This window comes from Euleptes europaea, chromosome 7 (assembly GCF_029931775.1).
Source record: "Euleptes europaea isolate rEulEur1 chromosome 7, rEulEur1.hap1, whole genome shotgun sequence".
In the NCBI taxonomy this organism is placed as follows: Eukaryota; Metazoa; Chordata; class Lepidosauria; order Squamata; family Sphaerodactylidae; genus Euleptes; species Euleptes europaea.
Genome location: NC_079318.1, coordinates 98,216,681 through 98,322,409, shown reverse-complemented (window position 1 = coordinate 98,322,409; position 105,729 = coordinate 98,216,681). Strand labels below are relative to the sequence as shown.

General features: G+C 50.8%; 1 protein-coding gene across 1 annotated transcript; it reads left to right on the top strand.

Annotated features, from left to right (window-relative positions):
- Positions 1-29,377: 29,377 nt before the first annotated feature.
- Positions 29,378-105,262, top strand: CGN (cingulin). Its single transcript, XM_056852740.1, has 23 exons — positions 29,378-29,390; positions 61,322-62,451; positions 62,509-62,661; positions 66,734-66,834; positions 67,856-67,925; positions 73,061-73,159; positions 73,234-73,236; positions 74,435-74,586; positions 76,381-76,522; positions 77,575-77,787; positions 78,407-78,555; positions 79,782-79,923; positions 82,538-82,750; positions 83,428-83,634; positions 85,664-85,921; positions 86,826-86,996; positions 87,520-87,681; positions 91,341-91,430; positions 92,402-92,485; positions 102,186-102,304; positions 103,090-103,198; positions 104,410-104,573; positions 105,108-105,262. The coding sequence occupies exons 2-23, from the start codon at positions 61,351-61,353 to the stop codon at positions 105,247-105,249; spliced, it is 4,044 nt and encodes a 1,347-aa protein (XP_056708718.1). The 5' UTR covers positions 29,378-29,390; positions 61,322-61,350; the 3' UTR covers positions 105,250-105,262.
- Positions 105,263-105,729: the final 467 nt, after the last annotated feature.

Sequence of the window (105,729 nt, the reverse complement as noted above, 5' to 3'; positions counted from 1 at the left end):
TCGCGCTAGAAATAAACCTTCGAGACTTATATGCTCAGACGTTTTAATGGGAAAATAATCCCTGGTCCCTTTTCTCCTTTTCGGTAAACTCTACCCACGTTTGTCATAAAAAGTAAGTCAAAAATCAAAAATACTGAAGTCCACAGCAAACAGAATGCAAGGCTTCCGCTTTCACCGGAAGTCTTGGTTCTGGGTCGCTCTAGTCTTTTCCCGTCTCTATGGAGAAAGGCAGAACTACAAAAAAAGTCTACATTAAGCGGCGCGAACGGCGCCATCTTGAGTGCGGCTCTGGTCCTGCGCAGATGGGCTTTCGGCAGGCGAGGGCGGCCATCTTGAGTGAGCCACTTCAAGCGGGCTTCCTTCTTTCGTTTATTTAATTATATAATTGTTTAATTTAATTATATGCTTTGTGACTTTGTGGTAGAAATGGTGTTTTGCATTCAATAATATGAGTTCTCCCAAGGGCTTCATATTAGGTTTGCCAACCTCCAGGTTGGTGGCTTACACTTGGAAGTCTCCTACGGGAACCAGTTCACTGAATGCAGGATATTTAACATTGTAAGATTGTAAGTATGGAGACTTTGTATATTTATTGTATTTATTATATTTGAATGCTAGATTTTATATCAGCATATTGTATTGATGTAGGAATAATTTGGGGGCTGAAGAAATTTTCTTGAAACGGCCGTCCCCCAGCTATTGTCCTCCACAGATTGGAATATTACAAGTACCTCATGGACTTTTAAAAATATATAAAGACATTCTCTACAACTATTGTTACCTTTTTAAAGGAAAATATTTTTTTGCACAAAGACTGCATTAGAAAGAACACTGTATATTTGTGTATATAGTTGTATGTGTGAGTTAGAATATATACATATACATATATATATATATATATATATATATATATATATATATATATATATATATATATATATATATATATATATATATATATGTGTGTGTGTGTGTATATATATATATATATATATATATATATATATATATATATAAGTGTATATATATATATATATATAGAATATACTTCGGTAGAATATATGTTAAAACACGTAATTTATGTGTTCGCTTTGTATAATTATTGCTGTGCTGATTTCCAAACCGTGTGGTAATAGCACAGGAGTGCTCTTTTTGTGGTTTACTAAACCTCCAGGTACTAGCTGGAGATCCCCTGCTATTAAAACTGATCCCCAGCCGACAGAGATCAGTTCACCTGGAGAAAACAGGCACTTTGGCAATTGGACTCTGTGGCATCGAAGTCCCTCCCCTCCCCAAACGCCGCCCTCCTCAGGCTCCACCCCCCCCAAATCTCCAAGTATTTCCCAACCCAAGTATTTCCCAACTCAGGCAACTCTACCCTGAGTCCATGGGGGGAGGGGGGCTAAAGAGCTGGGGTTATTCCTCCACATACATCAGGGGGGGAAGTCTCTTTCTTCCCCTAGTGACTGAAGGGACTGACCCCAAAAGGGGCGGGGTTTGGGGAGGGGAGGGACTTCAATGCCATAGAGTCCAATGGCCAAAGCGGCCCTTTTCTCCAGGTGAGCTGATCTCTATCGGCTGGAGACCAGTTGCAATAGCAGGGGATCTGCAGCTAATACCTGGAGGTTGGGGGAGAAATTTGACACCACTGTACTAGTATCAACAGATAAGGAAATTAGTACCGGAGCAAAATGATACTTAAAGTGCAAAATATATTTATGAGCTGTGTCTAAACAAATACGCACAGGCAATTATACACAAATCTTGACCAAAATATCATACATCAACAGTACATGCCATCTCAAGGACGGTAGTAAACAAGGAAAGTATATCTATACAAGAGTGCAATGTCTCTCACTGTATGTACATCAGTCTTCTGTATAAGTATCATACAGGTAAGTAACCAGTTTTGTAAATGTTATTGTACAGTTCAAGGAGGATTTGCTTCAAGGAAGATACGGCCGTTTCAAATTCTTTGGATTCTTCATCAGTCTTTCCTATGCAATAATAAATTAATTTAAAATTCCAAAATCCCTTTATAAATATTTTAACAATAAATATAAGCATAAAAATAAGAATTACTTACAAGCGTATTCCTCTATATTGCACATCTCAAATAAGTTAATGTCAAAGTGCTGCATGCATTTCAAATCCCACAAAGGGTAATGTTGGTAAGTGTAATCTTGTATGCAATGTGAAACTAATTTCCTAAATACCCTTCAATAGGAGAGAGCCTCTGAGTTAATCGCGTACATCTGTGCTGTGCGCGAGAGCTGCAAGTTCAACCCCTCTTAAAGATACACAGACCTATTTTCTACAGAAAGCAAGACAAGTCGTTCTCCAAATTTAAACCGTGTGGGGTTACAGTATTTAGAATATGAATGAAATATGATTCTGCCTAAGTAATCTTTCATTGTCGTCCCTGTTGAATCTTTTGGGATTTAGTCGCCATAGTACAAAAAAACGAAGATCGTTTTCGCTATGGCAAAAACGGAGAAAGTGGTCTACAACTGGGGCTGTAACCACTTGCGCTCTGATCCTGGATCTGTGCTCAAGTACACGTGTCTTGACAGCTCGAATGCTCGATCCAACGTAAATTTTGCCACACGGGCAAAGTAAACAGTAGACACAATATTTAGTAAGACAATTGGTGAAGGATTGTAGCCGGAAGGTGAAGCTGCAATCTGTTCTTTTAAATTCCTTCACTTCTAAGGCAAAGTTACACGCGAGGCATCCATTGCATTTGAAGTGTCCTACTGAAGATGGTGTGTGTGTATGATTATAAATATCAGAATGCACCAATCTGTCTTTGATGGAAGAGGTTTTTCTATACCCAATTTTGGGTGGATTATTGCATCCCGGGATATCGGCCAATAAGTGCCAGTGTCTTTTTATAGCTTGAGTAATTAAAGGAGATAAATGAGTATACTGCATAGCAAAGGTAAGGGATTGGTTTTTATGTTCAATGGGTCTAGATTTATAAAGTAACTGTAATCTATCCAGACTGCTCTATGCCTGGCTTTATTAACAATATTGATAGGATATCCCCTATTCACTAAAGCAGATGTTAAATGCATAGCTGCTTGTTCATAGTCCTTTTGGGTAGTGTTGTTCCGTTTTGTTCTTACGAGTTGCCCATAGGGTAGATTTTGTCTCAAATGTGCTGGATGAAATGAATTAAAGTGTAACAGTGCATTTCTATCAGTCCTCTTTTTGAAGAGGGTGACAGCCAGTTGATTATTATTTTTCTTATAAACCATGGTATCTAAAAAGGCTATTTGCTGTGTGCTGTATTTCCCAGTAAATTTGATGGTGGCACAACCGTTGAGCCACTGCAAAAATTCATCAAAATTTGTATCTGAAGAAAGCAAAAATATTAGGTCATCAATGAAACGTCTGAAGCCCCATATATGGTTCTTAAAGGGATTATCACTGTAAATAAATCTTAGTTCAAAGTCTGCCATAAAAATGTTGGCAATAGTGGAGGCAACAGCTGAACCCATGGCAATGCCACTAACTTGTAAGTACAATTGACTGTCAAAACGAAAAAATTATTCTTGAAAACAACATCTAGAAGGCATAGCAAAAATTTGGAAGTAGGAACTGGATCGACACGGGATAAAAGTAACTGTTCTATAATTCTACGGGTATAATTTAGCGGGACATTAGTATAAAATGCTAATACATCTACAGTGGCCAAAATGCAGCCAGGTGGTATCTTAACATTCTCAATGTAGCGAATAAAATCGCCAGTATCTTTCAGATATGATTCTGTGTCTACAGCGAACTGTCTAAGATGAAAATCTAAAAATTGTGCTATTGGCTCCAATATGCTCTGTGATGCGGACACAATGGGATGTCCGGGAGGAATTCTTCCGGGTTTGTGGATCTTAGGTAAAGTATACAGCACAGGCATCCTAGGATGCTTGTTAAACAAAAAATCTGCAGTTGAATTGTCAATCTCCCCATTTTGTAGCGCTTCCTGTAGGATGTTATTAATAAGGGATGAAATGGTATTGGTAGGGTCCTTAGAAATTTTCTGATAGTAATCAGTTTGACTTAATTGTTGCATGATTTCTTCAACGTAGTCCTGCTTACACCATTTCTACCACAAAGTCACAAAGCATATAATTAAATAAACGAAAGACGGAAGCACGCGTGAAGTGGCTCACTCAAGATGGCCGCCCTCGCCTGCCGAAAGCCCATCTGCGCAGGACCAGAGCCGCACTCAAGATGGCCGTTCGTGCCGCTTACTGTAGACTTTTTTTTGTAGTTCTTTTTTGTAGTGAGCGACTGCCTGCACCAAGCCGCCAGCTTTCCGGCTAACTAGCAGCTGTGCCTGCAAGGCCAACAACAACGTGCACAGCGGGCCATGGTTCCCCTGTACAACAGATCGCACCAGGCAGTGGCAGTTCACTCACAAAACTCTGATTGAAAAACTCGGTGGATCTGTTCGGCCAAGTTCATTTACAGTTACGGCGAGTCTCCAACTCACCTGATTTCCCAGAAGGCTCTGAGCCTCGCATGCAGATTACTCCGCTCTGAGTGGCCGGTTCCGCCTGGCTTCCCCACGTGTCATAAAAGGGGAGGCAGGCGAACACTCAACCGGCGCTCCGCCAGCTGAACTGGCTCCAGATTGCCCTTTAAGGCCCTAGGGCAGTGGTGGCGAACCTATGGCACGCGTGCCAGAGTGGGCACTCAGAGCCCTCTCTGTGGGCACGTGTGCCGTCGCCCCAGCACATCTAGAGAGTTGAAAATTCAAGGCAAAACCTCCTGTGCGTTTTGGCCATTTTGTCCCTCCCATCGCCCGCCGGCCACGCTAAGACCCTGCAGGATCCACCTGGGCCTGCCTCCCGCCTACCTTTCCCCCCTGCTTCCCGGAGCCTCCCGATGAGCCTCCGTGTGGCTGAGCGGCTCCGGAGCAGCAGCAGCAGGTGGCGGCAGCGGGGCAGGCATGGAGCGGCGAAGACAGGGGCTGCTGCTGCTGCTGGCCGCCCTGGCCGGAGTACAGTACAAGATGTACAGCTTCCACGGCTTCCCGGCGGCCGAGCTGCTGCAGCACGCCTACACGCTGGAGCAGTATGAGGGTGAGGGCTGGAAGGAGAGCGTCCGTGCCCTGGAGAGCCGGGCCCCGGCGCTGCGCCGGACGAGGGGCTGGCTTAGTGTGAGAAACTGTACTGCTCTTTTGCTGTGTGTGTCTGGTTTGCCCGTACAAGCGGCAAGGCAGGACTTTGGTTCAGGTTGCTGTGTTGTAAATTTCCAGTGGGCCTCAAGCTGGAATGTTGTGCTGACTCCCATACCCTCCTGTCTCCCAGTCCCTTCTCCCTCCTTCCTGCTTTCCGTGGCCTTGGCTGTGTAGATTGCATTAACGAGCTTCCCGAGACCTTTGATGTTACTGTGCAAGGCTTGGCCTGTCACGGTTATCTATCTGTAGTTCTCAAAACATGTAACTGACATCTGCAGTAGAGAAATGCTTATAGTCTAGCTTTTGTGAATGTACTGGCACTTGCAACTTTGGTCTTGTAAGAGATCCTATCTGTCTGAAGCCTTCCAATAAACTTACCTGCTTCTGAGTTGACCGTCTGAGCAAGTGATTTTGTGGAAGTGGCACAGGGAGGTGGGAAACCCTCACATTAAGTTGCAAGTCAGTTGCCTCGATTCCTGCTCCTGTACCACGTTTGGACAGCTATGGCAGGCAACGGGGATGACAAGAAAGAGGAGGATGACACAGTACCAAAGGAGCCCGATCCGAAGCCCTCGGAAGGGAAGTCGACTGGGAAGACGCCCAGTGGAGCTGACTCTGGATCGGGCCCGGGTACAAAGCCTAAGCTCCCCCGGTTAAACACCTGGTTGGAGTCCCCCCGGGGTTGGTCGCTTCCACAGAGTGATGTACAGGCACGGAGGACCGGAGTTCCCGGGGTTGGGTTCGAGGACGACCCAGCCCGAAAGGAAGCCCTCCTGCTGCATCAGATGGAAGAGGAACGCCAACAAAGGCAAGGGGAACGGCAGGAGATGCTGGAACGAATGGAGGCCATGAATGCGGTGATTCTCGACATGGCCCAAGCTATGGACGAACTGAAGATCCCGACGCCACCCGTGGCTCCGGCGGATAGAGGACAGCAACCAGGTCCACCTGTGGTTCCCGCGCCTCCCATCCGCCCCGCTCCACCGGTCCGCCGAGACTTGAAAATTACGTATGATGGGTCGAGTGACCAACTAACGTTTTTTATGGTTCAAGTGGACATTTTTATGCGGGAGCAGGCCAGGACTTTTACCTCGGAGGAGTCTCGAGTCCAGTATGTGGCCTCTCTGCTACAGGGTGAAGCGGCCTCCTGGATGGTCCTGCAGTATGAGCTCCGCTCCCCTGTCTTGCGAAGTCTCGATGACTTCATGATTGCCCTTCGGCATCGGTTCGAGGACCCCCACCTGGGTGAGAGAGCTAAGACAGCCTTGCTCCAACTGCGCCAAGGGACTAAGTCGGTGACGCAGTATGCAAGTGAGTTTCAGTCGCTCTCGAGTAAAATTTTGGACTGGAGCGAAGCCACCAGAGTGCAATATTTCCGTGAGGGTCTGAACCCGGAATTGCAACACTGGGCTTTTATGCAAGGCAACCCTCCCGATGTTGAGGGGTGGGTTAGACATGCCGCCGACATTGAGAACCGGAAGCAGCTGCTACTCCTGTCCAGGCAACATACCGGCCGAGAGACCAAGGTCCGTGGAGACAGACCTGGCGACCCGAAGGACTCTCGTTTCCCCCCAGGGGGAGGGCCGTCGGTGGTTGAGCGCCGCAAACGCTTTGAAAGCGGTGCCTGTCTCGTTTGCAGAGGTAAGGGACACTTTGCGGCTCAGTGCCCTTCCCGGACTGGACGCCCGGGACCACCTCGGCCGGCAGCGACCGGACCCGAAAAGATTCCCCCTGAGGGACAACCGCGCCGCGGGAGTGGTGCACCCGGCCGACGGAGTGCGCCTTCGGCCCTGCAAGCGCGAACCGAACCCGGAGCTTCGAAAGCTACTGATCCATCGGGGTCTTGGATTACAAATGAAACCTTTGACTCACCTGAGTCACGGATTACAAATGCTGAGTTTGCCTCTTCCAGCGAGGAAGAGGAATGGGACGCGCCGGCAAAAAACGCCGTCGGTCTGCTGTAAAGGGAGCTCCTCAGCAGACCGCTCCGAAAGTCGTGCAGGGAGCTCCTCTGAGGGTAAGCGATCAGGAGGACAATGTATACGTGAGAGTTATTCTCACTTTGCCAAAAGGGGGACCGTTGCTTGAACTCACAGCCCTGGTAGACTCGGGCTGCGCTCGTACCCTTATAAGTGAGAAAGTGGCCCGACAGCTGCGGGTTAAGCGAAAGCGGTTGCCAGAACCCATCCGCTTTTCCCAAATGGATGGTAGTGACTTTAAAGGGGGCCCAGTTACCCACCGCACGACAGAGGTAGTGATGGGTGTGGGTGAACATTGGGAACGGCTCTATTTCACCATCGCCCCCATTGAGGCCGCCATTGTTTTGGGGATGAACTGGTTGCTAGGACACAACCCCTCCATAGACTGGGTTGAACGAACTCTTTTCCCCACGCCCTGTGTGAGCATCATGATAAAAACCGTATGCTTAAGATCCCAGCGGCCGCCCTGGTGGGTGCCCCTCATAGCGGGGCCCCGCGACCCCACCTCCCTAGCGAGTATTCACAGTTTGCTGACGTGTTTGATGTACGGGAATGCGATGAATTGCCCCCCCACTGGGAAACCGACTGCGCCATTGAAGTGGTTGGGGACGGAAAGTTGTCCAAAGGGAAAATCTATCCCATGAGTCCCAACGAAAAAGCCGTGTTACGAGACTACTTGGATACCAATTTAGCGCGAGGATTTATTCGCCCCTCTAAGGCACCGTACTCGGCTCCTGCCTTCTTTGTCAAGAAAAAGACGGGTGATTTAAGGTTGTGTATTGACTTCCGTAGACTGAATGCAGTCACCCAGTCTAACGCTTACCCCCTCCCTCTCATTCCAGACCTGCTCGCACAATTGAAGGAGGGCCGGATTTTCACTAAACTGGATTTAGTTGAAGCTTACCACCGCATTCGTATTAGAGAAGGAGATGAACCGAAAACTGCCTTCTCTAGTTGTTTTGGGATGTTTGAATATTTGGTGATGTCATTCGGACTTTCTGGGGCTCCGAGTGTATTCATGCAACTGATTAATGAAGCGCTACATGATTTGTTATTCCACGGAGTGGTGGTTTACTTAGATGATATCCTCATTTATTCAAAAACTAAGGAGGAGCACGTACAATTAGTCCGAGAGGTGTTGCAGCGGTTGCTCGACCACAAACTGTTTGCCAAAATTTCCCAGTGTGAATTTCATCAACCCTCCATTACCTTCCTGGGGTACGTGATTTCCCACCAGGGTTTGGAGATGGATCCTGACAAGGTTCGGGCAGTAGTTGAATGGGAATCCCCCACCACGCGTAGACACTTACAACAATTTTTGGGCTTTGCAAATTTCTACCGGAACTTTATCCCAAACTTTGCTCAGGTAGCGCTCCCTCTCACTTCGCTCTTGCGCACGAAGGGGAAAGGGGCGGCTGCCACATTGCCTTCTGCCAAACTGCAGTGGACTGCAGACTGCCAACAAGCGTTTGAGATCCTCAAGCGGCTGTTCACGTCCGAACCCGTTCTCGCCCATCCGGACTGTGACAAACCTTTCATAGTCCAAGTGGATGCTTCCGATGTCGCCATGGGGGGGGGCCTTTTGCAGCGGGACGAGAACGGTCAGTTATAACTGTGTGCCTATTTTTCCAAAAAATTCTCCCAGTCGGAGATTAATTGGGCCATTTGGGAGAAGGAGGCAGCAGCAGTAAAACATGCCCTCACCATTTGGAGACATTTTTTGGAAGGAGCAGAAGTTCCTTTTGAGGTCTGGAGCGATCACAAGAACCTGGAGGCCTTGAAGGGGACTAGAAAACTCACCTCGAAACAGGTTCGGTGGGCACAGTTTTTCGCTAAGTTCCGGTTTGTACTTAAACACGTCACGGGAAAGGACAATTCATTAGCAGATGCTCTGTCTCGGCTGCCCCAATACCGGAATGACTTTGACCGGCCAATTGTTCACTCCCGAGCAGAGGGGAGAGGTATCGGGATTGTCAGTAACCACCCGCTCCCGGACCCAGACTCCGCAATTGCCGCCTCTGAAAGGAGTGCCGGAGGCGTTCCAACAACGGCTTAAGGAAGCCTCCCAAACGGAGGAGGAACAGCAGAGCCTCCCCGCGAACCTTACCCGGCGGGGACCCTTATGGTTCCAGGGAGGCAGACTTTATGTTCCAGAAATGCTCAGAAAGGAGGTGTTGGAGATGGTTCACGGAGCCAAATTAGCAGGACATTTTGGGTTTGTGAAATCTTTGCATTTGTTGAGACAACAGTTTTGGTGGCCAGGCATGAGAGCGGATGTGGAGCTGTTTGTGCGCAGTTGTCCCATCTGCGCCACTGCCAAGAAACGGATGGGAAAGCCCCCTGGTCTTCTGAAACCTTTAGAAACCCCGACCATGCCTTGGGAAGTAATTGCCATGGATTTCATTACCGATCTTCCCCCTAGCAGGGGTAAAACTGTTCTGTGGGTGATAACAGATTTATTTTCAAAGCAGGTTCACTTCGTACCCTGTGCGGGGTTGCCGTCGGCTCAGAAACTGGCGCAACTGTTTGTAAATCATGTGGTAAAACATCACTCGGTCCCGAGGAAGGTCCTCTCCGACAGGGCCCCCCAATTTGTGGCTAAGTTCTGGAAAGCTTTTCTCAAAGTGATGGGGGTGGAAGAACAGGGACTATCTTCAGCCTACCACCCCCAAACGGATGGCCAAACCGAACGTGTGAACGCCGTAGTGGAGTGTTATTTAAGGTGTTATGTAAATTACCACCAGGACAATTGGGTAGACCTGTTACCTTTTGCAGAATATGCCTATAATAACGCCCCCCATTCCTCCACAGGTTTCAGTCCGTTTCACGTCGTGTATGGAAGAGAGTTTGGCCCTTTTGGCTCCCCCGCCATCACCCCTGAACTGGAGGAAATTCAGGGAGTCCAGGATTGGGCTCAAGTGGTACAGACAACATGGCCTTGGCTGCAAAAAAACCTGGAAAGGGCTAAACGCAAATACAAGGCCCAAGCCGATAAACATCGGTTCCCGGGGTGGGAACTCAAGGTGGGGGGTCAGGTTTATCTCTCCACCAAAAACCTACGGTCACTTTGCCCCTGTAAAAAGCTCAGTGACAAGTATGTAGGTCCTTTCCCCATCACCCGGGTCATCAATGACATCACCGTGGAGCTAGCTCTTCCCAAATCGCTTCGAGGGGTACACCCGGTGTTTCTTATCAGTCTCCTCAAGCCCTTTGTTGCGGCCCCCCAGTTCCACCCTCAACCGAAGCCTGAGGTCCCTACAGTCATTGGGGGGGAGACACATCTGGAGGTTTCCAAGGTGTTGGATTCCAAACTGAAAAAAGGAAAATTGTTTTACTTAATTCGCTGGAAACATCTGAGCCCTGCCCAAGATGAATGGGTAGCAGCCCCTCATGTCGCCGCGCCCCGGTTGGTGCAGGGCTTTCACTCGGCTTATCCTGACAAGCCTCGTCCAGCGGAATTCCGGGAAGGGGGGCCTTAAGGGGGGCAGAATGTGAGGAACTGTACTGCTCTTTTGCTGTGTGTGTCTGGTTTGCCCGTACAAGCGGCAAGGCAGGACTTTGGTTCAGGTTGCTGTGTTGTAAATTTCCAGTGGGCCTCAAACTGGAATGTTGTGCTGACTCCCATACCCTCCTGTCTCCCAGTCCCTTCTCCCTCCTTCCTGCTTTCCGTGGCCTTGGCTGTGTAGATTGCATTAACGAGCTTCCCGAGACCTTTGATGTTACTGTGCAAGGCTTGGCCTGTCACGGTTATCTATCTGTAGTTCTCAAAACATGTAACTGACATCTGCAGTAGAGAAATGCTTATAGTCTAGCTTTTGTGAATGTACTGGCACTTGCAACTTTGGTCTTGTAAGAGATCCTATCTGTCTGAAGCCTTCCAATAAACTTACCTGCTTCTGAGTTGACCGTCTGAGCAAGTGATTTTGTGGAAGTGGCACAGGGAGGTGGGAAACCCTCACACTTAGCTGGAGCTCTTCGGGTGCGTCCTGCGGCGCGCCTCCTGCCTGCGGCACTGCAAGCATGGCCTGCCCGTCTACCAGCTCCGCTACCCGCAAGCCAAGACCCTGCGCAACTTCCAGCTACGCACCCCTTACCTGTACCTGCACTATGCGCTCTATAAGATGAGGGGCGCTTCTGGAGACCGTCCGGCCGCGTGATCCTGTGCAGAGCGACTCCGCTAGCATGGGATGAAGTGGGGATGTTAATGTATGAGTTGTTTTTTTTCTAAACTAAAACCTCAGTATTCAGGTTAAATTGCTGTGTTAGCACTTTGCAATAAATAAGTGGGTTTTGGGTTGCAGTTTGGGCACTCGGTCTCTAAAAGGTTCGCCATCACTCCCCTAGGGTGTAGCTGAACGCTTCTCCTCTTCCTAAACCAAAGGCCAACCCTTGGACTTGATGAAAAAAGGACCCTGGAGAGTGACACACCCCCCCACAAGGTTGCTGGGTCCCTGTTTGCCACCGGCAGGAGGTTTTTGGGGCGGACCCTGAGGTGGGTGGGGTTTGCGGAGGAGAGGGACTTCAATGTCACAGAGCCCAATGGCCAAAGTGGCCATTTTCTCCAGGGGAACTGATCTCTATTGCCTGGGGATCAGTTGTAATAGCGGGAGATCTCCAGATGGTACCTGGAGGCGGGCCACCCTAGGGACAAGTCATGCCAAGCAGGGGCTCTACCACCGAGCCACAGCCCCTCATCAAGCACAAAGCTGCCACATGCTAAAGCAAAGTCTTGGTCCATCGAGGTCAATATTGTCTACTTAGACTGGTAGCCGCTCTCTGTAGGATCTCAGGCAGAGGTCTGTCACATCACTTACTCTCTGATTGTTTTAACTGGAGAAGGCGGGGATTGAACCGAGGACTTTCTGCAAGCCAAGCGGAGGCTTATCCATTGAGCCAGCGTGGTGTAGTGCTTACGAGCGGTGGTTTGGAGCAGTGGAGTCTGATCTGGAGAACCGGATTTGATTCCCCACTCCGCCATATGAGCTTCGGGGACTAATCTGGTGAACCGGGTTGGTTTCCCCACTCCTCCACACGAAGCCAGCTGGGGGAACTTGGGCTAGTTGCAGCTCTCTCAGCTCCACCTACCTCACAGGGTGTCTGTTGTGGGGAGGGGAAGGGAAGGAGAATGTAAGCCGGTTTGATTCTTCCTGAAGTGGTGGAGAAAGGCAGCATATAGAAACCAACTCTTCTTCTTCTGGTCAGGAATGCTCTATTCTGATCCTGCATTGAGCAGGGGGTTGGACTAGAATGGCCTGTATGGCTCCTTCCAACTCTGTGATTCTATGACTTCCTCAGTAGACTTCCATCCAAGTACTAACCAGGGCAAACGGCCTGCACCTGGATTGGTCCTGCCTGGGCCATCCAGGTGAAGGCAAAATCCAAACTGGCTAATAGAATGCAAACTTTTTAGCATGGTGTAGTGGTTAAGAGCGGTGGTTTGGAGTGGTGGACTCTGATCTGGAGAACTGGGTTTGATTCCCCACTCCTCCACATGAGCAGTAGAGGCTAATCTGGTGAACTGGATTTGTGTCCCTGCTCCTGGACATGACGCCTGCTGGGTGACCTTGGGCTAGTCACAGCTCTCTCAGGCCCACCTACCTCACAGGGTGTCTGTTGTGGGAAAGGGAAGGTCATTGTAGGCCGGTTTGATTCTTCCTTAAGTGGTAGAGAAAGTTGGCATATAAAAACCAACTCTTCCTCTTCTTCTGAGCCACGGCTCCTACTTGTAATCTGTCATGAGTCCCACTTAAAAGGCAATCTATAAATGATAATAAAATTTTAAAAGAAATGCAAGGAAAAAAAAGACAGAAACCAAAACAGTCAACGTAGGCAAAGAACTGTCCAAGGGAACAAAACAGTCTAAAATTAGATAAAGGTGGCTGGTCGGTATTTCATAGTCATCATTCCAATAGCCAACAGAATTGTTGAGGAGTTGCAAGTTCATTTAGATGGGGGGGCCTCAAAATCCTGCCTTCACCCATCAAAATTCTTCAAGAGCATTTTTACCATTTCAAACTTTTCATTTTTTTCTTATTAAATGTCACTATACCACAAGGGAGACTGCAGCCAAGAAATCAGAAGGAGATTGAGACTGGGAAGGGCAGCCATGAAAGAGCTAGAAAAGATTCTTGAGTGTCAGGATGTGTCACTGGCCACCAAGATCAAGTTAATTCACACCCTATTACTATGTATGGGTGTGAAAGCTGGACATTGAAGAAAGCCGATAGGAAGAAAGTAGATTCTTTTGAAATGTGGTGTTGGAGGAGAGGGTTACAGATACTGTGGACTGCCAAAAAAACCCAAATCAGTGGGTTATAGATCAAATCAAGCCTGAACTGACCCTAGAAGCTGAAATGACTAAACTGAGGCTATCGTATTTTGGTCACATTATGAGAAGACCGGAGTCACTGGGAAAGACAATCATGCTAGGAAAAGTTGAGGGCAGCAGGAAAAGAGGAAGACCCAACAAGAGATGGATGGACTCAATAAAGGAAGCCACGGCCCTCAATTTGCAAGACATGAGCAAGGCTGTCAAAGATCGGACATTTTGGAGGACTTTCATTCATAGGGTCGCTGTGAGTCGGAAGCGACTTGACGGCACTTAACACACACATACCAAAAAAAGCTCTCTCCTTGCAGAGAAATCGGCCTTCTCCGCTGCCCCGGCGCCCCGAAAGGTCACCCCACCCCTCAGAGAAGCAGGGCGCATGAAAGCATGTGTGTTTCTGATTCCCTGCCCCCACCCCTTGGGGTGGTCTCTTCCTCCACTCCCTCCGCATCCAATTACGGCGCTGGCCCGGGGCCACCCGTAATAAGAGGGCCGGGTGTGCCAGAGAGATATCCTCCCCCCACCCCAAGCGCACTGCCTGTATTGTGCAGGTCCACCCCCCCTGCAGAGGCACAAAAAGAAAGTGACAGTGGGCTGACATGATTAGGGTTAACGAGCCCCAGATTACCCAGCAGAGAACATCATTTCACGAGAGGTGTGCCGCTGCGCATGCCTGGGTGTGTGTGTGTGTGTGTGTGTGGACAGAGGAAACGGATGCTTCCTGGTCAGCGTCCGCCCTCTGCAAGGGTGGCGTTCCAAATTGGTGTGGGTTGCAAAGGGATTCTCACAAAGGTGGGGGGCGGAGATTGGCTGCCATCTGCTTGGCATGGATGTGTCTTTGCGGTTGACCCTGAAAAACTCTTGTGGCAAGGCAGTGCCATGCAGTGGGTAGAGTGGTATGTCTCTAGCAGTGGTTCCCAAACTTTTCGGGCCACCGCCCCCTTGGTCCCACCAACTCAACCCCAGCGTCCCCCTACCCTATCCTATAAAAAGCTGGGCTTGATGGGCCTTGGTCTGATCCAGCAGGGCGTTTCTTATGTTCTAACTTCCCAACCCAGAGTTGGGAACCCTTAGGCGAATTAATCTGGCCCTTCCTGCAAGACTGATTGCATATTTATCACAGATATGGAGAGACAGCTCGGTGTAGCGGTTAAAGTGTCAGACTAGGATCTGGGAGATCCAGGTTCGAATCCCCACTCTGCCATAGAAGCTTGCCATATGACATTGGGCCAGTCACATACTCTCAGCCTAACCTACCTCACAGGGTTACTGCGAGGATAAAACGGAGGAGGGGAGAACTACTTAAGCCGCTTTGGGGACCCATTAGGAGTAAGGGGAGGGGCTGTGGCTCAGGGGTAGAGCATCCGCTTGGCATGCAGAAAGTCCCAGGTTCAATCCCCAGCATCTCCAGTTGAAGGGACTAGGCAGGTAGGTGATGTGAAAGACCCCTGCCTGAGACCCTGGAGAGCTGCTGCCATTCTGAGTAGACAATACTGACTTTGATGGACCCACGGTCTGATTCAGTACAAGGCAGCTTCATGCGTTCAAGGCAGGATATAAATAAATAATATGTTTTAAAACCCTCCATTTTGAGCCTTAACTTTCCTTTTGAATGTGTATTGTGTGTGGTCTGCTACCATTAGAGGACTCTGGGACTTCAGCCCGAGGCTTCATCATGGATGGACGGCCAGTGAGAATGAGGATGGTATTCCCCTTCGCTGCGCTCCATTTCTCAAAGCTCTTGAAACAACCGATTAGGAAAAAAACGTCTCTAGTTGGCTTTGGATCCTGGAACAGGGTTGCAAACCTCCAGGTGGGACCGGGGCATCTCCCAGAATTAAATCCTCCAGGTGGAGCCAGAACTCCTTTGATTACAGTTGATCTCCAGAGCACATAAATCAGTTCCCCTTGCGAAAATGGATGGTTTGGAAGGTGGACTCTACGGCACTGCTGAGATCCCTCTCTAAAACCTTCTTTCCTGAGAGCCAGCTTGGTGTAGTGGTTAAGAACGGTGATTTGGAGCGGTGGACTCAAATTTGGAGAGCCGGGTTTGATTCCCCACTCCTCCACATGAGCGGTGGAGGCTAATCTGATGAACTGGATTTGTTATCCTACTCCTACACACAAAGCCAGCTGGGTGACCTTGGGCTAGTCACAGCTCTCTCAGCCCCAACTACCTCACAGGGTGTCTGTTGTGGGGAGGGGAAGGGAAGGTACTTGTAAGCCAATTTGATTCTCCCTTAAGTGGCAAAGAAAGTCAGCGTATAAAAACAAACTCTTCTTCTTCCCCAGTCCATGACTCAAAAACGTTGGGAAACTCCGGTCTAATGGATTTTTGTACTGTTTGTATTCTGGTGAAGTTTGAGTTTGCAATATGGTCTTTCCATGTTGTTTTCTAATACTGGAATCCACTTTAAGTCTCTATGAGAAGGAAGGAAGGAAGGAAGGAAGGAAGGAAGGAAGGAAGGAAGGAAGGAAGGAAGGAAGGAAGGAAGGAAGGAAGGAAGGAAGGAAGGCTGTCCAGGTGGCTAATTTTATTTTATTTGCATAAACAATATCCATATTGCCTGAGTTTAATGTTGAAGTAAGTAGTTCTATCTGGGAAGATATGTTCTCTAGTTGGTGGGCTGGAAACTTCATCGTTTCGCCCACCAGCACAGCAAAGTTAGCAACTAATGTCCATGGGTTCTGCGAGTTTTCTTATAGACAGGCGGCTATTGCAAACTAGAGAGCTTCCATTCTTTTATTTCCTAGCGGACATTTGAAGGCAGCAGGAGATGAGGAAGACCTAGCAGGAGATGGATTGACTCCATAAAGGAAGCCACGAGGCTGTCAGTCATAAGACATTTTGGAGGCCATTCATTCATAGGGCCGCCTTAAGTTGGAAGCGGCTCGGTGACCCGTAACGCACACAATGGGGCTCTTGTGCTCGCACAGCAGGTGAAGCTTCCCGTTCCCCATTCCGCCAGCCCTGTTGTCGTTCCGAAGCGCGGGATCTCTGCCAGGAAAAACAAGGTGGTGCCGGCTAGCTCAAGATGGAGCGAAACGCAGAACCAGACGAGAGAGGCCGGTTTTGCTCGACTGAGTCCAGGGTTCTCTGTTGTCAACAGCAAATGTGGCAGCTCGGTCACGTCAGGGGGTGTTGCAACAGCGCGGAAGAGATCCCTGAATGGGAGCAGCTGCCCGAGGTGTGGCCAAGTGAAAGCGTTTTTGGAGAGCGGGCACATGCCCTCGAAATGTTATTTACTAACTCTGTATGTCATCCTTCTTCCAAAGTGTCCAACCGTTGCTCATCTCTGATGGGGGAAGCAGAAAAAAAAGGCGCGCAGTTCCAGAGGTTGCAAGATGATTATACAACAAATTGTAGCTACTACAAGAACATTACAAAATAGTTGTAACAACAGTTCAAAGAAATTGTGAGACATGTATTGCAGTACACATATAATGAGCAAGAACAGAAGCGCTGGTAATATTACACAAAACCATAACCATGGCAGTATGCCGACTAATATCCCGTTTCGATATCTCTTCTTCAGACTGTAACCTTGGGATTTGTACGCTATTATCCAAACTGAAGAAAGTATCCTTTGTAACATACAAGTAGTGTAGAACAGGGGTCCTCAAACTTTTTAAACAGGCGGCCAGTTCACTGTCCCTCAAACACTGTTGGGGGCTGGACTGTAGTTTGAAAAAAATATGAACAAATTCCCCATGTGTGTGGGGGAGGAGGCGGCGGCGCCAGGGGGCTCTCCTGAGAAGCATCCTCCTCCTGAGCCCGGACCTTCCCCCTTCGCTCTGCGGCTGGGGCTCAGCCTTCCCTCGGCAGACGCGGCCTCGCCCCTGCCCTGTCCTCCCTTGCTCTCTCCGCACGCACACACGCACAGAGGCGAGTTAATGGGGAATAAAGAGGCTGGAGTCTGCGGCAAGTGCCTGCGCCTTACAAATGTAGTGGTTAAGAGTGGCGGTTTGGAGCGGGGGCTCTGATCTAGAGAGCCGGGTTCGATTCCCCACTCCTCCACGTGAGAAGCGGAGGTTAATCTGGTGAACCTGGTTGGTTTCCCCACCCCTACACACGAAGCCAGCTGGCTGACCTTGGGCAAGTTACAGCTCTGTTAGAGCTCTCTCAGCCCCACCTGCCTCACAGGGCATCTGTTGTGGGAGGGTATGGGAAGGGGATTGTAAGGCAATTTGATTCTCCCTTTAGTGGTAGAGAAAGTCGGCATGCAAAAACCAAGGCCATTTATTCATGGAAGGGTTTGCCTTGGATTTGCCGCTCTCCAGGTGCACATTTCCCCCATCCGAATTCTCCAAACTCTGCCCGGGGGTGGGGGGAGCTTACTTTTGAGTTCTGAGAATTCGGATGGGGGAAATGTGCACCTGGAGAGCAGCAAATCCAAGGCAAAACCTCCCGTGCATAAATGGCCACAAGTCTTTTTCTTCTTCTCCCTGGAGATATGCCCAGCCCCCCCCCAAGGGGCCCCTACAATTAACCTCCAGGCCACAAGGATACCCCCGGGAGGAGAGAGAGACCCGAGCCGTGAGAATGCTGCCCGACTGCGGCCAAAACAGGAACGCCAGGGTCACGTTGGGCTGCATCGTGGAGGGCCCGAAGGACCAGGCGCAGCTGCATGGAGCTCAAGGAGGCCAGGGCACAAAGCTAGGCAATGGGAGAAGTCTCCTGGTGGGGCGTGCTGCAGAAGAGAAGGGGGCGACCAGGCCCAGGAAAGGGGTTTTTGGGCCTGGGAGGGAGAGGGCGAAGGGGGCGACCGGGCGGCGCGCAAGGCAGCAAGACGCCTTGTGCGCCCAGGAAAGGATGTTTGGGGCTGGAGAGGGAGCAGGGAAGGGGGCGACTGGGGCGGGAGGGAGGCTTCCGGCTGGGCGCACGCGGCCAGGAAGCCCAGAAAAGCTCTGGGGAGGGGGGCAGGGAGGGGACTGGCTTTCTCGGTCCCCGGGCCGGACAAAAGCCCTCCGGGGGCCGGATCCGACCCGCGGGCCGTAGTTTGAAGACCCCTGGTGTAGAACAATGAAGCCCTAAATTCAAATCATAGAATCATAGAGTTGGAAGGGGCCACCAGGGTCATCTAGTCCAACCCTCCGCACAATGCAGGAAATTCACCATTACCTCCCCCACCACACCCCCAGTGACCCCTGCTCCACACCCAGAAGATGGCCAAGATGCCCTCCCACTCATGAATTGCCTAAGTTCACAGAATCAGCATTGCTGACAGATGGCCATCTAGCCTCATCTTAAAAACCTCCAGGGAAGGAGAGCCCACCACCTCCCGAGGAATCCTGTTCCACTGAGGAACCGCTCTAACTGTTAATATCCTCCCAGCAAAGGAGTAAGATTGAGCAGGGGCATAGACTTTCCAATTTCCCAGCGAGGGGGTGGGTGGGGGGGCACGAGGCATTGCTATAACATAAAAGGGAGGAGCCAGTGACATCACAGGGAGGGGCCATGGGGGATTTAGGAAGGGGCTCACATAAATTTAGGGGGGCTTCCCAGAAATTTAGGGGGGAGGCTTCAACAAATGATCTTCCGACAGCTGAAATACAACTGTAACTTTCAATTAACAATGCAAACTGTTTATTTACATTTTTTAAATTACAGTAAAATCAGATATTCTCCCTTGCAATATCCAAAAACATATCCCAATGAAGCTGTAGTTGGGCAGCATCCAAGTCAGTTTTGTAAAAGTTTGGAATGTGTGTGCTAGACTGAGAGCTGATTTCTTTGTTGGGGCCCTCCCCACCTTGTGGAATGGCCTGCCTAAGGAGGTCATGAAGTAGGGTTGCCAACCCCAGGTTGGGAAATTCCTGGAGATTTAAGGGTGGAGCCTGGGGAAGGTGGGGTTTGGGGTAGGGAGGGACCTCAGCGGTGTATCATCCATAGAGTCCATCCTCCAAAGCAGCCATTTTCTCCATGGAGCCAGCGTGGTGTTAGTGGTTAAGAGGGGTGGTTTGGAGCGGTGGACTCTGATCTGGAGAACCGGGTTGGTTTCCCCACTCCTCCACATGAAGCATGTATGTAATTAATACGTGTGTTACAGTATGTAATTTTTAAAATATCCTTTCTTGAGCAATGCAAATTCTCTGTCAAGTGCCACATCTATGAAGGCTTGTTTCATTTATCTTCCTTTGCATCAATGGTCTGCAGTTATTATTTGCAGAATTCCAAAACTATTCAATACATTTTTATTAGGGCCCACCAACGTATTCTAAAATAGTGAGTGCCAGTTAACAGATTCCATAGAACTCTTCATCCGACCGGACTTTCTTATTTCACACCTACAATGGACAGGTCCTTAGAGAGCAGGGGGTGGGTTTCCCCACTCCTACACATGAAGCCAGCTGGATGACCTTGGGCTAGTCACAGCTCTCTCAGTCCCACCTGCCTCACAGGGTGTCTGTTGTAGGGAAGGGAAGGGAAGGTGATTGTAAGCCGGTTTGATTCTTCCTTAAATAGCAGAGAAAGTCAGCATATAAAAACCAACTCTTCTTCGTCTTCTTCATCTCTGTCATCTTGTGTTCAACTTCAATTCTGGGTGATCTCAAGGCCCCACCTGGAGGTTGGCAAGCCCTGTCACGGAGGCTTCCGCACTTCTCTCATTCTGCAAACTATGTAAAACAGAACTGTTCCAGAGGGCAATTTTTAGAAAGGCAACAGGGCAACAAATTCTAGCAGAATAATTCGGGAAGGTTCTCTTATAAAGAGAACAGGGCTGTAGTCTATGCCACTGTGTATGCTATAAATATGATCTGTTTATGGTATGACCTATCCTGCTTTCTTTTTCCATTTCTGTCATTCACTAGGTCTCTCTGGCTATGTGATGACATCCCCCTTCAGTCTCAGGGAGAAAGGCAGGCTAGATATAAAGGAATCAAAGTAAGGAAACCAATCTTTCTGCAGTGGGCTAGAAGGAGAACTTGACAGCTGAGGATCCATTAGATCCGCCCTGGTCTGCTACAGCCTGGGGGAATGGACTGCCTGCAGTCTGATATAGGGTTGCCAGCTCTGGGTTGGCAAAGTACTTGAAGGGCTGTCATATAGAGGAGGGTGCCGAGTTGTTTTCTGTTGCTCAAGAAGGTCGGACCAGAACCAACGGGTTGAAATTAAATCAAAAGAGTTTCTGTCTAGACATTAGGAAGAATTTTCTAACAGAGCGGTTCCTCAGTGGAACAGGCTTCCTCGGGAGGTGGTGAGCTCTCTTTCCCTGGAGGTTTTTAAGAGGAGGTTAGATGGCCATCTGGCAGCAATGCTGATTCTGTGATCTTAGGCAGATGATGAGAGGGAGGGCATCTTGGCCATCTTCTGGTCACTAGGGGTGTGGAGGAGGGAGGTAGTTGTGAATTTCCTGCATTGTGCAGGGGGTTGGTCTAGATGACCCTGGTGGTCCCTTCCAACTCTATGATTCTATGATTCTATGAAATATCTGGAGGTTTCAGGGGTGGAGCCTGAGGAGGACAGGGACCATAAAGGCCAACCTCCAAAGCAGCCGTTTTCTCCAGGGGAACTGATTTTGATTGTCTGGATCCTCTCTGGGTGCAGAGGAGAGCGACGAGGATAATCCGGTACCTGGGTAATCCAGTGTTTATATGCCAACTTTCTATACCACTTAAGGCAGAATCAAACCGGCTTACAATCGCCTTCCCTTCCCCTCCCCACAACAGACACCCTGTGAGGTAGGTGGGACTGAGAGAGCGTGACTTGCCCAAAGTCACCCAGCTGGCTTCATGTGTAGGAGTGGGGAAACAAATCAAATTCACCAGATTAGACTCCGGAGCTCATGTGGAGGAGTGGGGAATCAAACCTGGTTCTCCAGATCAGACTCCACCGCTCCAAACCACCCCTCTTAACCACTACACCACGCTGGCTCTTTCAGTACACCACGCTGGGAGTTGGGAATGTTCCGTCTGGAGAAGAGGACGTTGAGGGGGGGACAGGATTGCTCTCTTTTAAGTATTTGAAGGGCTGCTGCTTAGAGGAGGGCAGGGAGCTGTTCCTGTAGGCAGCATAGGACTCCCAATAATGGGTTAAAATTGAGGGCGGAAAGGAACCAGCTTGATATTGGGGGGGGGGAGAAAAAGAAGAGGAAGAAGAAGAGGAAGAAGAAGGAGAGGAAGAAGAAGAGGAAGAGGTTTTTATATGCTGACTTTCTCTACCACTTAAGGGAGACTCAAACCGGCTTACAATCACCTTCCCTTCCCCTCCCCACAACAGACACCCTGTGAGATAGGTGGGGCGGAGAGAGCTGTGACTAGCCCAAGGTCACCCAGCTGGCTTCGTGTGCAGGAGTGGGGAAACAAATCCAGTTCACCAGATTAGCCTCCACCGTTCATGTGGAGGAGTGGGGAATCAAACCCGGTTCTCCAGATCAGAGTCCGCTGCTCCAAAACACCACTCTTAACCACTACACCATGCTGGAGTTATTGGACAGTGGAATCAGCTCCCTGTGGAGGTGGTGAGCTCCCCCTCACTGGCAGTCTTCAAGCAGAGGCTGGACAAGCAATTGTCAGGGATGCTCTAGGCTGATCCTGCATTAAACAGGGGGCTGGACTAGATGGCCTCTATGGTCCCTCCCAACTCTGTGATTCTATGTTTCTATGAGATCAATTGTAACAGCAAGAGATCTCCAGGTGCCACCTGGAGGTTGGCAACCCAAGTATGACATGATTGACTTGTAGCAGGATCGACTAGACTCCAAGGCCACAGATGCGCATCTTTACCCAATGAAGCTGCAGTTATCTCTGACCCATAGACAGCTTTAAACGGGAGAGGTCCACCAGCGGCTACTAGCCATGGTGACTAAAGGGAACCTCCATGTTCAGAGGCAGCCAACCTCTGAATCCCAGTGCCAGGAGGAGACATCAGAGGACGGCTTCGGCCGCGATGCCCTGTTGCCGGACCTCCAGAGGAGCTGTTTGTCCGCTGTGTGAGTCAAGATGCTGGACTAGATGGACCCCTGGTCTGATCCAGCAGGGCTCTTGGGATGTGATGTGTTCAGGGGTCGCAACTCTTGCTTTAGGATATCAGATGTACTTGGCTGGGTCAGACTCAAGGCCATGGATTTGGATGTTATGGTGAGATGGCCTTGAGTGAAGCAGCTGTGGTCAATGTCTCCCCCCACCCAGGATCCAAAGCACCTCACGCTCCTTCCACCCCACGCTCCTTCCCCAGGCATCTTTAAAAACAGGGCAGCAAATGGCACATGCTCGATAGACCTTGCAGAAGCCTTTCTGTGCCTGTGCGGCTTGCTGTCCTATATTTAAAAATGGGGAACAATAGCGAAGAAGCATTCTCTGCAAGACCATCGTTCTCCCCTCCTCACAGCAACCCTGTGAGGTAGGCCAGGCTGAGAGTTTGTGAGGGGCCCAAGGTCACCCAGCGAGCTTTCGTGGTAGATAGGGTTGCCAGCTCTGGGTTGGGAAATACCTGGAGATTTTTGGGGCGGAACCTGAGGAGGGTGGGGTTTGGGGAGGGGAGGGACTTCAATGCCATAGAGTCCAATGGCCAGTTCGGCCATTTTCCCTAGGGGAACTGACCTCTGTTGGCTGGAGATCAGTTATAATAGCAGGAGATCTCCAGCCACTACCTGGAGGTTGACAACCCTAACCACACTGGCTTTCGTGGCAGCGCCATGCTATCTCCCGCCGAATGAACGGCACTGGGCCTTTTTTGTTGGTTTTCTTCTCCGAATCCTTTGATAGAAGAGTTGGTTTTTTAATATGCCGACTTTCTCTACCACTTAAGGGAGACTCAGACCGGCTTACAATCACTTTCCCTTCCTCTCCCTACAACAGGCACCCTGTGAGGTTGGTGGGGCTGAGAGAGCTGTGACTAGCCCAAGGTCACCCAGCTGGCTTCATGTGGAGGAGTGGGGAATCAAACCCGGTTCCCCAGATCAGACTCCACCCCTCCAAACTACCGTTCTTAACCACTGCACCACGCTGGCTGGCTTAACCACTACACCACGCTGGAATGGTTGCATCAGAAGCTCGCAGATGCCACCTGGGGAGGTGCGCAGGGCCCAGGGTGGGAAGTTCACCAGGCCTTTCTACTGCCGAGACCAGGTTGCCTCACCCTCCCCATCTCCAGCCATGCCGTCTTTCACTGGCCTCCCCGCCCCCCCGTGCCCCATGTCAGCCCCACTGTTCTTTCCTATCAGTCTTAGGGCCGCCTGACGTGGAGAAGAAGCACCTCTGGGTGCTCTGGCGGGTGGCGTCAGGCGGAAAGTGGTCAGCGCAGAGGAAGAAGACAGGCCCGGCAGGAGACGGAGGAGGGACGCGGCTCTCCTTCCTCACTCGGAGGCCTCCTGAAGGAACGGCTCAGGTGGTTTCGGCTGCAGTTGTCAGAAAGGGTAACGCTCAAGCCGGCCTGCGAGACAATGGAACCCGGGGGTGCTGGAAACGGCAATGTTTTCTACAGTGGGGTACGGAAAACGTGCAGAAGCGAGGGAGAACCTTCCCTGCGATTAAGACCTTTGCTTAAGAACATGAACACATACACATGAACCCATGAAGCTGCCTTCTACTGAATCAGCCCCTTGGTCCATCAAAGTCAGTATTGTCTACTCAGATCGGCGGCAGCTCTCCAGGGTCTCAGGCAGGGGTCTTTCACATCACCCTTTAAGTGGAGATGCTGGGAATTGAACCTAAGATCATCTGCTTACCAAGCAGATGCGCTACCACTGAGCCACAGCCCCTCCCATAAGAAAAGCCATGCTGGATCAGACCAAAGCTCATCAAGTCCAGCCAACCAGGGGCCTCTAGGAAGCCCCCAAGCAAGACGGCTGCAGCAGCACCATCCTGCCTGCGCTCCACAGCACCCAATACAATAGGCCTGCTCCTCTGATCCTGGAGGGAATAGATATGCATCATGACTAGTATCCATTTGGACTAGTAGTCTTGGATAGCCCTCTCCTCCATGTCAGCTCCCCTCTTAAAGCCTCCCAAGCTGGCAGCCGTCACCACCTCCTGGGGCAGGGAGTTCCACAACTGAACTATGTGTTGGGTGAAGAAAGACTTCCTTTTATCAGTTTTGAATCTCTTACCCTCCTGCTTCAGCAGAGGACCCCGCGTTCTAGTATTAAAAGCTTCTCCCTGTCCACTCTCTCCACACCACGCATAGTTTTATAGACCCCTTCATGTCTCCCCTTAACCGCCTTCTTTCCAAGCTAGACAGCCCTAAATGTTTTAACTGCTCCTCATAGGGCAGTTGCTCTCGTCCCCTGATCATTTTGCTTGCTTCACTGGCGGTCAAGCCATTGGGTCTGGACTGGTGAGTGGGAAGATGTCACGTTCGTCTGAAAGGACCAGATAGCGTTCTTCAAACGTCTGACAGCAAATTTTTCTTCTGAATTAAAAGTAGAGACACGTCTCACTTTTACTCCCTGAAAGCTTTATCATGACGTAAACACGGGGACTAGTCTTGAGATGCCACTGGCATCCTCGTTGCCTTTGTGCTGGTTGTGACCAGAGGCAAAGTTGTAATTTGAGGCCAGAGCACTGATGACTGCAGTGGGACAATCGGCAGCTCTCTTAGAAACCTAGAAACATAGAGTTGGAAGGGACCTCAAGGGTCATCTAGTCCAACCCACTGCACAGTGCAGGAAATTCACAGCTATCTCCCCCCCACTCCCCCAGTGACCCCTGTCAAAAAGAAGGCAACCCCCCCCCCCAAAAAAAACCCAACCAACAACAACCTTCTATTATCCCTGGCCAATCTGGCCTGGAGGAAATTTCCTTCCTGATGAGAACTGAGCACTGACTCAACCCTTTTTTGCCCCCTCCTTCATGATCTGCCTACGTTCACAGAGCCACACCAGCGCAGAGACACACCAGAATTGGCTCCCTCACCGCAGAGGCTTAGAAGAAGAAGCAAGACTAGAACAGTAAATCGTGCAGAGAGCTATTGGCCAGACTCCTCTGCAGCCGGCAGGTGGAACGTCGAGGTTGTGGGAACGTTTATTTGTTCGCCATGTCATCATGTCATGCCAGTAGAGTCTGGATTTATTTCCCCTCAGTACACAGTTTGGGAATAATTGGGGTACCAAGCCAGTCAAATTCAATCTTTGATTGGCACAGCCCAGTGAGAATTTTGAAGTATGCAAGCTTTTGAGCTTAACAGAACTCCTTTACCAGGCAGTGCCCACAGTTTGGGAAACATGAACAGCTGCTACTGTGAGTTTGGAAGAAGAAGAAGTTTTTTATATGTCGACTTTCTCTAGCGCTTAAGGAAGAATCAAACTGGCTTACGATCACCTTCCCTTCCTCTCTCCACAACAGACATCTTGTGAGGTAGGTGGGGCTGAGAGAACTGTGACTAGCCCAAGGTCACCCATCTGGCTTCATGTGGAGGAGTGGGGGAAACCAATCTAGCTCACCAGATTAGAAGAAGAGTTGGTTTTTATATGCCGACTTTCTCTACCACTTAAGGAAGAATCAAACCGGCTTACAACCTCCTTCCCTTCCCCTCCCCACATTAGACACCCTGGGAGGTAGGCGGGGCGGAGAGAGCTGTGACTAGCCCAAGGTCACCCAGCTGGCTTCATGCGTAGGAGTGGAGAAACAAATCCAGTTCCCCAGAGTAGCCTCCGCTGCTCACGTGGAGGAGTGGGGAATCGAACCCGGTTCTCCCGATTAGAGTCCACCGCCCCAAAAGCCAGCAAGGATAAAAATGAACCATAGCAAAGTTGCATTTACATGCTTCGACAGGACTTAAAAACCTGTTTACCTTTAAACGACTGGACATTACCGAAAGGAAAGTTAAGGAATGGAGAGCCCTGGGTTGGAGGCTGAGGACAAATCAATGTCCTGTGGCCTAGCCTTCTTCGCAGGATTGTAAGATTTGTGTGACAGAAATAGAAATATTTAAATGCACTCCTTTTTTAATTCAATGGTCCAGCAAGCTGCACAATGCCGGGGAGAATCTGAACGCCGGCCACGGATCGGGCCGGCCGCCTTCCTTCTCCCGACTCCTGCTTTCCCCCTCAATGATCAACTCTTATTCCTTCACCGCTCAGGACGGCGTGTTCTTCACTTCTGGCCTTCCAACCCCACAAATCAAATCAAATCACTCTCTGGTGGGGGGGGTCAGCCATGTTCCTGGCCGGGGGCCTGTTCTTCCCCGTTGCTTGGATCTTAAGTGGAAAAGGCTCGCGTCTGGCTAGCCGAGAGGAGAAAGAAAGATGCATCTCCCTCTGACGTGGGCTGTCCTTGGACGGCCTCCGCCCGTCAAACGCAGGGCAAAGTTTTCCTTTTCTGAACCATCACGGTGGTGAAAAGAGGTGTTAGGCGAAGGCCGACTAGAGAATAAAACTGCTGCTATCATACTGCCCTCGTACAAATCTATGGCGAGACCACGCTTGCAATACTGTGTACAGTTCTGGTCACTAGACCTCAAAAAGGGATATTGCGGAGCTTGAGAAGGTGCAGAAAAGAGCAACCGAAACGATCAGGGGACCGGAGCAACTGCCCTATGAGGAGTGGTTGAAACGCTTAGGGTTGTTTAGCTTGGAAAGGAGGCGGTTAAGGGGAGACATGACAGAGGTCTATAAAATGATGCATGGTTAGGGTTTCCAGCCTCCATGTAATAGCAGAAGGTCTCCTGCTATTACAACTGATCTCCAGCTGATAGAGATCAGTTCCCCGGGAGAAAATGGCCGCTTTGGCCATTGGACTCTATGGCATTAAAGTCCCTCCCCTCCCCAAACCCCGCCCTCCTCAGGCTTCACCCCAAAAACCTCCCGCCGAAGGCAAAGAGGGACCTGGCAACCCTATGCGTGGTATGGAGAGAGTGGACAGGGAGAAGCTTTGCTCCCTCTCTCATACTACTAGAACGTAGGGTCATCTGCTGAAGTTGGATGGTGAGAGATTCAAGAGAGATAAAAGGAAGTATTTCTTCACACAACGCCTAGTTAAATTGTGGAACTCCCTGCCCCAGGATGTGGTGATGGCTGCCAACTGGGAAGGCTTTAAGAGGGGAGTGGGCATGTTCATAGAGGAGAGGGCTATTCATGGCCAGGATCAGAGGAGCACGCCTATGCCAGGTCCCTCCTCTGACCAAAGATCTTGAGCGCAACATACATAAGTGGACGGGTTGCCAGGTCCCCCTTCACCACCAGTGGGAGGTTTTTGGGGCGGAGCCTGGGAAGGGCGGGGTTTGGGGAGGGAAGAGACTTCAATGCCATAGAGTCCAACTGCTGAAGCGGCCATTTTCTACAGGCGAACTGATCTCTATCGGCTGGAGATCAGTTGTAATAGCAGGAGATCTCCAGCTACTACCTGGAGGTTGGCAACCCGACCTTTCTGCATGACCAGCAGAACTTCAGCACATAAACCTTTCCCTGTCTCTGCACCTCTGGGCCTGGAAATGGCTGCACCTGTTGAATTTCTGACTCTCACACAACTTGCTGAAGACACTGGGGCTCAGTTTGGAAAAAGGCCGCCTTTTCCAGATGGGATTGGGTCAGGGTGGTGCTATTTAAAGATTGGGGTTTTGTCCAATGCTAAGAATGAAATTTCTAAATCAATTGCAGCCCCGTATGGGTAGGAGGGTGAGAAAAAAAATCTACATTTTTATGATTGTTATTAATAATCATCCAGCTTTGCTAGGAGTTGTACTATTTCTGTCTGTCACCAAGCAGTGCTTGGCGCCTGAATAATAAAACCAATACTAAAATTCTTACTGTTAATTACATTGGGGGAAAAACCACCTAAAATTGCAAGGCGTTAGATAGAAATTATCAGCGATTATAATAATAACAGCTATTCGTTAAATACCACAGGCGCTGTACACAATTATATAATAATAATAGCTTGGCAAATATTATAAGTTACAGCGATCACCATCTTCATAGTTTATGTTCAGATTCCCAGATTATAAAATATGATGGAATTAAAAAAAAATCTATTAATTTGCCTTTTTTGGGAGCAACGACCCCCATTTCACCTCCAAGAAATTAAACCAGGTGAGGATGTAAAAAGCAGGCTGTTACAGCTGTTCAAATCAAACACTGGTGAATTAGCAACCTGAATATTGGTAATGTCATTTAAAGAGATTTATTATAAATTATTAACAGACTATTGTTCCAAGACAGAAGGTGTATATGTATGTACGTGTGTGTGTGTATGTGTGTGTATATATATTACAATAATATATATTAAAATATATATATAAAAAAACAGGTTTTTATTTTATTAGTTTCAACCCAAAAAAATCTGCACGCAAGCATTTAATGTACTTTCAAACTAGTAGTCATAATTGGTAGCTTTGCGTCTCAGTGGGGAAAGGCAGACTATAAATACTGCAAATAAATAATTGTCTACTCATTGTTCTTAGGATAAACATCAGTGATGGGAAGTTTAAAAAAAGTACTTTTATTAGTGTGGTTGTTTATTATTATTAATAATTCATCCTTATTGATATTATCAATTATTATTATTAATAATACTTCATGATTAATAATACTTCATTATTAATATAATAGTTCCTATTTCTCTCCCCAAAGGGGCGAGGCGTGGCCGCGGTTGCTAGGGAGGCCGCCTCCTCGTTGCTAAGGACTCCTCCTTGCCCCGCCCCTTCGCGCCCAACCCGGCGGCCATTTCCCCCCTTCCTTTTTCGGCCCCCTCCCTTTTTTCCCCCGCCCGTTCCTCTCCCGTGCTGGGTAGCCGGTTGGGCCACGCCCACTGGGCGGGGCGAGAGGGCTGGGAGGAGGGGGCGTGGCCCCGGGGACGCTGGCGGCGGCGGGGAGGGACGGAGGGCCGGCCCGCCCGGAGCGCGGGCCAATGGGAAGAGGCAGGGGCGGGGCCGCGGCTCGGGGCTCAGGTAACAGGTTGCGCCCTGGAGCGGAGGAGGACAGAAGGTGTGCGAAGCGGTGGCCGAGCGGAAGGAGGGGAGGTGAGTGGGCTGGGGACCCCCTTCCTTAGGCAAAGTAGTCCCCCCCACTCCACGCACCTGCATGCATCTCCCCTGAGCGTTGCCCCCAGGTGGGGGTGGGTGGGGGGTGCCCACCGCCTATTATTCCCCCCCACCCAATTTGCGCTGGCAGCCCCCCTCCAAGTGTGGGTTTTTGATGCCCCCCCCTTTGAGAAAAGCATCCCCACTGTGTGCTTTTATGGTGCTTTTTATGTGTGCTTTTATGGTGCCAATTTTCTCTCTCCTGGGGGGGCACTTTGTGCATGACCCCGAGGAGGGGTCGATGCCCCCTTTGAGGTTTCATCCTCCCCCCCAGGTCAATGCTCCTTGCCCACCCCCTGGACTCGGCAGGACCCCTTTGGAGGCTGCCCCTGCTTTGTCGCAAGGGAGGGGGTTTGCAGTCACTATTGCCTGCCCCCCCCCCCAGCTGCTGGGCGTTGGTCCTTATTAACCACCTTGGGGTCTGGGCACCCTTCCTGTGTGGGGTGCTGCCTGCAGTTGGAACAGGAGCACCTACTGGGGAGGGGGGGACGCACCAGAAAGGAAAAGGGGAACCCCAGAGCTGCTGCCCCCCCCACCCCAGAAGTCAATTCCCCTCACCTTCTGGTCACTGACCCTGACTGCTAGCTTGGAAGACCCCTGCCCGTGCTCATAGCGCACGTCCCCCCCCAACATGGTGGCACATGCCTCACCTCTACCCCATGGTCACAGCTGCCCCCTCCGTGGTTCTCTCTCCCCACCACCATGGCCAGAATTCCCCCCACCTCTGATTTCAGCCCTAGGCTTCCTGTGCTCCTATATGAGACGTTTGGGCCCCCTCAGTTAGGACTCTCCCCCCTAACCTTGGGGGCAGAGATAGCACACTTGGGTCATTGCCCCTTGCTTTCCTCCCTGGGGGACTCCGCGCCTCTGCCCCCGTTACCCTTAGGGACCCTGTTCCCCACCCCCAAAATCTCCCCCTTCAGTTGCGTGGCATATGTTCCCTGTCTGCCCCCCCCCATGTAAACTTTGGGGGCACGCTCTGGCCTCTCAGCATGCCTCATTTGCTGTCTGCCCCACTCCGTCTGTGTGGGTGGGGCGGCCGACTGTTCTTCGGGCGCCCTCCGGTCTGCCTGCGTGGGGAGATCCTAGTCGCCCCACGGCTTTGAAACGCAGCCTGGTTTCGGAAAGCGAGGTCCCGGTGCCCGGGAATGGGAGATATTTTCCCACCTCTTTTCCTGAGACCTCAAAATTCAAGTGGAAGGAATCCTTGGGACGCCGTTGCGTTGCTGGGTAGCTGCTTCTGTGGGGGCCATGGGTCTCCCACCCCTCCGAAGCCATGCCGGAGGGAGGGATCTCTTTCCACGGTGTGGTTCTGCCAGGTGATAGCATATGGGGCTGGGTAGGGGGTTTTATTTGGGGCCGCAGAGCTCTGTCGGGTCGTGGTAATTGTTTCCGGCACCGCGAAGCTGGCGTGTGAATGGCGAAGAAGAAGGAACTTTGGCCCCTCTTCAGATCTGCCTGGGCAGGCCCGAAACACCGTTTGCGCTGGCTTCGACGTGGTATTCGGTAGAGCGTACGTGGAGTTTAGGGTTGCCAGCCTCCGGTTGGGTCCTCTAGGGTGGACTCAACAGCATTATATCCCACTGAGGTCCCACCCCTCCTTAAACCCGGGCTCTGCCCCCAAATCCCCGGGAATTGCCCACCCTGGAGTTGGCAACCACGGCCATAGCGATCGTGGGCACCCGACGCTCTTGGCAAAAACAAACGGAGCCGTTTCTCCGTCGCTTATGTTTTGAGTGGCGCCGGCCTCGTTTCCCGCAAAGGGATGTCGAAACCGGGCCCGTTCTGCAGCGCAAGTGACGTCGCTTGCCCCTCAGTAGTGAGGGATCGCGTTGGCCAGTTTTCCGAAGAGGAGGCGGTGTAGTAAAATAGGTAGTAGGTCACTGGCGTCTCTGCCGTCCAGGGAGGAAAGGAAGGGACTTTGAGGTGTGCCGCTGTGTAGGCAAATGGGAATCAGCAAGGTGACCTGTTGCATCTAGCACACAGTCCACCTTCTCTGGCATCCGGTTTGCGCTGGCAACCAGCCAGAGGCCTCTAAGAAGTGTACTAGAGTGTGGGAATGTGGCAGCCCTGTGCCCTGTTTGGTTTTGTCCCTGGCATCTGGTACACTGCTCCTGACTTTGGAGGTTCAATGTACCTATCATCTGTGCTCCGTGAATCCGGCAACGCAGGCCCCTCAGGGGCTTCCCATCTGGCCTGGCTGGATCCTGCAGATCCGTTCTGTTAACAGCAGGATGGATCTGTGGCGTTCACCCCGTCGTTCCTCATTCTGAGGATCTCTGTGCAGTCCATAGGTTTCATTGTTTGTTCTCTTGGCGCTTTTGCACACACTGAATTATGTGCTTTCGATGCACTTTCTGGATCATTTGTCATTTCACGCAGTAAAAGCCCAGTTGCAGAGTGCATTGAAAGTGGATTGGAAAGTGCATAATTCAGCGTTCACGAGAACCTCGGGTACCCTCTCTTGCCTTGGGACTGAGTCCCCAAGGTGAGTCCGGAGGGGACGGCCTCAGCCAAACCCTCTGTTGTAGTTCCTCCTGGGACTGGGAGGCCAATCCCTTCGCTGCCCTGATCTGGCATGGGTGTGAGTCAGCGGGCAGTGCCGTGTTGCCGGCCGTTCCGCCTTGACTCAGTTCAGAAAAATGTTTCAAAAAGCCAAAGCTAGCTAGTTTGTTTGTGTGTGTATCCCTGATAGCTGGGATAGGAGGGATTAACCCGCTTTTTTGGGGGGCAACAGATCCAGATAAACAGCGCACACACCCTGCACACAATGTAGTCCTTGTGTTCCCGTATCATGTGAACCCTCCCTGTCGCATTTCTGCAAATCTTCTCAGTCGCAATGCCTTATATGACTTTGCTCTTCCTCTGTTCCCTAGCGGGTTTGCAAGATTTCTCTTTCCGCTGCCAGATTTGGAGATTCATGCACAAAGATTGCAACCCCTCCAATTCACAGGTTTTTTTTTCTTGCTGGTGGTTTCCTCTTACACCTGGAGGTCTGTTTGCCCCGCGATCAGCTGATTAAAACTAGAGGAAAGCCTGAAACTCCAGAGGCTGGTTTCGCTTTCTCCGGTTCCCATGCGCGGAGAACAATATTCCTGTGTCTCAGCTGTCCCCGGAGTAGAGAAAATGAGGCTGGCGTCCGAGCGGGAGAATTGGTTACGGAACTGGATACTGCTGAAAAGGCTTCGACCGTAGTCAGACCCACTTTGGAGAAACCAGCAAGGGGCACGTGAGATCTAGCTAACCAGCTGACCCCTTTTCCCCATTGTTCCTGAAAGGGCCCGGTGACCCCGAGTGGTCTGCTTAGAAGGGGGCTGCCACGTAAGGAATCCAAACGCAGCAGCTATTTGTTCTTGACAGTGTGGCGTAGTGGATTAGAGCAGTGGACCCTAATCTGAAGAACTGGGTTTGATTCCCCGCTCCTCCACATGAGCGGCAGACTCTAATCTCAAGAACCGGCTTGGTTTCCCCGCTCCTCCACATGAAGTCTGCTGGGTGACCTTGGGCTAGTCACAGTTCTCTCTGAACTCTCTCAGCCCCACCTACCTCACAAGGTGTCTGTTGTGGGGAGAGGAAGGGAAGGAGATTGTAAGCCGGTTTGATTCTCCTTTAAAAAGGTAGAGAAAATCGGCATATAAAAACCGACTCTTCTTGTGCTGCAAAGAATAATCTTTCTAAATGGGACCCTGAGCCCCCAGATTCTTAAAAACATAACCACTGCCAAGGTGTTTTCTATTGTAATCATAGAACCATAGAGTTGGAAGGTGCCATAGAGGCCATCTAGACCAACCCCCTGCTCAATGCAGGGTCACCTAGCGCATCCCTGACAAGTGCTTGTCCAGCCTCTGTTTAAAGACGGCCAGTGAGGGGGAGCTCACCAACTCCCTAGGAAGCCGATTCCACTGCTGAACAACTCTTACTGTAAAAAAAATTCCCAAATGTTCCTCCGGTACCTTTCTTCCCGCAATTTAAACCCATTATTGCGAGTCGTCTCCTCTGCTGTCAACAGGAACAGCTCCCTGCCCTCCTCTAAGTGACGGCTCTTCACTTAGCATAATGTATCATAAAATATTGTAATTTTGTCATGTGCTTTTTAAATTGCTAGCCGTCTTGGTGGCCCTTGTAAGGGCGGAAAGGCAGGGTACAACATTTGTAAGGAAATAAATAATGTCCCGTCCGCCTGCTGTGGCACAGGAGAAAGGTGGAGTGGGGGCGGCTGTTTGAAAAAAGTAAATCCCGAGGCCCCCACCCGCCTTGAGTGTCTGGAACTGGTCACAGTGTTCTTGGGAACATGGCCTGTCTTTGTCGTCATGAGGTCTAGAAATTTGACTTTTTTTTAAAGTGAAAGCCAAACTGTTACCCACTGTGAATTGTTTCAGGATGGTACAGCCAATAAGATTTCTGTGTTAAATTAAATTGTGGAACTCCCTGCCCCAGGATGTGGTGATGGCTGCCAGCTTGGAAGGCTTGAAGAGGGGAGTGGACGTGTTCATGGAGGAGAAGGCTATCCATGGCTACTAGTCAAAATGGAGAGTAGTCATGATGCATAGCTATTCTCTCCAGGATCAGAGGAGCAGGCCTGTTATATTGGGTGCTGTGCAGCACAGCCAGGATAATGCTGCTGCAGTCATCTTGCTTGATGGCTTCCTAGAGGCACCTGGTTGGCCACGGTGTGAACAGACGGCTCGATTTGATGGACCTTAGTCTGATTCAGCAGGGCCTTTCTTATGTTCTTCCTCCCCAATGTATGTACAGTTGTTTCTGCATTAATCCCACAGAAGTGGGGCGGGCATCCGTCCAGTTAGCGGCTCTCCCCTCAATGTGAGGGGAATCCTCTCTGCATCTGCTCAGGGGCGCTCGGATCTATTTCTTCCTCCAAGGCGCCTGGCACAAATTGCCCTGGGTGCTCCCTCGGGAAAGGCGAGGCCTTTAGATTTTAACGCACAGCCCTTTGCGCGCCTCCACTTCATTCCCGGCTGTCGCACGGGAGGATATTCTAGTTGGAATTTCCACCCTGAAAGATAACCTGTGCCCTCCGCACCTGAGAGTTGGCCAAAATCTGAATGGCGGTGGTGTTTGGCTGCGGTGTGAGTGGAGGGGTCTATTTATTGCCTGGCCGAGCCACCAAAAAATGGAGAGCAAACGACGCTTATTCTGAGTACAAGGATTTGGAAACAGGTGTGGAGGGCGGTTTTGAGAGATCTGAGGAATACAGATAGCGTTTTTCTGCGTGTAAAATGCTCCTTACCACAGCCATGCAAGGTAGGACCGTATTGTTATCCTTAAACGGAAGGTGGGGACTGAAGCTTAGAAGGAGTGGGTTGCCTGGTCAATTCCTGGCAGAGGTTCAGTTGAATGAATGAATGGTTTTATTTGCACGTAGCCTGAGGCTATTACAAAAAGATATCAACAATGCCACAAATACATAATAAAGGAAAAATAGTAGGTTAATAAAATGCTAGATTAATAATAAATATACATAATAAAAACTATGCTAGATTGATGCATACAAAGCAATAATAACTAAAAGTTGCGGTGGTGTATCAATCAGCCAATGAGACCTAGCCACCATTTAACATCACCTCGAAGGATCAGCTTTCTTAGCGACCATATCGGACCTTATTTTCTTAGCCACCTGAGTCTTTTAACAATAATACTAATTTCTCAGCACTAAGACAAGTGTTTAGGACAGAAACCAGCCTGGCAAGGAATTTAGCCCTGGGTTCCACGTGTAGAGGGGAGAGGTTCAAGTTATGATTCGGCATTCCTCGGTTCGGCCTGGATCCCTTTTCTTTTTCCTGGCTCCCTAACCGTTCAAATGTGGCACCTGCAAGCTGCCGTCGTTTTATTACCTGGGGAGAAGGGGCAATACTAAACGTTAGGGGAGGGGCTGTGGCTCAGTGGTAGAGCATCTGCTTGGCATGCAGAAGGTCCCAGGTTCAGTCCCCAGCATCTCCAGTTAAAGGGACCAGGCAAGCAGGTGATGTGAAAGGCTTCTACCTCTGCCTGAGATCTTGGAGAGCCGCTGCCGGTCTGAGTAGACAATGCTGACTTTGATGGACTGAGGGTGTGATTCAGTAGAAGGCAGCTTCATGTGTTCATGTGTTGAACTCTTTGGTAATGGAATCCCGTCCTGGCTGAGAGTGGTTGTCGGTGTCATACTTTCAGGGCGGTTCCTGTTCCACTTTTCAACCTCTGCTCCTTCCGAGCGCCGGGTGGAGACACGGGGTGGAACTGGGATTATCTGTGGGCGTTCCGTCGCTCCTCAGCCAGCCCAAGGGTGCTTCCTCGTGAACCTGTGTTTATATCCGTTGCACGGTCCTTTTCTGTCACTGGCTGCCGCTCCAGCGGAGTGACGAATGTGCCCATCTCCTAAGTCGGTTGACTGAGGTCTCAAGAGACTTGTGTCCGTTCCCTGGGTTGGTTCCTCTGGATCTGTTCTGCGAATGACAGCGCCGCCCACCCCCCACCCCAATGCTCCAGTGCTCCCACCCCAATGCTCCCCTGACTGTTTTCTGATGGTGGCGGGAAGTGCTGTCAAGTCGCAGATGACTTATGGCAGATGACCCATGGCTTTTCAAGGCAGGAGAGACAAGCAGAGGTGGTTTGCCGTTGCCTGCCTCTGCGTAACGACCCTGGACTTCCTTGGTGGTCTCCCATCCAAGTACTAACCAGGGCTGTTCTTGCTTAGCTTCCCAGATCTGGCAAGATTTGCCTTGACCTGGATGGCCCAGGCTAGCCCAGAGACTATCAGAGGTGGTTTGCCATTGCCTGCCTCTGCATAACAACCCTGGACTGCTTTGGTGGTCTCCCATCCGAGTACTAACCAGGGCTGACCTTGCTTAGCTTTTCAGATCTGGCAAGATTGGGCTAGCCTGGGCCATCCAGGTCAAGGCAAGGGGCTATCAGAGGTGGTTTGCCATTGCCTGCCTTTGCATAACAACCCTGGACTGCTTTGGTGGTCTCCCATCCGAGTACTAACCAGGGCCAACCCTGCTTCGTTTCTTCCTTTTTTAAATTGTTTTTATAAAGCAATACAATAAGTAGAAAAAGGGATAAAGGGGGGGAAGTCAAGCCTGATTTGTCTTCCAAGCAATATCCAGTCTAAAATACGATCATATCAAAATAACATCGTTTATTTTAAACATATAAGCATTGTTGTAAGCATTCATTAAATAGTTTCTAATTCTCTAAACTCTTTGTGTTTAACAAGTATTCAGGACCCGTGAAAAGTAACCGTATAAAGGTTGCCATTTTGTCAAAAACGCGTCCATTGAATTCATTTTTAGCAAGTGAGTTAGTCTGGCTATTTATGCAAAGTCAAACAGTTTACTGCTCCATTCTGTGAAAGCTGGTATTGTGTTAGATTTCCAGTATCTGGCGTAGACAGTTCTAGTGGCAGAAGTTGCGTATTGGTTACCAATACCCCGCTTAGCTGCTGAGATCTGATGAGTTTGGGCTAGCCTGGGCCATCCAGGTCAGGGCAGAGACAAACAGAGGTGGTTTGCCGTTGCCTGCCTCTGCGGAGCAACCCCGGACTTCCTTGGTGGTCTCCCATCCAAGTACCAACCAGGGCCAACTATCCCTGATGATCATCTGTCAGAAATGCTGATTCTGTGAACTTAGGTGGATCATGAGAGGGAGGGCCCCTTTGTTACATGCCCAGGGAAATGCTGATTGCCACTTTGGGGTCAGGAAGTGATTTTCCTCCAGGCCAGATTGGCCGGGGATCCTGGAGGATTTTTTTGGCCATCTTCTGGGCATGGAGTAGGGGTCACTGGGGGCATGGCGGGAATGTAGTTGTGAATTTCCTGAATTATGCAGGTGGTTGGTATTATGAGAGGGAGAAAAGCTTCTCTCTCCATACCATGTCCACTCTCTCCATACCATGCATAATTTCATAGACCTCCATCATGTCTCCCCTTAACCGCCTTCCTACTCTATGATTCTGTCCTTAGCGTCTGAGATCTGACGAGATCGGGCTAGCCTGGGCCATCCAGGTCAGGGCTGTTTTCTGATACCTGCTGTGCTTTTTGCCTTTAGGAGGGGCCTCTGTCAAACATTGTTCATGTGTGCACATATACTCTGGGTTGCCTCTGCTTTAAGCCCGCTATCCTGGCTGCTATATGCACACGTGCAGAGGTGGATTTTTTTTTGTTTCTGGAGCACCTTTGTTAAAGCTCACACCCAGACCCTGTTCCCCAAATGTCCCTCAGTGGCTTCGGTCCCTGCTGCTTACCCAGAGAGTAGCATAGCAACTGCCCTATGAGGGGCGGTTAAGACGCTTAGGGCTGTTTAGCTTGGACAGAAGGCGGTTAAGGGGAGACATGATAGAGGTCTATGAAATTATGCATGGTATGGAGAGAGTGGACATGGTATGGAGAGAGAAGCTTTTCTCCCTCTCATAATACCAGAACGCGGGATCATCTGCTGAAGCTGGAGGATGAGAGATTCAAAACTGCTAAAAGGAATTCTTTCTTCCCACAACGCAGAGTTAAACGGTGGAACTCCCTGCCCCAGGATGTGATGATGGCTGCCAACTTGGAAGGCATTAAGAGGGGAGTGGACATGTTGGTGGAGCAGAGGGGTATTCATGGCTACTAGTTAAAATAGATACTAGTCGTGATGCCTAGCTATTCTCTCCAGGATCAGAGGAGCATGCCTGTTATCTTAGGTGCTGTGGAGCACAGGCAGGATAAATGCTGCTGCAGTCGTCTTGCTTTTGGGCTCCCTAGAGGCACCTGGTCGGCCACTGTGTGAACAGACTGCTGGACTTGATGGGCCTGGGTCTGATCCAGCAGGGCTTTTCTTATGTTCTTAGAGTAAGGGCCACAAAACCTGTTTGGCTTTTAAGTGTCTCCAAATCCATCCTGAGACAAAACGTTCAGTTCAGAAGAACAAACAAATCGGGGAACTGGTTACAGCCAAGTTCCCCCCCCACACACACGCCCTTCTTCACAATCCCGCGCGGGAGAGACTCTGGCAGAGAAGCAGGGGAGGGAGATACACAGGTGTGACTGCAGGTGTTGGGAATTCACAGGCGTCCCTATTTTTGGCTGTGGAGCGCGGCAGGGTTTGGGCTTTGATTGCGGTGGCGGCATTCGAACGGAGGTCTCTGAAGCTACAAAGCACTTCCAGGGAGCTCTAGGAGAGGGCAAAGAAGGTTGCCTGCATGTTGATTTTAAAAACAGAAGTCCTGTGCTGAAAAGCTAAACTCTGCAAAGTGCATAAATCGAGCACACTTAAACAGGATGAATTGGCATGCTTTGATGTCTCTGCTCCCTGTTGGGTGTTCAAATTTCAATACCTTTATTGGCATACCATGTTATGTTGAGGTTTAAAGCTCTGTCTGTTCAGACCACCTAAGATTACCTGGGACATCCTCTTTATTTATCTGTACCCCACCTTTCTCCCCAGTGGAAACCCAAAGCGGCTTACATCATTCTCTTCTCCTCCATTTTAGCCTAACAACAATCCTGTGAGGTAGAAGAAGAAGAGTTTGTTTTTATACCCCGCTTTTGTCTACCTTAAAGCGTCTCGAAGCGGCTTACAATTGCCTCCCCCCCCCACACACACACAACAGGCACCTTGTGAGGTAGGTGGGGCTGAGATTATAAAGGCAACTTTGGATGAAATAGACATAAACAAATTTTAGACTTTACAATTTACAAATGTCAGCTTACTCAGTCTAAGGACTTCAACTTTCTTATACATTCATGCTTGTTCAAAATGGCATAGAATTGTATTATTCGGACCACTAAAGAAAGCTTCACAGCTGAAACGCGTGCGGTCTGAGCTGTGATATTGCTTGGGTATATTGTCACACTGTTGTAAATTTGTATTTTCATGTTTATTTGGCATGTTCAGCGCAGATACATAGAGATTAGAGCAGGGCTACATACAATATGTTTATATTTGCATTAATTTTGTGTTGGTATTACATTTATTATATATTATTCACAAAATCACTTGTATCAATATTAGCCCACGGATTCATGTTGATTCCTTACCTTTTGGGTACCTCACTCTAGTTTTTTAGGGTTAAGTCCCCCCCACCTCTTTTCTGTTGCTTCTAATTTAAAGTACATCACCACCCGATCGAGAGATTTGTATTTCAAAAAGTAGACCATGGGAGCCAGAGAGCATCCCGACGGCTGTCCTAAGCTGTCTGAAAAACCACTCTCCGGAGCGGTCGTCTACGGGGCTGGGGCGGGGAAGTGGTTTGGGAGAAACGCCAGCCCTTTGGGGCGGCTGGGAAATCGGCGGCTGCGGCCCGCTCGTCTGGAGCCTGCCTGGGAACTTCCCGGAGCCGGCCTGCGGCGATTTTTGCCCGAGGCAGGAATGCTTTCCATGGCAGTCTCTCTCGCCATGCTTCCCTCTTCTCTGATCCCTCCGCAACCTGTTCGTCTGGTTTTTGCGGAGATTTTGTTTCTCTCGGGGTGGGGGAAGCGGCCTCCGCGTGGTTACGAGCAAGGTTCGGAAGGCCTCCTGCCCAAAACTTGAACAGTTTGTGACCCCACCGGAGAGGGAGTTTTACAGAGTGGCGATTCTCTCCTTGCCTTGTTCAGCTGCAATTTGCCAGCTCCCCCCTTCCAAGACCCTATTTGAACAGTGACTCTTTCTGAACAGCTGGAGGGCTTTCACAAACGTCAACCTCTGGGTTTGGGAGAAAACAGAGGAAAACGGGACACCGGCATTAAGAACATAAGAAAAGCCCTGCTGGATCAGACCCAGGCCCATCAGGTCCAGCAGTCTGTTCACACACCGGCCAACCAGGTGCCTCTAGGAAGCCCCCAAGCAAGACGACTGCAGCAGCACCATCCTGCCTGTGTTCCTCAGCACCTCATGTAACAGGCATGCTCCTCTGATCCTGCAGAGAACAGGTATGCATCATGACTAGTATCCATTCTGACTGGTAGCCATGGATAGCCCTCTCCTCCATGACCATGTCCACTCCCCTCTTAAAGCCTTCCAAGTTGGAAGCCATCGCCCCATCCTGGGGCAGGGAGTTCCACAATTTGCATTGTGTGACGAAATCTTTCCTTTTGTCTGTTCTGAATCTCTCGCCCTCCAGCTTCGGCAGATGACCCCGCGTTCTGGTCTTATGAGAGAGGGAGAAAAGCTTCTCCCTGTCCAGTCTCTCCATCCCATGCATAATTTTATAGACCTCTATCATGTCTCCCCTTAACTGCCTTCTTTCCAAGCTAAGCAGCCCTAAGCGTTTTAACCGCTCCTCATAGGGCAGTCGCTGTAGCTCCCAATTGCTTTGGTCGCTGCTAGTTAGTACTTGGATGGGAGGCCGGTCAGGAATTCTTGGGTCCCGTCCCCCCCCCCGTCCCCCGGCAGGGGCAGCCAACAGCACGCCGCCTCAGCTCCTTTCTTGCCTGGAAAACCCTAAAGGCAGGGTTGCCGTAAGCTAGCTGCGACTGGACTGCTCTTTCCAAAAGCTAACTGTTTGGCAAGAAAAGATTGGCAGGCCAGACGACAGTGAGGGGCTTTCCTTGGATCAAGGTCCAAAAATAGTTCCCCGGGCAGCAAGAGACAGACTTCAACAGTTTTAAGAGTAATTTCTGGACCCAGCGTGCCCTGTGGTGAAAGTTGCATTGACAGTAGGCGCCTTCCTTGGCAGAGGAAGGGTGTCTCGGAAGGCAGTAATCTGGCACCGTTGAAGCACCCGAGCTTGGCCACCTTTCTGTCCCTTATGTGTAAGCGGCGCTGGGCGCTATCCGAAAGAGCAGGAAGCCATTTTTGCATTTTGTTCCAGGAGCCTGGCTGATGATTAACTGTCTATCGGGGCGTTGAATTCCCTCTCTCTCCCTCTTCCTCTTTTTTCTTCTTTCCTCCCTTCGCCTTTGGAATGAGAAACCTGAAATGGAGAAGTCCTAGAATGTTTTCAGTGCTGTTGAACGAATTCGGGGTGTTTTTTTTTTGTCTGGACCGCAAGGGGGAGAATTGATGGGCAGAGTTTGGAGGTCACTCCAAATCCAGTCTGGTTTGCAGGCTAATTTAGACCTCATGCCAAATCCTAGCCTTTTCTTAACTGTGGTTTTTGCACGATGTCTGAATTGAGGATAAGAGCATAAGAAAAGCCCTGCTGGATCAAATTAAGGCCCATCAACTCCAGCAGTCTGGTCATACAGTGGCCAACCAGGTGCCTCTTGGAAACCCACAAGCAAGATGACTGCCTGCGTTCCACAGCACCTAAGATAATAGGGTATGCTCCTCTGATCCTGGAGAGAATAGGTATGCATCATGACTAGAATCCATTTTGACTAGTAGCCATGAATAGCCCTCTCCTCCATGAACAAGTCCACTCCCCTCTTAAAACCATGGGGCAGGGAGTTCCACACTTTAAGTATGCTCTGGGGGTATGGTTGCCAACAATCAGGTGGGCCCTGGAGAGCTCCCAGAATTACAGCCGACCTCCAGATGACAGAGCTCAGTTCCCCTGGAGGCAATGGGCAGCTTTGGAGGATAGACTCTATGGCATTATACACTGCAAGAGTCCCTCCAGGAATTTCCCAGCCTGGAGCTGGCAACCATATGGGGGAGAGGGGAGAAAAGTCCAAGGAAGATTTGCTGGGTGGATAGAAATAGCCAGGAATCTGGCCACTGAAGTTGGAGGACCGGTCTTGCAACCGCTTCGATATCTGCTTGCGTTTCCATCTCTGAATCCTATTGAAATGTAAGCGGAGGAGGAGGAAACCAGGGATCCATTTCCTTCCGTATTGTAAATTGGAAACCTAATCAGCAGAATGCAAAAGCAAGCAAACACAATGCATAGTTCAATTGTGGAACTCCCTGCCCCAGGATGTGGTGATGGCTGCCAACTTGGAAGGTTTTAAGAGGGGAGCGGACATGTTCATGGAGGAGAGGGCTATCCATGGCTCCTAGTCAAAATGAAAACTAGTTGTGATGCAGACCTATTCTCTCCAGCCTCAAAGGAGCATGCCTATTATATGATGTGCTGTGGAACACAGGCGGGATAATGAGGAGGTGCTGTGGCTCAGTGGTAGAGTCTCTGTTTTGCATGCAGAAGGTCCCAGGTTCAATCCCCGGCATCTCCAGTTAAAGGGACTAAGCAAGCAGGTGATGTGAAAGTCCTCTACCTGAGACCCTGGAGAGCCGCTGCCGGTCTGAGTAGACAATACTGACTTTTATGGACCAAGGGTCTGATTCAGTATAAGGCAGCTTCATGTATTCATATGTTCAATAATGCTGCAGTCGTCTTGTTTGTGGGCTTCCTAGAGGCACCTGGCTGGCCAAGGTGTGAACAGACTGCTGGACTTGATGTGCCTTGGTCTGATCCAGCGTGACCGTTCTTATGAAGCCACGCCATATATTTTCATTTGGACCACTCAAAATAATGCAGCTGTTTCTGAGTTCTCCAGAACTCTTTAACCGGCTGACTTTTTCATTTTTTGAGGCAAGGAAAGAAAAAGAAACTTGCTTCAGGCCTCATCTCCTGGCATTCCACAGGGATCCTGTGTAAGAATGCCAAGCAAACTTGCATAGATAAAAAGGTTCCCAGCTCAGCCGGTGTCAGGTTGCCCCTCCCGTCTGCTTGGGAGGAGGGACAAAAATGGACCGTGCAGTTGAAAAATACAGAAACCAGGAATTAGTCAGATCCCCCCCTAAAACCAAACGGAGCACACAGTTCCTTAAAAGGCAGAATTAATCAGCAGAGCTGATAAGGCAAAGGGCAGGGAGGAGAGAATTCTTGAACCCCCTTCCCCCACTATCTTGGGCATCCTTTCGTTTTTTAAGAAAATAAAAAGTTTCTAGTTCTCATGAGAGCCATGACCCAATGCACCTCTAACGTGGGGCTGGATGTCAGAACGTTACTTTGCATAATACTCTGCAACTCCAGATGCACGTCTCCACCTAATAAGTTTCTTTCTCAGTTTTGATGGGAGGGGAAATCTTCCTGCAAGGATGCTGTATGCAGGAGCAGAGCCAGGGTCTGATCTTGCATGAACGCACAAAGCTGCTTTATGCTGAATCAGACCCTTGGTCCCTTGAGGTCAGGCTTGTCTGCTCTGCTTGCCAGCGGCTCTCCAGGGTCTTCGAGCTAACGTGGTGTAGTGGTTAAACGCGGTGGACTCTAAGCTGGAGAACCGGGTTTGTTTCCCCAATCCTTCACATCAGTGGTGGACTGTAATCTGGTGAACTGGGTTGGTTTCCCCTCTCCTCCACATGAAGCCTGCTGGGTGACCTTGGGGCAGTCCCAGTTCTCTCCAAAACTCTCTCAGCCTCACCTACCTCACAAGGTGTCTGTTGTGGGGAGAGGAAGGGAAGGAGATTGTATATCGGTTTGATCCTCCTTAAAAAAAAGGTAGAGAAAATCGGCATATATAAACCACCTCTTCTTCTTGGGGTAGGGGTCTTTCACATCACCTGCTACCTGGTCCCTTTAACTGGAGATGCCGGGGATCGAGCCTGGGACCTTCTGCATGGCGAGCGGAGGCTCTGCCGCTGAGCTACGACCCTTGCCCATCTCCGTCTTGCGTGGATCCACCTCCTCTGGCCGGCCACGACTCCCTTAGGCAAAGAGAGGTCTTTCTCAGCACTCGAGAGCCTTGAACCAGACGTGCCCAGGGATTGACCCCAGGGTTCTTACAGTGTGCCAAATGGGCTCTGCCGCTGAGCCTTCGAATCTGGACCTCTCGTGCTCGTTCTTGGGATGCAGGAAGGTTTTGCAGGCACCCTCCTTCGTGTGACCCAAGCAAAGACCGTCGTTTTAATCGTTATTTACCTGGCGTGTTTGGCTCTTGCGCAAACGGTAAAAGGTCACTCAGGTTCTCTCGAAATTCCATTCCACCTGCTGCGCCTTGCAGGGACGGATCGGTGATGTAAGCTCAGGTGTGTCGGTTTCAGGTTTCTCCACTGAGGAACAACACCATCTTGAATCTCGTCGAGCCGACTTCCTTCCTTCCTCGCTCGCTTCCTCGGCTGCCGCTCGGGTGCACTCCCGCTCCCTGGCGTTCTGGCAAGTTTTCCCTTCCCCCCAATCCAGGGTGCCTTCCTAAGTGCCCTTCCAAAAAGAGCCTTGGCACTTTGTCAGTCAGTTTCAGCAAGACTGCCTTGGATCATGGAGGCTCTGTTTCTGGATACTGGGCGCCGGGGATGGGGCCGACGCACTCCTCTTGGGAGCTGCCTGACAGCCGGCTACAATTGCAAACGGCAGCTGTACCAGATGGGCCCTTGGCCGGATCCGGCAAAACCCTCTTCACGCGCGTTTGCAAATCTTTTACCTGTGCGTTGAACTCCTCATCTTCATAGAATCATAGAGTTGGAAGGGGCCATAGAGGCCATCTAGTCCAACCTCAATGCAGGATCAGCCTAGAGCATCCCTGACAAGCGTTTGTCCAGCCTCTGCTTAAAGACTGCCAGTGAGGGGGAGCTTACCACCTGCCTAGGTCGCTGATTCCACCACTGAAGTACTCCTACTGTAAAAAATGTTTTCCTGTTATCCAGCTGGTACTTTTCTTCCCCCTGACCTGGATGGCCCAGGCTAGCCTGATCTCATCAGATCTCAGAAGCTAAGCAGGGTCAGCCCTGGTTAGTATTTGGATGGGAGACCACCAAGGAATACCAGAATTGCTGTGCAGAGGAGGGCACTGGCAAACCACCTCTGTTACTCTCTTGCCATGAATACCCCAAAACGGGTCGCCATAAGTCAGCTGCGACTTGATGGCACTTTACACACACACACCTTTCTCCCCACAATTTAAACCCATAATTGCAAGTCCCATCCTCTGCAGCCAACAGGAACAACTCTCTGCCCTCCTCTAAGGGACAGCCCTTCAGATACTTCAAGAGAGCCATCCTGTCCCCCCTCAACTTCCTCTTCTCCAGACTGAGCATTCCCAAGTCCCTCGGCCTTTCCTCGAAGGGCTTGGTCTCCAGGACCCTGATCATCCTCGCCGCTCTCCTCTGCACGCGCTCTATTCTGCCCACATCCTTTTTGAAGTGAGGCCTCCAGAACTGCACACCATGCTCCAGGTGTGGCCTGACCAATGCCGTGTGCAGCGGAACAATGACATCTTGCGATTTGGTGGTTATGCCTCTGTTGATGCACCCCAAGATCGCATTAGCTTTTTTTTGTCGCTGCATCACACTGACCGCTCATATTTACCTTACTGTCCACCTTCAGAGAATAGCCGCTCCTTCCATCTTTGAGCTATTTGCCTGGTGGAGGCAAGGGATGTCTTTCGGGCTGTGATGACTTAGCGCTTCTTTGCCGTCAGTCGGCATCTCCGCCGGTCATTTGCACTGTGTAAATATTGAGTAGCAGCACAGCTGCCGAAGGCGGGAAGAGCTCTGCCAACTTGTTCCGTCTCCTCCTGGCATGAAAATCAGCGGCGTCCCATTAAAAACTGCTGACTCGCTAACGCCTGGCTCCTCTTTGCCTTCGGCTCGGTTTCTTCTGTGTAGATTCTGTTTCCTTCCGGATAACGTCTATCTTGTTACCCTAATGATCTAGAGAGGATCGGAATAACAAGCTGTAGATTATGAGGTCGGCGGGAATCCTCGGTCTGTCTCTCCATCCCCGGCAGGAGGCCGGTTTCCTAGGCGCGGAGTGCCAGGGGACCTCTGATAACACTCTTGCCTCTCTGGGGTTATTTAGGTAGCTAGGGCGTGGAGATGCCACTCGGCCTTCCCTGCATGCTTTCAGTAAGACTACCTTGGAACATGGAGGCTTCCCCGCATGCTTTCGAGCTAGCGCGGTGTAGTGAGTGGTGGACTCTGATCTGGAGAACCGGGTTTGATTCCCCACTCCTCCACATGAGCGGCGGAGGCTAATCTGGTGAACTGGATTTGTTTCCCCACTCCTACACATGGAGCCAGCTGGGTGACCTTGGGCTAGTCCCGGTTCTCTCTGAACTCTCTCAGGCCCACCTACCTCCCAGGGTGTCTGTTGTGGGGAGGGGAAGGGAAGGTGATTGTAAGCTGGTTTGATTCTTCCTTGGGTGGTAGAGAAAGTCGGCATATAAAAACCAACTCTTCTTCATCATCCATTTGGACTAGCAATTGTATTCTGCGGTAAAAACTGAAGTTCTTGGGATCAGACAGTACACATAAGTCTGGTCATAGGAGAGTATAGTTAGGGAAAGTGTTCTTAATATATTCAGTTTAGTTTATAGTTCTTATCAAATTCAACACTTTCTTTACAACTTCCTCAGGGAACGTCTTGTTCCAGAGCTTAAGAAAAAATGTGACCAATACTGAACAAAAAGTACTTGTGTGTCTTTTTGGATTCTTTTTCGTTTCAAGGTCGCTGTCTTATCCATTGACGTGAAATAACCCGCCTCTTATGCAGCCAGATTTCTGTTTTTGGCAAAACTGCTGTTTCCACATTGGGGCTAATTCTAGCTTTCTAGCCACAGTAGGTAGCAGTCTCGGAAGATGCCGTCTGCCCTTTTGGCATGATCCCACATATTTCAGAACGTAATTGGAGACCAGTCAGGGTCCATCTAGTCCAGCATCCCATCTCACACAGTGGCCAACCAGTTCCTCTGGAGGTCCAACAACAGGTCACAGAGGCCGAGGCCTTCACAAGAACCTCAGAAGAGCCCTGCTGGATCAGACCAATGAGGGTCCATCTAGTCCAGCATCCCGTCTCACACAGTGTCCAAACAGTTCCTCTGGAGGACCAACAACAGGGTGTAGAAACTGAGACCTTCCCTCGATGTTGCCTCCAGGCACTGGGATTCAGAGGTTGACTGCCTCTGACTGTGGAGGCTCCCTTTAGTCACCACGGCTAGCAGCCACGGATACATTTCTCTGTGACTCTGTCCCATCTCCTTTTAAAGCTGTCTCTGCCTGTGGCATTCTCTGTATCCTCTGGCAGCAAACCACATTTGAACCACTCGTTGTATAAAGAAGCACTTCCTTTCGTCTGTCCTGAACCTACGGCCCATCCTCTTCACTGGATGCCTTCGAGTCCTAGTATTTTTGGAGAGGGAGGGAAAGCTGTCTCTACCTAGATCATGTGAAGTGATGGTATCGCTTTACTCTGCTCTGGTTAGGCCTCACCTAGGGTACTGTGTTCAGTTTTGGGCACCACAGTTTAAGAAAGATGTAGACAAGCTGGAACGTGTCCAGAGGAGGGCAATGAAGATGGTGAGGGGTCTGGAGACCAAGTCCTAGGAGGAAAGGTTGAAGGAGCTGGGTATGTTTAGCTTGCAGAGGAGAAGACTGGGAGGGGATATGATAACCATCTTCAAGTACTTGAAGGGCTGTCATATAGAGGATGGTGCCGAGTTGTTTTCTGCTGCCCCAGAAGGTCGGACCAGAACCAACGGGTTGAAATTAAATCAAAAGAGTTTCCGTCTAGACAGTAGGAAGAATTTTCTAACAGCTAGAGCAGTTCCTCTGTGGAACAGGCTTCCTCGGGAGGTGGTAAGCGCTCCTTCCCTGGAGGTATTGAAGCAGAGGCTAGATGGCCATCTGTCAGCAATGCTGATTCTATGACCTTAGATCCGTGTTGGCGAACCTATGGCACGGGTGCCACTTCCGGCACGCGTAGCCCTTTCTGCCGGCACGCACGGTTCCTCCAAGCCGCTGGCCTTTCCGGCTCTGCCCCACCCCAGATGGGGGAGGCTGTAGCCCAGGGGTGGGGAACCTCCGACATCATTGGCGGTGGCCCCCGGACTCTCCCACAGAAGCTGCCGCCATTGCTGCCGCTGGAGCGTGCGCGGCCAGCCAGGCGGGTGGGAGAGCGGGGAACAGAAGCCGAGCGCCCACACTCGGCATGGCTGGTGGCTTCTCCGGCGCCCTCTGGGCCTGTGCAGGCGGAGGGGCATGGCTGGTCGGTGGGTGCGAAGGAGGCGCCCTCTGCCCCACCCTGCTCGCCTCTCACAAGCCTGCCGCCACGCCCCACCGAGTGGCAAATCCAAGGCAAAACCTCCCATGCATAAATGGCCTCTTTCTTTTTCTGTCTCCCTCTGTCCTTTTCTTTCTCTCCCTTGCTCCATTTCTTTCTCCCTTTCTCTCTCTTTTTCTTTCTTTCTCTCCCTCCCTTCCTTCCCTTTCCCCCTCCCTTCCCTTCTTTCCTTCCTTCCTTCTTTCCCTCCAGCGGCTTCTCCAGCACCCTCTGGGTCTGTGCGGGTGGAGGGGCGTGCAGTCCTATTCCACCTTTGAAGTGCCCACAAGCTATCCTCCAAACACCTTTCCATTTGTCTTGATATGTAGAGAGAAAACACTAAGGAACTAGTTGCCAATCTCCAGGTACTAGCTGGAGATCTGCTATTACAGGTGATCTCCAACCAATAGAGATCAGTTCCCCTGGAAAAAATTGCCACTTTGGCAATTGGACTCTATGGCACTGAAGTCCTTCCCCAAACCCTGCCCTCCTCAGGCGCCACCCCAAAAACCTCCCACTCATGGCGAAGAGGAACTTGGCAACCCTAGCCTCTCCCTCTGGGCCCCCTCTGGGGGTGGTATTCAGGTTAAATTGCCGCATTGGCACTCGGCAATAAATAAGTGGGTTTTTGGTTGCAGTTTGGGCACTCGGTCTCTAAAAGGTTCGCCATCACTGCCTTAGATAGATCATGAGAGGGAGGGCATCTTGGCCATCTTCTGTGCATGGAGTAGGGGTCACTGGGGTTGTGTGGGGGGAGGTAGTTGTGAATTTTCTGCATTGTGCAGGGGGGTTGGACGAAGACCCTGGTGGTCCCTTCCAACTCTATGATTCTACCCCGAAACGCATCCTCAGATATCTCCTCTGGGTGTCAATGTGCCACATGTATAGACCAGTGGGCTAGTCATGGGGAGAGGGGCTTGCATGCAATGCTGACCCCTCGGGGGGGGGGGGTTGGGGGCCCTGGACCACACTGAGGGCTTTATTGAACCTGAAGTATAAAATTGAAGTATAAATTTTGTTAGCTTTTAAGGTGCTACTGGACTCTTGCTCTTCTCTGCTGAAGTCTAGAAGTCTCTGCTTCGTTGACAAGGCGGGACGGAGAACAAGTGAGGTGTAGTAATTGGACTAGGACCCCTTCAAATCAAATTTAAAATAAATCTGTTAGAGAGGACCCTTAATGGGACCCCCCTCTTTCTGTACTGCTTATTGGGTTGCTTTGGGCTGGGGTCTCTCTTTTCTCTCTCTGCGTGTCAGCGTAACCTACCTCACAGGGTTGTTTAGTTAATTCGCAGTGCACTAATGTGATTAATTTAATTAGTTTAATTTAATGCTTTGTTGTTACCCGCCCTGAGGCCGGCTTGGGCAGGGATTAAGGGCGGGATACAAATTTAAATAAATTTAAAAGTGAATAAATAATGTAATGGATCAATTTAAATCGATTGACAAATGGGGGACCCAAAACAGCTTACATCGCTCTTCTTTCCTCTGGTTTATCTTCACAACAACCCTATGAGGTAGATTAGGCTGAGAGCATGTGACTGGCCCAAGGTCATCCAGCGAGCTTCCATGGCACAGCGGGGATTCTGAACCTGGGTCTCCTGGGTACTAGTTCAGCACTCTTAACCACTACGTCACACTAGCTTTATGGGGATAAAACAAGATGATAACAGTGGTGCTAGTATTTCATGCCAGTCTGAGAGCTTTGCATCACCTGCCCGTTGCCAAGGCTGCCCTTCCTTTCCTCCTCCCACCCCACAGTCTGTGCCCCTCAGCATGAACAGGTAGGTGATGTGAAAGACCTCTGCCTGAGACCCTGGAGAGCCGCTGCCGGTCTGAGCCGACAATACTGACTTGGATGTCCAAGGGTCCGATTCAATATAAGGCAGGTTCATGTGTTCAACACATGAAGCTGCCTTATACTGAATCAGATCCTTGGTCCACCCAAATCAGTATTGCCTACTCAGACCGGCAGCAGCTCTCTAGGGTCTCAGACAGAGGTCCATCGCATCACCTACTTCCCTAGTCCCTTTAACTGGAGGGGCGGGGGATTGAACCTGGGAGATTGAACCTCCTGCATGCCAAGCAGATGCTCTACCACTGAGCCACAGCCCCTCCTCTATGAATGCATGAGTGGCATTGCAAATCTTATTAGGCAAAGCATTGGGGAAGGGCCATACCTCAGTGGCAGAGCATCTGCAAGGTCCCAGGCTCAATCCCCAGCATCTCCAGTTAAAGGGACCAGGCAGGTAGGTGACGTGAAAGACCTCTGCCTGAGACCCTGGAGAGCCGCTGCCAGTCTGAGCAGACAATACTGACTTGGATGGACCAAGGGTCTGATTCAGTATAAGGCAGCTTCATGTGTTCATCTGTTCACCTGCCATAGGCCATGAGGTTTCTGCTCTTGAGCAGCGGTCCCCAACCTTTTTTGAGCCTGTGGGCATCGTTGGAATGCTAACACAGCATGCTGGCCTCCAAGGATAAAATGGCTGCCACAAAATGACTGCCAAAGAAGGTGGGGCAAAAGCCCCACCTGGCCCCACCCACTTTCTAAAAACACTTGGCGGGCACCAAGAAAGGTGTCTGTGGGTGCCACGGTACCCATAGGCCCCGCAATGGGGACCGCTGCCCTAGGGTCTCCATGGGAGGGTTACCTGCTTCAGGGACTTGCAAGGTGAAAGCCCTCCCGGTCTTTGCCAGCTATCCTGACCCCCCCTTCCCATTGGCTTGCTTGGTATATGAGAGTTGTGGGGGGGCATGCTAACCGCCTTGGCCCAGGCACCGCGCACCAGCCCCCTGCGGGCGCATGGTCTGCCTCTTTTCCGGGCCGGTTCTCAGCTGGCCCCTGCCCAGAAGTGGTTGGACGGGAGCCGCAGGAGCCCCGCCGGCTGCTTGCGTTGCTGAAATGTGTTCTGAACAGAGGAATAATGACCGGCTCGGCCACGTATACAGAACGCGAGCGAGTCAGCTGGCTGGCTGCTAATACAATAGGAGCAGGCCTATGGTCTTAGGTGCTGTGGAGCACAGGCAGGATAAATGCTGCTGCAGTCGTCTTGCTTGTGGGCTACCTAGAGGCACCTGGTTGGCCACGGTGTGAACAGACTGCTGGACTTGATGGGCCTGGGTCTGATCCAGCAGGGCTTTTCTGATGTCCTTATGAGGTCGGCTGCAGTTTACCCAGAACACCCTTATTTACTCCCTCTCTCGTAATACCAGAACGCGGGGTCATCTGCTGAAGCTGGAGGGTGAGAGGTTCAAAACAGAGAAGAGGAAGTCTTTCTTCACACAACGCATAGTGAAACTTTGGAACTCCCTGCCCCAGGTTGTGGTGATGGCTGCCAACTTGGAAGGCTTGAAGAGGGGAGTGGACATATTCATGGAGGAGAAGGGTATTCATGGCTGTTAATTAGAATGGATACTAGTCATGCTGCATGCCTATTCTCTCTAGTATCAGAGGAGCAGGCGTATTATTTTGGGTGAGTTGGAACACAGGCAGGATGGTGCTGCTGCGGTCATCTTGTTTGGGGGCTTCCTAGAGGCACATGTTGGCCATTGTGTGAACGGACGGCTGGACTTGATGGTCCTGGGCCTGATCTAGCATGGCTTTTCTTACGTTCTGTTGAACCTCCCACGTGGTTGCATTTTTTAAAAACCCCAGTTTGTTAGATTCATTTTAAATTTGATTTGGCAGGGCGCGTGGATGAGCCAAAGAGGTCCTGGGTTAGCTGGCAATCTGTGCTCGCCGTGCGCTGGTTTATTCCACATCGATATACGCGGCGCCGGTGTGGCGAGGCGGCAAAGAGACGGAGAATTGCGACGCTCCGAGTTCAGATTCTGGTTCCGGTTGTGCGTTCGGTCAGGCGTCCTTGCCCAAACTGTTCGCTCTCGGCCCAGCCCCAGCCCCACATCGTGCAGCAATCGTACAAGGTTGGACCCTGTGGATCCGTGCCTCTGGTTCGGGGGCCCCCAACCTTTTTGAGCCTGTGGGCGCCTTTGGAATCCTGACTCAGGCTGGTGGGCGCAGATACAAAATGGCTGCCATAGAGGTGGAGCCGGCCTCAAAATGGCTGCCACCCAAGGCAGAGCCCAACGGGAAAATGTCAGTTAATGAAGTTATGTGTTAAGTAATTCCTCATCCTTTCAAGCAAAAGCTCTGTTTAATAGGACCCCTTTACATCTGCACAGCCGATCAGAAACCCCACTGGGTAAGAAGTCGAAGAAGAAGAGTTGGGTTTTATACCCTGATTTTCTCTACCTTTTTAAGGAGACGCAAACCGACCTTCCCTTCTTCTCCCCACAACAGACACCCTGTGAATTAGGTGGGGCTGAGAGAGTTCAGAGAGAACTGCGACTAGCCCAAGGTCACCCAGCAGGCTTCATGTGTAGGAGTGGGGAAGCCATCCGGTTCTCTTGTTCTAGGATTTGAACACAGGACTCTCCTTGATCTGTCTGCTGGATCTCAGTGATTTCCCCCTCCTCCCCAGCCAGCATCACTGGCATAAAATTAGGATTTCAATTTTTGTTCCCCCCGCCCAAAAAAAATCTCAGCAGTGCGCTTTCAAGCATCACAAAACTCTTCTTCGACAGCAGGGCTCGTTCCCAAACCACCAAGAAGATCTCTTCAGTTGTATTATTATGAGTTTTAGCCTGGACCTGACCATGCAACTAGGGGAAATTTCTGATTCCCGTTCTTTATCTTTGATGAGGAGAAAAGTTTTGTGTGTCTGTGAACATCCCCCCCACCCACCCCGTCGTGAGCTAGATCTGTCTTTCCCAGAGCCGTGTGCGCCGTGGGTAATACAGAGAGAGACGTGGTTGGCAACGCTGTGTGTAACAAGAGATGCTTTCTCTCCTGGCAGCCCCGATACCTTCCCAAAGCATTATCTGGTATTTCTGTGACCATAAATAGTTTGGGGAAAGGCCTGGGATCGCACAATCTCTCTCCTCCTCCTCCTCCCTCGCTCCCCCTTGCCAAACTAAAGACGCAACTCCCTCTTTCCGCCGGACTGCCGGTGTGCAAATCCCACGCCCAGCCGAAAAGGGTGGCTCGTTCTCTGCGCACCTCCTGTCCCGGCCGCTGGCAATGCCTTCCCCTTTGCCAAAGGGGTCTACTTCCAGAGGTACCCGGCGTTTCCTTTTTGGTCTCTTTCTGGGAGCTCGAAACCCACTGAAGTGTGCTTGGCCGGGGGTGGGGGGGGATGTAAGGGGAAGAGGTGTATCAGCATTTCGGCCGGCCGCTAGTTCAAGGACATCTTGCTCGTCCGGGCCGGTTCCCCGCTGGAGGGAACTCTGCCCGGTTCCTTAAGCCCGCTGCGGGGAGAGGAACTGGATGCTGAGCCTGGGCCCTTCCTCCGTCGCCAGGGAACCGATGCCGCGATGCAGCCCGGTCGGCTGCGCTCTCGCCATGTGCCAGGCCGGGCAGCCGGCACCTTGCGCCTCCAGAGACCGGTAACCAGCCCTCACATCACGCTGTGGTTCCGTACGTCACAGCCAGCATTCCTCATGCTCTGAGCACCAGTCTCCCGGCCGGACAAGTAGCGTTGTGACAGGCGCTTGCCCGGCACGCTTCTTGCCGGTTTTTAAAAGACAACCTTCTTTCATTATCCTTTTTTGTTCTGTCAATCTCCTCTCCCCTTGCCAGATGCTTTTTCCTCCTCCGCTTCCCGCCGCGGATGCCGCGCACCCGCCTGCCGCATGGTACCTCTCTTCAGTCGCAGTGAGTATGCAGCATTTTGCCGGAGGGGGGTGGAGATGGGGGGGGGGCGCAAGCTGCTGGGCCGGGAGCAGACCGGGCTCTCCAACTCCGAAGGATGCTCTTTGTTCGGCGTAACAGTCTCCGGGGCTGCAGCGTCGCCCTCCCCACCTTGCGAAGCTCTCTGCCTTTTCTCCTGCTGATGCGGCACAATTTTAATCGAAGCTGGCTTCCCGTCCCCGATGGCGCGGCCCCGTCGCTTTCCCGCTAATTAATTCCAGGAGTAAAAGGAGCTGCCTTTGAGCGAGGGTGCACAGAACGGAATTGCTGGCGCCGGCTCCTTTGTCGTGGAAACCAGCCTTTCCTTCCGTGCGGCTCTCCTGTGCCCTAGAAATCTGACTTTGTTCACCGGCGTAGTTGTCTCCCCACTACGAACTGCAGCTTCATAGAGGCTAGCAGAAGATAGCTTTTGCGGAGGGGCTGGCAGCGTGAGCCGCAACCACCCCCGCCGTGTGAGAGGGGTGCCTACAACTGTGAATGGTTCGGGGAAGAGCGGGCAAGGATTATCTTTTTCTCCTTCTCACATATGCTGGAACTCGGACTGCCCTGATGAAATTAATCAGGCCGGCAGGTTGTAAGAAGAAGACAAAGAAGAAGAATTGGTTTTTATATGCCGACTTTCTCTAACACTTAAGGGAGAATCAAACTGGCTTACAATCACCTTCCCCTCCCCACAACAGACACCCTGTGACATAGGTGAGGCTGAGAGAGCTGTGATTAGCCCAAGGTCACCCAGCTGGCTTTGTGTGTAGGAGGGGGGGGAACCAAACCCGGTTCACCAGGTTAGCCTCCGCCGCTCATGTGGAGGAGTGGGGAATCAAACCCTGTTCTCCAGATCAGACTCCACCGCTCCAAGAAGAAGAAGAGTTGGTTTTTATATGCTGACTTTCTCTACCACTCAAGGAAGACTCAAACCGGCTTACAATCACCTTCCCTTCCCCTCCCCACAACAGACACCCTGTGAGGTAGGTGGGGCTGGAGAGTGTGACTAGCCCAAGGTCACCCAGCTTGGCTTTGTGTGGAGGAGTGGGGAAAGAAATCCAGTTCATCAGATTAGCCTCCGCCGCTCATGTGGAGGAGTGGGGAATCGAACCCGGTTCTCCAGATCAGAGTCCACTGCTCCAAACCACCACTCTTAACCACTACACCACGCTGGCTCTAAGACAAGGTGGAAGGACGGGCCGGCTCTTGCAGTGTGCGGCTAACTTCTGGAACTCCCTTCCAGAAAGGGGCCTTGGTCGCCACTGGCATAGATGGCTTCGCAAAGGGTATTAGACAAGTTTATCTGTTTATTTATTTGCTTCGTCTGGACCCCGCGTTTTCCCCAATGGCGACCCAACGCAGCTTACATCGTTCTCCCCTCCTCCGTTGGATCCTCACAACGATCCTGTAAGTTTGGCTGAGAGGGGGCGGCCGGCCCAAGGTCACCCAGCGAGCTTCCGTGGGCAGAGAGGGGATTCGAACCCGGGTCTCCCAGATCCTAATCTGACACTCTAACCGCTAGACTACACTGGCTCTCTTTGTAGTAAGGAGGAAGGAGAGGATTACCGACGGCTGTTATCCACAACAGCAAAGTAGAAACTCTGTGTTCATAGGCAGTTTATTTCAGAATATCAGGTGCTGGAGACAGGGAAGGGCGGCTGCCTCTACACTCCCTTCTTGTGATCTTCCAGGAAGAGCCTCTTGAGAGGACATTGAACCCAAGGAGTCCTTTGGTCCGATCTAGCAGCGCTTTTGTTGGTAACTACTGCCCTTTGAGGACTAACAGTAGAACCTCCATGTTTAGAGGCAGAATTCCAGTAGCCGATAGGGGGCTTCAGAAGATGCCCCACTTGGGAACTTACCGGAGGGTCATCTGGCGGTCCCCTGTTGGAAACGGATCTGGGCTAGATCAATTCGCCTGACTTCAGCAGGGCAATTCTGGTGTCCTGGGCTCAAATCCCGTCTCGCTCAGGAACGCTCCCGTTGGTTTTTTTTTAATGAGCAGGGGCCGTGGCTCAGTGGTAGAGCATCTGCTTGGCATGCAGAAGGTCCCAGGTTCAATCCCCGGCATCTCCACTTAAAAGGACCAGGCAGTAGGTGATGCAAAAGACCTTGAGACCCTGGAGAGCAGCTGCCAGTCAGAGTAGACAATACTGACCTTGATGGACCGAGGGTCTGATTCAGTATAAGGCAGCTTCCTGTGTTCTCGTGTACTAAGGCTCAGCTGTTCATCTGCAATATTAAGGATGGTGTCAGCACTGGCCAGCTTGCAGGGTTGTTGGAAGGATTTCAGAGTAGCGCCGTGGACATTCCAAAGCCTGTACAAAGACTACACGTGGTAGTACGTGACTGGCGTGTGTTACCAAACCGGTTTGGCGCTTAAAGCTCTGTCAGAGCAGCCTCTCCCTGGCAAGGGTTCAGCTCTTATTTGTTGATTTAAAAAAAACAACTTTGCGCTTTCTGCCAAGAAACTGGAACCAAGCAGTCCCCCTGGGTCCTCCCTTCCAATGTTCAAGGATCAATGGAAAAATAGTAATGGTGCAGTCAGGTATTCTGGAACAGCTGGTCCTAAAATTGCTGAGTTGTTTAATTCAGTGGGTGAACCTGAGGTTAAAATGTGTGTGTGAAGTGCCGTCAAGTCGCAGCCGACGTACGGCGACCCCTTATGGGGTTTTCAAGGCAAGAGACTAACAGAGGTGGTTTGCCAGTGCCTTCCTCTTAAAATACCCAAACATATTTAGATTTGAATCCAGGAGCATCTTAGAGACCAGCAAGATTTTTTTTGGGGGGGGGGTTATAAGCTTTCGAGACTCAAAGCTCCATAGGAGTTTTGGCTCTTGAAAGCTTATACCCCCCAAAACATTTTTGCTGGTCTCTAAGATGCTCCTGAATTTGAATCTAGCTCTTCTACCGCAGACCAGCACGGCTACCCCTGAAACTAGCTTGAAAATATTTAGGGTCTCACAGCTCATAGCTGTTCTCATCCCAGGGAAAGCAAGTCTTGTGTTAGAATCATAGAATCATAGAGTTGGAAGGGACCATCAGGGTCATCTAGTCCAACCCCTTGCACAATGCAGGAAACTCGCAACTACCTCCCCCCCCCCCACACACACCCAGTGCCCAGAAGATGGCCAAGATGCCCTACCTCTCATGATCTGCTTCAGGTCATAGAATCAGCATTGCTTCTTAAAAACCTCCAGGGAAGGAGAGCTTTTAAGAAGGCGTGAAAATATTTAGGGTCTCGCAGCTCATAGCTGTTCTCATCCCAGGGGAAGCAAGTCTTGTGATCTCTAGCAGAGTAAGATTTCACAGGCTTAAGAGAGTGGCGCCTGTGTGTGTTAAGAGAGCGAGACAGACTGCGGGTGCTTGTGGCCTGTCTAACCTAGGCGGCAAAAGTTTGTGCCACTTATGTGATCAACAACTTGCGTCTGCCACGTGCGCGCCGGCTGGTTGGACGCAGGTGCGTTATTCGACAGACTCTTTCCAGGGAGCCCCTTGCAAACAAGGTGTTCCAGTGCGCGTCCCCCATGTGTTCTGGTGACTTTGGAGCAGGCCTGTGATTAGTAGCCGCTCGCCTGTGGTGAGCAGGAAATTGTTCCCAGATGAACAAACTAAGAAAGTTTCTTGTCAATTGTAGATGGGCGTGGTGGTTCTTCCCCCCCCCTCCAAGCTGGTAATATGCTAAGAGCCCTTTTTTTGTTAATGTTCAGACAGGTAGGCTACCAATGCGATCTTCTGGACTTCTTTGTCAGGCTGTTTTGGAGGCAAGGGTTTGCTCTTTACGGTGTCCACCAAAAGGAACGGGCGTTCCCATAGGAAAGGCGTCCACTTTGTGCCAAGGGTGAACTGGCTGTTGGTTCCCTGTATCTTCCTGTTTGGCTAGGTAGAATTTATTATCTTAACTAATTAAAAAACAAACAAACCCTGGCTTAACACCCTCGGAGTATTCTGGTTTGCAGGTAGGTATGACTTTTTGTTCTAAAAAAACTGGCATTGTTGAGCCCCGGTATCCACATGGCAAAATGTACCGAGAAGATGCCTAGCCATCTTCTGGGCATGGAGTAGGGGGTCACTGGGGGCGTGGAGGGGGGGAGGTAGTTGTGAGTTTCCTGCATTGTGCAGGGGGTTGGACTAGATGACCCTGATGGTCCCTTCCAACTCCATGATTCTGTGATGCACATAATGCCAGTTGGTTTCCTGAAGGAGAGCTGCTGGGATTGGGTGCAGATCTCGGCCGAGGGCACCCTGGGGTAGATTTGCAAAGCTCCATGTCTTCTCTGCACTGTGCGGCCGGCTGCCTCTTTCTCCCTCGGGCATCACGATGAACAAGCCCCAGATCTTCCCCATCGTTCAAACCTCCTCTACCTGGTTGTGAGGCACTTCAATATCCCAGAGGTTCCTTTTCCCTGTTTTCGTTCTGCAGACAGACAACTGAGGCAGAGTCGCCTCTGGAATTCACCTGTAACCTCCCCACGGTTTTTCTTTCCTGGTTTTCGCTCTGCCCAGTTCTGGTGTAGTGGCTAGGAGCAGTGGGCTCTAATCTGGTGAACCAGGTTTGTTTCCTCACTCCTCCACATGAGTTGCAGGCTCTAATCTGGAGAACCGGGTTCGATTTCTCACTGCTCCGCATGAGCGGCAGATTCTAATCTGGAGAACCGGGTTCGATTCCCCTCTCCACATGAGCGGCGGAGGCTAATCAGGTGAGCTGGATTTGTTTCCCCACTCCTCCACACGAAGCCTGCTGGGTGACCTTGGGCTAGTCACAGCTCTCTCAGCCCCAACTACCTCACAAGGTGTCTGTTGTGGGGAGGGGAGGGTGACTGTAAGTTGGTTTGATTCTTCCTTATAATAGATAAAGTCGGCATATAAAAACCAGCTCTTCTTCTACTTCTTCTTTGTCCTCCTTCCAGAATCAGTACAGACAGATCAGTGTTTTTTGGGGGGGGGGGATTGTTTCCAGTTTGCACTCCAGCAAATCCCCCCTCCCCTGTGTTCCTTCAGCTTTATCTACATATTTATTTTTCTCCTGTTGTAAAAAGGAGTTGCCGGTCTGTGTGTGTATATCGCAGAGGTTAAAGTTTGGCTTTGTGGCTGCTACCGCTGAGTAGAAATAAGCCCCGTATTAATGCAGCATTCCAGAGGGTTTAAAAAAAAACTTTTAAAAGCAGGATTTAAGGTAGACCGCGCTCTGGCTTGGTTGCGCCGCACGATTCAGCGGGGTTTTTGCTCCCCCTCCGTGCTTGTCGGGCCGTCCTGACCAGCGCTGCGGGGCGGGGAGCCCTTACCATAGCATCCCTGATGGGGGACCATGTTTGGGGACCTCCGATCTCCCCACCGATCACCCCTAAACCAAACTTTGACAGGCTCGGCTGAGCTGGGGGGTGGGGGGCGAGAATTTTGCAAAAATCTTGAGAGCTGGAGACCTCCTGCGGCTCGGAGCGTGTTTGACCTTTTCCGTGAATGGGCCCAGCGCCCCTTAATGATTCTCCCCCCCACCCCTGGTCTCTCGGCTTCGGACTTTTGTTGTTGCCAGGATGATAGAGGTTTATTTACCTGCTTTCAAACGGGGGACCCGAAGCGACTCGCTTCCTCCTCTTCTCCTCCGGTTTATCCTTACGACAACCCTGCGAGGTGGGTCAGGCGGAGACTGCGTGCCTGGGGTCATTCAATGAGCGGAGTGGGAAATTGACCCCGGATCTCCGTCGCCCGACAGTTACATCTTGTTATTGCGACGAACTCTGTGCAGGCTAAAAATTATTGTCGAAGGCTTTCACGGTCAGAAGGCTTGTCGAAGGCTTTCACGGCTTTCACGGTGCAGGCTCTTTGGAACCTGCTGCAGCCCTAAGTAATGTGTATTTAGCTGAGTTACTCCAACTTTATAGCTGTTTATTTGAAAATATCTGTGCCTCTTCCCTCTATGCATGGTATGGAGAGATTGGACAGGGAGAAGCTTTTCTCCTTCTCTCATAATACCAGAATGCAGGGTCATCTGCTGAAGCTGGAGAGATTCAGAACAGATAAAAGGAAGTATTTCTTCACATAATGCTTAGTGAAACTGTGGAACTGCCTGCCACAGGATGTTGTGATGGCTGGCAACTAGGAAGGCTTTAAGAGGGGAGTGGACATGTTCATGGAGGAGAGGGCTATCCATGGCTACTAGTCAAAATGGATACTAGTCATGATGCATGCCTGTTCTCTCCAGGATCAGAGGAGCAGGCCTATTATTTTGGGTGCTGGAGAGCACAGGCAGGATAAATGCTGCTGCAGTCGTCTTGTTTGTGGGCTTCCTGGAGCCCCCTGGTTGGCCACTGTGTGAACAGACTGCTGGACTTGATGGGCCTTGGTCTGATCCAGCAGGGCTTTTCTTATGTTCTTATGTTAACATGAAAGGATAGGCCGTCCCCTGTTGTCTGGCTCAGCATGTGGTACTTGATGATAGACTGCTCCTGAACATAGGTACTCACAAAAATCACAATATCACACAAGGTTGGAAGAGACCACAAGGGCCATCCACCCCAACTCCCTGCCATGCAGGATCCCACAATCAAAGCGCTCCCGACAGATGGCCATCCAGCCTCTGCTTAAAGACCTCCAAAGACCTCCATCCCCCCCCCCCCCCGAGGCAGTGCATTCCACCGTTGAACAGCCCTCACCGTCAGAAATTTCTTCCTAATGTTTAGGTGGAATCGCTTTTCTCTTAGTTTAAATCCATTACTCCGTGCCCTAGTCCCTGGAGCAACAGAGAACAAGCTAGTTCCCTCAATAACATGGCATCCCTTCAAATATTTAAACATGGCTATCATGTCACCCCTCAACCTTCTCTTCTCCAGACTAAACAAACCCAACTCCCTAAGTCTCTCCTCATAGGGCATGGATTCCAGACCTCTGACCATTCTGGTCGCTCTCCTCTGGACCCGCTCCAAGTGAGATGCCATGACTGATTGGTAATTGGTAATTGTATCCCTGTTTCTTCTCCAGCACCCCCGGCCATTGCGCATGGCCTTTTGCTAGCCTATCACACCCCTTGGTCCACTCCATGAAAGTGGGCTGGCCAGCCACCCCTCCCATTGGTGACCGGCCACCTGCTCACCGAGGCCACGTAAATCAGTCCTGCCTCTAAAATATTGCAAATTGTCCACCCGTTGCCTGGAGAGCGAAGCGCCGCCCATTGAGAATGCTGGTCTTTAGCACTTCTGCTCCAGGCAGGCTCTCGCATTCCCAGCGCAGCGGCGTTACCCTGAACGTGTCTTCTCTCTCTCTCCCCTTTTGCAGGACCCGTACAGAACCCCATTCTGCGGGGAATGGACACCCAGATGAACGGTGTCATGGCTGAGAAGCACAGCCCCATCGACTACGGGGTCCAGATCCGCTTCATCGACGACCTGAAGGAACCCAACAAGTCCCAGAAGATCCGCCCCAAGATCTCCAAGCCGGGTTCTTACGGCGTCGCGGTACGCGTCCAGGGCATCGACGGGCAGCCGTTCGTGGTCCTCAACAGTGGCGAGAAGGGCGGGGACTCATTCGGGGTGCAGATCAAAGGAGAGAGCAAATACGGGGCGCCCGCCCGGAACCAGCAGCCGGAGGAGCCCTTCCCGGGTTCCCCCGGCGCAGGGTCGTCGTCCAAGGATGCCTCCGGCTCCATCAGCTCGGACTCCGACCTCCCGGAGAACCCGTACGCAGCGAAACAGTCTCGCTACGGCTCCCAGTACAGCACGTCTGATGAGGAGCAAGGCCCAAGGCGCCTTGCCCGGGTGCCAAATCTGGACAGCTTGGAGATGGCCTCCTCTGGTCAGAGCAACGGGTCCTCGCTTCCCCGAGGCGGTGGCTACAGGACACTGCCCCACAAAAAGTCCTTCGGGGAGCAGCTGCGACGGACTCAGTCTCATGGCTCCCTGCTGAGCCCCGATCTGGAGGAGCCCCGCGGGCCCAGCCCTCCCCGAGCTCAGCCTATCCCCACTTCCCAGCCGCCCCCTGCGGCAGGAACCACGAGGAGCGCCAGCATGACAAACCTCGCCGGTCGAAGAGTGCCCAGCCCTCGAGACGAAGCAGACAGTGTCTCCGGTCTGAGGCCCGTCAACAGGCAGCTGGCGGCGACGGTGAAGAAGCCGTCCCCGCCCCTGCCGCTGGCAAACCGGGGCAGTGAGGGCGGCGACGTGGACACCAAGCCGCTGTCTTCAGTGGACTCCCTGATCAATAAGTTTGACGGGAAGGCCCCCCAGAGAGGCAGGGCCTCCCGGAGAAGTCGGGTCCTGCCGGAGGACCGGAAGCGCTCGCAGAGCCTGGACGGCAGGGTGCTGTACCATGACACGGCAGACAGCCGGGAGCTGGACGTCGGCGGGCGACAGGCGAGCTCGGGAGGCAGGCCCACAACTTCAATGGCCAAGCAGCTTGGCTCGGCAGGAGTCGGGAGCCACTGCAGAGCTTCCGGGCAGCAGCCGAAGGAGAACGGGGTGGACAAGTCCAGACTGACCCGGGAGAACGGGATGGACAAGTCCAGACTGACCCGGGAGAACGGGGTGGACAAGTCCAGACTGACCCGGGAGTGGGTCGACCGGAGCCTGGAGGAGCCCGCGATGGACAAACCGCCAAGCAAAGTACAGTCAGACCTGCAGGTAATTCTCCTCTGGGGCGGGCCTGTCTTGTCAACCCTCATCTTTCTGTCCTACGTCTCGTAGTCCTGCCAGCCCAGAGTTTCTCCAGGAGGGACGCAGGGCCCGCAGGCAGAGTGACAATTCTGCACGCCTGGTTGGTGGTGATGGGCCTGCTTCCAGTGGACTGTGCTCGCGATCGGCATTGCGGAAATGATAGGCTGGGCCGTGCTGGAGTGCAAAAGGAATTTATACTGTTACAGCCCGTTCCTGACCCAGGGGGCCGAATGGGCTTAGGAGGCGACCAGCCCCCTATGCTGGCGTCCGTGCCACTTGCGCTGTGCAAACTGGCACAGACACCGGCATAATGCCACTTAGAATAATAGAATCATAGAGTTGGAAGGGGGCATAGAGGCCATCTAGTCCAACCCCCTGCTTGATGCAGGATCAGCCTAGAGCATCGCTGACAAGTGCTTGTCCAGCCTCTGCTTAAAGACTGCCAGTGAGGGGGAGCTCACCACCTCCCGACATAGCCGATTTCACTGTCAAACAACTCTTAATGTAAATTTTTCCCAATATCCAGCCAGTACCTTTCCACCCACAATTTAAACCCATTATTGTGAGTCCTTCCCTCTGCTGCCAACAGGAACAGCTCCCTGCCCTCCTCTAGGTGACATCCCTTCAAATACTTCAAGAGAGCATCATGTCCTCCTTCAACTTGCGCTGACCCCCCAGGACTGCCGCGGTAGCGTGGCCCTTGGATGCCGGCTTGGCCTCCTGCTGATATCCTGCTGGCGTAAATGCTTGCGCCAGCATCCTGGGAAGCATTCCCGGGGCATTCCAGACATCGGGGCTGCCAGTAGGCAGCCTCCTAACCCCTTTCAGGCCGGGAATGCCCCCTTACACCTCAACGGTGCTGCACCAGGTTTTTGCTAGTGCAGCATCGCTTTTAGCTATGGGGCGTCCCCCGCTTTTATTTATTTTTTTAATGCCCCTTTTTTATCCTGCAGCGGCAGCGAAACCTCCTTGGAGGTGCCGCGGCATGTACTGGGCCACTGCAGGGATCAGGAACGAGCTCTTAGATAACTTCATCGTGAGCCTCCCTGAGCATGGCTTTGTTGGTGGGGGACAAGATAGAAAAAATGATAAATAAATAAATAAATATGGAATTACTCTTGTCAGTAGCTCACTTGCTCCCTGTTTAAGCTATACGTGCAAACTTGTTTTGTTTTTTAAAGCTAAAGCTTTTATTAGATTTTTCACCCAACATAATTTATTTTTTAAAAGATAATTTTTCTTTTTTTAAAAAAGACAAAAATTACAATACGATACTGTGTCAAATCAGGATGGTTTTCTTTTCATTTTGAAACAACTCGGCCTCAACAAAAAAGTTATAAAAATTATTTAAAAATTATAAATCATCATTATAGCGTTACAACGCCGTAATAGCCATCTGTCAGCAATGCTGATTCTGTGACCTTAGGCAGTTCATGAGAGGGAGGGCATCTTGGCCATCTTCTGGGCATGGAGTAGGGGTCACTGGGGGTGTGGGGGGGAGGTAGTTGTGCATTTCCTGCATTGTGCAGGGGGTTGGACTAGATGACCCTGGTGGTCCCTTCCAACTCTATGATTCTATGAACGACAAAATGTAAATAATTTTGATATATGACTCTTATTCAATTAACACTCAGCCTTGACTATTTACTCAGTTCCATTATCCTATTGAATGTCAAAGTGAGGCACAGTAACAGAAGTCCAAGGTTAGATTTCATCCCTTCCTCCAAAATTCAAAAAAGGATTCCCGACTGTCAGAATAATATGCTTTTTAAAAAATATGACTGTCTCTTAGTTGAACAAGTTCTGACAGTTTTGGTTGTTTTGCAAGATCCCAGACATTTCGAATTCAAAATTTGATTGAGATGTTTACTAGCTTCCTAGATTTTTTGCTAGTAGCTATTTTGCAGCTGTGATCATGTCAAGAATCCTACAGACCTTTGGACTATACACATACTCTTGTCCCCGGGACTCTACTTTGGGGTTTGAAGGCATAGTCATCCCTCTAATGCAATAGATTTCTGTAAGTATCTTAGGCCAGAATGTTTTCACTTCTAGACATTGCCAAAACATATGTATAAGGACTGTCGCCTTTTACCCACATTGCCAACATGCATATTAGTTTGTGCAATGCAACATTTATTATTTACAGAGGTGCCTATGAGCTCCCCCTCACTGGCAGACTTTAAGCAGAGGCTGGACAAACACTTGTCAGGGATGCTGTGGGCTGATCCTGCATTGAGCAGGGGGTTGGACTAGATGGCCTGTATGGCCCCTTCCAACTCTATGATTCTATTCTCGGTGCTGTACGGGAATTGTGACCCAGAGGGTCCCTGATCCGCAGGCTCACGATATGAAGAATTATGAAAAGAGGTAGCAGGGAAGGGAATTTTTTTCACTGGCTGGGTTGGATTTCAGTGGAGAAAAAAAGTAGCGGTACAGCCTGTATAATGTAAATATGAAGGGAGAACATAAATGGAAAAGAAAAAAATGAGAGAGGGGATAAAATATATCATAGAATAGAATCAGCGTTCCACACCCAGAAGATGGCCAAGGTGCCCTACCTCTCATCGTCTGCCTAAGGTCATAGAATCAGCATTGCTGACAGATGGCCATCTAGCCTCTGCTTAAAAACCTCCAGGGAAGGAGAGCTTACCACCTCCCGAGGAATAAAGAAAAGTCTTTGATGACTTCTTCAAGTCAGATGCAAGAGGCCAACTCACAGTGCAGTCCTAAGCCCGCTTTCCTGGGAGTAAGCCCCACTGAATATATTTGAGTTGGATGCTGGTCAGACCTACTTTGGGGTTGCTCTCTCAGTGGGTTTTTTTTGGGGGGGGAGTTCCATGCCTTGGGGGCTGCAAAGGGGAGAAAGCGTAGAGCCAGGAAATGGGTCGCGGAAGCGTAGACTGAGCGGTGAGCCAGGCGCGATGCTTGGAGTCCAGTGAAGGCAGCCCCACTCCACCACATGAAGCCAGCTAGTCGACCTTGGGCTAGTCACAATTCTCTCCAAACTCTCTCAGCTCACCTACCTCACAAGGTGTCTGTTGTGGGGAGAGGAAAGGAAGGAGGTTGTAAGCCGGTTTGAGACTCCTTAAAGGTAGAAGAAATCAGGGTATAAAAACCAACTCTTCTTCTTCATTCCACGGGGTAGGGGCTACAACTGAGAAGGCCCTTCCCTTGAAGGACTGAAGGGCGTGTGAAGGGTTGCAATGGGAGAGGCGGTTCCAGACTGTTAAGGACTTTAAAGGTTAATGTCAGACACCTTGAATTGGATCTGGAGACTAATTGGGAGCCAGTGCAACTACTGCAGAAATGGAGTAATGTGAGCTGACTGGGAATATCTCATGTCCTCTGGACGTTGCAATCGACCTCTGAGTCCCCAGAGGCGGTCCCCCTCCCACTAAAAACAGGCTTCCAAACGCTATAACATTTCCCATACACAGAGTGATACATTCTCCATCCTTTTCCCATCCCACATCTTAAACCATTGAACACATGAAGCTGCCCTATAACTGAATCAGACCCTTGGTCAATCCAAGTCAGTACTGTCTACTCAGACCGGCAGCGGCCCTCCAGGGTCTCAGGCAGGGGTCTTTCACATCACCTACTTGCCTGGTCCCTTTAACTGGAGATATTGGGGATTGAACCCGGGACCCTCTGCATGCCAAGCAGATGCTCTACCACCAAGCCATCGCCCCTCCCCTAAAGAGATGAACACATGAAGCTGCCGTATACTGAATCAGAGCCTTGGTCCATCAAAGTCAGTATAGTCTGCTCAGACCAGCAGCTGCTCTCCAGGGTCTCAGGCAAGGCTGTTTCACATCACCTAACCGCCTAGTTCCTTTAACTGGAGATGCCGGGGATTGAACCTGGGACCTTCTGCATGCAAAGCAGATGCTCTGCCACTGAGTCACGTCCCCTCCCCTTTATCAGTGGCTGGTGCGGTGCTTCCTGCCTCGGCGCTAGTGACGTGGTCTGTTTCTTCCCTCTCTCCTCCTCCTGCCGTTTGCAGCTAGGGCTTACCCTCGCTCATTTCTTGCAGCTGAAGTCCACCCCGGACCTTCTGAAGGACCAACGGGAGCTCTCCCAGCCAGGGAGCAGCGAGCATACGAAGGCGCTGATCTACGGGATCTTGAAGGATGGGTGAGTGTTCCAGGGTGGGGCAGGAGGGAAGGAGGATGCAGCCTTTCAGACTTTGGATTTTAGCCAGGGCTCATCAGCGCTGACTTTGCAACCCTTGGCCGCCACGGAAGCTCGCTGGGTGACCTTTGGCCAGTCGCATCCTCTCAGCCTAAGCATCCTTGCAAGGTTGTTGTGAGGATAAAAAAAAGAGGAGAGGAGAATGACATCAGTTGCTTTGAGTCCCCATTGGGGAGAAAGGCGGGGTACAAATGAATTACATTTTAAAAAATGTAAAACATTTTTTTTAAATTAATTAATAAAAATTGATTCTGCTTCCTATAGCCCAAGTAAGCAGAAACATCTTTTAACCTGGATTTTATTATTTATGGTTTTTATTATTATTATTATTTCTCATCCAGGCATATAGTACGTTCATAAGTGCAAGGTCTCTGCCCCAAGGAGCTTACAGTCAAAAATGAGACGGCAGAGCGAGGGGAGGGGAGGGAGGTGGAAGAAGGGGGAAATGGGGGGAATGTCTGCATTGAATCCAGTTGCATCAGCCTAGACTTCGTATTAGTCAGGGAGGGGGGCCAAGGGGTCTTGTCAAAGCCCTCACAGGCAAGACAGATGAAGAAGAAGAGTTGGTTTTTATACCCCGATCTTCTCTGCCTTTTAAGGTGGCTCAAACCAGTTTACAGTCTCCTTCCCTTCCTCTCCCCACAACAGACACCTTATGAGGTAGGTGGGGCTGAGAGAGTTCGGAGAGAACTGTGACTAGCCCAAGGTCACCCAGCTGGCTTCATGTGGAGGAGTGGGGAATCGAACCCGGTTCTCCTGATTAGAGTCCACCGCTCTTAATGACTACACCACTCTGGGGGGTGGGTGGAGGCAGGGGGGGGAAGCGCCACGCAGGCATCCTGGTGAGTGGTTGCACGTGTAAGGACTAGTGAGAGAGAGATGGTGGAGCCGTGTGGTTTATGCAAGCGGGGTGCAGACTGTCGCTTCTGACACGATGGCTTCGTCTGCATTTTTTGTCTTTCAGGAGCACAGAAAGTGAAAGCTCCGTGAAGAGGAAAACCGACCTTGTTTTTGAGAAAATCCAAGCACTGGCTGTAAGTCTGGGGGGGTGGGGTGGGCGCTGCGCTTTTCGTGCCTGGGCCTCTAGAGCAAGAGGAGGCTAATTTGGTGAACTGGCTTTGGTTCCCCGCTTCTACATACAAAGGCAGCTGGGTGACCTTGGGCTAGTCACAGCTCTCTCAGCCTTACCTAACTCAAAGGGTGGCTGTTGTGGGGAGGGGGAAGGGAAGGTGATTGTAGGCTGGTTTTATCCTTAAGTGGCAGAGAAAGTTGGCATATAAAAAACAACTCTTCTTCCTTCTTCTTCTCCCTCCTCCTCCTCCTCCCTCCTCCTCTTCCTCCTCCTCCTCCTTCTTCTGACTTTGAGGCAGGCAGGGGAGAAGATCCTTGAGAGATTTGTGTATTCTGTTATTTTCTGTCTCCCCAGACGGTCAGGCCAGAACTGACGGGTGGAAATGAAATCAAAAGGGTTTTCGGCTAAACATTAGAAAGAACTTTCTGACAGTTAGAGCGGCTCCCCGGTGGAACAGGCTTCCTCTGGAGGTGGTGGGCTCTCCTCCTTTGGAGGTTTTTAAGCAGAGGCTAGATGGCCATCTGTCAGCAATGCTGATTCTGTGAACGTAGGCAGATAATGAGAGGGCGGGCGGGAAGGGATGAGCCGGGGTTTGGCTCTCGTGGCCCTTTCTTGCATGCCCTGGGTAGTGCCAATCGCCACTTTGGGGTCAGGAAGCAATTTTCCTCCAGCCCAGATTGGCCAGGGATCCTGAAGGATTGGAGGAGGATCTTCTGGGCATGGAGTAGGGGTCACTGGGAGAATGGAGGGGAGGTAGTTGTGCAGTTTCCTGCGTTGTTACTTGGGGTTGGACTAGATGACCCTGGAGGTCCCTTCCAGCTCTATGTTTCTATGTTCCGTTTCTCTTCTTCTGTCCCTTCCAGAGTGTAAAGAGGGAACGTTGTGGGACTGCAGCAGCCCCCTCTGGGAGGGCAATTTGAGAAGGCTCCTGGGCAGGGGGAGGGTTATCCTTCCAATGGCAGTGTGGTGCTTATCTTTCCCCTGTACCTCTCCTCCTCGGCTGGATTTCTCCCTGTAAGTCTTGCCGACACCAGCAGCTCCTACAAAAGCCCTTTTTCCCAGCAAGAACCGGCCTGCACGTCTCCTCCTTCCTCTTTTTTCTCAAAGGGGTGATGGGCCTCTCGATCGCAGTTGGCACCGGGGGGGGTGGCTTTACTGACTTGTGGCGACTCCGTAGGGTTTTCAAGGCAGGAGACAAACAAAGGTTTTTGTTTGCCCTCGCATGCCTCTTCGTAGCAACCCTGGACCTCTTCGGTGGTCTCCCATCCTAGTACTAATCAGGGCCAACCCTGCTTAGCTTCCAAGATCAGGCTAGCCTGAGCCATCCAGGTTAAGGCCAAAGATATTCAGAGATGGTTGCCCTTGCCTGCCTCTGCGTAGCGACCCCGGACTTCCAAAGACTAACCTGGGCTTCTGTGAAAAAGGCAAATCCCATGCTGGCCATAATTAGACAAGGAATAGAGAATAAAACTGCTGCTATCATACTGCCCTTGTCCAAATCTATGGTGAGACCACTCTTGGAATACTGCGTACAGTTTTGGTCACCACACCTAAAAATGGATATTGCGGAGCTTGAGAAGGTGCAGAAAAGAGCAACCAAAATGATCAGGGGACTAGAACAACTGGCCTGTGAGGAGCGGTTAAAACGCTTAAGGCTGTTCAGCTTGGAAAGAAGGCGGTTAAGGGGAGACATGATAGAGGTCTATAAAATTATGCATAGTTTGGAGAGAGTGGACAGGGAGAAGCTTTTCTCCTTCTCTCACAATACTAGAACACGGGGTCATCTGCTGAAGCTGGAGGGAGAGAGATTTAAAACAGATAAAAGGAAGTATTTCTTCACACAACGCATAATTAAATGGTGGAACTCCCTGCCCCAGGATGTCGTGATGGCTGCCAACTTGGAAGGCTTAGGAGGGGAGTGGTCGTGTTCATGGAGGAAAGGGGTATTCATGGCTACTCGTCAAAATGTATACTAGTCATGATGCATACCTATTCTCTCCAGAGGAGCATGCCTTTTATCTTAGGTGCTGTGGAACACAGCCAGGATGCTGCTGCTGCAGTCGTCTTGCTTGTGGGCTTCCTAGAGGCACCTGCTTGGCCATTGTGTGAACAGACTGCTGGACTTGATGGGCCTTGGTCTGATCCAGTAGGGCCTTTCTTATGTTCTTTTGTGGTTTGCCCTTGCCTGCCTCTGCGTAGCGACCCCGGACTTCCTCGGTGGACTCCCATCCAAAGACCAGGGCCGACCTTGCTTAGCTTCTAGGATCTGACAAGATTGGGCTAGCCTGGGCCATCAAGGTCAGGCCCCAGAAGGTCGGACCAGAACCAACGGGTTGAAATTAAATCAGAGGAGTGTCCATCTAGATATTAGGAAGAATTTTCTAACAGAGCGGTTCCTCAGTGGAACAGGCTTCCTCGGGAGGTGGTAAGTGCTCCTTCCTTGGAAGTTTTTAAGCAGAGACTAGATGGCCCTCTGTCAGCAATGTTGATTCTGTGACCTCAGGCAGATCATGAGAGGCAGTTCATGAGAAGGAGGGCATCTTGGCCATTTTCTGGGCATAGAGTAGGGGTCATGGGGTGTGTGGGGGGAGATAGTTGTGAAATTCCTGCATTGTACAGGGGGTTGGACTAGATGACCCTGGTGGTCCCTTCCAATTCTATGAGTGGTAGCCCTACCAAAATGAACAGGGCTAGGAGAGTGTGCCCGTGCGTACAGGATGCCTGTTGTATTTAAAATCAAGGTTGCCAAGGAACGATCAGAATGGCAACATGTCCCATTTTTACAGTCCCCACCTGCTCCGCATCAGCCCCTTTAAGGTACTCAAAGGTGTGGCTGAGTTCGTGAATTACCCAATCGAAACTTCAAATGCCGCGTTCAGTCTTTTCTTTCTCTCCAGATGATTAACTGTCTTCTTATTGATTTATTACGACTTTAATTAAGACCCGCAGCATGTTCCCACTGCTTAGCTAGCAAGGGTTCATTGATGTTCTGGGAACTGCAGATTCCCTGGCAGCTTTCCTGGCGATCCGCCATAGGTTTTTGCAAGGGATTTCCATTTTTTATCCCACACTTTGCCCAGAGAGCTCAGAGCGGTATACAAACCTGGTTTCCCAACACCTCCGTTTTAACCTCTCCACAGCCCTGTGAGGTGGGGATAGGCCAAGAGACAAAGTTGACTGGCCTGAGTAATAGGGTTGCCAGCTCTAGGTTGGGGAATACCTGGAGATTTTGGGGGTGAAGCCTGAGGAGAGCGGGGTTTGGGGAGGGAAGGGACTTCAGAGCCATAGATTCACCTTTGCAAAGTGGCTGTTTTCTCCAGGTGAACTGATCTCTGTTGCCTGGAGATAGCAGGAGATGTCCAGCCACCACCGGGAGGTTGGCAGCCCTACTGAGTAAGCCTTATGGGGCCATGGGGATTTGTAGCCAACTCTCTCAGATCCTAATCTGACGCTCTAAACATGGCACTGCTCTCAAGCATATAAATACATGCACTGGGCAATTGAGGAGACTGGTGATGTGGTTTGAAAGGACATTCTTGGATCACCTGAGGACACATTTGGGCAATATCCAGAGACAGCCGAGAGCATGTTCCTAAGCACTCCCCAGAATCCTTTGCAGTGAGCAGTGGGCGCCGGAGCAGAAGCCTAGCGATTCGTCAGCATGCAGATTGATGTGGGGTGGGACTTGGGGGGGTGGAAAGTGCCATCAAGTCCCAGCTGATTTATGGTGACCCAGTCGGGTTTTCAAGGCAGAAGAAGAGTTGGTTTTTATAATCTGACTTCCTCTACCACTTAAGGGACACCCAAACCGGCTTACAATCACCTTCCCTTCTCCTCCCCACAACAGACTCCCTGTGAGGTAGGTGGGGCTGAGAGAGCTGTGACTAGCCCAAGGTCACCCAGCTGGCTTCATGTGGAAGAGTGGGGAAACAAATCCAGTTCACCATTTTAGCCTCCGCCGCTCATGTGGAGGAGTGGGGAATCAAACCCAGTTCTCCAGATCAGAGTCCACCGCTCCAAACCACCGCTCTTAGCCTATGTTCTCTATGCCACGCTGGCAAGAGATTAACAGGTAATTTGCCATTGCCTTCCTGTGCATAGTGATTCTGGATTTCCGTGGTGGAAGTCCTTGGTCTCCCATCCAAGTACACGGTACTAACCAGGGCCAACCCTGCTTAGCTTCTGAGAACTGACAAGATCGAGCTAGCCTGGACCGTCCCGGTCGGGATAAAATAATAATAACAACAACAACATACTAACATAGAAAGGAAGTCTGTACAATGTATTATTTATAGTGGGGTTGTCCATCAATTTGAGGATTTTGGGAAAGTGTTACAAAACATCAATGTTTCTTTGTCCCCTCTGATTTGTTTGTTACGATTTTAATGCAGATAAATTGCCAAAATAATGTTTGCCGTTTGGTATGGCAGCTCCTGGTTACAGCCAGATCGCTGGTGGTAAAGCATTGGGAATTGTTAGGTCTATCAAGTTTGGATTACTGGACCTGGAGGATTTGGAATATAATGTTAGTGGACAAAAATAGCTATGTGTAAGCAAGGCAAACGCAAAAAGATCTTCGACCAGCGATGGACACCCTTCGTTAATTATTGGAACTGGACCTTTACCACAGAATCAACGAGAGCTGAAGTACAAGTCCGGATATAAAATTGAGGGGCCGTGACTCAGTGGTAGAGCCTCTGCTTAGCATGCAGACGGTCCCAGGTTCAATCCCCAGCATCTCCAGTTAAAGGGACCAGGCAAGTAGGTGATGTGAAAGACCCCTGCCTGAGACCCTGGAGAGCTGCTGCCGGTCTGAGTAGACAATACTGACTTCGATGGACCAAGGGTCTGATTCAGTAGAAGGCAGCTTCATGTGTTCATGATGGTATAGAATAAGTTTGGATGACAAAGGAAGTTAGGAAGGAGAATGTTAGATGCCAGAGCTTCATTTTCAAATAGCCTTTTGCTTGAAGCTGGACTTGGAAAAGTCAGAGGTGATGGGATTTCTGGAATCCCCGGACTGTTAGTCTATGATGTCCGCCAGTCCCTGATCTGATGTGGGTTTTTTTTTTAATTCCCTTGCTTTCTTTGGGGAAGGCCATTCCTTCGGCGGATTCGAGATCTTCCCTGCCCCAGCCCAGCGAGCTGCAGCGGAAGTTCGAAGAGCTGCAGCACAAACTGGACGAGGAGACCAAGGTGAGGTCGGATCTTCTCCCTGGTAGACGCCAAGGGAAGGGAACGTGCCGTAGGGCTCGGGGAAAAGCATCCAGCAAGTATCTTTTGCTTTCTTGGGTAGATGGAGCTGGCCGTACATTCATCTGCAGGGGTATTTTCCTTTCTTTCGGGGCCTGCCATCTTTGCCCCTCCAAATGCAAAATCAACACATCCCTTCTCCGTTGTGGCCCTCACCTTGTGGAATGACCTGCCTGAGGAGGTCAGGAAAGCTCCCACTTTCCTGGCTTTCCGCAAACCACGCAAAACTTATTATTCAAGAGGGCTTTTCTGGACAGGTAAATATAAAGCCCCATGGCGCAGAGTGGTAAGCTGCAGTACTGCAGTCCACGCTCTGCTCACGAGCTGAGTTTGATCCCAACGGAAGTCGGTTTCAGGTAGCTGCTGGCTCAAGGTTGATTCAGCCTTCCATCCTTTCAAGGTCAGTAAAATGAGTACCCAGCTTGCTGGGGGTAAAGGGAAGATGACTGGGGAAGGCACTGGCAAACCACCCCGTAAACAAAGTCTGCCTAGGAAACGTCGGGATGTGATGTCACCCCATGGGTCAGGAATGACCCGGTGCTTGCACAGGGGACCTTTATCTTTTTTAATACCAAATGGTTCATAGAATCATAGAGTTGGAAGGGACCACCAGGTTCATCTAGTCCAACCCCCCTGCACAATGCAGGAAATTTACAACTACCCTCCCCCACATACCCCCAGTGACCCCTACTCCATGCCCCGAAGATGGTAAAAAAAAAACCCTCCAGGATCCCTGGCCAATCTGGCCTTGAGGAAAATTGCTTCCTGACCACACACAAAGTGACTTGGACAAATTATTGGGGACTCTGGTCTATACAGCTGTGTATATCTTATTGTAAGTCGGATCCTAATGTCATTTTTGCACCTCTTAATGTGTCATGTTAACACTCTTAGCTTCAGCTCTGTTTTTGAGACTTCTGGTTGGCTCTACAACCCAAATCCTGTTTCGTTGTTTATTGAATGCCCCATCATGTCGATTGCCTTGACTCGCTCTGTGTAATCCGCCTTGAGTCCCAGTGAGAAAGGCGGATTATAAATACCGTAACATAAATGGTATCCGCCCTCAGTAGCCATCTGTCCCATCGTGTTTAAACAGGGGCTTCTGGGTAATCCCAGAACTCTGGTAAAAGGTGCCGGTCGCTGCCTTCTGGCACAGTGTATGCCGAGATTCCTTGTTTCCCTCACTCTGTTTGCGTTTGAAAAATAATATCCACACAGCTCCGCCAGCGGTTGGAAGTGTCGCAAGACAGCCGGCGAAATGGCGCCCCCCGCAACCTGGAGATCCGCCTGGAGGAGTCAGAGGAGGAATGCCGTCGGCTTCGGGAGGCCTTTGAGAAGAAGACGCAGGAACTGCAGAGCAGCCTGAAGGAGTGAGTAGGCTTTTCCCACCCTCTGGATCTTTGTAGCCTGGATGGGGGGCTATGGGGAGAGGGGAGAATGAATTCTCCGATGGATGATGAAAAAGAGTCGGTTTTTATATGCCAACTTTCTCTGCCACTTAAGAGAAAATCAAACCAGCTTACAAAATATTGTCGAAGGCTTTCACGGTCAGAGTTCATTGGTTCTTGTAGGTTATCCGGGCTGTGTGACCATGGTCTTGGTATTTTCTTTCCTGACGTTTCGCCAGCAGCTGTGGCAGGCATCCTCAGAGGAGTAACAGTAACAGAAGGACAGTGTAAACCAGCTTACAATCACCTTCCCTTCCCCTCTCCACAGCAGACACCCTGTGAGGTAAGTGGGGCTGAGAGAGCTCTGAGAGAGCTGTAACTAGCCCAAGGTCACCCAGCCAGAGTGGGGAAACCAACCCGGTTCACCAGATTAGCCTCCGCCGCTCATGTGGAGGAGTGGGGAATCAAGCCCTGTTCTCCAGAGTCCACCGCTCCAAACCACCGCTCTTAACCACTACACCATGCTGGCTCGCTCAAAACAAAAGAGCCCCTGGTGGAGCTGGTTAGGTAGATATACCTTTACTGCTTTTGTACAGCTTGAGTATCCCTTGAGACAGCGTGGTATAGTGGTTAAAAGTGGTGGTTTGGAGCAGTGGACTCTAATCTGGAGAACCAGGTTTGATTCCTCGCTCTTCCACATGAGTAGTGGTCTCTAATCTGGTGAAGTGGATTTGTTTCCCCACTCCTCCACATGAAGCCAGCTGGGTGACCTTGGGCTAGTCACACTCTCTCAGCTCCACCTACCTCACAGGATATCTGTTGTGGGGAGTGGAAGGGGAGGTGATTGTAGGCCAGTTTGAGTCTCCCTTAAGTGGTAGAGAAAGTCGGTAAATAAAAACCAACTCTTCTCCTCCTCCTCCTCCTTCTAGACCTTGAAGCCGTATTGCTTCAGAGGGCCGTTGAGGTCCCATGCGAAAAGACAGTTTGTTGAGAATCTGTTTTTCTTTCAATGGCTGGCTGTGTGTGTGTTAGATCACATAGGGCAGGGTGAAGCGTTAAATTTCACTAACCCATCCCTGTAAGAAGCATGTTAAAATGATAAATAAATCAGGAGGCACACTTTGACTTTGTGCAAATACAACAGTGTCCTCGAGACCCCTGCCAGAATGGGAAGGTTTGACTCTTCCATTAACTTTGGCAGGCAGATCAGGTCCAGTACCTTTTCCGCGTCACGCGGCACCCACCAAGAGCCTCCATGACGGTTCTCTGAGGCCTCAATATTGTTTTATTGTAGGGTTGTCTTTGGAAACACCACTAACCTCCCAGGACACTTTTATTTTTGAGGAGGCGGGGAGGGAAGAGTGTGGTGTTAAAATGCATTTGCTCAGAGACCAGTATGGCGTAGTGGTTAAGAGTGGTGGTTTGGAGCGGTGGACTCTGTTCTGGAGAACCAGGTTCGATTCCTCCACATGAGCAGTGGAGGGTAATCTGGTGAACTGGGTTTGTTTCCCCACTCCTCCACATGAAGCCAGCTGGGTGACCTTGGGCTAGTCACAGCTCTCTTAGAGCTCTCTCAGCCCCACCGACCTCACAGGGTGTCTGTTGTGGGGAGGGGAAGGGAAGGCGATTGTAAGCCGGTTTGATTCTCCCTTAAGTGGTAAAGTCGGCATATAAAAACCAACTCTTCTTCTTCTTCGAGTCCAGGCTCTGCTCTGTGCGCAGTTCAGAAGATAAAGATTCTTGGTTTGTTTGTTTGTTTGTTTAAAAAATTTGCAGGCTGAAAGAGGCGAAAATGCTCAAAGACCAGACGGATGCGAAGGTGGCCGACTTGGAAGAGCAGCTGACGGAGATGCAGGAAGCGCTTGACCGCTTCCGGGAGCCCTCGGGGGATCCCCCTAGTCGGGAAGCCCTGCTACAGGTAGGGGGCTCCTCTCAACTCCTGCGGGGCTCTGGAGCGATACCGGGAGCTCTTTGCAACGGAGACTCCCTGTGCTGATGAGATTCGGGTTTTGCTTTTATCTCGGGAGCTATCTGGCGAGCCCGCTCTCAGATGACGAAGTGGGATAGAAATGGCCACATGAATAAATAAGGAGATGCCATAAATAAGGCGATGAATAAATAAGGAGATGAGAGCCAGCATGGTGTAGTGGTTAAGAGCATCGGGCTCTAATCTGGAGAACCAGGTTCGATTCCTCACTCCTCCACATGAGCGGCAGACTCTAATCTGGAGAACTGGGTTTGATTCCCCTCTCCATATGAAGCCTTCAGGGTGACCTTGGGCTAGTCACAGTTCTCTCTGAACTCTTTCAGCCCCACCTATCTCACAAGGTGTCTCTTGGGGGAGGAAAGGAAGGAGACTAAGCCCCTTTGAGACTCCTTAAAAGGTAGAGAAAATTGGGGTATAGAAACCAACTCTTCTTCTTCCTCTTGATTTGATCTAGAACCCACTGATTTGTCTTTTGTGGTAGTCCACAGTATCCATAAAAATCTCCTGCACCACATTTCAAATGAATGAGTTTTCTTCCTGTCAGCTTTCTCCATGGTCCAGCTTTCACACCCATACATACGATGACATGAATTAACTTGATCTTGGTGGCCAGTGACACATCCTTACACTTCAGAATGTTTTCCAGCTCCTTCACGGCTGCCCTTCCCAGTCTCAGCCTCCTTCTGATTTCTTGGCTGCAGTCTCCCTTTTGGTTAACGATGGAGCCAAGGAATAGAAAATCTTGACCCATTTCCATTTCTTTAGCGTTGACATTAAAAGTTGTGTGATTTCCCCAGTAGGCTGCTGTTAGCAGAGTGGATTCTCAGGATCCAGCCACCATCCTCCCACAATTCCCTAGTTCTTGCCCACTGTCGATGCCTCATTGGTGGTGGCCCACCGCAATGTTCATCGTGTCGGTGAAGGGCACCGGAAAGATCTCACCGCTGCTCTTCGGCCTCCTTTCTCTCCCCCCCCCTGCCCAGGAGCTGCTGGAGACCCGGGAGGAGCTTGAGCTGGTGCTGAGCGCCAAGCAGAAGCAAGAGGATCAGCTGCGCCAGCGGGAACGGGAGCTGACGGCGCTGAAGGGGGCCCTGAAGGAGGAGGTCGCCAGCCATGACAAGGAGCTAGACCGGCTCCGGCAGCAGTACCAGCAGGACGTGGAGCAGCTCCGGCGCAACATGGAGGATGTGTCGCAGGTGGGAAGGGGCGGTTTTGGGTCAGGCAGGCAAAACGAGGGCCTCGTTCTCAGGCTGGGTGGGTGGGAGGTCAGCCTTTTGTCTAAGCCATCCCAATTCAGGTGACAGGTGGGGGCTCACGCAGTCGAACCGCCCTATGCCTCATTCCCTGCAAATAGAAAGCTAGGGTGTCAGGAACAGGGAGGGGGACTCATGCAGTGGAATCACTCTTTGTCTCTTTCCCTGCAAATTGAAAGCTAGGATGTCAGGGACGGGGGCTCATGCAGTCGAACTGCCCTCTGCCTCATTACCTGCAAATAGAAAGCTAGGGTGTAATGGACTGGGGGGGGCTCATGCAGTCGAACTGCCCTCTGCCTCTTTCCCTGCAAATTGAAAGCTATGATGTCAGGGACGGGGGCTCATGCAGTCGAACTGCCCTCTGCCTCACTCCCTGCAAATAGAAAGCTAGGATGTCAGGGACAGGGAGGGGGATCATCCAGTCGAACCGCCCTCTGCCTCATTCCCTGCAAATAGAAAGCTAGAGTGTCATGGGCGGGGAGGCAGGCTCATGCAGTCAAACCGCCCTCTATCTTGTGACCACGCACACCAAATTTGTGGGTTATGTTTTCTTCTCGTCTAGGATCAGGCCAGCCTGGAGGCTGAGCGGCAGAAGATCAACTCCGTGGTGAGAAACCTCCAGAGGGAGCTGGAGGAGAGCAATGAGGAGGCCTCCCACTGGAAGGAGATGTTTCAACGGAACAAGGACGACCTGCGGAGCACCAAGCAGGAGTAAGGGTCCCTTCTCCCGCCCCATCCCTCCTCAACCCCCCCTTTTCCCCAACTGGGATCAGGACCTCAAATGGCTTGTCTAGTCAGGTCTTAGTTAGCCACTGTCCACGTGCAAGAGGTGCGACGACCCTCACCGGATACTTGCTACACTCTGGGGAGGTGGCAGGTGCCGAATCGACAGACCATCTTTGTGCCTGGCGCTCTGTGTAAAATGCGATTCTGCAGGGACGCAGAAAAGCTGCATAGCCGGATCCTGGCTGCAAAATATATCCCCGTTTTAAAAAATCTTGGCCTTTTGTGTGTTTGGGCTTTCTAGCACTTACAGGCAGAAGAAGAAGAGTTGGTTTTTATATGCCGACCTTCTCTACCACTTAAGGAAGAATCAAACCGGTTTACAATCACCTTCCCTTCCCCTCCCCACAACAGAGGTAGGTGGGGCCGAGAGAGCTGTGACTAGCTCAAGGTCACCCAGCTGGCTTCATGTGGAGGAGTGGGGAAACCAGCCTGGTTCACCAAATTAGCATCTGCCATTTATGTGGTGGAGTGGGGAATCAAACCCAGTTCTCCAGATCAGAGTCCACCAGAAATGTCCTTCAAAAACCAAGCACAACCTAATACCTGCTCTCTCAGGACCCCCACGCTGTTAAGGCTTTCCCTGTGTTTTCAGATACCTCTCAGATAGAATTGTGATGTGTTTTGTTCAGTCTCTCCCCCTTTCCGGAATGGGGGTGGGACTTAATTTTGCAGTGTAGGGGTCTCACCCTTTGCAGACAGTATCCCAAAGGGAGCCAGCGTGGTGTAGTGGTTAAGAGCGGTGGTTTGGAGTGGTTGACTCTGATCTGGAGAACCGGGTTTGATTCCTCCACTCCCCCACATGAGGGTGGAGGCTAATCTGGTGAACCTGGTTGGTTTCCCCACTCCTACCCATGAAGCCAGCTGGGTGACCTTGGGCCAGGCACAGTTCCCTCCGAACTCTCTCAGCCCCACCTACTTCACAAGGGGAGAGGAAGGGAAGTTGATTGTAAGCTGCTTTGAGACTCCTTAAAGGTTGAGAAAACCGGGTATAAAAGCCAACTCTTCTTCTTCTAGAGCGGTGGACCTATGGGTGAATGCAGCCTGTTTTATCCAAGAGGGTCATCCCCTTCCGGGGTCTCTCCTCCTTTTGTTTCGTCACTGTGTATATAGCTTTCAGTTTATTGCGGGGGGGGCCTTCTTCCCTTCCTCAGGTTGTTGCAAGTGAAGGCGGAGCGTGAGGAGTTCGAAGAAGAGCTGAAGGAGACGCGTGAGCGCTTCTCGGCGATGCGGCAGGAGGCGGACCAGGCCCGGAATGGCGCTGGGGTTGCCGGTGAGGCCGACTCCCTCCGGAAGGTGCGCTGGGCTAGGGAAGCAACGCTGTGTCAAGTGGAAACGTGTATGGGGGATAAGGATTGCCGTCTCTTTGATTGTGGAAATTCGGAGACCTGGGTGGTTCAAGTAGTGGAAACTGACAGCAAAAGGTTTCCATTGGTTGACAGAGGCAGGGCACGGAAGACTTGAGCCTCTGCTTCGAAGGTGGTCATTACTTGCTGCAATTTCACGCTGAACTCAACCTTTGGAGTCAAACTCCATGGACCTTGAAGGGCATTGGTGCACTTCAAGAACATTCAATAAATGAAAATATTGGGTTGGATCACATGGATCACAACCACAGGATCCCCACCTGTTGCTGCTGACAGGATGAATCCCCCCAAGTAGGGGTTTACTTTGAGTAAGCTAGCAAATCGGCCCAGATTTCTATCTTGACCACAAAATTCTTGCTAATTGCCCAGAAGTGTGTGCGTGTGTATGTGGTCTTTTTGTGCTGTGTCTGTTCAGTTGGCAGCCCAAGGAGAGGCTGTGGGGGTGGGGGGCTAAGCTCCTTGTTGAGTCTTGCGGCTTACGGCTTCTCCCCGCCTCTGCCCATGGCTCATCTTCCCGTTGTGCAATGTCATAGAATCATAGAAGAATTATAGAATCATAGAGTTGGACGGCACCACCAGGATCATCTAGTCCAACCCTTCACAATGCAGGAAATTCACAACTACCTCCCCCCGCCATTCCCAGTGACCCCTACTCCATGCCCATAATATTCCCAAGATACCTCCCTCTCATGAGCTGCCTAAGGTCATAAAATCAGCATTGCTGACAGATGGCCATCTAGCCTCTTCTTAAAAACCTCCAGGGAAGGAGCACTCACCACCTCCCGAGGAAGCCTGTTCTACTGAGGAACCACTCTGACTGTTAGAAAGTTCTTCCTAATGTCTAGACGGAAACTCTTTTGATTTAATTTCAACCCGTTGGTTCTGGTCCTACCTTCTGGAGCAACAGAAAACAACTCGGCACCCTCCTCTCTATGACAGCCCTTCAAGTACTTGAAGGTTATCGTATCCCCTCTCAGTCTTCTCCTCTCAAGGCTAAACATAACCAGCTCCTTCAGCGTTTCCTCATAGGACTTGGTCTCCAGACCCCTCACCCTCTTTGTTGCCCTCCTCTGGACACGTCCCAGCTTGTCTACATCTTTCTTAAATTGCGGTGCCCAAAACTGAACACAGTATTCTAGGTGAGGACTAACCAGAGCAGAGTAAAGCGTTACCATCACTTTGCGTGATCTGGACACTATACTTCTGTTGATACAGCCCAAGATTGCATTTGCCTTTTTAGCTACCATGTCCATGTTGCTGTCTGAGAATAACATTCTCAACGGTAAACATGACTGATCGCGATAGGTAGTCAGTAGCAGTAGAAAAGAGCAAGAGTCCAGCTGCACCTTAAAGACTAACAAAATTTCTGGCAGGGTACAGCCTTTCGTGAGTCACAGATATCTGAAGAAGTGAGCTGTGACTCACGAAAGCTCATATACCCTGTAAAGATGATAAGCATTGCTGTCTTTCCAAGATCCCTTTTGTTTCCCCTTCTTGACCGCTGCCCAGTCCAGGATGTTTGGTTCATCTTCATCCAGTCCCACATGGGACTGCACAGTAGCCATGAAGATTAAAAACAGGGCTGCACTTTACCTGTAACTGTTGACCATTGAGTGGTCTTCTGTGCAGACCCAAATGGAACTGCGCATGCACAGCGGCTGGCTCTACACATGCACAGTCCCATATGTGTGCCTGCACAGAAGAGACATCCGCTGCTCAGAGCCAGTCCCATGCGGGACTGTGAAAAAGAACGCTTGATGAACCACAGTTACAGGTAAAGCGCAACTCTGTTTTTCATCTTCGTGGCTTCTGTGCAGTCCCACATGGGAGTGTGCACATGCAGAGACAGCTGCTGCGCATGTTCAGTCCCATGTGGGACTGCACAGAAGACCACTCAATGGTCAACAGTTACAGGTAAAGTGCAGCCCTGTTTTTAATCTTCGTGGCTACTGTGCAGTCCCATGTGGGACGGCATGAAGATGAGGTGAACATCCTGTACCGGGCAGTTACAGGTAAGCGCAACACTGTTTTTCTGAGGGCCCGATTTGATGCCCTTCCGTCTGCTGTGCTTTCAGGACGGTTTCTTCATTGCCCAAGAGAAACACGCAAATGCTCTTGTTCCATGGATACGGTGGAGATTCTAGCACGTATTTTGCTCCATTGTGAACATTACGATGATGCCAGAAATCGTTTAATTACTCCCCTTCTATCTCGATTTGTACACTCGAGAGGCCTCTCTGGTAGAATATCTACTGGAAGACAGGGTGACTTATATTTCATATTCCGTAGCAAAATGTTGCTCTTATGTTTACTGGAAACGGAAGGCATTTATGAAGAATAACGACCTTATGGGCAAACTTTCAGATTAATTAGTTTGGGCGAGATGTTGTAAGCGGGAGCTGTATAATTTTATCATAGGATGTATATTTTATATTTTATGCCGGCCTTTGGCTGTAATTTAAAAAAAAAATCCCTGTTTTTCCGTGTCGCCAGGGGGCGTTGCTGATCCTTCCTCTCCCCTTCCCCTTCTTCCTCCTTGGCAGGATCTCCGGGAGGCTCGCGATCAGCTGCGGGAGCTGCTCCTGGAGAAGCAGGCCCAGGACGAGGTGGTCCGCCAAAGAGAGAGGGAGCTGGCTGCCCTGAAGGCAGCGCTGCAGGAGGAGGTGGCTGGCCATGACCAGGAGGTGGAGGAGCTGAAGCGGCAGTTCCAGGAGAGCGTGCAGAGGCTCCAGAAGGACTACGAGGAGGCCGCCAAGGCAAGGAGTTTGGGGGAGCACCCGTGACACACGAGGCTCTGTTGTGAACTTAAAAGGGAGACTGACGTCCACGCATCGTCCTCCCCCTCACCTTGAGCTCCTTGATGGGGCAGAGAGGGCTCATGCCTTCATGGTTTCATTTGTTGACTTCCTCCTGTAGGAGCCAGCGTGGTGTAGTAGTTAAGAGCGGTGGACTCTGATCTGGAGCACCGGGTTGGTTTCCCCACTCCTACACATGCAGCCTGCTGGGTGACCTTGAGCTAGTCACAGCTCTCAAAAAAACTCTTGTCTTCCCACTGGGGCCTTTTGGATAGGGTTGCCAGGGCCCTTTTCGCCACGGGCAGGAGGTTTTTGGGGTGGAGGCTGAGGAGGGTGGGTTTTGGGAGGGGCTTCAATGCCATAGAGTCCAATTGCCAAAGCAGCCATTTTCTCCAGGGGAACTGATCTATATCGGCTGGAGATCAGTTGTAACAGCAGGAGATCTCCTGCCACTACCTGTATATTGAGCAGCGTGCTGGTTTTTACCTTCAGTAACTACACAGCGCGGGTGATTCCTTTTGTATTAACCACCTGGAGGTTAGCAACCCTATATATGGACCAGTCTTATCGCTCTAGATTTGAGGACTAGTTGCTTAGTAGCTCGGCCAGCAACTTGACCCACACTCTTCCTCTTGCAGGTGAAGGCCGCGTTGCAAGGGGAGAAGGAGTCAACGGAACAAACGAAGAGGGTGGTGGAGTCCACCCTGCGGGAGATGCAGGAGGAGAACGACGACCTCCGGCGGAAGATCCTGGGCCTGGAGACGCAGCTGAAGGAATACCGGCACTTTGCTGATGGCTGGCAGAGCACTGAGGCCAGGCTGAAGGAGAAGGTTGCCAAGCTGGAGGTAACGGCCTGTCGATGCCTTGAGTTGCGGGGGCAAGGGATTGGATTCCACCCCCTCCTTTCCTCCTGGGCTTGCCAGTTGCCTGGCATTGGCGGGCAAAGGCACATCAATCCACTGGGCCGCCCGCCGACACTTAGCTGGTCATCCCACAGAAGAGGGCCAGCTGAAGTGGGGGAGCAATCATCACTTCTGGGTAAACCCGGAAGTGACGTGAATGCTCTAGCACTCTCCCCCAAACTCTATGGAAACCATAGTTTTTCAAGGAGATTGCTGGAGTATCTGCGTCACTTCAGGGTTGCATCACCCCAGCCCCAGAAAGCTCCTGCCAGTTGCCAGGGGGAACCTGCCAACCCTATTTCCCTATGCTCCCTTCAGGCATGGAGCAGGTGAGGGCATTTAATAACTGGCGCTGCTGTGCTTCTAGGTGGTGAACCTTTGGCACGCGTGCCAGAGGGGGCACTCAGAGCCCTCTCTGTGGGCACGCGCGCCGTCGCCCCAGCACAGAGTTCGCCTGAGTTCGTTATTAGAAAGCCAGAGGGACGTGGGGCTGGGCTGCTCCCCTCCCCCTCGCCACGCGCGCCTGAGGGCATTTCTCACATCACCCGCCCCTCTGCCCAGCAGCCCAAGGGGAGCGCGTCCTCCCTCCCCTGTCACATGCGGCATGGCGGCTCACATGCCGGGCAGCTCACATGCGGCGTGAGGGTGCGGCGCGGACGGCAGCCTGTTGAGTCTGTGGCGAAGGTGATTCCCGTGGTGGGGTTGGAGAGGAGCTAGGTTGGAGGGGAGCATAGCTCACAGCGTGGCGTAGCTGGAGGGGAGCAGAGCGCTCGGGCCACAGCGCAGTCTTTGTAGCACCTCCCACCTTTCAGTGAAATCCCCTACTAAAAGAGGAACACCCTCTTACCCAGCATGTAATTAACCTGTAGAACTCCTTGCCACAGGATGTGGTGATGGCATCTAGCCTAGATGCCTTTAAGAGGGGATTGGACAAATTTCTGGAGGAAAAGTCCATCACGGGTGACTAGCCCTGATGGGTATGTATTCAGGTTAAATTGCTGTGTTGGCACTTTGCGATAAATAAGTGGGTTTTGGGTTGCAGTTTGGGCACTCGGTCTCTAAAAGGTTCGCCATCACTGTTCTAGCTCTTTCCTGGAGAGGGCCCAGAGCCCCCTCCCTGCCCCCCAGATGACCCCCTCGTTGGTCACGGACTGCCTCGTATGGCCGAATTTGAGGTTTGCGGGCACTGTGAATAGGGTTGCCAGCTCCAGGTTGGGAAATACCTGTAGATTTTTGGGCGAAGCCTGAGGAGGGCAGGGTTTGGGGAGGGGAGGGGCTTCAATGCCATAGAGTCCAATTGCCAAAGCGGCCATTTTCTCCAGGTGAACTGATCTCTATCGGCTGGAGATCAGCTGTAATAGAAGGAGATCTCCAGTAGCACCTTAAAGACTAACAAAATTTCTGTTAAGGGATCAGCTTTCTAAAGAAGTATCTGAAGAAGCGATCTGTGACTCACGAAAGCTCATACCCTACCAGAAATTTTGTTAGTCTTTAATGTGTTAGAGGACTCTTGCTCTTTTCTACTGCTACAGACAGACTAACACGGCTGCCCATCATGACCTAAGTCAACACTGGGAAATTCTTAGAGATTTATGGGTGGGACCAGGGAAGGGCAGAATTTGGGCAGGGGAAGAACTTCAGGCTCCACCCTCCAAAGCAGCCGTTATCTCCAGGGGAACTGATCTCCATCGCCGGGAGATCAGCTGTAATTCCAGGAGATCTCCAGGCCCCACACACATAGGGTCCACCCTCCAAAGCTGCCTTTTTTCTCCCGGGGATCTCCGTCATCTGGAGGTCAGCTGTAATTCCAGATCTCCAGAGGCTCTCCATCGTCTGGAGATCAGCTGTAATTCCAGGATATCTCCAGGCCCCACCTGGAGGCTGGCAGCCCCACAAACAAGTGCGCCCTCCCTTGCTTCGCCTTCAGGAGGGGCGAGGCACCCACCACCCGTTCTTCCCCTCCCCCTCCCAGGCTGACCGCCGGCAGATGGAGGAGTCCCTGGGGGACGCCACAGACCAAGAGCAGGAGCTGCTGCTGGCCAAGAGGTCCCTGGAGAGCCGGCTGGAGGAGGCCCAGCGGAGCCTGGCCCGGCTCTCACGGGAGCACGAAGACCTGGCCGCCTCCTTCCATGAGGAGGCCAAGCAGAAGGAACAGCTGAAGAGGGCCAAGAGCGAACTGGAGGAAGAGAAGCGGCTCCTGGACAAGAGCGTCGGGAAGCTGACCAGAGAGGTGAGCCCAGCTGGTGACCCGGGACCCCGGGGTGATCCTTGGGTTGCCAGGTCCCTCTTTGCCACCAGCGTAAGGTTTTTGGGGAAGAGTCTGAGGTGGGCGGGGTTTGGGGAGGGACTTCAATGCCATAAAGTTGAAATACTTCCTTTTGTCTGTTTTGAGTCTCTCCCCCTCCAGCTTCAGCAGTTGACCCTGTGTTCTGGTATTATGAGAGAGGGAGAAAAGCTTCTCCCTGTCCACTCTCTCCATCCCATGCATAATTTTATAGACCTCTATCACGTCTCCCCTTAGCCGCCTTCTTTCCAAGCTAAACAGCCCTTAGCGTTTTAACCGCTCCTCATAGGGCAGTTGCTCTGGTCCCCTGATCATTTTGGTTGCTCTTTTCTGCACCTTCTCAAGCTCTGCCATATTCTTCTTTAAATGTGACCAGAACTGTACACAGTATTCCCAGTGTGGTCTCACCATAGATTTGTACAAGGGCAGTATGATATCAGCATTTTTATTCTCAATTCCTTGTCTAATTATGGCCTGCATGGAATTTGCCTTTTTCACAGCAAGCACACACTGGGTTGACGTCTTCATTGAGCTATACACTACCGCCCCAAGATCCCTTTCTTGGTCTGTTGCTGCCAGCGCGGTTCCCATTAGTGTACATGTAAAGTTGTGATTTTTTGGTCCCAATATCCATCACTTTACACTTGCTCACACTGAATTTGTAGTCTTTCTGATAGAAGGAGAGATCCTGACTACCTTGGTCTGCCCGGGGGTCCCGGTTCACTGAAGAATGGTCATCAAGGAAGACCTTTCTGTAGTCGGGATGGGAGAGAGGGAGGAAGGACAATCAGAACCCAGTCCGTTTTTTTTGCTCTGGCCGAATCCCGATTTCCTCTCGTTCTCCCTCCAGCTGGATCAGATGACCGAAGAGTCCCACCGGGCCCTGTCTACCCTGCAGTCGCAACTGGAGGAGTACAAAGAGAAGTCCCGCAAGGAGATAACGGACTCGCAGAAGCAGGCCAAAGACCGGAATGCCGAGGTGGAGAAAATGCAGTACAACGTGGGACGGCTGCAAGATGAGGTAGGGGCCCGGGGAGTGGGGGGGTCGTATGGATTCGGACGCAAGAGGTGCAAGGCGGAGACAGGGAACCGCCTTTTGCGTCAAATAAGCGCGTGAAATGAGAGGAAGCGGAACGGTCAGAATCCTCCTGTTGGAAGCAGAGGTGGACTCTAATCTGGAGAACCGGGTTTGATTCTCCACTCCTTCCACATGAGCGGCAGACTCTAATCTGGAGAAAGGGGGTTTGTTTCCCCGCTCCTGCACATGAGTGGTGGACTCTAATCTGGAGAACCGGGTTCGATTCCCCCCTCCTCCACATGCAGCCTGCTGGGTGACCTTGGGCCAGTCACAGTTCTCTCCAAACTTTCTCAGCCCCACCTACCTCACAAGGTGTCTGTTGTGGGGAGGGGAAGACGATTGTAAGCAGTTTTGAGACTCCTTTCGGCAGAGAAAATCACCGTATAGAAACCAACTCTTCTTCTTCTTCTTCTTCTTGCACGGGCCTGTTCTGCTCCCTTAGCTTTCTGTGCTTCCCTTCCCCAAGGTCGCGAGACTCAAGCAGGCCTTGCAGGACAGCCAGGCCGAGCGGGAGAACGCCATGCTGGACAAGGAGCTGCTGGCTCAGCGGCTCCACAACCTGGAGCAGGAGGTGGACTCCAAGCGGCGGTCCCAGGATGATCGATCCCGGCAAGTCAAAGCTCTGGAGGTTCGTATTTCTCCTCTCCCTTCTCAAAAGGAAGTCTCAGGTCACCTTCAAGCCTGCCTTTTAGAGGGGTCCATATTTTTGATGCATGGGCAGAGCCCTCTCTGTGACTCGAACTGGAATCTTCCTGGGTGGAGCAAATTCCCAACGGCATTCCACCTCCAACACTGGCAATCGTAGAATCATACTGTTGGAAGGGGTGATAGAGGCCATCTAGTCCAACCCCCTGCTCAATGCAGGATCAGACTAGAGCATCCCTGACAAGTGTTTGTCCAGTCACTGCCTGAAGACTGCCAGTGAGGGGGAGCTCACCACCTCCCTAGGCAGCTGCGTGGTGTAGTGGTTAAGAGGGGTAGTTTGGAGCGGTGGACTCTGATCTGGAGAGCCGGGTTCGATTCCCCACTCCTACACATGAAACCAGCTCGGTGACCTTGGGCTAGTCACAGCTCTCTCAGCCTCACCTACCTCACAGGGTGTCTGTTGCGGGGAGGGGAGGAGAAGGCGACTGTAAGCTGGTTTGATTCTCCCTTAAGTGGTAGAGAAAGTCGGCATATAAAAACCAACTCTTCTTCTTACTGTAAAAAATTGTTTCCTAATGTTCAGCTGGTACCTTTCCACCTGTAATTTAAACCCATTATTGTGAGGCCATTTAGTCCAACTCCCTGCTCAATGCAGGATCAGCCTAAAGCTAAGGTGTCAAACAGACAGCCCCGGGGGCTGGATCCAGCCCCTTGAGAGCTCTCATCCGGCCCATGAACCAGCCGAGGCAAAAAAAAACACCCCTCATCCCTATCTGGGCTGGCGATGCATGACCCGGCCCGACCAAGTGACATTTATGTCATATCTGGCCCTCATAACAAATTAGTTTGATTCCCCTGACTAGTGTCTGTCCAGCCGCTGCTTGAAGACTGCCAGTGAGGGGGAGCTAGACAGCCGATTCAGCTCTTACTGTAAACCTTTTTTCCCTAATATCCAGCCGGTACCTTTCTGCCCGCAATTTAAACCCATTATTGCGTGTCCTATCCTCTGCTGCCAACAGGAACAGCTCCCTGCCCTCCTGTAACTGACAGCCCTTCACACACTTAAAGCGTATTTGAATTTTCAATGCATTCCCAAGTATTTGCAGTGATGCGCCTGATTGGCTCCAGCCGCATCGGCAATTTAGGATAATCCCCGTTCTTCTCTGTAGACTTTCAGCAGCTTGTGGTGGGCTGTGACTGATTGCTGCTGCTTTGACCCACTTCCCAAATCCAACGGATGCTGCTTTTTGTACCACAGTTATCGGTACAAAACCGGCCGGGCCTTCCTATTTCACTTCAGTCAGTGTGGTGTAGTGGTTAAGAGTAGTGGTTTGGAGCAGTGGACTCTGATCTGGAGAACCGGGTTTGATTCCCCACTCCTCCTCCACATGAGCGGCAGAGGCTAATCTGGCAAACTGGATTTGTTTCCCCACTCCTACACATGAAGCCAGCTGGGTGACCTTGGGCTACTCACAGTTCTATTAAGAGCTCTCTCAGCCCCACCTCCCTCCCTGGGTGTCTGTTGTGGGGAGAGGAAGGGAAGGAGATTGTAAGCTGGTTTGATTCTCCCTCCAGTGGTAGAGAAAATCGGCATATAAAAACCAACTCAGTGGGGTCATTTTTCTGTCTCCCTTTTCCATGTGACGTTTTTGTGCCGAGCATCTTCGGGACATTTTATAAACGGTTAAATAACGGGCTGGATCCTGTGGATCCATTCCGCTAACGGCAGCGCTTTCCCCCAGCCCGAAGCTCCTTCCTGGAAAGGAAGAGATTGCTCTTGTATCAAGAGTAGGCCCCTTGAGCCCGGAGTAAGGTTTCCCCTTTGGGGGAATGGATCCATAGGATCCGGTTGTGGGCACGGGTATTGATTTCGCAGGAAACAAGCTCCATTTGGAGAGAAAGGAAGGTTGGCGTCTCAGCCTTGTTTTGCATCTCAAACCAAAAATATCTGCTTTTCTGGCACTGGTTGCCCTCTACCGCTGTACCTTTTCCCACAAGGAGGAGGGAGGAGAAGAGAAGTTCTCTAAGAACATGCCCAGGCCTTCCCCTTAGAGAAGTACTTTTTACCAGCCTCCCCTCCTGAGGTTCTTAGTGGTAAGCTGCAGTATTGCAGTCCAAGCTCTGCTCACGACCTGAGTTCGATCTCAACGGAAGTCGGTTTCAGGTAGCCGGCTCAAGCTCAACTCAGCCTTCCGAGATCGGTAAAATGAGCACCCAGCTCGCTGGGGGTAAAGGGAAGATGACTGGGAAAGGCACTGGCAAACCACCCTGTAAACCAAGTCTGCCTAGGAAACGTCGGGACGTGACGTCACCCCATGGGTCAGGAATGACCCGGTGCTTGCACAGGGGACCTTTACCTTTTAATGTTAGAATCATAGAGTTGGAAGGGACCACCAGGGTCATCTAGTCCAAACCCCCTGCACAATGCATGAAATTCATAACTACCTCCCCCCCATACCCCCAGCGGCCCCTACTCCATGCCCAGAAGATGGCCAAGGTGCCCTCCCTCTCATGATCTGCCTAAGGTCATAGAATCAGCATTGCTGCCAGATGGCCATCTAGCTTCTGCTTAAAAACCTCCAGGGATGGAGCACTTACCACCTCCCGAGGAAGCCTGCTCCACTGAGGAACCGCTCTAACTGTGAGAAATTTCTTCCTAATGTCTAGCCGGAAACTTTTGATTTTGTTGTTTCCAAAGAACATAGAGCTGACCAGGCAATCATAGAATCCTAGAACTAGAAGAGTCCGTAGAGGCCATCTAGTCCCACCCCCTGCTTAATGCAGGAGCAGCCTGGAGCATCCCTGACAAGTGCTTGTCCAGCCGCTCCTTAAAGACTGCCAGAGAAGCTCACCACCTCCCTAGGAAGCTGATTCCAGTACTGAACTAATATCCATCAGGTACCTTTCCACATGCAATTTAAACCCATTATTGCGAGTCCTCTCCTCTGCTGCCAACAGGAACAGCTCCCTGCCCTCCTCGAAGTGACAGCCCTTCAAATACTTCAAGAGAGCCATCCTGTCCTCCCTCAACCTCCTCTTCTCCAGACTGGACATTCCCAGCTCCCTCAGCCTTTCCTCGTAGGGCTTGGTCTCCCAGCCCCTGATCATCCACGTCGCTCTCCTCTGCACCCGCTCCATTCTGTCCACATCCTTTTTGAAGGGGCCACAGAGGTCATCCAGTCCAACTCCCTGCTCAATGAAGGATCAGCCTAGAGCATCCCTGACAAGTGCTTGTCCAGCCTCTGCTTATGCCAGTGAGGGGAAGCTCACCACCTCCCTAGGTAGCCGATTCCACGGTTGAACTACTCTTACTGTAAAAAATGTTTTCCTAATAGCCAGCCTGTACCTTTCTGCCTGCAACTTGAACCCGTTATTGCGAGTCCTGCCCTCTGCTGCCAACAGGATCCCTGCCCTCCTCTGCATGACAGCCCTTCCAATACTTCAAGAGAGCCATCCTGTCCCCCCTCAGCCTCCTCTTCTCCAGACTGAACATTCCCAACTCCTTCAGTCTTTTCCTCCTAGGGCCTGGTCTTGTACAGAGCTGAAACAGTCGGCAAACCCTGCCTTTAAATCTTCAGGGATCCTTTCAGACCCAGTCCTGTATACAGATGTGGTTGTTGTTTTTTGTATTGCATTTTGCAGGACAAAGCGAAACGGCTGGAAGTGGAACTGGACGAGGAACGGAACACAGTTGAGCTGCTGACCGAGAGGATTAACCGCACCAGAGACCAGGTGAGGGGCTGCGTTTGAAACACTGCCTCGCCAGCTTGCAGGACGTCAGTGAGCTAATGAAAGGGCAGCTGGGCTGATTCGCATCCTGAAGGGTCTGTTTTTGGGTTTCCTCGCCATTGTCTCCCAACAAGACCTTGCAGGCAGGGTTGCCAGCCTCCAGGTGGTGGCTGGAGATCTCCTGCTTTTACAACTGATCTCCAGGTGACAGAGATCAGTTCCCCTGGAGACGACGGCAGCAGCATTCTCCTGCCTGTGCTCCACAGCACCTCATAGAATAGGCATGCTCCTCTGACATCTCCTTATAACACGTATGCACAATGTCATACAAAATCCTTTGGGCGGGAGTGGGGTTTGTCGGTAGCCATGCAAGCAAGAGCTGGGTGGCACAGGCCCCATACTGTGGGGGAAGAAGACCCTGGAAAAACAACAACAAAAGAGGGGGGGGGAACCAAATGGAACTCAACCAGAGTACTAATTCCAGACCAAAGAGGTTGAGCTGAAAAATGCTAAAATTACAAATATATAAATTTTAATAAGGTGCACATTCAAGTTAAAAACATAGGCCTCTAGCATAGGCAAAATTTTCACATTCAGTGTTTGTATATTACAATTACAAATATATAAATATGTTAAAATTTATATATTTGAAATTTTGGCATTTTTCAGCTCAACCTATTTGGTCTGGAAGAAGGACCCTGTCTTGGGACTCCCGATCCCCAAAATGCTTTTCCCTACTTTTGTGGCATTTATTTATTTGTTTGTTTTATTTAAATCCTTTATTAGCCGCTTGTCTGCCTTGCAGAACTCAAGGTGGCTTTCCATACAAACAAAACAGCGGTTATAAAAAGGCCTAAAAGGCCACCATTTAAAATCTCCAATTAGGGGTGCTGATAAATAAAAATTAAATTAGTCAAAAGAAGTCTTGTGTTCAACTCATGCTAAGCCCCTCCCCTTCCTCTCTCTTTCTTCAGATTGACCAATTGCGGGCTGAGCTGTTGCAGGAGCGTTCTGCCCGGCAGGACCTGGAGTGCGACAAGATCTCTCTGGAGAGGCAGGTGAGGCTGGTGAGGCTTCCTTAAGGAGAGAATTCGGACCCCCCCATGGCAATAGCCTGTAAATGTCAATAGCAGGTCTTTGCTATTGCCATGGGGTGTGTGAATTCACTCTTCTCTTCTTAAGAACAGGTGGACTCACATTTTAGCTGTATCTGAAAAAGTGATCTGTGACTCATGAAAGCTCATACCCTGTCAGAAATTTTGTTAGTCTTTAAGATGCTACTGGACTCTTGCTCTTTTCTGCTGCTACAGACAAACTAACACGGTTCCCCATCATTATCTCTCTCTTACAAAGGGATTTCAAATAGAGATTAGAAAGAGAAACTGCTGAATTACAACTAATAACGATGCTCAAGACAGTGCATTCTCCTGGACTGAATAGGGACCTGAGATTCCTCTCTCATTACCAATGCTGATTTCTCCACACCTACTACCCCTCTGCATATCACACCTAATCCAATCAAGCCCTCTAATGTTATTTACCTGCTATTGACATTTACGTGCTGTTGCCATGGGGTGTCTGAATTCCCTCTTCTCTACTTAAGGACTGCTGGGACTCACATTCTAGCTGTGGCTCACGAACACTCACACCCTGCCAGAAATTTTGTTAGTCTTTAAGGTGCTACTGGACTCTTGCTCTGTTCTACTGCTACTGACAGACTAACACGGCTACCCATCATGATCCACGACCAAAGCTGTTAAGACAGTTCTGTTTAAGCAGTGTTTTTTGAGCCCGGTTAAGACGGTGCTGGCTTTCTCTATCCTTCCGCTTCAATCCTCTCGCTGAGGCTTTAAAAAAGAATTAATTATGATTTGTGACGCGTTTTGATCAGTTGTGAACATTCCATGTTAGGAAGAGAAGAGAGCCAGCATGGTGTAGTGGTTAAGAGCAGTGGCTTGGAGCAGTGGACTCTGATCTGGAGAACCGGGTTTGATTCCCCACTCCTCCACATGAGCGGCGGAGGCTAATCTGGTGAACTGGGGTGGTTTCCCCACTCCTCCACACGAAGCCAGCTGGGTGACCTTGGGCTAGTCACAGCTCTGCCAGCCCCACCTACCTCACAGGGTGTCTTTTGTGGGGAGGGGAAAATAATTGTAAGCCGGTTTGATTCTGCCTTAAGTGGTAGAGAAAGTTGGCATATTAAAACCAACTCTTTTTCTTCTTCTTGTGTTGTTGGCCATTGTGGGAATTGAACGGTGCAGTATCCCTTCTCTGATAAATCAATCCTGCAGCCCTTCAGCTGACAGCTCGCCGGAGAGACCGAGCCGCAAAGAACGGCCCGCGTCGAGCTCGGGGGAGAGTCAGCGACGCGTTCTGTGCCAGCTTTGCAGACCTGCTCGAGCCCTGATGTAATTGTGGGGCAGGCCGGGAATTCAAATAAAGCTCCGCCCCGAGTTCAAAATTCAAAAACAAAATCCCAGCTTGTAAAAGCATCCCTTGGCGACATGGGCTCCCCAAGGAACACAAAAATATATTCAGGGAGTGTAAGACGGGTGTGGTTGAGAATCCCAGGAGGGTGAGGATTAGGAAGGAGACAGCCGTCAAATTAGCTCGCCGTCTGCTGACGGATGTGGCTTAGGGGTTGAAGAACAAGGAGGAGTCCTGGGTGTCTCCATCCGATCCTGGCTTGTGGCCAGCATTTCGGAAGATGGCTTATGGTAAGGGGTGCTAGGGTGGGGGCCAGGGGGTTCTGCCCTGATTGGTCGCCGAGACCCATAGACCTTTAATCTTGTGAGGCTCAGGGCCCGCCCTTCAGTGGGGGAGGGGGGCGTGGCCCAGATCAGACGATTGATTGCATATGACAGAGGCAGCGTGGTGTAGTGCTTAGAAGAAGAAGAAGAAGAGTTGGGTTTTATACCCCGATTTTCTCTGCCTTTAAGGAGTCTCAAAGCGGCTTACAATCCCCTTCCCTCCCCCTCCCCACAACAGACACCTTGTGAGGTAGGCGGGGCTGAGAGAGTTCAGAGAGAACTGTGACTAGCCCAAGGCTACCCAGCAGGCTGCATGTGGAGGAGTGGGGAATTGAACCCGGTTCTCCAGATTAGAGTCTGCTGCTCATGTGGAGGTGAGGCGCTTGTTTTGGTCCGAGGCCCAGAAATGACCTGTTCCCCTAGCCACTACGGACGGGGCAGTTTTGTTTTGTCAATAGGCTGTTTTGATATCCGGACAGTTTCGAAAAGCCTTCAGCCGGCTGCTTCTGCTCCCCGGGGAAGCCTGTGCTTGTCCCGACTTGCAAGAAGCAAGACTTTTGGGTATGCGAATGAACCGCTTCAGAAGCCAGAGCCCCCGGGGTTAATTTTAAGAACAGAGATCCCTGCTCTACTGTTTAACTCCCCGGGTGATTAAAGAGGGGAAGACAACCCAGACGCTCTGCTTGCGGGCCGGCCTTGCCCCATGCTATTGTAAGCCCAGGAGGCCTGAACAGCTTCTGGTGGTCAGGGGGATCATATCCAGAAGCGTCTCTCTTCCATGTTGCGTTTCAAAGTCCGCTTAGGAATGTGTCCTGAGGAGGGCAACGAAGACGGTGCGGGGTCTGGAGACCAAGTCCTGTGAGGAAAGGTTGAAGGATCTGGGTATGTTTAGCCTGAAGAGGAGAAGACTGAAAGGGGATATGAGAACCATCTTCAAGTACTTGAAGGGCTGTCATAGAGAGGAGGGTGCCGAGTTGTTTTCTGTCGCCCCAGAAGGTCGGACCAGAACCGATGGGTTGAAATTAAATCCAAAGAGTTTTCACCTAAACATTAGGAAGAACTTTCTGACAGAGCGGTTCCTCAGTGGAACAGGCTTCCTCGGGAGGTGGTGAGCTCTCCTTCCCTGGAGGTTTTTAAGCAGAGGCTAGATGGCCATCTGTCAGCAGTGCTGATTCTGTGAACTTAGGCAGATTATGAGAGGGAGGGTAGGAAGGGTTGCACCAGTGTTCCTGTACAATGCAGGAAATTCACAACTACCTCCCCCCTCACAAACCCCAGTGACCTCTGCTCCATGCCCAGAAGATGGCAATAAAAACCCTCCAGGATCCCTGGCCAATCTGGCCTGGAGGAAAATCCCTTCCTGACCCCAAAGTGGCGATCGGCATTTCCCTGGGCATGCAAGAATGGTCCACGAGATCCGAACACTGACGCAAACCTGTCTCATGAACTGCCTAAGGTCATAGAATCAGCATTGCTGACAGATGGCCATCTAGCCTCTGCTTAAAAACCTCCTGGGAAGGAGAGCCCACCTCCTCCCGAGGAAGCCTGTTCCACTGAGGAACCGCTCTAACTTGGCAGCTGCTGTCACACAGGCGGGAAAATTTCTATCCCGCGCTTAGAAAGTTCTTTTCCTACCTGTGCAGCCGTTCGCCTGAAGCATGTTTGAACACAGAGAGGGAGGAGCCTCGGCCATTTCTAGGGCTTTCAACCCTTTTTTTTTCTTGGACATTCCTCAGTACAAGGGGAACATAATTACTGTTATGTAACTCCGGTAGTAAAGCTTCCACCTGGCTGGCAGTGTTACATAACAATGTGATGTATGCCTTCCTTGTTTGTAACCCCGGCCAGAGGCCCTAATGAAGCGGGTGCAGAGGAGAGCGACGAGGATGATCCAGGGCCTGGAGACCAAGCCCTACGAGGAAAGGCTGAGGGGAATGTTGAGTCTGGAGAAGAGGAGGTTGAGGGGGGACACAATTGCTCTCTTTAAGTATGTGAAGGGCTGTCCCTTAGAGGAGGGCAGGGAGCTCTTCCTGTTGGCAGCAGAGGGCAGGACTCGCAATAATGGGTTTAAATTGCGGGTGGAAAGGTACCAGCTGGATATTAGGGGAAAGGTTTTTACAGTAAGAACTGTTTGACAGTGGAATCAGCTGCCCAGGGAGGTGGTGAGCTCCCATAAGAACATAAGAAAGGCCCTGCTGGATCAGACCAAGGCCCATCAAGTCCAGCAGTCTGTTCATGCAGTGGCCAACCAGGGGCCTCTAGGAAGCCCACAAACAAGACGACTGCAGCAGCATTTATCCTGCCTGTGTTCCACCGCACCCAAAATAATAGGCATGCTCCTCTGTTACTAGAGAGAATAGGTATGCAGCATGACTAGTATCCATTCTAACTAATAGCCATGAATACCCCTCTCCTCCATGAATATGTTCCCTCCCCTCTTAAAGCCCTCCAAGCTGGCAGCCATCACCACATCCTGGGGCAGGGAGTTCCACAATTTAACTATGCATTGTGTGGAAAAATACTTCCTTTTATCTGTTTTGAATCTCTCACCCTCCAGCTTTAGCAGATGACCCCGTATTTTAGTATTATGGGAGAGGGAGAAAAACTTCCCTGTCCATTTTCCCTGTCCACTCTCTCCAAACCATGCATAATTTTGTAGACCTGTATCATGTCTCCCCTTAGCCACCTTCTTTCCAAGCTAAACAGCCCTAAGCGTTTCAACCGCTCCTCATAGGGCTCTAGTCCCCTGATCATTTTGGTTGCTCTTTTCTGCACCTTCTCAAGCTCTGTAATATCCTTTTTTAGGTGTGGTGACCAGAATTGTACACAGTGTTCCAAGTGTGGTCTCACCATAGATCAGTACAGGGGCAGTATGATATCAGCAGTTTTATTCTCTATTCCTCATCTAATTATGGCCAGCATGGAATTTGCCTTTTTTTACAGCAGCCGCACACTGGGTTGACATCTTCATTGAGCTATCCACTACCACCCCAAGATCTCTTTCTTGGTCTGTCGCTTCCAGATCCCATCAGTGTATATGTGAAGTTGGGATTTTTTGCCCCAATATGCATCACTTTCCACTTACTCACATTGAATCTCATTTGCCATTTTAATGCCCATTTTCCAGTATGCAGAGATCCTTCTGGAGCTCTTCACAGTCCGATTTTGTTTTAACCACCCTAAATAATTTGGTGTCATCTGCAAACTTGGCTACTTCACTGTTTAACCCCAACTCCAGGTCATTGATGAACAGGTTGAAAAGCACCGGTCCCAACACAGATCCCTGAAGCACCCCACTGCTCACATCCCGCCATTGTGAGAACTGACCATTTATTCCCACTCTCTGCTCCTTATTTTTCAGCCAGCTCTCAATCCACAAGAGGACTTGTCCTCTTATGCCATGACTATGGAGTTTGCTTAGCAGTCTTTGGTGGGGCACTTTGTCAAAAGCTTTTTGGAAATCCAAATACAAAATATCCACAGGCTCATTCCTGTCCACATGCTTATTGACGCTTTCAAAAAACTCTAATAGGTTAGTGAGACAGGACCTACCCTTACAGAAGCCCTGTTGGGTTTTGCCCCAGACCTTGCCCTTCTATATGCTTGACAATTCTATCTTTAATAATGCTTTCCACCAATTTACCCGGAACAGACATTAAGCTAACTGGCCTGTAATTTCCTGGGTTCCCCCCTGGAACCTTTTTTATAAATGGGTGTTACATTGGCCATTCTCCAGTCCTCTGGTACAGAGGCTGATCGAAGGGACATGTTACATATCTTTGTTAGAAGTTCAGCAATTTCCCATTTGAGTTCTTGAAGAACTCTAGGATGAATACTGTCTGGTCCCTGTGACTTGTTAGTTTGCAGTTTGTCTAGACGTTCTAGGACTTCCTGCCTTGTTACCACTATTTGCCTCAGTTCCTCATTTTCCCCTCTCCAAAATCTCTGTTCAGGAGAAGGAATCTGCCCTATATCTTCAACAGTGAAGACAGATGAGAAGAATTCATTTAGTTTTTCAGCAATCGCTTTATCCTCCCTTACAGTTCCTTTACTCCCATTGTCATCCAATGGTCCAACCGCTTCCCTAGCTGGTTTCCTACTCCTAATATACGGTACTTAAAGAATTTCTTATTATTTGTTTTGATATGTTTAGCAATATGCCCCTCAAAATCTTTTTTTGCATCTCTAATATCTGCTTGCATTTCCTTTGTGCAAGTTTGTGTTTGCTTCTGTTCGCCTCGTTTGGGCAAACGTTCCAGTCTCTGAAGGAAGACTTTTTCTCTCTAATTGCTTCCTTCACCTTACCCGTTAGCCATGGTGGTGACCTCTTGGACTTGTTACTATCTTTCCTGACCTGTGGTATACAAGCTAGCTGAGCCTCTAGTAATGTGGACTTCAGTGACCCCCCCAAGCCTTTTCCAGAGATTTAACCCTCCTAACTTCCTCTTTACCAGTTTTCTCATTTTAGAGAAGTTCCCTCTTTTAAAGTCAAAGGTAATTGTGTGAGATTTCCCAGTCACTTTCCCACTTACATATAAATTAAATTTGATGCCATTGTGATCACTATTGCCAACTGGCTCAACTACATCTACATCCCGCACTAAGTCACTGGCAGCACCACAGAGTATTAAATCCAGGATCGCCTCCCGTCTGGTTGGGTCTATGACCAACTGTTCGAGGGCACAGTCATTTAGGATGTCTAAAATTTTTTTATCTCTTTGGCTTGACTGTAGCATACATTTATCCAATCAATATGAGGGAAGTTGAAGTCTCCCATTATTACTACTTCATTACCTTTACATGCTTCCCTAATTTCATTCTCCATCTCAAGATCACCCTGAGCCATTTGGTCAGGGGGCCGATAGAACGTCCCCAGTACTAAATCTCCTTTGGGGCCCGGAATTGTCACCCATAAGGATTCTGTGGACGAGTCTGCCCTTTTTATGGTCTCTAGCTTATTAGACACTATGCCTTCCTTGATATACCTAGCAACACCCCCTCCAATACGCCCTTTCCTGTCATTTCTATACAGTTTGTAACCAGGGATGACCGTATCCCACTGGTTCTCTCCCCTCCACCAGGTTTCTGTAATGCTCACTATATCTATGTTTTCTCTTAAAACCATGCACTCTAATTCCCCCATTTTTGCTTGGAGGCTTCTAGCATTAGCATAGAAACACCTCCACACTGTTTCTCTCTTTCGACTTGCCTGGCATGTTCCTTTGGGCATCTTTAAGTGGCTATCCATCATTTTTCCCCCATTCCCTTTCATGTCTAAATAATTCCTATGTGGGCAATCTGAAGCAATTTTCCCTTTGTCCATGTTCACTTAGTTTGCCTGAACTGGATGCTTCTCAGCTCCTGTCGGCTTTCCCCCCAGGTTCAGTTTAAAAGCTGCTCTACCACCCTTTTTTATGTTACGTGCCAGCAGTCTGGTTCCATCCTGGTTCAAGTAGAGCCCATCCCTTTTGTATAGGCCCGGCTTGTCCCAAAATGTTGCCCAGTTCCTTACAAATCTAAAGCCCTCTTCCCTGCACCACCGTCTCATCCATGCATTGAGACTCACCAACTGTGCCTGCCTAGCTGGTCCTGCACGTGGAACAGGTAGCATTTCTGAGAAAGCTACCTTGGCGGTCCTGGCTTTTAGTCTCCTGCCTAGCAACCTAAATTTGGATTCCAAGACCTCTGGACTACATTTCCCCATCTCCCCATCTCTGGCAGTCTTTAAGCAGAGGCTGGACAATCACTTGTCAGCGTGGTGTAGTGGTTAAGAGAGGTGGTTTGGAGCGGTGGAGACTGATCTGGAGACCAGGTTTGATTCCCCACTCCTCCCCATGAGCGGTGGAGGCTAATCTGGTGAACTGGGTTTGTTTCCCCGCTCCTACACATGAAGCCAGCTGGGTGACCTTGGGCCAGTCACGCTCTCTAAGCCTCACCTACCTCACAGGGTGTCTGTTGTGGGGAGGAGAAAGGAAGGGGATTGTAAGCTGGTTTGAGTCTCCCTTAAGTGGTAGAGAAAGTCGGCACATAAAAACCAACTCTTCTTCTCCTTCTCTTTCTCCTTCTCCTTCCACGATTGCTATGCAGAGGCAGGCAATGGCAAACCACTTCTGAACGTGTCTTGCCTTGACCTGGATGGCCCAGGCTCGCCCGCTCTTGTTGAATCTCAGAAGTTGAGCAGGGTCGGCCCTGGCTAGTACTTGGATGGGAGACCACCAAGGAAGACCATGATCGCTACGCAGAGGCAGGCAATGGTAGGCCACCTCTGTTTGTCTCTGCCCTGATCTGGATGGCCCATGCTAGCCTGACCTCCTCAGATCTTTCAAGCTAAGCAGGGTCAGGCCTGGTTAGTACTTGGAAGGGAGACCACCAAGGAAGTTCAGGGTTGCTTCACATAAAGCAGGCAGTGGTAAACTATCTCTGAGTATCTCTCGCCTTGAAAACCCTTTGGCAGGGGTGTCAAATGGAAGGCCTGCTGTCTGGATCCAGTTCATTGAGGGCTGTTATCCAGCCCATGAGCCAGCTGAGGCAGCCACACACTCCCGATCTGGGCTGGCGAGGCATGACCCAGCCCAACCAAGTGTCATTTATGTCATATCCGGCCCTCCTAACAATTGAGTTCGACACCCCTACTCTACTGGGTAGCCATAAGTAGACTGCGAATTGACGGCACTTTCCATCACCAGTAAGACTATTTCTGAGCACGTGTGGTTTACTTTTGCCTCGTGAGTCAAGCAAGCAGCTCGTAAAGATAGAAATGGGCGGGGGGGAGAGAGTGCATAATAACAATGAACATCCCACAGGTGATGAGGAGGGCAGGGAGCTGTTCCTGTTGGCAGCAGAGGACAGGACTTGCAATCATGGGTTTAAATTACGGGCTGGTACTAGCTGGACTTTAGGAAAAGTTTTTTGACAGGAAGAGTTGTTCGACAGTGGAATCAGCTACCGAGGGAGGTGGTGAGCTCCCCCTCACTGCAGGCTTTAAGGAGAGGCTGGACAAGCACTTGTCAGGGATGCTCTAGGCTGATCCTGCATTGAGCAGGGGGTGGGACTAGATGGCCTCTATGGCCCCTTCCTACTCTAGGATTCTATGAATGCCAAATCACAACCGAACCTTTGCGAGGAGTTCATCAGGCAACCCTATCTCTCTAAGCGTCAGCCCCCACCTATAGTTTGAGGGTAATAATATGGTCCTACCTTGCATGGCTGTGGTAAGGACCATTTTACACACGGAAAAATGCATCTATTCCTCGGATCTCTCAAAACCAACCTCCACACCTGTTTCCAAATCGTTGTAATCAGAATAAGCGTCATTTGCTCTCCATTTTTGGCGGCTCAGCTAGGCAATAAATAGACCCACACACACACTCATACCGCAGCCGAACACCACCGCCATTCAGGATGTGGACAGAATAGAGCGGGTACAGAGGAGAGTGACGAGGATGATCAGGGGCCTGGAGATCAAGCCCTAGGAGGAAAAGGCTGAGGGAGTTGGGAATGTTCAGTCTGGAGAAGAGGAGGTTGAGGGGGAACAGGATGGCTCTCTTGAAGAATTTGAAGAGCTCTCACTTAGAGGAGGGTAGGGAGCTGTTCCTGTTGGCAGCAGAGGAATGGACTCACAATCATGGGTTTAAATGGCGGGTGGAGAGGTACTGGCTGCAGTAAGAGTTGTTCGACAGTGGAATCGGCTACCTAGGGAGGTGGTCAGCTCCCCTTCACTGGCGGCCTTTAAGCAGAGGCTGGACAAGCACTTGTCAGGGATGCTGTAGGCTGATCCTACATCGAGCAGGGGGTGGGACTAGATGGCCTCTATGGCCCCTTCCAACTCTAGGATTCCATGTCCAGGCAGGAGACTTTTGGTCAGCCTTTCACTTCTGAGAATCTCAGCCTGCAATGTCCCTTTTTTAAACGGACGTCCGCAGCCGGATAGCTCCCGACTCCGCTCGGCTTCCACAGGGAAGCAGGGGTCCTCGGGTTCTTGCCTCACGCTCTGAACCCTTCTTTCCAGAACAAAGACCTCAAGAGCCGGCTGGCCAGCTCCGAGGGGCTGCAGAAGCCCAGCGCCAACGTCTCGCAGCTGGAGTCGCGTGTTCAGGAGCTGCAGGACAAGCTCCAGGCTGAAGAAAGGTAAGCGAAACGAAGGGAAGGGAAGGGGGAGACCCACCCTAAGGGCAAAGCTGGGTACCCAAGGGTTGGGCAGAAAAGAACTAAATTATACTATAAAATATATTTATTATAAATCACTCACTATCCAACGGCGATTATACGACCATGAAAGACAGCTTTTTCTTCCACACTCACCGAGAATTTGTTCTCCTGGCGCTTTAGGCATTACTACAACCTATGGATCTTGCGCAAATTACCTCTATAATCTAGCTCTAGCATTTCAGAGAAGAGCCTTTACATTGGCAAGATTAAATGCCTTTCCATCGGCAGTGACTTATGGCAGGTTTCTTTGTATACCTCACAATGCCTGATTTATGTGCATAACATAAAAAAGGGATCTGACTCACCCCCTTTTAGCAGATCAGGACAGTATCCTTACTGCTTTAGTAGCCTCCTTTTTAGCCACAGCCCTCACTGAGAGACTCTCCAAAGATCATCCAGTTCACGAGAGCTCAAGTATTTTATAAATTTTAATTTTAATCGATAAATTATCATTACTAATGAATAATAAGAATTATTTTAACCTGTTTTTGCCGGCTGTTCGTCGTGTTTTATTATTTCAAGATGCCTATAAAGGTATTGTATTGTATAACGCACTCGTGCAGATATTAAGAACAAGCCTATACAGCAACAAATACAGGGTTGATAGTCTTGAACCACATGCCACACTGATTGGTTGGTTGATTGATTGAGGCAAGGCCAAATTGGCTGAGCTGTGCCATTCCACCCCCACCCACCCCCCGCAGAGAGAAGAACTTGCTGGTGTCGTCCAACCGCAAGCTGGAGCGGAAGGTGAAGGAGCTGACCATCCAGATTGACGACGAGAGGCAGCACATCAATGACCAGAAAGACCAGGTGGGTGGGGCGGGGGCGGGGAGGGTAGGTGGGCCCTTGGCGAAGAGGCCAAGCCAAAGAGGGACGCACTCAATCCTCTGGCGAGATCTGCCCTTTGGCTCTCGTTGGTTTGCTCCAAAGTGACACACCTGGAAACGGTGTGGATGACCCCCACTCGGAGGTGGAGTGAGTGCCCTGAGAGAAGAAAGCCCTGATTTTGTCTCCTGTCAGAAAAGGATCCCAAGGTTTGGGAAGACCCCCCATGAAACTGCCTTCTACTGAATCAGACCTTTGCTCCATCAAGGTCAGTATTGACTACTCGGACTGGCAGCTGCTCTCCAGGGTCTCGGGCAGAGGTCTTTCATATTGCACTGACAACCATCTTCAAGTACTTGGAGGGCTGTCATATAGAGGAGGGTGCCGAGTGGTTTTTGTTGCCCCAGAAGGTCAGGCCAGAACCAACGGGTTAAAATTAAATCAAAAGAGTTTCCGTCTAGACATTAGGAAGAACTTTCGGACAGTGGAGCAGGCTTCCTCAGGAGGTGGTGAGCTCTCCGCCCCTGAGGTTTTGAAGCAGAGGCTAGATGGCCGTCTGTGAGCAATGCTGATTCTATGGCCTTAGGTGGATCATGAGAGGGAGGGCACCTTGGCCATCTTCTGGGCATGGAGTAGTGGTCACTGGGGGTGGTGGGGGCGAGGTAGCTGTGAATTTCCTGCATTGTGCAGGGGGTTGGACTAGATGACCCCGGTGGTCCCTTCCAACTCTATGATTCTATGACCCAGTATCATGTCTTTGAGGGGAGAGGCCCTGGCTGAGCAGTAGAGCACCTTCCCTGCATGCAGGCGGTCCTGGGTTCTAAGGAGAGCCGCTGGTCCTAGGAGACCGTTATGAGCTCAGTAGGCCGAGATTCGGCTCGGCGGTGGAGTGCCAGCTTTGCATGCAGAAAGACCCCGGGTTCATCCCCAGTGAACGGAGTTGGGTAGCAGGTCCATGAAAGGCCTTTGTGTGCTGGAGACCCCAGAAAGTTGCTGCCAGCTGAAAGGGATAGTGCCATGCTAAGGGTCTGACTTGGTAGAAGGCCATTTCATTTGCAGTCACCTCATTCTTGTCCCCTCTGACCAGAGATCGACCCCCCTCTTTGCGGCCCACCCTGCTTTTCCTGCCCCCTTGACAGTCCCACAGCACCCAACGTCACCCTGACTGCATTCTTCCCTCCCCCTGGCATGTGCAGCTGAGCCTGCGGGTCAAGGCGCTGAAGAGGCAGGTGGACAGCGCCGAAGAGGAGATTGAGCGGCTGGAGACTGCACGGAAGAAGGCCCAGCGGGAGCTGGAGGAGCAGCACGAGATGAACGAACAGCTGCAGAGCAGGATCAAGGCCCTAGAGAAGGACCTCTGGTAGGAGGCGGGAGCGTCGCCACAGTGCGGCACCATTTTTCGCTTATGCTTCCCCAAGAACCACCCACTGCCCTTTCTTGGGCCTTTGCAGAGGAGCGTGCATGAGAAAAATGGCTCCATGCCCCAAGGAGCCAACAGTTTGGCCAAAGGGAGGAGAGTAGCAATCAGCAAGGGTAGCTATCGCAATCGCTTGCATTTGGGGGAGCAAAGCAAGGAAGGAACGGCGGACATGGGGAGGGGATTATTGGGAAATTGGATGCTGTCAGTCATGAAGAAAGATATATCTCTTCCCTTCATGTTTTCCCCAGTATTTTTGAAATTCCTGCTCTCGTCCCGTGCACTGGGGCTCCGTGTGTGTGTGTGTGGCCCTGCCTCCTGCGGTGGCCATTTTGTGACTGCGCCCACCACCCTGTGTCAGAATTCCAGAGGGGGCCACGGGCTCAAGAAAGTAGGGGACCCCTGCCCTCGATGCATTGGCTCCTCTTTTTTGCAATGGGTGCAAACGATTGCTTGCCTTCTCTCCTTTGGATCTAGGCGCAAGGCAGCCCGGTCCACGGCAGAATCCTCCCTGAAGGATGACCACTTGAGCTCAGACGAGGAGTTTGACAGCGCCTACGGCCCGTCCTCCATTGCGTCCCTCCTGACCGAGGGGAACCTCCAGACCAGTTCCTGCTAGCAGTGTCAGGCTGCGAGGGCCAGGCCGGGTGGGGGGGTGCACCTCAGCCTCCTCTATAAGCCCCCAAATGGACATGGGGGCACCCTTTCAGAAAACTGTCCCCTCGCAAAGTGATGGTCGCTCCTTTCGCCCTGTCGGGCACAGAAGTAGAAGACGGAGGACACCCCTCGCGCCTTTTCCATGATAAAACAGACCTCTTATCGATGTGAAGGAAATATTTGTATTTTTTTTGCTGGGGGAGGGGTGGTGTGTAAAATAGAGATATTTAACCTAAATTGTTTCTTGATCTGGTACTCAGGGCATTGGTGAATGAATGATTTAAAAAAAAGGAGGTTCTCTTTCTTAACCAAATTTTAATCTTTCTGTGTATATAGGGGGGCCTAAACATCTATGTATGTATGTATGTAAAATGCATGAATACTGAAATCAATGTGCAATAATGAGGGGGTGTGATTTTGGGAAGATTGTAGACAAGAGCGT

Coding starts and splice junctions, on each gene's coding strand:
- CGN (XM_056852740.1), top strand. CDS start 61,351: ATGGACACCCAGATGAACGGTGTCATGGCTGAGAAGCACAGCCCCATC. Junction 79,924..82,537: donor AGGCCGACTCCCTCCGGAAG/GTGCGCTGGGCT, acceptor CCTCCTTGGCAG/GATCTCCGGGAGGCTCGCGA. Junction 82,751..83,427: donor ACTACGAGGAGGCCGCCAAG/GCAAGGAGTTTG, acceptor TTCCTCTTGCAG/GTGAAGGCCGCGTTGCAAGG.